The 144,179-nt window shown below is 32.3% G+C and overlaps 1 protein-coding gene, 3 long non-coding RNA genes and 1 pseudogene across 15 annotated transcripts in view; 3 read left to right on the forward strand and 2 right to left on the reverse strand.

The window, feature by feature from the left end:
• The first annotated feature begins 10,343 nt into the window (after positions 1-10,343).
• LOC145242625 (uncharacterized) lies at positions 10,344-71,714 on the forward strand. 2 transcript variants are annotated; one of them, XR_013862780.1, is made up of 5 exons: positions 10,344-11,100; positions 21,839-21,911; positions 25,553-25,614; positions 58,589-58,693; positions 71,524-71,714. It is a non-coding gene; the product is annotated as an uncharacterized LOC145242625 (long non-coding RNA). The 2 variants fall into 2 exon arrangements; XR_013862779.1 differs by lacking the exon at positions 71,524-71,714 and having other exon boundaries at positions 58,589-59,445.
• On the forward strand, positions 28,084-28,201 carry LOC145243139 (5S ribosomal RNA; annotated as a pseudogene).
• LOC145242624 (uncharacterized) lies at positions 39,089-74,479 on the reverse strand. Of its 3 annotated transcripts, none has more exons than XR_013862777.1 (4): positions 73,346-74,479; positions 68,388-68,519; positions 56,331-56,386; positions 39,089-40,717 (listed from the first exon to the last, which is right to left on the reverse strand). It is a non-coding gene; the product is annotated as an uncharacterized LOC145242624 (long non-coding RNA). The 3 variants fall into 3 exon arrangements; XR_013862778.1 differs by lacking the exon at positions 73,346-74,479 and adding an exon at positions 72,054-73,297; XR_013862776.1 differs by lacking the exon at positions 68,388-68,519 and having other exon boundaries at positions 73,346-74,464.
• A 38,684-nt stretch (positions 74,480-113,163) lies between these two features.
• Positions 113,164-144,179, forward strand: part of LOC145242626 (uncharacterized) — a 377,218-nt gene continuing 346,202 nt past the window's right edge. For 2 of the 8 annotated variants that reach the window (XM_080105740.1, XM_080105746.1), the window contains exon 1: positions 119,430-120,217. The gene's annotated coding sequence lies outside the window, so the exon portion shown is untranslated. Of the gene's footprint in view, positions 113,295-113,784; positions 114,050-114,883; positions 114,940-115,472; positions 115,556-119,429; positions 120,396-144,179 lie in introns of those variants that run through there. The other 6 variants (XM_080105739.1, XM_080105742.1, XM_080105741.1 and 3 more) reach the window with 5 other exon arrangements.
• Positions 137,045-144,179, reverse strand: part of LOC145242628 (uncharacterized) — a 109,289-nt gene continuing 102,154 nt past the window's right edge. For both annotated transcript variants that reach the window (XR_013862782.1, XR_013862781.1), the window contains 2 exons: positions 142,502-142,685; positions 137,045-138,198 (listed from right to left, as the gene is read on the reverse strand). This is a non-coding gene — a long non-coding RNA (uncharacterized LOC145242628). The remainder of the gene's footprint in view (positions 138,199-142,501; positions 142,686-144,179) is intronic.

Genomic DNA, 144,179 nt, shown 5'->3' on the forward strand with positions numbered 1-144,179 from the left:
TGCTGTGAGAAATTAATCTTACAAACTCAATACTCCCTGACTGAGGCAAAAATAATTCCACAATTACAAAATCATACTTTTTAAATTCAAAATTTATTCAGTTATAACATCAAAGAAAGGTTATTGATCCTGGTACAGTTCTTGGGTGGGTCAGTTTTGCCTCCCAAATAGGGGACCAGTAGTTAACTCCTTTTGTTGGAGTGGTAACGTGGGTTTTCTTCAAAAATGTCCATGATAATTCATGGTGTTCTCGGCAAGAGTTCTGGTGCCTTTAATCAGGCATAAATCGAGTTCCATGGGACCCTAATTGAATTGAGAAAAGTTCAAACATTTAGGTTATATAAACATGAAAATGTTCAAATGATGCCATCCTCTAACTGGGATATCTTCGCCACAATATAAAGGTGTCTCTGCTTTTAGAGATCTCAAGTCCTTTTTCACCAAACATTTTGATTTAGGTGATTTAAACATGAAGAAATTGTTGCGGCTCCAACCTCGATTAGGCATTCTTCTTGGAGCCGACTTTTTAAAAAAATTTTTTATTCAATTTTCACCCCAAACAAGGCACAGTGCCACTTTGAAGCAGGGGGCTACTATCAGGGACTTAATTAGCAGGGTCATTATGAAGGGAGATGAGTAGAAAGATGTTTGTTCACATTACACTTGAACTTCTGCATATCAGTACAGTTGGGAAAGCAGAATCCCGGAAGGGAGTTCCAAAGACCCGCAGTTCTGGGGAAGAAACTTTTGGTGAATCTTGCTCTTGCCGCAGGTTTACGTAGACTGAAAAACAAATGAATGTTTGCAAAAAAGGCGCCAAGTAATTATCTTGACCCATACAAATTAACCAATCACAGGCTGCCTACAAGAAATGTGCGTAGGCGGCTTAAGACATGAAAATGACATTGTAACTGGAATTTCTCACACTGCTGGCCAATGCAGAATATTCCCAAAATATTTTTTTGGTGCTTTTGCATCTATGTTATCACGCTATTTTTAATAATATTTGCAAGTTAAATTCAATTTTTACGATATTTTTGTTTATTCAATTATTAGATGAAAAAGTGAAAGTGCACTGGGGGACCACCCAAAGACGGTCAATGTGCACTGATTGTCCAACCTGCAAAAGGTGTTTATTCTGAAAGCCGTTCTTAACATGGGGAGGTTGGGGGTGTTTATTCTGAAAGGCATTTTCTTGGTACCTCCAATGCGCGTCACAGTTTTACCCCCCCCCCCATATGTAACACGATGTAACTGTTGTGAGAACTTCTCTCACATTAATTTTACCCCTGGCAGAGTGAAAGAGCCCCAATCAGAAATTACAATAGGCTCACCTTTTAAACTTCAACGTAAATTTTATTAAAGCAAAAACATCCAAACTTGCAAAAGATGTATCATCTTTAGCTCTCATGCCGTACTGGGCCGGTAACACCCTAAAAGGGTAATAGTTCATCTTCACGATATGCTGGATACAAAACTCTGCTGACAAAGAATGCTGAAACAGATTGAAGAGTTGAGTGATGCCTTCCAAGATGGATACTGCTAATTCGGTAGCCTCATGGAGTTCACTGTAGATAACTGTCTAAATGGCGGACAAATGACAGGTGAAACTGTAGCCCTTAATTTCGTCTCTGACAGACATTATATTGTAATGATGAAAGTCAATTGATTCACAGAGCGCAACCGTGTGCGATAATATAATAATTTGCCCAACATAAGGTCATTGGTGTTTGCAAATGACAATAACATTTCGCCCAACATTAAGCCATTAAAACGTCTCAATGAGACAAAGTGATTTTGAGGCTACAAGGCTCGAGTGAATTTCGAACGCCCATTTCAACCTGAGTCTATGTCGAAACTGGTGATCTGAAAAGATAAATTTGGAACCAAGAGTACCCTCGGAAGTTAGTAATAACAAGGAATCCGATAGCTTCAAACAAAATCGCCGGCGGACAAACCGATCAATGAGGAGCCTGCTTATATCTCTTAGAATTTCTTACACTGTAATTTAATTTAATATTATCATCCTAACATTTTTGTAATAGAACGACCTCCTGTTTGCTTAGCCTGTAAAATGCCAGCAGAAAATGTAGAAAAGAAAAGACAAGCATAATTTTGTTGGTCGCTGATTGGTAAACATATGCCATTAATTTGCATATGTACACACAATTGGTAAGAATGAATTCTAAATTATGGCAGTTGAATGGAGTTTTTTGTTGGACATCTTAGAATGAGAATGAACGATGGAGGATAATATCGAATACAGAAGAATTTGTTGCGAGTTGAAGAAAGAAAGGAAAGAAGACTTTCATGCATTGTTTCAACAAAAGGATGGTTTGACGCTGCAAGTTTTTTTTGTTTGTTTGTTTTGTTCCCTTTCTATTTTATAAACTATCTCTGCATTTTTATTTTATTCTATTTTCAAGTGACTTTGATAAGCTGTGACTTAATAAAAAAAAAAAAAAATGGACGGATTTGACATTCGTTTAATACCGGAATTTGATGGCTCTACTGCTGAGCCGTCTGTTGTCAAATGGGTTGAGAAGGCTGAGAGTATTTGCAAATTGTGCAAAATAAAGGAGCCAGCAACAGTTATTCCGATGAGGTTAACCAGAGGGGCTTATGCAGTATATCAGCAACTTGGGGATGAAGCTGACTGGGAAAAAATTAAGCAGAGCTTATATAAAGCATTTGGTACGGATCATTTTATTGCATGGTAACAATTCACTACCTGGCGACTACATCCCAATGAAATGGCAGACGTTTACTTAGCTGATTTATGGAAGTTATAAGCCTTGTTTGGTGGTGTCAATGACAAAATGTTGAGCTGTCCCTTTTTGGTGGGCTTACCTGAGGATATCAGTAGACTTTTGCGAGAGTTGTCATGTATTGACAGAATAACGACTGACAAGTTATTGGGCCAAATGCGAAACCTGCTTAAGAAACCAGAACTAAATATAGCAGCAGCTGGCACTAGTCATGCAGCATCCAAACCCTATTGAAACAATGTGGATTCCCTCTCAGTTAACGCTAAGCGTGAGAGCCTTATCTGCTACAAATGTGGGGTCCTAACCATTTTGCTAAGGAGTGCTGAAGTTGAAGTGGTACGATGAATTTTTATCTATGAGCACACAGCACACCACAATCTTATCACTGCAATGAGTTGGGCCACATATCTTGCAACTGTTTGGGAAACAAAGTCGGGGACAAGGTAGTGTCACCACTCTTGCCCCTTGCCAAGCAATGAACACAGCATTGCTTGTTGTCAGTGTCAAAATTAATGATGTGCAATGTTTAGCACTTGTAGACATGGAATGTTCCCAGTCTATAGTTAGCTCAAATCGCTCTGAGACATGGAGGAAGCAACAAGTGGAGGTTATGACCATTAATGGCTTATCCCAAGCATGTTTTGGTATTGGGACTGTCACAATCTGCACTGAGAAAGATAACACAGCTGAAGTTGACGTCCTGGTGATGCAGGAAAAACTCCTTGGATACAACTTATTACTTGGAATTGACGCAATAAGAGCTCTAGAAGGTGTCATGATTTCAGTAGCCGGAGGTATAATGCTTGGTAGAGGAAAGAAGTGTGTACAGCTATTTCTATTGAGGAAAAGGACTTCTTTGGTACATTTGATGACAAAGAAAGGGCCTGAACTGCGAGGTGGAAATAGACCATGATCGAATATGCAATACCATCCCAGAGTATGCAGTTTCTACCAAGAATCAGGCTGCATATGAAGAAGAACTTCAGACATAGATTGATAACGGTTAGTTAATACCATACCCACAAGAACGTGTAGGACCACTCAAATGATTAATTCCGCTCATGGCTATTGAACAGCTGACTAAACAGAAAATTCGACCCACGATTGATTATCAAGAATTGAATCAGCATGTTGATACCTTTACCAGGGATGCAGATGTGTGTGCCGCTAAACTACAATAGTAGTGTCAGAAAGGGAGTAACATAGCACTGCTGGATTTGAAGAGAGCCTACCTACAGATACAGGTCCATTAGTGACTGTGACTACTTCAGACAGGGATAATCAATGGTAAACGATACTGTTTGACATGCTTAGTTTTTGGCCTAAATGTAGCACCCTTAATAATGACAACGATCATTAAATCTGTTTTGATGCAAGATGAGACCATAGTGAAAGCTACTTCAGCTTATATTGATGACATCTATGTTAATGAAGACATAATGTCTGCAGATACGGTTCAAATGAAACTGAAATCTTTCGGTTTAATAAGCAAGGACCCTAAGCACTTAAAGGATGAGGTGCTCTTGTTGTGCCTTGAGATCCAGGAAGAATGTAATATTTTATGATGGAAGCAAGGGAGCCCGATTCCAGATGTACCTAGTCTGTTAATGTGGCACATCACGTTTTCTATTTGCAGTAAATTAGTAAGACATTTACCTGTCTGTGGATGGCTCTGCAGTCACAAAAGGATGGGATGACATAGTCGATGACGATTCTCTCCAGCAAATGATGGCTGAAACATTAACTAAAGAATGTAGAAACGATCTTGCCCAGGGAGAGTGGCATGTATTCGGACATGAACTGAATGCATGGGTTGACATGAGTTCTTTGGCTACAGGTATAGTGTTGGAACGATTGGGTAATGTTGTAGAAGATGCGTCTTATCTTCGTCCGAAAAATGATGCCCAGCATATCAATTTGGCGAAACTTCATGCCACACTGAAAGGGCTTAATCTTGCACTGCAGTGGCAGGCCCAGGTCGTACACCTTCACACTGACTCGTGTGGTTACCATTGGTTGACTGACACCTTAACTGGAAAAGCATGAGTTCCATAAGTGAAATGTTGATATGAAGGAGACTAGCGATAATAAATCGTCTAGTTGACGAATACAGTTTGCAGGTTGACATTACCTTAGTTCCATTGGAGCAGAATTTGGCTGATAAGCTGACTCGAGTGCCAAAGAGATGGATTGATATAAAGAGGCAGGGATCTAATCCTCTGCAACTGACATGTGCATGGTTAACAGATCAATTAACACGGGATCAGATTCGTGAAATACATCGGAAGAGTGGACATTATGTAATTTGTCAAACCACATATTTTGTCCGAAGGGTGTGTCCTGCTACTACGAAGGCATTGATCAAGGCAGCAATACACTTGTACGAAGAGTGTCAGTGAATTTATCCAGAACCATCCTGATGTCAAAAAAAGAAAGCTTGAGGTGGTGGAAAACTGGTGTCGGATAGGTATGAATATAACTCATCATGATGGCAAACATTTCTTGACCTTAACAAACTGTGGCCCAACGCGTTTCATGATATGACGTCTGTTGACATGACAGGATACATCGAGCATTGTGCGACAATTAAGATCCATCTTTTTTAACGTGGTCTCCCACTTGAAATCTTGACTGATAATGCCTCTAGATTTCGATATCAATAATTTCAGAAAGTCATAACCGAATGGGAGGTTAGAATGCATTACTGATGTACATATTTTCCTGAAGGTAACGGCATAGTGGAGCGGTGTCACTGTATCATCAAAAGAATTGCAGCCATGATATCGTTTTCGATTCCAGAAGCTGTATACTGGTATAATGTGACACTCAAGGGTATGCAACACCATCAACTATGCCAGCCAATGGGATTTACCAGTATGAACAGCGTATAAAAGGTAATGATGTCACGCCATCAGTGGTTAGAGTTATCGACACACCGTGCATAGTGGGAGATCGTGTTTGGGTAAAACCACTTAATGCTCGGTTCACTACAAGATTTGGCAGTGGACGAATAGAAAAAAAAAAGTTCTAAGACTGTTGGTTAATGGTGTCCCACATCATGTAAAAGATGTCCGCCCTTGTTGTGCTTCCTTTACCTCGGAGGACGATGAGAAAGAAACATACAATTCGAGAATGATCCTGATCCTTTATTGCCCCTTCGGATGAGCTCAGAAATGCTGTCTATGGAATCAGAAGAGGAAATTGTGGAATGTGCAGGTGGCGGTGACGGTAGTGATGAGGAAGATGGGAACGAGGAAGTGACACCTCAAATTCTGCGTAAAAGTACACATTGAAGGCAATTACCAACTTCCTGCTAGTGATATCAGGAGGGAATGTAATAGAAATCATCACTCTCGCAAATGATCTCATGTTTAATTAGCCTGTAAAACGATAGCAGAAAATGTAGAAAAGAAAAGACAAGCATAATTTGGTAGGTCACTCATTAGTGAATGTATACTATTAATTTGCATATGTACACAATTGGTGACTGTTAAATGGAATGAATTCTAAAGCATGAAGGTTGAGTTGAGTTTTTTTGTTGGAGAGCTTAGAATGAGAGTGAATGGTGGAAGATAATATCGAATACACGAGGATTTATTGCAAATTGAGGAAAGAAAGAAAAAAAGTTGTCGACAGGAGGATGGTTTGACACTGCCATTTTTTGTTTTGTTTCCTTTCCATTTTATATCATTTAAAAGAAGAAACTTTGAATAAACTGCTAATATTTTTTAAATATTTTTTATAGCATACAAAAATAATCAAAATGCGAGACTGAAATCATGTTTACATTGACGCTTTAAAACAACGTTCCTATATAGTGATGTTTTTGAAGTGTAAACATACCCATGTTTAAAAATCTAGCAAAAATCAAATAATAATCGTATTTTCCTGAAATTTTCTATATTTATCAATTATTAAATAAACTTACATAATAAAAGTAGTTTTTGTTATTAGAGGAAATATTTTTTGTAGGTGTTCTACCCTCGCCCCTATATTTCATGTTACAAAAACTAAACAAAATAAATGCAGGTCCATAAAAATTTTAACAATTTTTAAAGCTGAAAAGATCAAATAATTAAAAAATAGTTATTTTTATGTATTTAGAAAATCCTGTTATTATTATCTTAAAGTTTTAAATAAAATTGGTCATAAAATCAATATTATGTTAAAAAATAAATAAACATTTTTCTTGATAATTTTTTTTATATATAATTATAATTATTTAGGTACTTGTACCGTTTAATCAAGACATTAAAAAATGAAAGTATAGAAAAAAGGTTATATTGTACGTATCCATTTTGGACTGAAGATCTCAAAAAAAAAATTTCATTTAATTTGATTGAGTAGTTTTTTGTTTATTTTACAGCGGAAAAACATGTCCTTATGAGAGCACATTGAAGTCAGCCATTATGGAATTGTTAAATGGGGAGATAACTCCAGTTAAAACGCTGACACTCCCTCCCCATCTTTAATACTAGCTTTTCTTCCCAAAAATCGAACCTTTTGATCGGTATCATAACAAATTATTTTTTCGCTGTAAAAAAAAAAAAAAAAAAAAAACTTCTTGATGAAATTAAGTGAAATTTTTTTCGGAGAACTTCATTCCATCATGGATATGTGCAATATAACCTTTTTCCTATATTTTCATTTTTTAATGTCTTTGATTAAACTGTACAAGTACCATTATTTGAATGAAAAAATATAATTATTCCAATTGCAAAAAAATATATAATTATTTCAATTAAAAAAAAAACCCAGAATTTAAAAAAATAAATATTTTTCAAAAGCTTTAAAATGATATTAAATACCAATATTCTGCGATATGAAGTTTAAAAAAAGATTTTTTTTGTATAACAACTTTCCAATATTAAAAAAATATATTCATAAAACAGAATATATGACTCTTGATATAATAAAAATCGAAACCTAAAATCGGCAAAAAAAAAAAAGAAAAATCGTTTTTATTTAATTATTTTAATTGATTAAATTATAGAAGTTGTAAATTTTTGAGTAGCTGCTTCTTAACAGTATACTTAACTTTTTCCGTAAGTAACGCGCCAACATTAACCGAGCAGAAGAACTGTTTAATATTTCACACAAATTCCATTTACATTAGAAGGAGGGGGGGGCTTTAAAAAATGTACAACTTCTTACGCAAAAACGGTTAATTAAATTGCAGAAGCACCTGCTAAAATCTATACACGTTATATAATTGAATAACCACCTCACCCCCCCAAAAAAAGAACGAAAAACATAAAAGTATGTCTTTGCAAATCGCTCGTGGTAACTTAAACTTTTAGATCAATTAAAAAACATTAAAAACTATGTAACAACACAAAAAAAATGAACCACATTTAAAAAAAATTTTTTTTTTTTTGTAAAACTTATTTCAAATCTCCGCTAAAGAGACAAGTCACTTTACTACGCACATGCAAATGCATCATGTAAGAAAAGCGTTAATGAAAGCGGTGAAATGGCACAAAATAGTCCCAGGCTCCAGGTGTTGATACTATGCAAACGGTAAATTTGCGACAGGTTTAAATGCCAGATTCGTGTTCAACGGCCCTCGGTAACCCCTAAAAACACAAACTAGAATTTGGGCAATCCCTTTTTTATGGGGAGCTGGTCCCTCCCCCAACATCTTGGGAAAATAAAAATAAAAAAAGCGTTCCCGCAGTAAATGAAATACTACCTCACAGTCAAAGTTGACCTCATTAAGTCATTAAAACGTGTACTTGCTCAAGGGTTCGGGCTCGATCCTCATACTTACCTACCAAAACTTTTTTTTTTATTTAAATCCCCCCCCCACCCCCACCCCGGAGTTTTGATTTACCCACAACCACACACACCTCCAAACACCCGGGCAACTCCGGGTAACCCCCCCCCCCGCTAGTTTACTATATAAAAGGCAAAATGGGCGCGAGCATTTGCGTATGTCTGCCAAAGGCTTTTTGTATCGGGCTTTTCACATGGGTTAGATTCGCGAAAAGTTTTCACATACTTTCCAGATCATAATATCTCGCATTCACAAACGGACATCCTTTCTTTATTTAAAAAATTTTTTTTTTTGATCGAGTTAAACAAAATTTCCACCGTGGTGTCATCTCAGATGTTTGTTTGGCTTTTTCGTATAAAGCGAAACTGTTAAAAAAAATGGCAAAGCATTCTTGGCCTTCAGGCTGGGATTGATGCTTCACTTAAGTTAATTGGTCCTCGGTCAATGTAAGGAAAACCCTTCATACTGAGACAATTACTACTTTTTTGGGATACTGCCAGAGTGCTCCCTTTTTTGGGGGAGCTGGTTTTCCCCCACATTAAAAATGATCTTGTGTCTAATTTGCTTTCGTGGGGAAGCAAATAAATAAAACGACAGAAAGCAAAAAGCAGGAAAGTAACCTGGCCCCCAGCCAGTTTAAATGATGCATGGCGACTCCTATGATCATTAAGTTAATTACCAACTCATTAATTGACTATCCTCTTTGGCCTAATGGTTAGCGAGGAAGATTAATTACCGTACGTTTTTGAGTTCGATCCCACCTCTCTCTCTATCTTTTTTTTTTATTTTTATATTTCGTCCTTGTGCCAGTAACCTCCACTCGGGCAAAAGTTAATTTACTATCCTCTTTTTTTTACTTTCATTTCCTCCTTCGCGGTATGAGTTCGAGCCTGTTTGCCTACTACTACTTTTTTTTTTTTTTTTGCTGAACACACACCTGGGCAACGCCGGGCACACAGGTTAGTCTATATATTTAAAAGATAAAATGGGTGTGAGCGTTTGTGTATGTCTGCAAAAGGCTTTTCAAATCGGGGTTCCGCTGATGGTTAAATTTCACAAGAAGTTTTCTTATACTTCCGAGATCATAATATCTGAGATTTGCAAACAGACACTGTTTCTTTCCTTTTTTTTGATCGAGTTAAACAAAATTCCCACCGTGCCGTCGTCTCGAGTGTTTGTTTATCTTTTTCGTATAATAAAGCAAAACTATTTGAACGCAAACAACTGAAAGCGGGGAGCTTGCCTGGCCCCTGGCCAACTTTAAAAGCAGCATTTAATAAAGCGGGAAGCTTTTCTGGCCCCCAGCCAGGTTTAAAAGCAACGTTCATTTCTACGCATGCGTGGCGACTCCTATGATTCTTAAGTTTATTACCAACACATTGAATTCACTATCCTCTGGCCTAATGGTTGGCAGAGAAAACTAATTACCCTATGTTTTCGAGTTCGATCCCACCTCTCCCTGAATCTTTTTTTATTTCGTCCTTGTGCCAATATCCTCCACTCAGGCAAAAGTTAATTACCAACTCATTGAATTCACTATTCCCTTTGGCCTAATGGTTAGTGTGGAAAACTAATTACCCACCTCTCTCTCTATCTTTTTTTTTTTTTTTTAATTTTAACCATGAGGATGCCATTCTTAACATTGCTTTGCCCTTGTGCCAATATCCTCCACCTGGGCAATGCTGGGTACTCCCCCCTAGTTTTAAAGAAAACTGTGGAGGTGGACCTAATGTAATAAAAAAAAAAAAAACTTTTTTTTTTTTTTTATTACATTAGATAAGAAATATTTTAGAGAATATTCTGCATTGAATATGTTTTTATGATGTTTCATTTTAATCTGACAGGCCTGCAGCAAGCGTCAGAAGACTTTGCTTGAATTTAACGAAACACTTTGGTTAATTGCATTCGAGTTGTGGATATGTCTTTAAAAAATAAAAACCAACTTTTCCGACAAGTGAATTACCATTTTAGGATCAGTGTCGGTTTTATTTACTTCCGTCACACGGTGACACAAGGTCAGGAAGTTTGAGAAAGGAAGATAGGATCACTAGCCATTTAAAAATTACCGTCAGTATTACCCGGTCGGGGCGCCTCAGACCAATGCAGTAATGCACTTACTCCACCAGAAACGCGAGAGGCAATGACCTGGGAAGGTGGAAACTCCCAGAACTGCACAGGACATCAGCCGCTCCATAGTAAACAGGGAAAAGGTAATTTAAAAAATGTTGACTCTGGGCTGGAGCCGAGATAATCCTCAATATTAGTTCGGCTATTTCCGGAAATGACCGGAAAATAACGAAAACGAAAGTGTATGAACGCAGACGACAGTAAAAAGAAGACGAAGAAAAAAAAAACTGCGTCTCTCTTCTCTTCGAAATGGCGAAAGTGAAAAATAACAAAATTGAAGCAGATAACCGACAAATTTGCTTGAAGATGCACCATTACACAAAATATGTCCGATTTTATCCTCTTTTACTAAAAACAAAAAATCAAGGATAGGCCTAATGAAATTTAGACATTGCTTCCTTACAAGATGGCTGTACTATTCCGTTTAAGGTATCCCCAAATAATCTTTTGCTTTTGTGTTTACGTATTCTTAAAAAAATAATTTTGTCATTTAACTTTAAAATTACTAATTTATCGCTGCGAATCCCTTTTTTGTTTTCATAATGACTATATTTTCTTAACTTTTCATTTTAGCGTTTCATGTGTGCGATTCAAATTGCTTCGTATTCTTAAGTTGGTACTTATGTATTTTTGGTACCGCGTTGAAATAACGTTATTTCGAAAGTCATTAACATGGGGATGGTGTTTTGTAACTATTCTGTGCTTCCACCTAACAATTTAATAATAAAAAAATATAGATATCGTGAAACTTGAATCTAACCTGAAAAATATTTAAAAATAGCGCGCTACCAAAAATACATAAGCATCGATAGGTGTATTATCAGAATTTTTGACACCTAACACGAAACTGAAAATAAAATATAAAAAACTCGTAATTTCTCTTTTAAAGGTGGATTGTTTATTTTCTTTATGGATTATACTTCCAAAATAAACTATTAAAGTTGTTTTAAAAGTAATAGAAATATTTTTTTTTTTTTTTTTTAAACAGTAATGAAATTAATTGAATGTTACGAGTTCAGTATTTTTCAATTTTTAAACTTTAAAAATCTATCAAATTTTTTCTATTGATTTTATTTTTACGATATTTTCAGGGTCAATGTCAAATTTTATGCTCTTTCCAATAAACCGAATATAATATTTTAGACAAACGTTTTTTTTTAATTCACGCCCCCCCCCCATTTTCAAATATCTATTAAAAAGTAAATAATTAATTCATGTACCAAAGTTTTATGTATCACAAATTGAAGATAAAAGATCAATAAATAATATATTCAAATTTAAAACAAAAAAAAGTAGTGTTTTTTAGAAATTTACCTGTAAAGTCCGAAGTTTTAAACCTTAAAAAAAAAAAAAAAAAAAACACGTTGTTTGTTTTATTTTTTTTTTTTATGAAACCTTGGTCCTTGCTCCTTTAATTGAAAAAAAAAATTAGGGCTTGAATTACATTTTTCGAGGAGTTATAAGCTTCGAAAGAGAGCGGGTGGAATTATTCAATAGTTTTCACGAAATTTCGGACATTAAGTTAATGGCTTTTTTTAAAAGCATTGTTAATATTAGAAACGTCGTGTTTAAGTCGAAATAAAAAGATGCAAATGGACTAAATCGATATTTCACTTTAACTAACTTGAAAAAAAAAAAATGGAATAAATCATAAAAAAATTTCTGTATTTTTTTTAAAATAAGAGTTTTTCTAAATAAACACTGGTTATTTTAATTTAAAAATACTTATTTTATTTAAATCAAGAAATAAAAATATAACATAAAAATATGGAAACTGCAAAAGTACTATTCATTGTTTAAAATAAAATATCCTTTCCAGCGTTCTTCAATGTATAATTCCCTTCAAAATCGCATTTTCTAAAAGTACAATTAATTTTCACGTTTGTTTAAATAATAACACCTGAAAAAAAAAAAAAAGTATTTTTAAAATTCAAAAAGCCAAACAAATATTTATTAAATAACAGAAGAAATTTTTTTTTTTTTTTTTTTAGAAATTCGGGTTTATTTTACAATCCACAGAGATTCGGAAAGGTGGTCAAAAATCAAATATGTAACAAATGAATTTAGGAAAACTCGTCCCCTTTGGTTAGTTAGGAAAAACTGGTCCCTTATTGAATAAATATCGATTGAAAACACAGTTCTTGAAGATATTGTCTTTAAGAGAATACATATCCCATAATATTTTTAAAAATTTCAAAAAATAGATTTAAAAATTTCAATAAACCTATCAGTATAGAAATTACGCATGGGGGTTGTACAACTCCGCCAGTTTTTATTTTATTTTATTATTTTTTACTGTACTTAACAATTTATGGGTACAAAAATATCAATCTTTTTGAAAAAAAAAATTTTCTTGATAAAAAAAATTGCAAAAAAATAATAAAAGTAAATAAGCAATACAAAATGCAACTTTTCTTGAAAAATAAATATTCATATATATATTCAGTAAATTTACAGTAGGTTTTTGTTATTTTTATTTATTGTATTTCCATTTATTTATTTTTCGGTTTGTTTTGAAATTCGTCTGCGTCTGTTACTTTGCTCGGCTTAGTCCGGTGGCTGCCAGTCGAGCTCGAACCATAAGTGACGGAAAATACCGAGGATCCAGGTCAAATTCTGCAAGAGTACCAAAAAAGAAAGAAAAGTAGAAAATGGCGATTTCAGGATTTTTTTTTTTTTTTTTTTTTTTTTCGTGAAAACACAAATTATCAATTTTGGAAGACTACAGATTTAAAATTTATTTTTTTTTTTTTTTGTTACTTCTCCAAAATATGCCCCAATTTTCTCCAACTTTACGTCGGTATCTTCTGGCTACTTCCACAACCATGGCGAAAGACGACGACGACAACGTACTGTTTGCAGACGACAAAAAAAAAAAAAAAAAAAAAAAAAAAAATGGACGCTATGTGTCATGTGAACGTATTGAATCTCCCGAACGAGATTATTTTTCTGTCCAGGAAGAAGACATTTGCAGGATAATGACTCGCGTACGAACGAGTTTGCATGGCGATGAAGACGTAATACAGAGGATGGACATTTATAAGAACTGACATTTTTTTTTTTCCGCAATGAGAAATGGTCGTAAGTCAAATGTTGAAAGTGCAAGCCCCCCCCCCCTGCTACCGCCTAGAAATAAACAAATTTCATGAAAGCAAAAAACACCAACTTTTCTTTGGGGGGGGGGGGGGGTAATCATGGCGAACCTGTACCTACCTTTTTCTTTTTTTGTTGTTTTTTTTTTTTAATACTTTTTATTCTTTTCGTCTTTTAAAATGTCACTAAATAGGGTTTGTGGGTGATATGAGAAAATAGAATTTAGGAAAACTCGTCCCGGGAAAACTCGTCTCCGGAAAACTCGTCCCCTTTCGCTAGGTAGGAAAACTGGTCCCTTATTGAATAAATATCGATTGAAAACGCATTTTATGATCGTTCTTGAAGGAGATATTGTTTTTTTAAAATAGACTATAGCCCCCATAATATTTTTTGAAAATATTTTTACTTGTTTAATGTGTTGTTTTTTTTTTTAAATAAAATCTATGTTCTAAGTGTCCGTTTTCTACCTGTTTCACTTATTTTAAAGCGTTTATTATGTTCATAAACGATACCGCATATTTTTTTTTTATATTAATATAAAAAGAATTTACTTATTTTCTGTTTTTTATAAAAGGGTAAAATCGATTTTTCTACCTCGCCGACTACGTTGTTTGTTGTTTAATTTATTTGGAATCGTTTATTCGGTAAAGAAAAAAAAACACACAGAAAGCAAACAAAAAACATGTCGAGTGTTACGTGAGAACGAGAAATAATGTCCGGTATCACATCTTAGGGGTCTTGATAATCGCTAAAAAATAGAAAATTAAAGAAATTACTGAGAGAGATTTGGTTTTAAAAAGAAAATAATAAATTTTAATATTTTTTAAAATATAATTTAGAGAGAGAGAGAGAGAGAGAAGGGAGGGGTAAAAACTATGGTGCCCGGAAAACTCGTCCCGGGAAAACTCGTCTCGGGAAAACTCGTCTCCGGAAAACTCGTCTCGGGAAAACTCGTCCCCTTTCGCTAGGTAGGAAAACTGGTCCCTTATTGAATAAATATCGATTGAAAACACATTTTATGATCGTTCTTGAAGGAGAAATTGTTTTTTTTAAAATAGACTATAGCCCCCCCCCCCATAATATTAAAAAAAAAATTTTTTTTACTTGTTTGATGTTTTTTTTTTTTTTTTTTTTAAATAAAATCGATTTTCTAAGTGTCCGTTTTCTACCTAACTGGCTAAGTTCTTAGTGGTTTCACTTATTTTAAAGCGTTTATTATGTTCATAAACGAGACCGCATATTTTTTTTTATATTAATATACAAAGAATTTACTTATTTACTGTTGTTATAAAAGGGTAAAATCGATTTGGGTTTGTATTACTGTACACATAGATTCGAAAAAGTTGTCAAAAAACAAATATATAACAAATAAATGTTATCAAAGGCAAGATAAGTTACTTTCCTACCAAACTGGATATATTTTTCGTGTTTTTATTCAATGTAACATGTTTATTCAGCTCGAAAAACATACAGTGTTTACCGATGTATTGGAAAATTCAAAATAGCGGCCGGGCCGACTCTCTCTTAAACACAGTAAGTTCGGGAATAGGTGTTATAAATAATAAACTAGACAAAATACTATTAAAAAAAACACCGAATATATGTCAACCTATGTCACGGTAATATATATTGAGCGAATTTCTAACAGTATTTTGTCTAGTTTATTATTTTTCGAATCTATGTGTACAGTAATACAAACCAAAATTTTAATATTTTTTGAAATATAATTTAGAGAGGGGGGGGGTATATCTCCCTCGGAAAAACAACCAACAAAAAATGAAATTAAAAAGATTCTTGATAAACGATAGCGGAGTTTTCAATAAAATTGATTAATAAATTTATTTAGTGATTACTTTTTCTCTGAATGATTGATTTTAGAATTTTGAAGTAAAAATTAAAAAAATTAAAAATGAGTTAACGAGAGATTGTTAGCACATGGCATCTCTCGCGCCAAAAAAATATTTAACTTTTGATTTATTAGTTAATTTTTGCAAAATTTGACAGGACGACAATAAATGTTGATAATTGATAGAATTATAATTTTAAATAACGCATGAGTGCATTGCATTTGGTATGAGAGAAAACGAAAACATAAAACAAAAAACTATCATAATTAAAAAACCAAAACAAAAAAGTAACGCTCCCAGTTTTTAATTTTTTTGTTTTGTTTTTTTTTATTATTGTTTTTATGACTCCAAAAAACATCGTTAAAATAAGAACCAAAAAATTTTTTAATTAACTTTGTATGAACATAATAAACGCTTTAAAATAAGTGAAACCACTAAGAACTTAGCCAGTTAGGTAGAAAAAAAAAACAAAAAAAAAACATTAAACAAATAAAAATATTTTTTAAAAATATTATAGGGGGGGGGGGCTATAGTCTATTTTAAAAAGCAATATCTCCTTCAAGAACGATCATAAAATGTGTTTTCAATCGATATTTATTCAATACGGGACCAGTTTTCCTACCTAGCGAAAGGAGACGAGTTTTCCCGAGACGAGTTTTCCGGAGACGAGTTTTCCCGAGACGAGTTTTCCCGGGACGAGTTTTCCTAAATTCAAAAACTATATCTCCCTCCGAAAAACAACCAACAAAAAATGAAATTAAAAAGATTCTTAATAAACGATAGCAGAGTTTTCAATAAAATTGATTAATAAATTTATTTAGTGATTACTTTTTCTCTTAATGATTGATTTTAGAATTTTGAAGTAAAAATTAAAAAAATTAAAAATGAGTTAGCACATGGCATCTCTCGCGCCAAAAAATATTTCGCTTTTAATGTATTAGTTAATTTTTGCAAAGTTTGACAGGACGACAATAAATGTTGATAATTGATAAAATTATAATTTTAAATAACGCATGAGTGCATTTGGTATGAGAGAAAACAAAAACATAACAAAAAAAAAACAAAAACAAAAAAAGTAACGAAGAATCGAATCGCTCCCTGTTTTTAAAATTTTTGTTTTTGTTTTTTATTATTGTTTTTATGACTCCAAAAAACATCGTTAAAATAAGAACAAAAAAATTTGTAATTAACTTTGTATGAACATAATAAACGCTTTAAAATAAGTGAAACCACTAAGAACTTAGCCAGTTAGGTAGAAAACGGACACTTAGAAAATCAATTTTATTTAAAAAAAACAAAAAAACATTGAACAAGTAAAAATATTTTTAAAAAATATTATGGGGGGCTATAGTCTATTTTAAAAAACAATATCTCCTTCAAGAACGATCATAAAATGTGTTTTCAATCGATATTTATTCAATACGGGACCAGTTTTCCTACCTTGCGAAAGCGGACGAGTTTTTCCCGGGACCGTCGTAAACACCCCCCGTGTTTAAAACAAGCTAGCAAAAATCAATAATGGTCAGTAGGTACCTCCAACGCGCGCCACAGTTTTAACCCCCCCCCCATATGTAACACGATGTAATTGTAATTTAATTTAATATCATCCTAACTTTTTTTTACCATTTAATAGAAAAAGCTTCAAATAAACTGATAATATTTTTTTTTTAATTTTGGGTTTGTTTTACTGTACACATAGATTCGAAAAAGTTGTCACAAAACAAATATAGAACAAATAAATGTTATCAAAGGCAAGGTTAGTTGCTTTTCTACCCAACTGGATATGTTTTTAGTGTTTATATTTAATGTAACATGTTTATTCAGCTCGAAAAACATACAGTGGTTACCGATGTATTGGAAAATTCAAAATGGCAGCCGACTCTTTCTCGGAGACGGTAAGTTTGGGAAAAGGGGTTATAAATAAAAAAACAGTGAAAATACTGTTAAAAACCCGCCGAATATATGTTAGCCTATGCCACGGTAACATATATTGAGGGAGTTTCTAACAGTATTTTGTCTGTTGTTTTCTTTATAACTCATTTTCCCAAACTTACCGCCTCAAAGAGAGAGTCGGTTACCATTTTAAATTTTCCAATACATCGGTAAACACTGTATGTTTTTCGAGCTGAATAAACATGTTACATTAAATATAAACACTAAAAACATATCCAGTTAGGTAGAAAAGTAACTTATCTTGCGTTTGATAACATATATTTGTTTTTGTGACAACTTTTTCGAATCTGTGTACAGTAAAACAAACCAAAAATTTTTTACAGCATACAAAAATAATGAAAATGCGAGACAAAAATCGTGTTTACATTATCGACGCTTTAAAACAACGTTCCTATGTAGTGACGTTTTTTAAGCCATCCACACATCCATGTTTTAAAAATCTAGTAAAAATCAAATAATAATCATATTTTCCTGAAATTTTCGATATTCAATCATTATTAAATAAACTTACATATTAAAAGTAGGTTTCGTTAAATATATTAGCAGAAACATATTTTTTTAGGTGTTCTAACCCTCCCCCCCTATATTCCATGCTCCGAAAACTAAGCAAAATAAATGGGTTGAGAAAAGTTTCAACATTTTTTCAAATAATTAAAAAATAGTAATTTATATATATATATAAAATCCTGTTATTTATTTCACTTACCTCAAAGTTGTAAATAAAATTGGACATAAATTCGATATTATGTTAAAAAAAAACCAACACTTTCTGGATATTTTTTTTCTCGGTAATATAATTATTCGAATTACAACAACAAGAAAAAACAATTCTAAAAAAAATATTTTTAAAAAGCTTTAAATGATATTAAATTCAAATATTATGTGATATGAAGTTTAAATGGATTTTTTAATAACAGGTTTCCAATAATAAAAAAATATATTCATATAAAAGAATATAAGACTATTGTGATAATAAAAATTGTAAATCCAAAATCAACCTTAAAAAAAATTGTTTTGATTTTATTATTTAAATTGATAAAGTGTTGTTCTTATGTTTGGCGCTTTTTTTTCAAAAATGTACGGAGGCTAGTAAAGAACATTATTTCTAAATACATGTGTCAACAGAATACGTTAAAATTAATTTTATATTATTAACTCTAGTCTATGTAGTTCGTTGATAAAAATGTATTTGTTTTTACAAAAGGTAAGTTTTATATTATTTTTTATCCATAGCAAAAAACAACCTTACTCCATTAATAATTATAACATGAACGTTTATCCATAGAAATTAACACAAACACACGAAATGATGACATCACTATTAAAATGTGTATTTCTGACGTTTTACACATCGCCGTGGAGGTACCTAATGGTCAGATTTTCATGAAATTTTTATATGTATTCAATTTTAAATTAACTTATATTTTAAAAGCAGTTTTCGTTAAATATGTGAGGGAAAATACTTTTTTAGGTGTGCCCCCTCCCCTATTTTATGTTACGTAAATTAAACAAAATAAATTTACGTCCATAAAAATTGCAACATTTTATAAAGCTGAAGAGGTTAAATAATAAAAAAAGTTATATATATAAAATGGACAAAATCACTATTATGTTTTTAAAAAAATCGTTTTTTTTTCCTCAATAATATATATTATAATTAGCTTAATTATAAGAAAAAACAAAATTCTAAAAAATTAATTTTTAAGATTTAAAGAAAATAAAATTCCAATATTCCGCAATATGAAGAGATTTTAGAGTAAATAATTTCATCTTAAATCTTACAGAAAAACAATCAGTCTTTGTTAAATAAATTCTTTGCAAAAAAAAATGCAGAAAACAAACTGTTTTTCTGCGTTTGAGCATATTTGCCAAACACTCCTAACTATTTTGTTATTCTCCATTCAAACTGAACTGCTTATATAATTAATGAAATTCTTTGAAAACCTTTTTCTATACTAGTACGCAATATTCGTTTTTAATTTTATGTTGAAACTCATGTAACAAAAAAAAAATGTTATGCACAACAAAGATGGCATTATTTCCAAGAAGACCTCCCTTTTAGATAAAATTAAAATTTAACTTACTTTGGAAGAGGGGTGAGTCATTGTGGTTAATTCTGAATAACAATTTCACTTGTATAAATTGATTTAAAGATAAATTACATTTCAGCTGTGGAGATGGAATAGTCCTGATACAAGGGTAGAATTCATGTTGACTCAGCTCTTTCTCGAATAAGCGATAAAGTAATGGAAACCAATTTATAAGAACACAGATGACAGAATAATAAATGATAGAAGATGCTGCGTGTTACAAACTGAAGTAGCACCTTTGTCTCATGTTTATTTAACACAACAGCAAAACATTTTTTCAAGATGAGAATGTGATCAACAACATTGCATCTTAATAAAACTAAAGCATATAACTGACAAGTTTGCTTGGAGATATATCATTGCCAGACATATCCAACTTTCTTTTCAGAGTGGCATCTTTTTGTTTTCTTTCTCTAATTTGTGAATAATGAAACTTACACATTGTCTCCTTATGAAATGGCTACATACTGTGCACCACAAAAGTGCCATTTCAACTGTAAGCATTAAAGATAAATTGAGGTGAACACTTAATGGAACTGGTACGGGCTCTTGAGTTGATATCTGAGTAGAATATCATTCTATTTGGTCTCATTATTCTCCTGGCAGACATAATTAGTTTACTCGTTACCTTAGAAATACCTTCCAATTTTTTATCATTATATTCTATTATGAACGATTGATGTTTGTTTTGTTTTTGTTTTTTTTGGTAAATTTACATATTTGGTTGCTAATGTAAAAATAAAAATAGGATTCTATTGTTTCTGTGCGATTACAGATTCGCACTAGAAAATTTGAAAGAAAAAATATCTTAACTTCAAAAGTGGGATTTTGCTAAATGATCGCCTACTTTCTGATCACCCCTTTACAAAAATGCTAGTATATTTTAGCTGAACAGCATTATTGTTGGTGTTGAATGGAAGGATTTTTTTTCTGAAAAAACATATCTTTTTAGCAGGTGCAGACTCCCTCCCATATTTTTAAACCACAAAAAAAATGAGATATTTTAAAAATAAAAATTATAGCTTGGAACTAGTTCTGAAGCAAGATCTTTAAGAAAAAAGAACTTTTTTTTTTTTTTTCATCAGAAAAACACTTTAAATTTATTATTTATCATTCTCTCTCATATTAGATATTTTATCTCATGCTTTTCGCTTCTTGACAATGGCAAAATAAGACAAACACAACAAGGCCTACCTAAAAATTCAGTACAAATTTTATTAGATCCTCGGCTGTAAAAAGGAATGCCCATTTTTGGCTGTGTAAACAGAGCTGTTAACAACCTCGAAACATCTTTCATCTTCAACAGGAAACTAGAAGCAGGTTCATCTGTCTTCGGAGATATGAGTTTGCAGCCGTTTGAAGGGGAGTCGATATGATGCCTTCTGATGTAAAAAGATTCAGTTCTCGCACTAACAGGATATTACAGAAGTTCATAATTAATGTTCATGTAGGAAAAGTACTTGATAACAGGTTGGCAATTCAGACCTAAAAGTGTCTCTAGCGGAATTAAATAATAATTAATGAGTCTAATTATTTAGGCTTAAAATAGTCTCAGAGACGAAGTTTGGTGGCTCCATTATGCCTCATAAGCGGTGGGCAAGTTTCTTTCATCCTTCTTGTACAACTGGCTTGATGAAAGTGAATAAAAGAGCATGCAATGCAAAAAACCCTCAAAAGCAAATCACACCACAGTAAATACAATTGCCCAATCTGATTGGTCCAAAACAAATACAATGGGAGGCATAACGTAATTGTCAAATTTCTAACACCCAAACCACAAATATTTTTTAAGTGAGTAAAATGGTTAAGATTATCCCTCCTCCTACAGGTGTATCAACAAAAATATTTTGTATGGCCATCTTATTGGAAATTTTAAAAAATTAATAAAAATAATCAGTTAAAACTCCTCTTCTATGCTATTTGGTGAGAAAGTGAGTACTCATTTTTGGTTAAATTTATATTGTAAGCTAACCCCATACTCTAATATTTTAACAATATTCCATATATTTCTGTAGTGTTGACATGTATTTTTTGTTGTTTTTGTTTTTAGAAGCATGTAGGTAAAAGATCTAAATTTGCAAGTGTTCTTGGGTTTTGTTTGTTTAGGAATTTGTTAAGGGAAATCTTTAAGCAAGAAACATGAACAATATGTATTTTCTTTTTCATACTTAAAAATAAAAACAGAAATACATATCACTGGGAAGTGATTCTTTGGTTGCTTCCTCAACACAAACTGTTTGATGACTTCAAAAAATAAGTGAGTATCAGCCATCCTTCTGTTCCTTTGTTTGCTATGGCTCTTTAATGTGTTTGTCCATAATTTGCATGCATCATAATTTTCAACATAAATTCTACCTTGGAGCATATTTATGTAGATAGAAGCACATATTCTCAAACTTTATTACTTAAGGTAAGTATATTTCATTTTAATCAGAGGTGAACATTATCATGATGACTGTATTTCAATACTAAAATTTATTTTAATTAATTTCAGATTACTTCTAATGCAATTATGTCTAATACAATCCATATTGACTGAATCCGTAGATCCCACTCACAAAAGTATGCTATAAAATGTAACAAATTTAAAAAAATGGTAATCTGGTGCTGTGACCTAGCTGCAAAATGATGTAGCATTCCTTGTTCGATCTGGGGTCTGTTATTATCTATATTACAGGATGTTCTGTATAAATTAGGTAATTTTGAGATAATTTTTAATTTTAGAACCATTTAAAGTATTTAATAAGAATTAGTTACAATGGATATCTGTTTCTGTGTACGATTGGTCAGTTTGAGAGCTAGAGACCATGGAGGATTAGAAAGCACCAGAATATTGGAAGAGAATAACCAGCATCATGATTTGTGTTTAAAATATTAGCTGCAGTTCAGTACTTATTGAAAACTGTGAGATGTGAGCTGGGGAATTGCAATGGACATGTATAAGCAGTGACTAGTAGGAAGTATCATATGTATTCTTCCTGCACAACAAAAAACTAAAAACAAAACAAAAAAAGATATGATAAGATACAGGTTTTACCAATGCAAACCTTAGTGAGAAATAGCTATCTGTATGGCAACAACGAAAGAAGTGCTGAATGAGGATCATCATTGCTCAGACAAGACTGCAAAAGCCAACTACTTACTGCTGTAAACCACCCAATCAGGCCAGGGATGCTCTGGCTTTTTCTCAGACAAGAACTTTTATCAAGACAATTTGCACAGAGCAACAGTTGGCTAACCTATAGTCTGCATGAAGTCCCTTTTATTATGAAGAGCAAGATCCCTCAAACATCTTATAGATGTATTTCAATCAGACATCATAACTTACTGCTCCACATCTTTGTAAAGAAACTCTGTCTCAATTCCGATGGATATATTGAATTGCTGTCCAATTTTGCCAATTACTGGGTGGAAAGGATGACTGCAGGAAAGCCAGACATGTGACAGGATTCAGCTATGTCACAAAACAAACGAAATCCATGAAATCATCAGTCAACCTATTTACCTGATTGCAACCCCATGGATTATTATTAGGTCCCATCTGTTGACCATTGCATAGATTAAGTACAGTTTCTTTGAGCAAACTGTCTTCAGAAAAATCTACATAAAGAGATGCACTATGAATTTTGAGAGTATGTCAGTTATTGGTCAACATATGACATTATTTTTCTTTCTTGTTCAAAAAATTTTATTTTTGCTTTTGGAAATTTATTCTTCATCGAATCAATCTATATAAAATTATTTTTATAGCAGTCATGAGTAATTACCACTGACAAATTACTCCATTCAGTGTTTAATTAGTATGATCAAGAACTGTTACATTACAATGTATCTATAATCTTTAACTTCCTTCCAGGAAAACCTAGCATTTCCCAAAAATCAATATTAACTCCTGCTCAAAGTCCTGAACCGTTTATTAACATTTTTATTTAAAATGTATACAATTTTCAACTTATAAATAAAATTATTCCTCTGGGCCATAAGCATATTGTTTGAATCTGATTAAGAAAGATGCTTTCAATCACCTGAACAAAATTTATAGTGACAAGAAATGTGAATTTCATTTGGTAAAATCAACTGCTGACATTTTGACTGTATTATGGTATACAAATACTGTCTATTATTAAAAGTCTCATATTATTTCTCTTCATGCAACACATGTCTTCAACCATCACTGGTCAGGTTTCACTCTCATATATCATCACACTGCACTAACATGCCTGATAAACTCTTTCCTTGGTTGACAATGGTAACACTCTGCTAGTTAGTAATGGCAGAAGTTTCTTAAACTTATTCCATGTCTCTTGCAATCATATCAGCACCTGCTCTATCCTGTGCCATAATGGTAAAGTGACAAAACTTCTCGACAACCTCAATAGCTTCGACATCCAATTATACTTTATCCACATTTGTGAGTTTTCATCTATCTTCATTGTCTTAAACTTTTTGCATATAAATTGGTTATACTCTCTCAACTTACCATTAATTTCACTGCACTTCTTATGTACCCAGTGCTACAAGTACCACAAAATATCGAATTGCACCCAACTCCCTTTCTTTTTGGGGATGGGGGAGAAGACTTTTCAACACTACAACCACTGATCATCATTTTGATCTTTGTAACATTCACTCTCAGATCTTGACTTTCCATAGTATGTCTTCCATTGTTTCACAGGAAAGTACTAAATTATTAGTATACAGCATCTCTTCTGAAGAAGCCATATGAAACTCTTGGGACAATGCTTCTAACATGTAAATGAAAAGCAATGAACTTTGTACAGAACCCTGAACTCTTTCTTAAACATTAAAGCTGTTAACCATCAAATCAGTTCTCTTTGATGCGATAAAACTATAAAATTAGTCTGAGACACAGTATCAATGCCAGCATGCCTCAAAAATCCATTCTGGGCCCAACTCTGCCTCTGATTTTCATTAGTGGTATTTCAAAATCATATTCATTGTTGACATCTATACGAATCACGCAACTGCTTTTATTGATTCTCTTTCTTCTGATCTGGATGAAGTGTGTAATGCAATTGGGAGAAAAAAACGTGGCTTGTTACTAAACTTCTCTTCTTTCACTACAAGCACTTGGTTTTCACCAGTTGCAATGAATAGCGCTGTTCCTGGTGAAACCTCTTGTTTTGATGAGCTCCTAGGATTGGCTTTCACTCCAGATTAAAAATAAGACTTCTATTCAATCTGTTGCAAAGGTTGTTGAAAAAATAGTTATATCATTCTACTGCGTCAGAAAGTGCCTGACTCCTGCTACCATCCTTTCCCTATATATGGGTCAGATCTGATCTGTCCTTAAATTGAGTATTGCTATCACCTTTTATAAGATTTCACTTATAGAATTCTTCCTTGCTGTGACAAAGTACAAAACAATCTCTTCTGTCTCTACAGTCCATTTCTCACAAACTAGACTTTCTCTACTCTATCATTGTTTTGAAATGGAAGGTGCTCGACTGAGCTTTAATCTTTGGTTTCTCCTTGTAAAACTTTCACAGCAAGAACTCGTCTTGTTACAACAACTGCAAAGAACTTTCCTTTCTTCCTCTATCAAACTGAATTTCTATGGACAATAACTTTTAGTGTTTCATCTATTGAACACATTAATATGCTACACTATGGTCATCTTAAATCCAATATCAATAAATACTTGTTATAAACTATCCTAAGTAATAAAATCTTGTTCATTCCATTTTTTTCAATCATTTCATAATATTCTTCAATATTATTCAATTCAATATTATTCAACTCACAGCCTATCAATCTAATTAACCTTTATCCTCAAGTGACTGTTAGACTTGATAAGTGATAACTCATTAATGAAAAAACTCACTCAGTGGTTCTATACACCAAAATTTTAGTTATCTTTCTTTGTTTTTATTATAGGACGTTATTCTGACCAATTGCTAAAACACCTACTTCTATTAACAAAGGAAAAAATATAAATGGTAAGTGATGTTTAAAAATTTTTCTTGGAGTTTATTATTTTCATCTGCATATTTATTATTCTTTTCTGTAAAGATTCCATTAGTCCTTTTATACCGTCATCATCATATTTTGTTTAACATCCGTTTTAAATGCTAGCATGTGTTGGACGACTTCAAGAAATGAACTAATCTCTGGCAAAATCTTTATTTATTCCTCTTTCTCTCAAGTCCATTTTTGTCCACCCACGTTTTCCTTGGCCTTCCTCTATAAACCAAACCTGCTACCTCAACTTAGCAATGCACGTTACACATAAAATGTTAGTAAAACAGCATTTTTGGGGGCATCCATCGAGAAAGACACTTATAAAATTGCTATTTACTTACATATAAAAGGCATTTTCTTAGTTTGTGTGAATTCATTCCCTATGAACTCCAAAATGGCTGGATCAATTTTTTTTTTTTTTTTTTTAAATTTCAAACAAATGTACTTTAGGTTTTTGTGAGTATTCTTCGGTCCATTTTGTATTTGAATGCCTCAGATAAGTATTGATAATTGAAAAAATTCCATTAAAGGAGGAACAGTCCCATTTTGACTAAAGTTTACACTTTTATGCAGTCTAACATCACATGTAGGTTCTTCGATAAGACAGAGGCGTGTTCGAAATTAATATTTCTTTGTAGAGAACAATTAAACCATGATATTTATCTTTTGCATTTTAAACTTCAATTTAAACCATTATATAAAAAAGATTTTGTAAAATCAACAGCAGGTTCTATACAGTGCCACATAGACTACGATATAATTCAGTACAGGGAGATATGTAAAGCTTCCTCTCAGTACACTGTGATGGGTCCGTGACTAGAACAGATACTTGATTGATTTGATTGACAAATGGGCGATTTCATTGATTTCGATGACAATACAAGTATTGGAAGTGTGGAATGTTCGTTAATACTCATTCAATTCCAGGCAATGTTGGATTTCTCTGCTTGTAAACCCATAAAATCCTATCAAACCGTGCATTGAACAAAAAGAATTTGAGCTCCCTTAAGAACTTTGATACATCCATAATCCAAACAAGTGATTTTGTTTACTTTTTGATGAAAGGTCCATTCAGTTGTGTTGTAAATCTTGAATATGGAGTGTGCATCTATTTAGTTTACTAATGTAATAATATGACCCTTAGAGATAACTGAAGACTTGATATTTCTCTAAAAATGTACCATTTTCTTAGATTTTTTAATTTGAATTTCTTTATTATTTCATAGTATATCAATGAATAAAGTTTTCAAATTGGATTTTCTTTGAAAACCCCCCCAACTCAAAACCATATTTTAAGTTTGCCATATTGACAAGTGTCTCTTTATATAATGACTTTTTATATGCATGGATACATGCAGCTATTGCTTGACTAATTTGAAAATAAAAGCAACATTTTTTTCTCATTAAAATTTTTTATTTAGTTCTTATGAACAACTGTGCTTTAACCCTCCTTATTTCTTAATGAGCTGCTGATTCTGCAGTAGCAGCAGATTTTTTTTTTTCAACTGGAACTGAAGCAAGATTCTTTACTAGTGGTAATTTTTGGGGAATAGAATTTTGTTATATACTTCTGTTACCGGCATTTACTATCACTGACAAATTTCAAAACTTGTACAAAAGCAATGTTGGAATGAAGTCAGATATATTACAGTGAAGCCTCATCCTCATGGTGTTGTCCTTCATGTTACAGTGCCATGGACAGAAATGATCACCTCAATATTCACATATTAGCTCATAAGAGCAGCAGTTTCAGTTCTTATGTAACAAGGGATACCGAGTGTGGAAACAATGATATGCCTCCTGCCCAGATACTCTCGTTTGAAAGTGATTCCATTGTGTTTCAATCTGGCTAATTTTTCTGTTTCTTAAATAAATAGTAATACATCCCACATTGTTAAACTTCTTTTAAGTGCGACAATGATCTTGACCCAGTCAGTCTTTTCTGCAAGGTTGCCCTTTATATCCTTGATATAGAAGAATTCTCTGTACTCGACTAGTATAATGGATGTAATGAGTGTGAACTAGGATCCTGCAAGTGGTACCTTCTGACACCATGAAAGCGGAGTGAAACTCAGTTAGGGTACTGCTTCCCCAATCCTGGTTTAGACTCCTCATATCTGTCACTCTGGCTTCTATTGTTTTCCAATCTGGATTGAAGCTACAGTTTTGTCACTTTTTGCTTATGCTGGTTGGGACATCTTTGGACTGCATGCTTATGCAGTCCAAAGATGTCCCAACCAGCATAAGCAAAAATTGACAATGATTCCATGAGGGATTAACAGCCCATTCCCATCTCTGAAACTGCTCTCCTTGGTGATGATTGTAGCACAAACAAATCACTTTTTACAAGACTAAACAGCCCGTTTTCTGAACTTGGATTTAGAAGATCAATTTTGGGGCAAAGAAAACAGGTCCGACAGAAACATAAGTAGCAGTACTCTACTGAATGGTACGGCACAATCATGTTGAAAAAACTGGTTCTCACCAGATCACCGAAGTTAAGCAATGTTGAGCCTGGTCAGTACTAGATGGGTGACCATTTGGGAAGGCTAGGCGCTGTATGTACCTTCTGGGAAGGTTGAGCGTGGGGCCAACACCCTCACCCTGTAAAAAGAACTCCTCGCTACAAAAACATCTACAAAAGTTGTAGATGGCCTATTCCCCACCAGGGGCTCAAAAGGCTATGGATGGACTCTACTGAATGAATCCTCTTGGAAGAGAGGGTTATATTTACTGCTCGTCCTCAATTTGTGGCAGCCTGATGCAACTCTCCAATTTCAGACTGAAGTGCTGTCAAATGTATCTTCCCCACCTACTCTGACAAATTTTTACTTGTTCTTCTGAACCTCCTGCTCAGGCTGGACATTTAGAAAGGGATGGTCATGGCCTCCACAACTTGTGCCCTATTTAATCTGAGCAGAAAATTCATGGCTAGGCATATATCAAATAAATAGAAAATACAAAGAAATTAAATAAAGGGGTTATAACAAGTGCCGAAGAAGGGCTAAAAAAGATATTCGGTTGCCCATGAGAGCTAGAGAAGGAAGAGTCTCTCAAGAAGTATAGCTTAATTTGTATCACAGATGGGAAGTTTTGGGAAAGAAATTCTATTCATGGAAATTCTACCTGGTGTTAGGGACACAGGTAGGAAGGAAAGTTCTTTTCAGTTGTTGTAGAAAGATAAGTTCCTGCTATGAATGTCTTACAAGGAGGAACCAGAGAGTGCAGCTCAGTAAAGCATCTATAGAAATAATGATAGAGTAGATAGACTAACAGTGGCTCTTCTGTTAAAAAAAGAAGAGACTGTAAAGAAGGGACCACCACTCACTAGATTGCAAAGTTGATTTTGTACTTTGTCAAGATAAAAAAGAGTGGACTGAGTGACCTCCTTTCTATAGATAGTGGATTGCATTAAGAGTCATGTAAAATGATCCAAACATTTTTCCAACAATAAACAGTTTTCTAGCTTAAATATCATTTTAAAATCTGAAATGATACAACTATTTTATGTATCTCCCGCCTTACACTGTGAAAACCTGAACATTTCGAAAAATTATAATTCTCCTTCTTGTCCCTCTATCAGAGCAAAATATAACACACCTAGCTTAATGTGGATGTCTGTATAAATATGTTTGAATAATATATAAATAATTCCTGTAACGTGTCTTTTTGTAAATGATTGATTTAATATGAAATGTGCTGTTTTCAGGCTTACAGAAATTTTTGGGAGGCTAGACTATTGTACTTCGTGGTTGTGTCTCAACAGGAAAATTGAATTGTTTCCACAGTGCTGCTTCCATGTAAACTACAGCATAATTGTCTTCAAATCCAATGCCAACAAATACTTGTTATAAACTGTCCCTTTACATATTCAAACTTTGTTCATTTCATTCATCATTTTCTATCTTCTCATAATATTCTTAATTATTTAACTGACAATCTATCCATCTTATTAACCCCTGTCCTCAGGTAGCTTTTGGCTTTAGTGTTAACTCATTAAGAAAAAAAATATCACACTTGTCTTTTTCATACTTTACAAGTTTTCTTTATTTGCCAACAGAAATGTTTCTTTAATTTATCAGTGATATTTTTAATAACATAATGCAATTCTTGATTTTAAATTAAATACTCTTTCAATCATTTTGCTGGTTGTGTGTTATAGTTTGTGTGATAGTATTGTTAGTAATATTAAAGATATTGAAAAAAATTGAATTTCAGCTATTGTTTCTTTTTCCAAGATTTTTTATTTTTGTAATAACATTTTTCCCCATCTCTTATAACTTGCATCCCTGTTTTGCTTCAGTTGTTTGTGCTATTTAAAGCTTCATTAAATACACAAAGCAGACATCATTACAGGTTGCTAAAAATGCAAATGTTCACATCATATTCACTAATCAGTATTTTTCCTCTTGTTTTTGATCGGTTGATATGCACAATGGATATGCCACTATTTGTTGTAGCATCTTCATAAGGAAATTTCACACTTTCTCTTGATGTACATTCTGATTAGAAACAAGACAAAATACTTAATGTCATAATCAGTTTCTAAATAGATTCAATATAAAAGAAAAACTTTTTAAAAGTTGCCTATTTTCTTGTTGCAATGTCTTTAACACCTTTTTATTGAAATTGCTATCCAGTACTGATTGTCGTCTGATTATATTTTTACTATAACTTTAATTCATACTTTACTATTTACATTGAATTTACTTGTCTACTAAAAGAAGTTTAAAATACAAAACGGGTATTTGATTTTTGTGTCGTTAATAAATGAAAAAATATATATTTCAGTAATCTGCCGCATAGAATAACTTTTATCCTTTACAAGCTGTAGTCTCTGGTATAATTGTCTAAAGGTTCCACCCTCTGAGTTTTACGTCTTGTGGTGTCTATCGAACTCTCATCCATAAGGGAATATTGAAAAAACTAATCCAATTATTTTTGCATAAAATCCAGAGAGAGCTGGATTCTCCATATGAAACTTATGTGTTTAACTTTGTTGACGTGGGAGGTGGATAAATAATTATTCAAAGTTCATACAAGTGTTCTAAGCCACTTGATTAACAGGGAATGTTGCCATAGTTACAACTGTTCAGGTTTTTACTTTCAAATTTAAATATTTTAAAGATAAAGGTTACACATAAAAATCAAATATTGAGACATTAATTGGAGGTTGTCTCTTTTATTTTTTTTTTTTTTTAATCTATTTAGGTCATTTAATGCTAAAACACAACCTATTATAAAATTAGCCACAAGTTACTTTATCTATAATTGAGGAGGGGGTGTTCATACTTTCTCAATTACAGTATATAGGAGGGGGTCGCTTTTTTCGTTGGTATTTTTGAAAGTCATCCACTCTTTTCGATTATCTAGCCTTAATTTAAACCTATGTCACTTCAGCAACAGCAAAGGTATCAGTTTTTGTGCTCAAAACACACCTCCAAACACCCGGGCAACGCCGGACACCCAGGCTAGTTTAATGCTAAAACACAGCCTATTATAAACTTAGACACAAGTTATTTTATCCATAATTGAGGAGGGGGTGTTCATACTTTTTCACAATTACAGTATATGTAAATTCAATAGATACTATTGAATATAAACTGAAAATATTTTTAATTTCTAACAATTATCACTCTTTGAAAAGCCAAATTTGTGAGTGGATGGAAAATCCTTCAAGGCAGAGTATGACATGATGGTGGAATGAAAAAGAATGTGGATGAAAAGGTTTAGTGAATAAAAATGTGTATCTAAGATAAAAAAGGGAAAGAAGATCAACATAAAAAGCCAAAAAGAGAGAGAGAAAGCCAAATTTTCAGATCGACTATGAAGAGATAACCAAATGAAGTATTCAAAATAAACAAATAGCAAAGATGAATATGGCTATTGTTGGAGAGAAATTTATTTGAAATGATAATGGAATGTTAGCAACAAATAAACAAGACAAAAGGAATGCTTGGAAATGCTGCTATGATGAATTGATGAATATAGTTTTATTGGAACCAAGAAAATTTAAAAGTTGCAGAAGCACTAACTGGTTCAACTATAAGAATTCAAAAATGATACAGTGATTGTGAATAAGATAAAGAAGAGTAAGGCTGGAAGACTTTCAGGCATTGTTGTCGAAATATGACTGAACTTGGTATTGAGATGATGACAGATGATGAAAATCAGTGGCTGTCCTGAAAGATTTTAAACTTGGTACCAAGATAAAGGAGAATCCCTAGATATAGTTAATTATAGAGGTTTAAAGTTGATGAATCCAGTTCTAAAAGTGATTCAAGAGAATAATTGAGCAGCATATAAGGAGCACATTATCACTCTTGCTATATCCTGTGACAAATGTAAGAGTACTTTTTATAAGAACTGATCTGAAAAAAGCTTTTAACAGAATGCCCAGAGAGGTTGTTTAGTTTGCATAAATTAGAGACAAACAAATGGTGAAGGTTGTTCCAGCAATGTACATAAATACTCAAAATCTCGTTAGAATTAACAACACATTTAGTGACAGCATTAATGTAAAAGTATACAGTGCATGAATATTTAATATAATCAGATCCTTGTTAGCTAAATGAAACATCCAGGTTGTCCTCAATGGCCATACAACTAAACAATATTACAGTTATGTTTATTTGTCCCAGGAGGTTGATCCATGGACCTTTTTATTATTTTTGATTTTTATAAGCAACCTCTCTGGTGTAATTGTGTCTTAGATAGGAATATTTGCTGATGACACTATGCTTTATTCTCAACAGGTGTGCAAACTGAATACATGTATTCAAAACAATGACTGAATCCTGATAAAATAAACTCCAGTCGGTGGTTGTAATAGAAATCATCACTCTCACAAATGACCTCGTGTTTTCTTAGCCTGTAAAATGCCAGCAGAAAAAGTAGAAAAGAAAAGACAAGCATAATTTGGTAGGTCGCTCATTGGTGAACGTATGCCATTAATTTGCATATGTACACAATTAAAAGGGACAAATTCCAAAGCATGCGGGTTGAGTTGAGTTTTTTGTTGGACAGCTTAGAACGAGAACGGTGGAGGATAATATTGAATACACAAGGATTTATTGCGAATTGAGGAAAGAAAGACAAGAAGACTTTCATGCGTTGTATCGACAAGAGGACGTTTTGACACTGCCATTTTTTTTTTTGTTCCCTTTTCATTTTATAAGCTATTTCAGCATTTTTATTTTATTTTATTTTCAAGTGACTTTGATAAGCTGTGACTTAAAAAAAAAATAGGGACAAATTCGATATCCGTTTAATACCAGAATTTGATGAAACTACTGCTGGGCCATCTGTTGTCAAATGGGTTGAGAAGGCTGAGTGTATATTTTCAAATTGCGCAAAATAAAGGAGCCAGCAACAGTTATTCTGTTGAGGTTAACTGGAGGGGCTTATGCAGTGACCCAGCAACTTAAGGATGAACCTAACTGGGAAAAAATTAAGCAGAGCTTATATAAATTTGGTATGGATCCTTTTGTTGCATTGCAACAGTTCACTAACTGGCGACTACATCCCAATGAAATGGTGGGCGTTTACTTAGCTGATTTATGGAAGTTATCAGCACTGTTTGGTGGTGTCAATGAAAAAATGTTGAACTGTGCCTTTTTGGTATACTTACCTGAGGATGTCAGTAGACTTTGGCAGCGTCTTCACGCATTGACAAATTAACAACGGACAAGTTATTTGCTTGAATGTGAAACCTCCTTAACAAATCAGAACCAATTACAGCAACAGTCGGCACTAGTCATGCAGCATGTAAACCCTATGGATACAATGTGGTGGATTCTCTCCCAGTTAACGCTAAGCGTGAGAGCCCTGTTTGCTATAAATATGGGCGTCCTAACCATTTTGCTAAGGAGTGCTGAAGTCGAAGTGGTATGATGAATGCTTATCCATGTGCACACAGAACACTTCAATGTTATTGCTGCAATGATTTTAGTCACATATCTCGCAGCTGTTCAGAAAATGAAGTTGGGGAAAGGATACTGTCCGCCACCCTTGCTCCTTGCCAAACAATGAACACAGCATTGCCTGTTGTCGGCATCAAAATTAATGATGTGCAATGTTCAGCACTTGTAGACACAGGATGTTCCCGGTCTATAGTAAGCACAAATCGCTGTCGGACATGGAGGAAGTGGAGGTCATGACCATAAATGGATTATCCCAAGCATGTTGTGGTATAGGTACTGTCACAATCTGCACTGAGAAAGCTGAAGTTGACATCCTGGTAATGCAGGAAAAACCCCTTGGATACAAATTATTACTTGGAATTGACACAATAAGAGCTCTAGAAGGTGTCATGATTTCAGCAGCCGGAGGTATAATGCTTGGTAGAGGAAAGAAGTGTGTGCAGCTATTTCTATTAAGGAAAAGGACTTCTTTGCCACGTTTGATGACAAAGAAAGGGCCTGAACTGCAAGGTGGAAATGGACCATGATCGAATATGCAATACCATCCCAGAGTATGCAGTTTTTATCAAGAATCAGGCTGCATATGAAGAACTTCAGACATGGATTGATAACGGTTAGTTAATACCATACCCACAAGAATGTCTAGGACCACCCAAATGATTAATTCTGCTAATAGCTATCGAGCAACCGACTAAACACAAAATTCGACCCACGATTGATTATCAAGAATTGAATCAGCATGTTGATACGTTTACCAGGAATGCAGATGTGTGTGCTGCTAAACTATGAGAGTGGCGTCAAGGGAGTAATGTAGCACTGCTTGATTTGAAGAGAGCCTACCTACAAATAAGAGTCCATTTCAGACTGATAATCAAGGGAAAAATGATACTATTTGACACCCTTAGGTTTTGGCCTAAACATAGCACCCTTAATAATGACATTAATATCATTAAAACTGTTTTGATGCAAGATGAGACCACGGTGAAACCTACTTCAACTTACATTGATGACATCTACGTTAATGAAGACATATTGTCTGCAGATGCAGTTCAAATGAAACTGAAATCTTTCGGTTTAATAAGCAAGGACCCTAAGCACTTAAAGGATGGTGTGTGCTTGTTGGGCCTTGAAGTCCAAGAGGAATGTAATATTTTATGATGGATGCGAGGGAGCCCGATTCCAGATGTACCTAGTCTGTTAATGGGGTGCATCATGTTTTTTTTTTGTTTTTTTTATTATTACATTTTCATCCCAAACAAGGCAAATTGCCACTTTGGTGTAGAGGGCTACTATCAGGGGCAACAACTACTGGGGTACTATGTAGGGATTTGGGCAGCAAGATGTCTGTTCACATTACACTTGAACTTCTGCACGTCAGTACTGTTGGGGAAGCAGGGACCTGGAATGGAATTCCAGAGTCTAGCGGTTCTGGGGAAGAAACTATTGGAGTAAAAAGATCTTTTACATCTAGGGATCTCTACAGTGTGGGGGTGGGATTTAGCAGCCTGTCGGGTTTGTCGAGGGTGCTCACATCGTGGGGGCACAAGTGATTGCAGTTCGTCAGAGCATTCACCACTAAAATACTTGTAGAAAAGGCAGAGGGATGCAATATTTCGTCGATGGGACAGAGGCTGAAGCTTAGATGCCAGTTCAGGGCCTATCAGGTTTGCGACTCTCTTTTGAACTTTGTCAAGGAGCGAGAGACTAGTAGTAGATGCACCAGCCCAGATGTAACGGCAATACTCCATACATGGGCGAATGGTGGCCTTATAGAGGTACAGGATACTTTCGGGTGTTAGTAGTTTTCTAGCACGGTAGAGAGAGCCCACCTTTCTTGCAGCGGCTCTGGCAATGCCTTCAATGTAATTGTTCCAACTCATGTTTCCTGTGAACGCTAAGCCAAGGAGTTTGAAAGATGTACTCTCAGATTGTCGTTGGCCATTGCTATAGGTGGTAGAGAGGATTTCTTGTGATTATTGGATGAAACTAGTTTAGTCTTGGCAGCATTGAATGCGACCAACCACTTTTGTCCCCATTCCACCACAGATTGGAGGTTTTCCTCTAGTGTTTCTGCCATTTCTTTAGAAATGTGTTCATTCGTCTTCCTGTCGTGCCTGCCATAGAGTGTAGTGTCATCAGCATATATACCCATCTCAGAGGCAATTTTGTCGGGGAGGTCATTTATGAATATCAGGAACAATAGAGGTCCAAGGATAGAACCCTGGGGCACCCCCGCATTTATATCATATTGTTTAGATGTACGACCGTCGAGGACAACCTGGATTTTTCTCTTATCTAAGAAGGATTTAATTATGTTAAGTATTCTACAAGTGATACCGTATGATATAATATTCCTGAGGAGACCCTCATGCCATACCCTGTCAAAAGCCTTAGATATATCTAGAGCTACCGATCTGCCCTCCCCTGCTTTGTCCTGTGAATGGTATATACGTTCAGAGATCACAGTTAGGATGTCTGCTGTGGAACAGGCTTGTCTAAATCCATATTGTTTGTCAGTCAGAAGTTTAGCATCTGTAAGGTGATGGACTAGAGCATGGTTAATTAAGATCTCAAATATTTTGGCAAAAAGTGGGAGGAGGCTAATGGGGCGATAATTTGATGGGTCAGTCCTTTCGCCAGAATTCTTCAATACTGGTACAACAGAAGCAGTTTTCCAACAGCTCGGAAAGCAAGCTTCATTAAGGTATTTGTTGTAGAGTTTGGAGAGAACTGGAGCTACTTCGGCTGAGCACTTTTTTAATAGCACAGCTGGGATAAGATCGGGTCCACATGCTTTTGAAGTGTCAAGGTTTTTTATGATAGCATGCACCTGAGCAGGAGTGGTTTTCAGATCGTCTAGCGTGGCGTCTGTCCGCATAGGAAAATCAGGTAGGGGATGTTTTCTATTTGTGGTAAATTAGTAGGACATTTACTGAATGCGTGGGTTGACGTGAGTTCTTTGATTACAGGTGCAGTGTTGGAACGATTGAGTAATGTTGTAGAAGATGCGTGCTGGCTTTGTCCGAAAAATGATGCCCAGCATATCAATTTGGTGAAAATTCATGCCATGCTGAAAGGGCTTAATCTTGCAGGTCCAGGTCGTACACCTTCACACTGACTCGTATGTTTACCACTGGTTGACTGACACCTTAACTGGAAAGAGACGAGTTCCGCAAGTGAAATGTTGATATGAAGGAGACTAGCGATTAATAAATTGTCTATTTGACGAATACAGTTTGCAGGTTGATATTACCTTAGTTCCATTGGAGCAGAATTGGCTTATAAGCTGACTCGAGTGCCAAAGAGATGGATTGATATAATGATGCAGGGATCTAATCCTCCGCAAGATGGACATCCTGGAATTCGTCGAACCACATATTTTGTCCGAAGTGTGTGTCCTGCAATTAGGAAGGTATTGATCAAGGTAGCAATACACTTGTGCGAAGAGTGTCACAAATTGATCCAGCACCATCTTAATGGCAAAAATGGAAGCTTGAGGTGAAGGAAAACTGGTGTTGGATAGGTATGGATATAACTCATTATGATGGCAAACATTTCTTGACCTTAACAGACTGTGGCCCAACGCGTTTCACGATATGGCGTCTGTTGACATGACAGGATACATCGAGCATTGTGTGACAATTAAGATCCATCTTTTCTGAACCTGGTCTCCCGCTTGAAATCTTGATTGATAATGCCTCTAGATTTCGATATCAATAATTTCAGAAAGTCATAACCGAATGGGGGGTTAGAATGCATTACCAATGTGCATATTTTCCTGATATCACTGCATTGTCAAAAGAATTGCAGCCAGGACACAGTGTTCGAATCCAGAAGCTGTGTACTGGTATAATGTGACACCCAAGGATGATGCAACACCATCAAATGCGCCACCCAATGAGATTTACTGGTATGAACAGCGTATAAAAGGGATAGATGTCACCATCATTGGTTAGAGTTATCGACACACCATGTATAGTGGGAGATCGTGATTGGGTAAAACCACCAAATGCTCGGTGCACTCCAAGGTTTGGCAGTGAACGAATAGAAAAAAAATAAGTTCTAAGACTATGTTGATTAATGGTGTCACACATCATGTGAAAGATGTCTGCCCCTGTTGTGCCTCTTCTACCTCGGAGGATGATGAGGAAGAAAACATCCAATTAAAGGATGATCCTCATCTTCTACTGCCCCTTTGGAGTAGCTCAGAAATGCTGCATACAGAAACAGAAGAGGGAATTGTGGAACGTGCTGGTGGCAATGACGGTAGTGATGTGAAGGATGGGAACGAGGAATTTACGCCTTCAATTCTATGTTGAAGTACATGTCAGTGATCACCATCTCCTTGCTGCTTCTGTGATAGTGATATCAGGAGGGGGTCTAATAGAAATCCTCACTCTCGCAAATGACCTCATGTTTAATTAGCCTGTAAAACGATAGCAGAAAATGTAGAAAAGAAAAGACAAGCATAATTTTGTAGGTCACTCATTAGTGAATGTATACTATTAATTTGCATATGTACACAATTGGTGACTGTTTAAAGGGACAAATTCTAAAGGTTTAAGTTGAGATTTTTGTTAGACAGCTTAGAGCGAGAACGGTGAAGGATAATATTGAATACACGAGGATCTATTGCAAAGTGAGGAAAGAAAGGAAAAAAGATTTTGTGCGTTGTATCAACAGGAGGACATTTTGACACTGCCATTTTTTTGTTGTTGTTTTGTTCCCTTTCCATTTTTAAATGGGGATATAAATGGACAATAACAATTCTACAAAAACAAAGCTTCTTTTGTTTAACAATTATAAGAAACATTTTTAACCACCAAGTGTCATGGCTAATAGCACTCTACCTGAGAGACTACCTCTCAAACTCCTCAGTAAGTAATATGAATTAAAATAAACATGTAGAAGATATTGACAAGGCTGATGCAAAAAAGATGAGCTCTCTTCTTGCCAATATCCTATATCTTTACAAAGTCACCATTCACGAATGCATGAAGTTTTGGTGCTATGTCTGGGCTCGTACATCAACTACTAGTATCTCACTCAGACAGGTTCTAAAAAAGAGCTTTAACCAAGCTCCAACCCTTGTTTCGTCCCTGTGCTTATTTTCCAAGTACTTTAACTTTTAAGGAAATTTTTGAAGTCAGTTTGGTAATAAATGAAATCATTTTCGTTGGAGAAATATTAATATATATATTCTTTCTACAGAATTATTTCCAAAACAAAAATATTTATGGATAAAATAAAATACGCATCAAGTGCCCTTGAAAGCCAAATACAACATAATATTTGGAAAATAAACAAATATTTTACTTGTTTAAAATTCATCACAAATATATTTCAGAGTTATCCTCCATCTTCAGTGTGTTTTTCTTTTCTTCTTCCTTGCCATGTTGTAAATTTGGAGAAAGAATTTGTAAAAATTGCAGAAATATTAATACATATATGGTTTCTACAGAAAAGTCTTTGAAGAGTTTAAATCACTAAAATAAATGAATTTGCAGAAAATCAGTCTTGAATCATGAAATGAAAACAAAGGTTTTTGGAGCTTTATTCATTTTCAAAATAGAGTAAAGACACTGGAATTGTAAAATATATGTTGGCATGTGTCAAAAGTTCATCACCGACTAATGAAAGTCTCAAAAGTTTTTGTAAGAAGCACGTGCAGAAAGCAAAGTCTCTGCTGCAAGAAATAGTCACAGATAAAAGAAGTCAAAAAGCATAAGAACAAAAGTGTGCAAATATAAAACATAAAGAATTGTTTGATCATTTAGCTCAACATGTGTCAAATGAAATGTTGAGGAAAATACCATCAACAGATGCAACAGTTTGTCATATATGAAGATTAATGGTATCCTTCTATAGTTAAGCGCACATCTTAATTGTATATGTGAAATTTTCACTGACCAAAATGATATTCAGGGAAAGAAATTTAAAAATTTGTACATCTTCATCCCTAGATACATACAATCAGAAATAACCCATTAAGAGTGGCAAGCTTTAGGAAAATTAAAGAATAAAGTATCTTTTGATCAAAATGTTGTCCAATTTTCTGCTCAAGATTGCAAGTTTTTAAAACCTGATAACTTTGGAACCTGTAGGGATATTTAAATAATTCAAAGGGTTTCATTTCTATTTTTAGAGTGTCATCTAATCTGGTTTATTAAATGGCAGTAATCTGAAAGAAAAATATCGATTGAGAATGCTATAGTGAGTTATCAAGTCAAGCATGGCATTTACAACTGGTAAAATTTAAAAACAACAAATGCGTTGTATTAATTTATAAGTATAAGAGGAATTGAATACACTTGAATAATTTAGGTTTTTAATGGTAGTAACCCTGGAAGAAAAAAAAAATGATTTTTGCAAAGAGTAGTAAGTAAAATTCATCTTTATAATATCCAAATGAATCATGGTAAAGGTGTACAGAGTTTTTATAGTCTATTTTTGAAATATTTACGTTAGATTCAAGTGTGTATCATGATGTTTCTTCATAATATTGCTATGTAATGATCAACTGTATGGACACTTTGATGTTCACAAGATAAATTATTTTGACCAGTCCTATTTACAATTTCTCCCAAGTTGAGTTGTTTTTGTCAGGACATGAGTTTTTACTAGAGTGCTACTATGGAAAGATGAGACATTAGCAGCTTGAAAGATTGTGAGATCATCTTGTAGTCTGAATGTTGTAAAAAAAGCCTGATTAAAATTAGTTAAAAATAAACAAAACAAAACTTCACTTTATACTTTTTTTTTATATATAAAAGTATATATATGTATGTGTATTGAAGGGTAAATCTTCCCTTAATTACAGAAGATTTCATCAGAAAGTGACTCAACTTCTTCACTGTTGAAACAGATGGATATTTGGTCGTGGATGAATCATTTGATCTGTCTGCAGATTTCTCGTGGCAAGATAAGCTAACTCACTGTTGGAATGATGAAAAAAAAAACTACTGATGTTCTTGAGGCTTTTGTTTCTTCTGTTTTAATTTATATTGAAGATAAATACTTTTCATTGTAATTGGATGACAAGTTTATTCATCCACATGACCATCATACTGAACTTGAGATTATTCTTTTGTTAAATAGTGCTGGAGCTGAAGAACTGCCTCATTGCTTAACTCATTTGCTTCTTCAGCAGGTAAAGAATCTGGAAATAAAAAAGTGTACAATTTTATCACAAAAGAAATAAGAAAAAAGAGTTTAAAAGTATTTCTTGATTGATAACAGTGACAGATTCTTTTATGAAATGACATTTCCAGTTTGAATGTATCACACTCAATAAATAGCACAGGAATTCTCAATTATTCTCTGTTGAATTACACTTTTATAACCCATGTCGCCATTTGTGTTGTTGCCATCATCACCATTTTTTGCTTCTTTATACCGTGCCCACACTGATTGTTTACTATATAAAAGGGTTATTCAAAGGACAGAGCAAGAAACAGGCCGACTTCGCATGTGTTTGAGATACAGAGAGATGAGATAGATGAACCAATAGATAACTTTATTTTTTTTTTTTTTTTACTACATCAACCACCTGACGCATGATGTTCCCAGTTTAGGGACAGCATGTAAACGTCTTTCTTTATTGAAAGGTTATCAGCTAAGAGAGTGAGAGGTCACACCTGAAGTCATGTGATCCCCCCCCCTTCAATTTCCACTGGAGGTGACCTCCGAACTTGAAGGTCCCTAAAGTGAGGTTAATGAGAAGAAAAGAGTAATATGAATTGATGCAAAAAACATTCATTTTATTTATCTGTATAGAGTAAGGTTGAATAAAAACCAACAACTTTCAGTTGACTGAGAATAAGCATTACAACTTAAAATATTTGCTCTTGTAAAATAATTTAATTTTACTATTGATTAAAGCTCTCCAGATATCAATTATAAAAAACATATCACAATGAAACTTTATTTAATTTCTGATTTATAAGGTTTAGTGTGTGTGTGTATGTGTGTTGGGGGAGTGGATAGCGCCAATAAACGAATCTTTTCCCGTTCCTAAATTTCTGAGGAATAAGTAAAATAAACTTTATTAAAAGTGAATATTTTAGATTGGTAATGTTTGAGGTAGAGCTTTTCTTTGCAATATAAGCAGTTTTGTACTCTCCTAGTAATCTCTGTGCTTCTACCAGGACAGCACATGGAATATTTTTCAGAATCAAAATGTTGTTCATTGATTATCAAAGTTGCTTTGTTTTTTCTCCTCTTTTACTGCTTCTTAATGTGTCAGAGTGTATTAAGTTCATTTCCACAGGAAAAAAAAAATCATTAGCTTCATCAGTAGTTACTGGCATCAAAGACATATTCCTTATGTTGATTAATGGAATTGAGTTTTAATATAAAAGATTCTAGTTCAACTAAATATGTATTAAACTTTTACAGGCCCACACTATCATGAAACATTCCTTTTCTGATAGAAATTATTTTTGCCTGAACTATGTAATGACACCATTATAATAAACTCATTTAATGTCTACTAATTCTATATTTGGATTCGAACTGACCCCCCTCCCCGTCACTTTTCTTCAATCAATCATTTATATCATTCTTGTTTAATTACTATGGTCTATGTTTTTATCCCAGTGTCCTTCAATAAGATTTTCTAATAGGTCTGTTTGTAATCCAAATGTAATAGATAGATAAGGAATAAATTGACCTGGAAAATTAATATTGTCACTACTTTGGTTGTAATATATGTTCTAAGAATTCTATTTCTTTTGCTACTTTGACTTTGAGTAATTGTAGTCTGATTGATATTAACATATTTAAGGCTGCTTAAAAGTTATTAATCTATAATATCCTATCTGTAGACTAGTATATTATTCAAGTAGAAGCTGACGTCCTGCTCATTTTACAGAATTTCTTTTATTATTTATTAGAAAATTTCTGTGCATTATACAATTTCAAGAGAAACACTTTTGTAAAAATATCAGCCAAAGAAAAATACAAATGTTGTTACTTGGAAAATCACTGTTGTGTAGTTTTCTAAAATTATGATATGCCCTCAAGTCTACTGAAGATTATTGCCTCCTTTAAAGAATGTCAAGGAGATAGCTTTTATTTTAGAACTTTATTCAATTCCTAATTTGACCATTCTTTTTCATAACTAGTATCATTACTGCATGCTAGTCTATTGGTTTTGTGATTTTCTTAATTTAATGCATTCATCCTGTGTTTATTTTCTGTGTTATTGATATAGATTTTATGTATCATAAGACTAAGGTGTTCCATTCAATACAATTTTAATTGGTTTATATGGAATAGATTAATGACTAATACCTCAGAAAAATGACATTTCTATTTTATCTAGTGTATCAACCTATGCACTAGATCCAAAATATAAGCTACACTCTGACTTAATAGGTTCTCTGTATCAAATAATTGTAACAAAATTATTTCAATACAAATTTTAGTAACAACTGTTTATGTTAGATAATGAAGAAGACTGAGATAACAAAGACTTTACTTGGTCAAACAAGATTATGTGTTAAAAAGCATTTTCAACAGTTAGGCAGTTGACAAGAAACATAAAGCAGACAGCTATCTGTGAGGAAACACTCTGCAATGGACAATCTGAGGAAAGCAAAATTGATAATCCTAAGAATTTATGATGAAATCTACAAACAACTTAGCCAGAGAATGTTGATGCTGTAGAACTGAATGAACATAAATATTTTACATTGTTCATATTCATCCATTTGTCTCAAGTCATCTTCCAGATGGTGATGTAAATCTAATCATAACATGGATAGTTTGATATGATCATGAAGAAATATCCAATACGCAGCACTTTATGGAACCTACCTTACAATCTTAATTTCGATGTTGTCCTTAAAGGTTTGGTTTGTAGTTTTTCATATCCTCTTGAGGATATTAAGTAATCAGTGGCAATCATAAATCATCAATTTCTCCCACAATATTAAAATTTACTATAAATTCTACCGCTCTTTGTCTATATCTTGAATGCTGTCTATTCTGTAACAAACAATATAAAAGGTTCAACATACCACAGGTGTAACATATTTCTTCTATGGTGTGTGTGTGTGTGGGGGGGGTCTTTAATCTTTTATACAATTCTCTGCTTCATTGATTGCAATAATTTTGTATCCTCTCTGATTTTGACAACAAGTAAGGTACAGACTCTCCAACTTCTGTTCAATTTTCAAACTCTTTCATGTCTATATTTAATTTTACAATATATTTGATCATTTTTGGAAGCACCATGTTGAGAGTTAACAATCATTTTCATTTTCAGTTGTGCATGCAAACAATTTTTATCCTGACATTAATATTAAGTTTGGCTGGAGTTTTTCTGACAAATCTATCCTAGTCCTGTTAGAAATCTGCCCAATAAAGAATATTTGATAAGAGATAAAGTTCATAAGTTTGGCTAAATGATGCAATACTAGAATGTCCATTTTAGATACTTGACTATAGTAGTGGAACATTATTTTGAATTATGTTCCTTTTAGGGGTTAAATATCTTTTTAAATGTATCATGTATGTTGAAAATGCTAAATATTTGTTAACTTTGGTACCGATTGTAGAAATACAAGTGTCTCTTCTGAGAGATGATGTGGATTCCCACTATAAATTGCTCTTGTCATCATGGGAGGCTGGTAAACAAACCCAAACCAAAAGAATAATTAGTAACTGTTTGAGAAAGTGTCTGTATTTGCAAAGATGCTTATATATGGTCCTCTGTGATAAAAGCAACGCGCTGCAGTTCTCATCTAACATCCTCATGAAGGAGTTTAAAAGTAACAAAAATGAGAAAGCAGCTTTAATATACAGAATCTACCCCAAAGTGATAGCTGTAGGAATTCAGACAAGATCTGAAATATGGAAAGAATGTTGCAACTAGTGGAAGAGCGACTAAATCAAAAAACTGTATTGAGGACAATAGCCATGTTAGGTTATTTATATGATCCACAAATCAAAAAGTCCAAAGGTAAAAAGGATGTCATCTATAATTTAAATCTCACCTGTCTGGTTAAATGTATGTATGTCTCACAAAAACTTTCGACAGGCAACGGATCCTGACAAGATTGGTATCATTTTGAAGCTCAACGTCTCGGATGACAAATATAAAAAATTCGCCCCAAACATTAATTCCTCCACCCTAAACTCAGCTGTTTTGTACAAGGAGGTGCTGATTTTTTTCGCCAATATTTTAGCAAGTTATCATCACCAAATGATTGACTTCGGTTAATTGCAATGCTTGTGACTTCCGATCGTATCATGGACACATTGGCTAAGATGTCAGATTTTCTTTCACTTTCTTGTCTGTCTTCGTGGCACGGGTTCGAGCCTGCCTGCCTACTGCGACTTTTTTCTTTTTTTTGCTACACACACATCTCCAAGCACCTGGACAATGCCAGGCGCCCAAGCTAGTCTTATCTAAGGTAAAGTCTGCAGAAGTTCGTTACTGCAAAATTGCCACTATGTAAGTAGGAAGTGTTAAAACCTTGGCCTGATTGCTGGCAGTGAAATTTCAGCTAGGTTTGATTCCTTTATCCAATTAGTATATAATATCTTGCCGAACTCCTCCAATCTACATGTATGGGGAAAACTGAGATCTCCAATTTCCACTTGTGTGCAAGAAAAGGAACATTATAAGACCTCGTTAGTGGCCACAAAGTTTTGAGTGATGATTGATACAATTGGTGCATGACTAGGTAATTAGTGATTGTAGATGTCTAAAGTAATAAATACCAGTGAAGTAAAAAATTTTAATCAAATATGTCATTAAAGCTTGAGGGAAGACACATAAACATACAAGGAGCCAGATATAACCTATTATCTTCTGCAATCGATTTGGCAGTTAGTAATAGACCTAAAGCCACAACTAAAATTTTCAAGATACATCTCTCAGACCAGACCAGACCTAATTGTATATTCAAACAGTATCAAAAAATGTATCATTTTGCAATTGTCTGTGCCATGGAAGGAATATGTCACACTAGTGAATGAAAAGAAGGCCAGATACTATAGTTGGATAATATTGGTGAAATACATAGTGTATCTAGCATGATCTTATAGAATTGGTTGCCAATGTTTGTGGGATGGTCATTGTGTAAAGCTCTTTGAAAAATAGGAATAGTGAGAGCAGAGTTGCTGAAAGCATTACAAGCACATTAACTACTTCCAAATGAAAAGAACATAGCCATAGAAAAGTGCATAAAAATATCCTCAAAACATGAATTCTTATGTATGGAAGCTACTTTTTATTTATTTTTTAATAAGAAATTAAAGTACAAGTTGATTAATGAATATAACAAAGTAGATAGGAATAATGATTTGATGAAATTTTGAATGAGGGCTCTGTAAGCAGCATAAGTAAAAGTAAGTTAAATATGTTAAAGAAATGGACAACTAATTAATATATTAATTTGAATAATCCTTTTGATTTTTTGTTATTCTATATTTGTTTCTTTATTTCCTCCAATATTACATTTTTTTAAAGTTTACTCCCACTATCTTTTGTTGCATTCATTTTTTTTCTACAATTACTCATTAATTCATTTAAATTTTGAGGAAATATCCATGAAGAATATTAAGCATTAGCATAGTAAAGTTTTGAGGGATTACTATTTTTCCTATATTCTTTGCAAGCTTCTTACGCTGGATTTTAAATCAATATTTATATTTTTTTCTTTTTCTCTCAACCTTATAACATATGTCAGAATTATTGCATACAATACATAGTATTCAGAATATCCATAATTTGATTAGATTAGTGAGTAGTATTTTTCAGATTCCTGTTTCTAAAAATTGAAAGTTATTAATTTTCTGAATCATATGATATACGAGAGGTAAATTGTGATTACAGTAGAATTAAAAGTTTAGTTAATAATTTACATATAACAAGGAATTATTAAGTGGTATTGGATAACATGTATAGGTTAATGAATAAATCAGTCAATTTACCAAAATAGAATTCAAGGGGAAGATAACTCTGATGTAATAACTAGAAGTCTTTTAGAGGGGTGGTAGGGGTATATGCAATAATCTGATTGAGCACAAGTCAATACAAATGATCAAATTTTTTGTATTAAATTAAAAATAATTTAATGTCAAGGTGTGTAGTACTTCATGTTCCAAGAAATAACTTGAATCTGCTGGTCTTAAGTTGAGGTAGCTGCCTGAGCTGAAATAATGCAAAAGTGATTAAGGGCAGTACATCACTGACAATCTCCAATTATGAATATACAAAACATACTTTTGGATGAAATATGGGATGCTTCTGTTCTAAATTTCTGATTCCAATTCTTTAAAAATTTCTAAATTTAAAAAAAAAATTACTGTAAAACCTGTGTTTGTATGTTCTTGTTTTGTTTTTGCAAAATGTGCATGACATAAGTAAATCTTTGTAAATATTTTTCTCAAATGTTTTCCTTGTATTTGATTGAAAGTTGTGAGACAAAGGTTTATATTTCTTTTAAAACAATGCGATTTGCAGTAGTTCGACTATAACTCTATTCAAATTTTTTAATAAAAATAATGTTGAAAATAATCCATTGTTATGCAAAATAAAAAAAACGTATAGACACAGGGTAGATAACCCCCCCCCGCCCTCATCTTAAGAATGATTTTTCAAACAATCATTTTACTATTAGAAAACCATTCTTAACATGGAATGGAGAGCAGGTTAACTATTCTATGACTTCCCTCTGTCTTAAAATTTTCATATTTTTTATTGTAATTATAAAGATAGGGTCAGTTATTAGGTTGATTTGGTTTACTGTAATAAGAAAAAGATACAGATAATAATAGTAATAGTATTACTACTAATAATAATAATGGAAAATTTGTAGATTAACACCTTCAACTATCCCCTCCCCCCCAAAAAAAAAGTTTTCATTTTTTTAGGTAATTACGTGTGAACACCTGAAAAAATTATCATGGCTTATTTTTATTTTCTCAACAATTCACAATTAAAATTTTTGTTGTGAAAAATAGCTATTAGATTTCTGCATTTTATTATTGTCTTTTATTGCATTTTACTTTGAACTTCTCAAAAATCAAAGGCCCCCTTCCTACAGGCTAACACTTAATCTCTATATGAGATACATGGATATTCAAATATTCCATTAAAGTTCTCCTTTACATTTCAAACACTAAGGTAAAGAAGTTGGGAACATAAATTTCCTCTCCTCAAATGACCATTTAAATATGTTATTATATATCTTTCTTGTGGTCTATTGGTCTCACTGGATTCCAGGACAAAAATTCATTTTATCTGATGGAATATCCAGCTTTGTTATTTGTAACATCACTTGGAAAAGATGCACCATTTCTCGTGGGTTATTCATACAGAAGAGATCTTATTTGAGCTCCAAATACAAAATGTGATTTTGAATATTTAGTCAAGGTTTACTTTTAGGGAAAAGTATCCTCATGTCAGGTTGACCTTACAAACCCTGTACAGAGAGACCTTAAACACATGAGGACAGTGGCTAATAGGCATTCAAATTATCTCCTAATTGTGTGTGTTTGTATAATATTTCTATTAAGAATGGAATGTAATTTATATTTTTCTATAATTCAGCAGAGACCTTTCAGGAAAATGCAAACATTAAAATGAATATATCTTCAAATTAATACAAAATAAATCTAGTTACTAAGGCATTATATTGCATAACTGTGCTTATCTATTTCCTCATAGATGAACACTCTCTCTCTGATATAGTATCCAGTCCCTCTTAGACTTAGTATATGTCAACATACTAGTACTAATTTACAGGATTTACTTCTATAAAAGAGAAAGAAAAATGGTTATAAATTGGGGTAGGTGGAGTTTGTTTGCTCTGTTAGTGAATTCACCAAGAAGACCACTCTGATATAGTACTTAAAGCCTGAGGATATTATCAAATATCTCTTTTATTTGCCAGTAAAAGACATACGAGAAAATCCAAAATCAAAAACTGGCAGCATTAACAAATAATAAAGTAGACATTAAGTATAGATTTTAGGTTTTTGCTGATCTTGTGCCTCTTTGAAAACCAATTGCAGATTGAACATTTTCCAACTTGGGACTCAATGCCACTTGATATGCTGATGGAAATCAATGAGAACAGTGACAATAGAGAAAGATGAACATGTCAATCCTGTAGAAATTCATAAACAAAATAAATGAAAATGTAGGGTATGGTGGATCATTAGCAGCACAGAGAGAAGTGTTGTGCATATGATTCAGTAACTCAACTAAGACTGATTTTAATTGATCTTGTGTCAATAAATATGCTATTCTTTTCTTTCTGATAGAGTTTGGTTCAACTACTTTAAGGTATGCTATTGAGTTCCATGACTGATAGATGCTGGTCTTCAATAAAACTATAACAGTTCTCTGACAATCTTACTAAATTGATGGATAGGCATCATAATTAAGTTTTGATTACATTAATAACTATATTACTGGATATGTTCAATAGACCTGTACATATGTAAACTCCACTTCAGTAAGTAAAAATTCAAACTTGAGTCCAATTATTCTGTTAACATAGGCCAAAGTATCCCAAATGATACACTTGTACTTGGTTTGTTAAAAATATAAAAAAATAACACTGGTTGTTAAAAATTACCATTAGTTTGAATTGGAAAAGGTATGTAACTGTGAGTTATCTCTTTTTTGTTTATTAACAAATCTTGTATGCTGTCTTTTGAAGCATCAAACATGCTGTGCTATAGCATGTAATATTTTTTGGTGAGACAGTATCCATTTTGAACAATCAGCACTTATGTAGATAATTTAAATGATTTTCTTATTGTGGAACTACTACTAATGAAATGAAATCCAAAATGATATGACTATCACCTATAAATTTTCATAGATTGGCTTTATATTGTCAGAAGATGTTAAATACAATATTTAATGGAAAAATTTGATGTCACTGGAAAATGGAATTACGTGAAGCATAAAATATTTCTATTGAACATGTCCTCCTCAAAGAGAACAACTCATTCAGAAATGCATTTAGGACAGATTATTGAAACCATTGTCAGTAATGATAGTTTAGTCCGTATTGTAAAGGTTGTTAGAAATAGGAAATTGTACTAAAATGGTATGTAAGACAGATCACTACTAATATTGTAATAGCCAATACAAAAATTTGTGTTATTGTATGAAGCAGGGACACGGAAAATCCTCACCAAGAAGCTATATAATGTGTTTAGCTCTCAAATAAATTTGCAAAAATGAATTTGAATTATCTCTTTCATGAAGACAATGTGTGTCCCTCTTGTTAATTATAATGAGAGGTACACTGTCAAATGACAAACATAACGTGTTGTAGTATTTGTTTGGGTAAAAATTAGATGGAAATTCTTTTTTTATTAAAATTCAATTCAAATTATTGTTTTATGTTTAGCACATTTTATAGAAATTTATTTATTTTCACAGAAAATTGTTGCATTGAAACTTGTAATAATCATATGCTAATATTAGGTTGACACAAAAAAATGTTCTTGTGGTTTTTTTAATTTTTAGATTCAGATGAACATATCTCGCTTCAAAGAAAAAATTTATTGATCATCATCAGAATCAACACACTTTTGCCAACACAAAGCACTTTTATTTATGCCAGTAATGTGAAAATCTTGTGTTCTGGTGGTGATGAATTTGCTGAAGGTGTTTTTGATATCACTTAGGTATTTTGAGCATTTCTCACGCAGAAAGTTGTCAATGTTTGAAAAAGTGTTATTCGGTGGATAAGCGGTCTGGAGAGTATGGCAGAAGAGGTAGTTTCATAGCACAATTTGGTCAACTTCAGCAGGGGCGGTTTAGCAATGTGCGATCGGGAATTGTTATGAAGGAGAATTGGGCCTTTTCTGTTAACTAATGCTGGGTGTTGTTGACAGTAATTCATGAGGCACCCATTTATCAATTTGTTTTTGTCTTTTCAATCTCTAAGTGGTTGGAAATCGTCATATACAGACATGATAGAAAAGAATAGACACCCATAGAAACAGTTTATTTGAATAAACATATAAATTATAGAACAAAATCAAAAATAAATTGTTACAAATTTAATAACTAATACTTGGTTGATATTCCCTTTGATGTTTTTAATGCTAGAACCCTTCTAGGCATGGCATTGATTAGTTGAATATCATCTTGAGGAATTTCTTGCCATGTTTGATGCAATAATGCTAAAAGTTCAGGTTTAAAAGATGGCTTCTTTTTCTTTTGTGAAGGTTCTAGCTTAATATTCTCCAAAGGTTTTCAATTGGGTTCATATCCGGGGACTAACTTGGCCAGGGAAGTTTGGTCAAGTCAGAATGGGATTAACAACATTGTTGCCCTAGCAGTGACAAGAAGCTTCATCTTCCATAAATAGGGATTTAACTTGGTTTATTTTACAACTTGAGAATATTGATAGGAGTCCTTCATGTAATATTGAAAGATATTTAGCAGAATTGAAGTTTCTAGGTTTGAGCGACCATCACTCCAAATTGCACCCCATACCATGACCGAGAAACCCTCATGTTTCAGTGTTGGCTGCAGTCTTTTTAAGTCAAACTCTTGTTGAGGGAGTCTCCAGCCCCATTCCCTTCCACTGTCAGAAAATAATGCTAATCGTGACTCATCAGAGAAAATGACATTGGTCCAAAGGTTTAGATCTCTCCACCATCTCACGAGCCCTATCTTTTCTGTGCTTGATATTGATAGGACGAAGAAGAGGTTTCCTTCTCACAGATCTACCATAGTAGCCCAGATTGTGAAGATACCTGACAGCTGTTCTGCAATGTCAGAGGCTATGCACTGAGGATCCTCTTCGATATTTCTTTTCACAAGACACAAGGTTCTTTCAGAGGCTTGGGGCAACCTGAATGAGGTTTTGTGCACTATTTGTCTTCTCTTGTGAATTGTACAAACACTCTATTAACAATAGAAAACAGGTATTTAAAGATTTCCTGCTATTTTGCATTGACTAACACCTCCTTCATGTTGACCCACGATTCGTCCTCGCAGAAATTCTGATAGTTCTGATGCTCCTTGGTTCGTGGCATGCTTCAATGTTGTTATATGCAATTTTAATGAGATACTTTATAGTTATTTCAGGACTATATACTATCTATAAATAAGCATATATTAATCGTAGGAAAAATATTTATCTTAGTATCTATTCTTTTCTGTTATGTCTGTGTACGTTATGTCTAATTCAGAAGCAAGTTCTCAAACAGTTATGCATAGATTGGCTTGACTAAGGCTCTTAATTGATTGTTGTCAACATCTGATGGCCGACTACTAGTCTTATCATCTTCAAGACTCTTGTTGCCACCACAAAATTTCTTAAACCACTATTGTGCTGTGCGTTCAATAGTAGTTCCTGGGCCAAACGCTTTATTGGTATCGCAGGCTGTTTCAGCAGCTTTTCGGCCTAGCTTGCATTGAAATAAGAAAATTGTGTGAATTTGCTTTTTTCCATCTTGTTTTCAAACGATTGTAATTTAAATGATTAAATAAAACAAAAAACGCTCTTTAAAATGATATATAAAGTAAAAGTATTATAACATAAACTTATTTGAAAATACATCATTTGAAATCAAAATTAAAAATTCCTCAAGAACTTTCTTGTCAACTGAATAAATTCTTCATCAACCATAATCACATTTTTTGGCCACCATGTGCTATCATAATGAGGTAATTGGTTAATTTACACCTGCTGACTCACTTTACCCACTGACTCAGATGAACTTGTTGAGCCACAAGATCATTGACCTTTGTTGAGCCACAGGATCATTGACCTTTGTAAAAAATGCATTCTTATCATTTCCATTAACAGGAGACATCCTGAAATGAAGATAAATGTTTTTGTATCATTTTCATTATTTAGAGGATATCATAAGTATTGAAAAATAAAATAGCTTAACTTATTTTACTCTTTCCTACATACAAAGCTGAATGACTATTGTAGTTTTATATTTTATTTTGATGTCATTTTGTATTATCAAATGAAAGTTTTAAGATTTTGTATTTTACTATGTTAAAATATGTGATCCATAAAGGAGAATATGCCATAAACTTAGAATTATTAATAAACAATTGAGTTATAATACTTCTTTATTACATTACCATAGAGTGACTAAACTGCAATTTATTGTACATAGAAATATCTTTTTCTTTTTAAAATTGCTTTTCTTCCAAATGTATTACAGGAAAGAATGTGTGTTTTTGTAATTTGCTACATATTAGTGTTGGCCATAAGAGCAGATAACTCATGAGTAAACTATTATTCTTATAGAAGGGATAACTATACATCTCAGTAAAAATATGAAATGTAGTATAAATAATGCATACTTTGTTGATATGTACTTTAAGAAATCAGAATCTTAAATTTGAATTTTTTTTAATGGAAAACTGTGGTTTGAATTAATCCCTATAGATATTCAATCTTAAAAACATTTATTGTTGGGGATTTATGAATTCATAAGTAAGATTTTGATTTTTGTATCAAAAACTAGGAAACTATTTATAACTTTTCAAATTAACAAAAACATTAAATATAACTTTGCATAAAATGATCTCAAGGATACTATTTATCTAATAACATTTTACTTCAATTTGATCGTAGTCACAAAGAGCAGAATAATTCTACTCAAGTTTTCAAAATTTTCAGATAATGATTGATAATTTTTATGCTTTGGATTACTGTTTTCATATTGGTTGTTATTTTCACAACATTCTTGCCAATGTAACCCCCCAACCTTCAGGTGCATCTTGTCAGAACTCAGGAATCTTATGTTGAACTTGCGGAATCTTTATAGAATTTTAAATGAAACCCTTTATTTAATCCATGAAAGTAGCTTATTTTCATTCCATCAGCTACGACCACGAAGAAGTTTGTAATTGTATTCTTAGTTATTATGGCCTCTAGTGAGGATTAAACCTTCAACCGTGTGGCACAATGGATAAAGCCATTGACAACTTCAAGGATTTACTGTAGAATATCTCCTAACCAATGCTTGTGTTAATCTGGAGTGGATTTCTGTTTTATAAATCTAATGTCTAATATGATTACTTAACTTTACTCATAGTGTGATTATTTTACCTTTACCTACATTGCATTTTCTATGCTTATATAATGTAGTAATATTAGTAGCAGTAGTAATAATAATAATGCCAATATAATTCTAGGTTCATCTGATCTTTCTTTCTTAATTATTGTATTCATTTTTCTACTTAAAATACTTAAAATATCACTATAATCTATCATATGTACTGATTGCAAGATACTCCTCATCTTCCAGTGGGCTTTATTATCTTAACCTCATTCCTCGAGGGGTTGGTAACCACCCCTTTCTCTTCAAACATAATTCATCATGTGGAATTTTTTTTTTTATATTCCTCCAACATTCATTATTATATTCTATGCCACAACTGTACAGTCCTTAGTCCTTTTTCTCTTTAATAGATAGTGTAACTCTTAAGAAATATCTTTGGAGTGTCAAAATACTTATGAAGAGATATTTTGTACAAATTAGATATTTTATCTTTTCAAATCGAACCCTAAAATGGGATAAACACAGTCACCTGTTGATTTCTTTCTTTCTCTTATTGCATTGAAGGTTATTTCTTGTTTGTATATGTAGAATCATCATTTATGATTTTGCTTTATGTTGCAGTAATTGGTTCCTTTTTTTTACATTGTATTATGGAGTTATGGTATTGTAAAATAAAAGTTGGCTTGCACTATTTCTGTTTCTCTTGAACTCTTTCTTTCTACTTCTCTTTCTTTTTCTCCTTTGTCCAAAGGTTCGATATTCTCCCATGTATAGCATAACATACAGGATTGAAGCAAACTTTTTACAGCTGGGTGTCCTTCCTAACACCAACTCCTCCAAAGGACAAGTATTTAGTTGAGACACAATCTCTACATAAATTATGAGCAAATTTTAAAAATCCAGTTGATTGAATTTCTCTTTTTCATTATGAACTGTAATGAAGGTTTATTCAGTTGATATGATCCAATTGTATTTGAATTTAATTTTTGCATGGTCAAAGTATGAATGTGTTATCGACATTTTTCTGCAATTTCTTCAAAGTATGCCATGTATATGTTTGTCATTATCAAAGGTGGTAATCTCCTAGTTAAACCTTGTTTTTGCCAACTTGTTATATCCTATCCTAAAGTAATCACCTATCAAATTTGGTGATTTATTCATATATACAATGTTTATTTGATTATTGATAGGACTACATTTGTATACTCACCTCATCTAAGCTCTGGTTGAAATGAATATCAGTATCTCTGAGTTCATGACATATATCTTTAAATAACCATAGTGTATTGATATAATGTGTACTTTGTATATTTTTTCAGTTTCAAGTAGTCCTTGTTTTTACTCACAATCTGTAACAGCTTTTCTGCTGTTTCAAGATATAGTTTTTCTTTAACTTATGGTAGCTACCATATTCTTTGAGGTTAGTCAATTTTTGTGATTACCTTCAGATTATTAATTTGGTGTTGCTATGAAGACATTGATTTTCTGAAGAATTTTGATGACCAATTTTCTTTTTTAATTTAAAAAGCTTCGCTTTATCAGTATCTGTCTCATTTGTCCCCATAGATTTTGGGAAATTGTTTATTATGCCTAAGTATGAAACTTACCTAATAGTTGTAAAATTGAGGCCTTTGTTGAACATTATTTTTTCTGAGCTATTTAGCTGTTTTTTTTTTCTTTTTCTAGTGCTGCTAGTCAAATTCTTGAGTGGATTGTGCATTCTGATCTTTCAACTTGTTTAGCTTTTGACTTCTCTCTTTAATATGAGTTTATGAAATTTTATTGCTTTCAATCTTCTTTATATGTTAAGGTTATTAGAATCTTCATTATTTAATTCACGTTTGTGATGGATCCTTTCCCTGAATGAGAGAATGTCTTTCTCTCTTTGCAACTGTTTGTATTGTCCTTGAATCAACTGATGATATTTTCCAATATTTTTTATGGATGAGATGATTCTGTTATTTACATGTTCCATTCTGGTTGTATTTAGAACATTTCAGCTGATTTATTCTTTTGTTATAATCAGTTGTCTTCTAAGATTCTCAAACTGAAATCTTTATTTCATCTGATGGGTTAGACTGTTCTTGTTTCATACAAGTAATCGGCTCTAGAAACCTCTTCTCTCTTAAGTCAGCTAAGTATGTGAATATGGCAAGTCATAATTAAGAAAAGACAAATAAGTCCAGAATTAGAAATAATGTTAATTAGAACTGATTACAATATAAACATAAAAAATTGCATTGTATAAGTACAAGTATGCATAACAGAGACACGAGATATGAGGTACATAGCCTAGTTAATATAAATACTGCTTATGAGATATTCTAAAGTGATTTCTACCTGAAGGTTCTAAGTTCAATCTCTGATAAAGGAACTTGGAAAAAAAATAACAAAAGATATTTAAACAATACAAAGAATGAGAACAATCTACACTCACAGATTAAATGAAGGATTCAGTTTAAATTTATGTAACATTATGAATGATGACAAAAGGCACTTGAAAAAGGTCATAGAATTCAATTGAGACAATGTTGTGAATACAACAGCAACTGCAATGTCGATAAACAGTTGGAAACATGTAAATAATGTAAAAAAAAACACTTTGTTCTTTCTTTCATGAGTTTAAAATTACAAATTCAAGTTATATTCTTTGTTAATTTTATTTTACTTTAGAATTTCTTAATCTCAAAACAATGTCTCTAACTACTGTTATGTTTAAATTTAAAAACCTAAAAAAATAGTTCACTTACCTTTTATAGAATATTTCAACAATCTGACTTAAACAGCCTATTCAGTGTTGATGCTCCTTTAAAAACAAATGTAAATTTCAGTTTTATAGAGTTTCAAAATTGTTAACATAATAAGATTTCTGTTTTGCATGAAAATATTATTTCATGTGATTTTAAATTGTTAATTGATAAATTATTCAGATTGGAACAGCAAGCCAATATGAAAAATATGAAACCAATTATTTTGAAATAGTTACTGCATTTTGAAATTTTAGATATTTTTTTAATGTAATGAAAAATATCATATAAGTAACATTTTACTTTCAAAATCTTTAAAATTTATTTTGTTTTAAGAAATTCAAACAGTCCATTCCTGTTATAGTGTTTTTTTTCTTTTCAAAGAATAATAGGTGTATTGTTGGTACTTATGTAGTTTTGGTACCACACTGAAATAATCTTATTTCGAAAGCCATTCTTAACATGAGGGGAGAATGTTTTGTAAGTATTTTATGTTTGTTTCAGACTGTTTGTCCTTATTGCAATTATATTCATCAACTTTCAGATCTACTACTTTTGATGTCGTTTGTCATAACTCATTACCTCCTCATTACCTCCTAAAAATTTCAACTAAACCTTTTATTCATTCCTTTGCCATATAGTGAACTCACATTTTCTAATTAAAATTCACATTAGAATATTAGTTTAATCATCATTTTCATTTGGGAACAATTCAGAATAAATTAAGATTTATTAACTTGATCTTTCTTTTTACCTATCTTACCTATGTCTATGTTTATTTCCCTTTATTCATATTGCTTTTGTCTATCATTATTTTTAGTTGGAATTGCTATTATTATTAGTAGTAGTAGTTTGGAAATTACTTTTATTCTATTTCCTAATAACTTGTTTAATTTCTCTATTTGAGAAATTACTGGAGACTATAATCTTCCAGTGTTTCTATTACTATTTTAACTTCCTTCCACAGAGATTGATTACCTGCGTTTTCTTTTCGTACACAATCAATTATGTCTTCCTCCCATTACCAATGTTGCTATTTCTTTGGCTTTATTTTCAACCAGAAGCATAATTCACCTTTTATTTTATCCACCACAAAGTCTTTCATATTTGCTATAATTGGAGGTAGTGGCAAACCTATAGCTAAGCCGTATTCCTACTATTATGTCAGGTTTCATCCTGAAGTATATTGTTTGCATATACAAAAAGTCAGCATATAAATCTGTTTATTTATTGGGATACTAGTATGTTGCCCTAAACCTTAATGAGCAGACTAATTACATCTAAATTCACCATCTGGTCAGAATAAATAGTTGCATCTTGGATTTGCTTTTTTATTAAGTAGACTGAATTATTTATGCATGATGAATTTCCAATTAATATGTTGACTATATTCCAAAGGAAACAACTAGTTGAATATCAACCTTGCGTATCTGGGAAGACATGTGGTAGCTTAAAAATAGTATGCAACATGTTTTCATAAAATTTATAAAATTAAATTTGCTTTAGTGATTTTTGTATGTTTAAAGTATATTTGAAAATTCGATTTTTTATTTATTTTGTTATAAAAGCATATTTATACAGTTTTTATATTAATTGTTGAATATATTATGCTCTGTTAGATGAGAATTGATAATTTATATTCTGCAAACTATTGTTTTCATTTTCGATGATGTTATTCTTACAATGTTTTGCTGGTGTAACCTCTGAGCTTCTTTAGACATCACTTATCGAACTCGGAATCTATACAAAATTTCAAATAAAACCCTTTATTTAATCCTCAGAGGTAGCTTGTTCTCATTCCATCAGCATAATAGAATTCTTCGGTAATTTATAATTGTATTTTTAGTATCACTTACACTGAGGATTTTGCTTTCTGCATGAACCTGTTGAACTAAGACTGAGAATTAATCAGTTGTAAGTGACAGTACTCAGTATAAGTAATACTAAGAATACAATTACAAATTACTTCTATCCAGTGATAGCTGATAGAATGAAAACAAGCTACCTTCATGGATTGAATAAAAGGTTCGATTCAAAATTCAATACAGATAACAGTTCAACAGATTCTGAGTTCTGATAAAATTCACATGAAGAAGATTGGAGGTTATATTGGCTGAAAGATTTTGAGAATAACATCCCAGATGAGAACAGTAATCTGAATAATTTAAATAATTCAAAATACTTATAGAGATGATTAGAAAATCTTTGTACAAAACATTTTCTTTATTCCATGATATTTTGGTATATGATACCTTCTTCAGATATGTAAAAGCCAAGAGTAAAGCAGATGCTTTCACATCAAAGAAAGCAGCACAGATGAAGATGTAAGCAGCATGAAAATGATTTCCCCTGGCCCGTCAACTGAGGTAAAATGTACTTTCTTAAATTTTAAATTCTATTCACAAGCACATTCCTGTGAGAGTTGGATAAGACATATTTAGATATAAAAACTATCAAAGAAAGGGAATTAATATTTGAAGTATGAAAATATTTACAGCCCACTATTATAAAATGATTTCATTTCGGAAAATTATGTATCGTATAAATAAAATAATAGATTTTCTTATTTTTCGATATGAGGTGCCTTAAATAAGTTTCCAGACTTTTTCGTATAGTCACTTTTATTGATACTACACATATAAAACTCTAGTCCCTTTCAAAATAATCTCCTCCAATTGCAATGCACTTGTACCGTTCTAACAACTTCTGGAAGGCCCCATTGAAAGTCCTCTTGTGTGAGCGTGTCAGTGACACTTGTCACAGCCTCTTTTATCTCCTCAGTTGTCTCATAACGACAGCTTATAAGGTTTTCCTTAAGCTTAGGAAATAACCAAAAGTCACGGAGCAACATCTGGACTATAGGGAGAATGAAAAACTGTCTAGATGCCTATCTTGCCAAATAATCTGTGACGAGGATGGAGTTGTGGACTGGTGCCATTGCGCAAATCTTCGGCATCTTTTTAGTACATTGCAAATAATTGTATGTACAGTTCCCACACTGATATCAAATTGTGCATTTAGACATATGACAGTCCTTATCCATGAAATTCTTTATTTGTCCAATCAACTCTGGTGTTCTGACTTCTTTACTCCTCCCACATCTCTCATCATTCCTCACAGACTTCCTGCCTTTCTTGAGTTTCTTATGCCACTTTAAAACTGATGCTTGATTCATGCAAGATGGTTCAAAAGCAGTCTGAAGCATTTCATACATTTCTGTGGCATTTTTTCCAAGTTTAAAACAGAATTTTATTGCATATCGTTCTTCTAGTGTCCTCACACCCAGATTGTATTTTTGAAATTCACCAGCTGTGACATTCAGGCTTTAGTAGGGTGTATTTCAATTTCTGCTGTAGCTGTTTATTTGAACCTGAAATCATAAAAATTGGTCAATCATCTATCTAATAAGAAGTATAGCAATAACATACTGAATTTTCAAGAGTCTACAACAATTTTAAATGCTTGTACAAAAAAGTCTGGAAACTTATTTAAGGTACCTTGTATGTTTAATTTTATTAGTTTTATATTTAAATGAAATCTAATGTAACTTTCCATTTTCTATGATAGCATTATATCCATTTTTATTAGTCCACACATTCAAGTTTTAAGATTCTATATAATGTATGCTTTAAAAAGAAAGACTTTGTAATTCTATTTGTGGCATAAATATTTTAGCTAAGCTTTATTATGATTTAAAGAATAATTGATTTTAATTCTACTAAGTGATGCTTCAAAAAAATTAAAGACATGTTGTATACTACCTTATGTGTGTACTTGGTAAATGTGATTTGTCACCCACCTGTTTTGTATCAACATTGATTTGACAGATCAGCAGATGTAAAAGTTCCAGCTATAAATTGCAAACATTGTTAAAAGTTACATGTAGGGGAGGAAGGTGTGCTTAATCTTGCATAGAGAAGTTTGAAAGGAGTATATTGAATGCATTCATTCACAAAAATATGTTTCTATGTTGCTAGTTTTATCTATCATGAATAAGACCTCAATTTTCACATCAATTTTAAATTTATCTTATACAGTAGAACCTTAGAATACAGTGGCCCTAGGATATGTTTTTTTTTCAGATTATGATGTGGAATACCATGCTTTTTGGACCCTGATTATGGTATTTGCTCCTCCTTACGGTGTTATTTATAATGTTATTTGATTACATACATGTGTATTATATATTATACTGTATTTTGTTTCTTATTTTTAATGCCATATCCTGAGGTTCTGCTGTATAATAAAATGCACTTCACTGTGTTTTCACAGTATCACCAATTATGTGAAGTTTGTTTGGAACTGCCATCAATCATAAAGATAGAATGGGAAGAAGGAGAATATCTATTCACAGGAGCATTCATTTTTACCCCCCCCCTTTCTTTTGTTAAATAATATAAGTAATTTGTTCACTAAAATGGACGATTATTTTTTATCTTTTCATTTTTATGTAACAAATTAGATTGCACACATTAGTATTTTTACTTAAAAAAACACAAGTATTTTTTATGTCTTTGCATTTAGATATAAGTTCTGGTTTTCATTAATTTGGCTTTTGAAATTCATGACTTTATATTTTTCCATTACATATAATTTACAGTTACTATTTATATTGCAAGAAGCAGCAAATTTTAAGATTTCCCAATTGATACTAAAGCTAATATTTTTGTATTTTTTATTCCCATATATATTTAGACAATTTTATATTTTTCACTCCTGTATGGTATCATGTAATAATTATACCGATATTTGAAATTATATCTGCAAACCCTGTGCATACCTTTACTTCATTGTTGATATTATTTGTTACTTTATTAATGAAATTAGGTGTTAAAAATTTATTCATTAATGGGCAAGGAGATTTTTCAAAGGAAAATGAACTCTACTGAGCTAAAAGAAACCCCTTTTTTTCTTTGTGATAATAAACATTTGCTCTTTTAGGTTACCATATAAATTGTAGCATCATGATAGCATTAATGACTTTGTTTGGAATGTCATATGCTTTTTATATGCTGGCCACTTTTCCTCTATGTACAGAGTTGAATGTTTGGAAAAATCTACAAAGAGCATGACTGCCTCAATGTTTTTGACTTTGACTCCTTCAATTAGTCTCCTGACAGTAAGTATTTGACTAGTAGTAGAGCGATTCTTTCTAAATCCATTCTGGTTTTCCTGAGCACTTCTTCGATCCTTGGTTGGATATGGTTGAGAAGCATGGCATTGTAGATTTTTGCTGCAATTGTTATTTCTCTGTAGTTGCTTCATATGCTTAGGTCACCCTTCTTGGGGAAGGGAAGTATGCATCCTTCCCTCCATATATGAATAACTTTTTGTTTATATACAGCATTGTATGAATCAAGAATGTCATTGAAGTCACCTGTCTTCTATACTTCAGGATGTATGTTATCAAAACCTGCAGCTTTACGATTCTTGGTCTTCTTTAGTACAGTTAGAAGTTCCTCCATTGTAAAATCACCCTTCTCAATATAAAGTTCCTGTACAACATCGGCTGAATTGGTTGATCTGTCATTTCTGGTTTGTCTCTAAGTAGCTATCAAAAATGTGCTTTCCATTTCGAATATGCATTTTCTGGGGTGTTTGCCTTTACTTTAGCTTTGGTAGGTTGTTTGTGCCCAGATATCTCATTTACTACTTGCCAAGCCAGATATGATTGTTTGTTATCCGCAGGATTCTGGAGTCGATCTATTTGTTCTTAAACATACTTATGTTGTTCTGATAGGTACATCATACTAAGCTCTTGAAGGGCCTGCTTCCTTAATTTTGTATTCTGTCGAGTGGGGTATTTATGTTGTTTTTTGTTTGTTTTTTAACTCTTCCCCTTTTGATATTATTTTTTCATTTTTCCTCGGTACTTTTTGCTTTACCTTGGGCTTCAGAGGTATACACTTCTTTGCTGTTTTTTGGTGCAATCGAAAAAGTTTTTATAGGTGGTATTAGCAGTTAGTTCCTGCTCTTGTGCTTGTAAAGCATCAAATCTTTTCACAGTTTGAATATGAATCTCTGTTTGATCTGATTTTCATGTGACAATGTTGACCAGTTGTAGGGCTGTCTAGATGATTTTTTAGTTTTGTTCGCCTGTAGACTTAACTTCAACTTAGAGGTTACAATCCTATGATCAGTATACACACCGTAGAAACTGCTGAAAGCTTCACAGTTATGACAGCTATTGAGCAACTTCTTATTCATAAAAAGATAGTCCAGTTGTGCCTTGTCTCTATTTGAGTATTGATGGATCCAGAGTTTACCAGGTCTTTTCTGAAAACAAGTATTCATGCATTGTAGGTTGTTTTCAAGGAGAAAAGTTAATAGATACTCTCCATTTCGGTTTGTTCCATCATGGAAAGAGAACTTATACTTGTTATCTTCCCGTCCTATGTGCACATTCATGTCACCCCCAATAACTAATAAATTATGTTTGGGGATTGAGCGCACTATTGTTGAGAGTTCATCATAGAAATTCAGGATCTCTTGCTTGTCACTGACGTTTGTAGAGCTGTAGCAACAAATCACAGTAGTAGCAGGATTACCACTGTCCATGTCGTTGTGGAAGAGACAGTGCTCTTGATTACACACAATATCGATATTGTGTTCTTTGGATGAAGCAACAAGTTCTGATATTTGAGATATGGGTTGAAGTGTCTGTACATTAAAGGTACATCTGGATGGTATATCTACTGTTTGGTAGCCTAGGTTTTGGTACTGTAGTAAACTTGTCGATAGCTGTGGCCAGTGCCGGCACACCAAGTCGCGACTCTTGGTTACCCATGTAACAGTCGATGCGGTATGGAATTCTGGTTTGATTTAGAGTCATATTGAATCTTTTGATAGCTCGGATAATATCACCTGTGTGAGCTACGTCTATAGGTGAATCGCAGTAGTCTCTAAATTAGACTGGTTAACCCTGACCATTGATCGCTGAATGATTCTTCAACTCAGCGTCTTTTGTGCCCTGCCGTTGACTGGTTTTTTAGTTCTTCCGTTAAGGCGCATAACTATCATACTGCTCTCCATGACGTTACCAGGGCCCATTAGCCAGTTCAGGTTGTACATCAGTCTTCTCACCATGAGTGGTCCTACCTGATTAGGATAGACTATACAATTTAAGTTTGAAACGAGTGTTTCTTTCATCCGACTGTATAGCCTGTTGAGGCAATCCTATACTGTTGTCACTTTTGCACAAACTATGACGTAGGGTTGGCATTTGGGAAGATTCAAATACTTTTTATCAAGAGGATCGATAAGCTCTTCACAGTATTTTTAAAGTCATGAAAAAATCCTTTACTCACATAAGATGATTTTGTTCAACTGACAAGATGCAATTGACGTCCATGCTATATGAGCACACTCGAACAATGGTCAGGTTGCCAGATGGGGACACTGAATTTTTTGACATCTGCACCAGGATTCTATGAGGAGATACTCTTGCCCCTTTTCTTTTCATTGTCTGTCTTTACTAATTACTTTGCACTTCTGTTGATATACATAACACGCTAGGCTTCACCCTAAATGAATCCAGAAACAAACATCATCAATCAGCACACATAACTGATGCAAATTACTCAGACGATATAGCTTTGTTCATGAACAACACTGCTGATGCGCAAACACTGTTATGCAAGCTAGTAAAATCTGCAAATGACATTGATCTCCACATTAATGCGAATAAGACAAAGTTTATGACTATCAATGTGGAAGGAGAGATCAGGGTTCTGGTTGGAACAATACTGACAGAAGTCACTGAGTTTACGTATCTTGGTAGCAAAATAGTTTCTACAGAGAGAGATATTGAAATTCGCATCTCAAAAACATGGCCCGCATTGGATGGGCTACGTTCAGTATGGACTTCAAGGCTAACTGACAAACTGAAAAGGCAGTTCTTCAGAGCAGTGGTAGAGTCTGTCTTTGTTTATAGTGCTACAGCCTGGACACTCACCAAAAGATTGGAAAGAAAACTAGACGGCACATACACCCATATGCTATGAACAGTATTAAATATATCTTGGCAAAAATCATCCCACGAAGCAGCAACTTTATGGCAACCTACCTGCCATATGTAATACCATCAGGGAGAAATGCCTACAATTTGCCTGTCACTGTTTGAAAAGCAAGCATGAATTGGTGAGTTATATATTGCTATGGACTCCACGACATGGATGTGCAAGCAAAGGATGACCTAGATCCACATACATCCAGCAGATAGCACATGATGCCAGCTGTGAACCTGAAGATCTGAGGCAGCTGATGGGAGATAGGAAACTCTGGAGAGGAAGAGTCACATTGGTCGGGCAAGGAGCCCGTCCTGATAATAATGATGATAAATTGTAATATATATTCTATCTTTGGTCAAAGACTGCAAAGTCTTTAATGGCTGGCATAAATGTTATTTCTGCTTTAATTCATACTGCTGGCTATTCCTTTCATAAAAGTTCAATCTCACTTTTAATGTAGCCCTCGTATTAATGCAAGTAAATATGAACAAGTTGTAATTTTTTTTTGTTAAAGAAGTATGTTTATTACTAATAAGAAATTATTTATCCTACTTATAAAATTGTACTCACACAAATTTTTTCTCTGCCTTCTTGTGATATATAAAAAAAAAAAGTGAAAAGTAGAATTGTTTTAGCATATTTTATGCAAATAATTAAAGGAAAACTGTAAATAAATTTGTTATGGTAAACATATTCTAATGTCTATAGGTCAAAGTACAAGTTGATTTAATATTTTTTTAATCCAGTAATATATTATTCAAAAGAGTAAAATTTTGAAAAATCATGTGAACAAGTGCAGACTTACAGAACAAATCATCATGTTTTGTTCAACTGTTAAAATGAAAATCAAAACTTTCACCTTATTTTCCGTTTTAGTTCAATCTTCAGTCCGCTATGTTCTGAACATGTTAGCACATTGGTAATATTGATTTACCAAACAATATGCACTTAACGGCTTTAAGATAAATTAATTACAACATTATATTTGGAAATCATTAAACTGAATATAAATTTGTTAATTTGTTAAACAGAAATATGAACTGTTATTGCAGTGGTTTTTTATTTTTTTTTATGCATTTTGTGAGAAGAAATTTTCTGTTTATATATAATTATATTTAAAACAAAAAAATCATGTTAGCATTTCTTTTATTCAGACTGTTTATTTAAACAAATGGGTTGGAGACTAAAATATAAGCAAGTGAACATGATATATATAAAGAAATTTGGCATAACGTAAACATATAAAGTATTTACAGCTTCTCTTCCAATTTTTGTATTTTAATCATGTCAAAACATACTTTTTATCTCCTTTTGATGGATTGATTGTTGCTATTTCTTCTGATGAGTAAAGAGCAAAATAAATTCAGTAATTGATATAATAATTAAGTGATTGATTTTGCACTATGAAACAGATAGTGTCAAGAATTGTAAATGTCAACTGAATTAAAGGAATAAATTATAAGATGGTCAACATCATGAACTTTGGAATATAGCCTTTTGTCATTCATTCACTATATTGCTCTGTAATTACATTGAGCTTCTTAAATAAAGATTAGTATATTTATTTGAAAGGAAATAAAGTATATTTCCACAGATATATATCTATATATATGTTTTGTTTTTGTAAAATATTACTTTAGCGTGCATTGCATGCATTTTAAGCTACTTCCATATCATTGAAAGTAAAATAAAAAATCATTGCTGTATAAAAGTACAAGTTTGTTTTAACGTGTATGATTAATGATTAAAATAATTGTCATTTGTGTAGTAAATTACTCTCAATAATAACTTTTATTGTTTTATACAATAATGTGTAAATGGAACCAAATAAACTTGACTAATACATTATAATGTATTATAGATTTGACACCTCTGTTGATAATGGTTCAGCTGGTAGAAAAATATAAAAGCCAGATCAATTTCTAACCAGCTGAATTCTTTGTTGCTGTGGAAGGAAGAGGGGGTTAACAAATTACTCAGCTAAGGGAGAAAGAAGCTATTTCAATAGTGGTAAAATGTAAGAGCAAACACTGAGATGTGAAAAACATTCTGTAATGAAGGAGATACCCTGCTCAGTAAAATCAAGCTAGTGGCAAAGTTTTGAGATATAATGGATATGACTCTACCTTAAAAGTGATGAACTTGCATTGTACCTGAAACTGATTAAAGAACAGCATGATGATAAAACTGAAACTGATTAAAGAACAGCATGATGATAAAACTGAAACTGATTAAAGAACAGCATGATGATAAAACTGAAACTGAAGATAGAAACAATAACATAATATAAACAATTTGAAGTTCACTTTTTCTGAATGTTGAAAATTAAAATCTAAGTAACAAAAAATTGTAAATTTTAAGATCAGCAAAAAGAATAGATTTCAATACAGATAGGTCTAGAAACAGTATTTTTGCTTTGGCTACATAAATATGAACTTGAAATATCTAATTCGAATGTATACAATTTCTATAATCGGATTTACTGTGAAACTTGAGTAAAGTTTTGGGATAAGTAATTTTAAAGTATTTATTAATGTCATATATTTGTGAGTATATTATAATGCATACTTTAAAAATGTTTTCATATAAAAAGAAAATGAAGTTTATAAAAATGTAAACATGATTTCAGAAACTTATTACCTCTCTAGGAGGTTAGACACAAAGTCAGATGTTAAGGCGACATGCACTATGTTTAGCATATTCTTGACAAATGTCTGAGTAGTTCCATTGACATTCTCTGTTAAAACCAACTAAGATGATTAGTGATAAACTAATCCCATTCTTGAAGAGAAGGTAAAGCTTGGGAGAGTGGACTTCTGAGACTAAACAGAACTATATCTTAGCCAAACAGCAACAAAGACTGATTGTTGAGCACATATCCCCAACTTATGATGTATTCAAAATTGTTTATATTATTTACTCTTTTTGAACTATGAATAATCTGTATTTTTAATCATTAAAATTATTCATTTCTCTAACAGATGGTAGAATGAACACGTGTAAATTACTTTGTGTTAGTTTTTATGTATTAACAAAAATCGGTAACAAAATTCCAATTGGATTATAAGGGGATGAAGAAAAAAAAGCCTGTGAGAGAGAAAGTCAGAGGATGATTGATGCATGCACTCACTTATGCATTATGATGGTTTTCCATGTTTGGGTATGATAGTTGTTGATTATTTGTGTACCCACTATCAGGTAGGACTGTAAAATATGCTGACTGACTCTTCTTTATAGAAGGGATAGATTAAATGCTTGAACATAGCTGAGGTCAATTTTTCCGAGAAAATGAAAGGCCTGATTACTGCATCATAGTATCAAATATTAGTTTTTGGGTACTAAATCTAGATAACTATATTTGATGTAAGTATACTGGTTGTGTATCTCCATTTCAATTAAGTCGATTGAAATGTGCCTTAGCATATTATCAACAGACATTTGATTTTGCAGTGATTAGCAGAGTACAGAATTGGTGAAGATTTTTTTTTTTTATGGAAAAACTAGTTAAAAAATAAAAAAGGCAGATGAAGGTGGACAATCACTCAGAGATGGTCACAATAAAAGTACTGGTTCCTATCACTTAATTGGGTTGGCATCAAGAAGGGCTTTTTATTTTTCGTTTTGGAATTAGTAGTAACATTATATTGCAAAAATTGATCTAATTTTTTACAATTATTTTAAATTTAATTTCAGTATCCTTGTTATCAAAATAGAGAAAAATTTAGTAGAGATAGTTTAAAAATATTAATCTTATAAGTTTCTTTTTTACTTGATTACTAATTGAGTATAATTGGATTAAAATAACTCTAGCTAAAAACACTTTATATGATTGTGAACTTCCCCATAAGATACAAAAATTAAATTTGCTTTCTGATACAAAAATAAAATGATTGGCTCAACCTTTACAACTAATTGGTCAAGATTACTTTGTAATCTGTATTGATCTGTTGCATTCAAAGTAGATGGTGATCTTGACAAGTGATAAAACTGTTAACAAAATTGAGGATATACTGAGCATTGATATGCACAATATTGCTATATGATTACAAACCTGATTCCTGTGCAAAGAAGATCTTTATGTACTCGAGTTTTTCAACGCATCTTGCAAATCTGTCTTCTCAACCAAATCTCAAACCGCACCATCTATACAAAATGCAGCACCACTGGCATCACAGAGATGATTCTGAAAAGGAAACTTTGCTAGTTTGGTCACATTCTTTGATATGCTGATGAGAAATTCACCGGCATACCTGCTGGCTGGAGGAAGGGCAGAGGCGGCCAACTGAAGACTTGAATTGGAACAGTGAAGACTGCTCCTAGCGTTTTTTCGTGTTCATCACTGGAAGAGGAATGGATGAAGTATGCTGAGGATTCCACTACTGATTGGTATGGATGGATTGTCTTAATATGGAATGCAGTAAACTCATTTGAAGTCAGCTCACCCTACCCCTGTTGGATGGTGTTACAGTTATAATAAAGGATTTTTAATTTACTTCCAAACTAACCCATCTTTAGCCAGGTTTTTATTTATCTCTATTTCTCTTAAATCTTTCCTTATTACTATTATGTTTTCATAGGCCTTTCTCTACTAATTGATCTGACTATCTCATCTGTTCTACATACACTAACATATGCACTCTCAGCCAATCTTTCAATGTGTCTGTACCAACACAATTTCCTGTTCTATACACTTCTCTTTATACTGTCTAGATTGAATCTTCCTCTCGGTTCATCAAATCTAAGCTTGTCTTTAAGACTTACATTACACATCCATCATATTCTTCTCACATAATTTCTCTCCACAACACATATCCTCAATCCTAACTGACCAGTTTTCCATACATCATCATACTATATACACAGTACTGTTAGACTCTTCTGACTGACTAATTTAATATCTGCAATATTTTGTTTAAGATACATTTTTTGAATTGATTTTTGCATTAGCTTTATGTTTCACTGATTGGTAGTGGCAAAATATTAATTTTTATTTTTTGCCAAGTTATTTGGTAGTCAAATTATATAAAACCTACTCAACCAATTTTAACAATGTTTGGTGAATAAGTGACATGGAACACAGAAGATTTAATTTTGTTTTATCTAAGTATTCATACAATTTCTTACGGATCAAAGTAACATCTTTGATCTTACAAATTTAAATATGCTATTTGAGAGGAGAAAAAAGATAATCCCATCCATATTGTTTTTTTGTACTGTTAGAAATTCAATCGGCTGAAATTGTTACATAGTTAAGAGTTTGATTTTGGATTGAGGTTGACTGATGGTCTTTGGCAGTGATCTATTTTTGTTTAATATTTTTGCTTGCTCTAATAAGTTAAAAAAAATAAATTGGATTATTTTAATGGAGTTCATGAAAAACATTTAATTTTATCTACCATTTGTGACTTAAACATAATTTAAGACAATTCATATTAATAAAACAATGTTTTAGATTTAACAATGTTATATATATTAAGAAAATTATTAAATGGGGTTTGAAGAAATGTATGAAAAAAGTTTCCATGCAGTGCGATAGTAATAGGCAAAATGACTTGTTTTGTGCAATATCAGCTAAAGATGTATACATCTGATGAATACTTCAGTAAAATGATGTAAACTAGAAATCAAATTGGAGTTGGTTGAAAAATGCATACATGCTTTAATTATGAAACATTTGGATGTTTATAAAGATGTTCTTGCACTACTTTAAGTGCAGTAAATGTAAATTGTTTGCACCTATATAGAAATGTAGACATGTTCATACATATCTAACTTAAGTTTATTATATTATTAAAACGATTGCCTTATTTTTCCTTTCTTTTGTTCTATTCCAGTTGTGCAAAACAATCAAAATAAAGTTTGCTTATTTATAATAAAGTTATTTTTATTCATATTTTTCCAAATGTGAGACTTTTGATCAGCAGATTCCTCCAACAACTTGAAATTGCACTTATTATTTTTGCTGTTGTTTACTTGGGAATTTTGTTTTATAATTGACTATGAAAATAAATCTATATCCAATATTATATATAACGGCTAATGCTAAATTGGTTAATTCCAGTTACTATTCTCATCTTGGATGTTGAACCTCTGACCTTCAGGTCGATTAAGTTGAATTTAAAAATCTGTATGTCAAACTCAGAGACCCTGTTCAAAATTTTTATTTAATCCATGGAGATAGATTGTTCTCATTCTACATTAACTACGATTGGGTTAAAAGGATTAATGTAATTCTCAGTTATTATCTGTAAGGAGGATGGCACCCTCAACTACAATGTGGATACATAGCATAACAAGTAAAACATTAGTTTCTAAGAGACACTCACATGGATTAAATAAAAGGTTCAGTTTGAAATTATCTATTTCCCGAGTTTAACACAAAGATTCTCATGTTCAAATAGAAGGTTCCTAAGTTTAAAAAAGATGCAACTAAAAACTCAGTAACAACCAATAAATTGTTAATAACCATGAGAATAATACTAATTATCAAGCCTCATCTCAAAACTTTAAAAACATAATGTTAAAGTTAATTCATATATTTTATATTGTCTACTTTCTAATTCTTACAAAATAAAAAATAAAAAAACTCCTCAAAATCTTGCTTATGTTCTTGGAATTCATTTGATAATATTCCAATCCGCACGAGTTTGTGATTCTTTACACATTTTGTTTGAATTAGGTCAGTTGTTGTGAATATCAAAATAAGAATGTTTTCGATCTCCTGTATGCAAAATTTTGTGAATATTTTTAAAAATGCAGATTATTTTCTAAAACGTTATCTATAACGATTTCACAAATCCAAACTTAAAACATTAATATTGCTTAAAATTTATCATAATGAGATAAAATGTCTGTTATTAAATAAATTCAGTCAAGTAAAAAGTGCGCAGTGACAGATTAACATTCAACAATAATATTTATTTACAAATATTGTACGGCGTTTCTGTTGAAAAATTAAATGCTTGAATTATATCTAGCTATTTTGCACTTATTTCTCTCTCTACGTATAGATGTATATATGAATGTACGTATGTTTATAATTTTTTATGCCACTTGTTTAATTTTTAACCTATTTTCTCAGATTCAGTGATCATTGTAATAGACAGAATTAAAAGTAAAACTTTAGAAAGTATTGAAATATGTACAAATGTTATTTTTGAATAAATTTGGAAATCATCTTGTGTTAGGTTTTTGTGTCCTTGGTTCCCCACTTTGCAATTCATGAGACGTTGGATGAATTATAGCCATGTGTAGCAGTGATCTTCAAGAGACTGTTTGGATGTTCCAGTGTCTCTACCTAACTATCATGATGTCATTCCATGTCGAAGTTTGGACGCAGAAAATCAAAGAAATTTGCTTTCATATCAAGGCAAGTAAATAAGCACTTATCGAAATATGTTTCATTAATTTCTTTAAAAAATCGTTCATGCTTACATAAAATGAATAAAAATAAATCTTAACAAATTTTGGTGTATTAAATTGCAAATGTTTGATTTTATTCTCTTGTTTCTATTCAAAATTCTTGTAAAATGAATATATGAAAAATATTTAAAATAGAAGTTAACAGATTCTATAATTCAACATCTAATACAACATCCTATATCTTATAAAAAAATATTCTCAGGAATCAAATATGCATATGCATTCACTTTTAATTTGAAATTTTTTTTTCAAACCATCTCAATGTACAGATAAAACTAGTTCGAGTTTTTCTTACCTGTTTATTGTCACGTCGATGACCATTATTTTTATGATCACATGAAGTTTTTCTTGTACTGGATTTACGAAAAGAACTTAATAATATTGAATGTTTTGTTATTGGTCAGAAAATCTTTGTAATGCTCCAGCCATTTTTTATTTTCAGACGTTATTTCTGTTTCTTTTTTTATTCGTCTGTTAGTAACATCCTTAAATTAGCATAGTTCTACAGGTTCGACACAGCTGAAATATATAGTGCACCTTGAAGTACAGCCATGTTATCGACATTATATGCGCATGTCCGTTACCAGCTGGCTTATAAAAAAGTTTAGTATATATTTTGCATAGTAAATGTACTTAACACTCTTCATCATCACCCACCCCATCCCATTTTTTTTCATACCCCACCCCTCATGGGGAAACACCCGTTTATGCATATAAAAAAAGCAAGGCAAATTTCTTGTCATATTTTGTATATACTGAATAGATGAAGCAATATTTTCCCCGTTTTTCTTTTAATCATTTTGTTTTCTCACTTGTAGAAGCAAATTTTTCTCGAGTTATTGTTTATTCTTTAACACAGGTTACCAAGATTTGCAATAACTTATTTTTTATACTGACATCTTTATCATGTAATCTAATGAAAACAGTATTTTCTTTTACTATATAAGCTTTTCAAATAAAATGTGATCTCAACTTGTCTCTTTAACTAGTTACCAATATTTGCATAATAACATCTTATTCGCTTGTTGAATAAAGTTAACTTTTGTAAATAGGTGTGACCTGATTTTCCGTCTTGAAGCTGGATGCCTATATTTAGAAAAAATATGAGCATTAAATGTAATTTCAGTGTAAGATTTAATTAATATCCAACATTATGATTTTGTCATATTTTTTTTTTGCTTCCATTTAAGTGATCAGATTTTATTTTCATAGAATTAAATATTTGCAATTTAAAAAGTTACCAAACAAGTTTTATAAAAAAAGAGCAGAGTTATCACGATCGTAATACATAACAATCCACTTCGAAACCTGAAACAGTGAAACCTGAAGTTCGATCGATGTAATTTAAATATGTTTGTGTAAAAAGTAAATTTGTGGTCCATAAAATAAAAGCATTCAAACTAGTAGAAATTAGTAAAACTCTAGATAGTTTCTAAAAAATGTGGTTTTTCATAGAATACCAAAAGAATGCTAGCATTATTTAAAGTGAAATTTTCCTAACTTGTATCTTATAAAAACTCAAAATAAAAGAAAAAGAAACAGCTACATACTTGTTTTAAGTTTTTTTTTTTTTTAATATCAACTGACCTTCAACTTGTATGTTGGTGTTGTGTTGGCTGATTACAGCAGTTTACAGTCCTTTTCTCCTCCTTCTGCCCCTCTTTTGCATGGTTTACTGCAACTTTCTGCTGCTGCTGCTGCTACATCTGTCTGCGCTTCTGCTCCCAGCATGTGTACCCTCAGTGAGTGCATTATGAGTGTAGTCTGACATTTGCAACAGGTTATGCTGTCCCCCATTAATAAATTGGTAAACTGAGCAGACTTGATGATGGACAAATCTTTTGCACACACGGAGAAAGGGATGTGTGTCTGCTGATGAGTGAGGTAGAAAGAAAATCAAAGTTTAGAAGGGGAATATTTGGGTTTGCATCCTTGCTCATATGCAACTTTTCTAACAACATACTTTTCTTATTTTTATTTTATAGACACAATTGACAATATTTTCACTTGTAAACAGTTCTCAGAAAATGTGCGCATATATCTATTATTGTGCATAGTTCGTCAACAACACTCAACCATACATACAACCATCATTTTCATATTGAAAAAGTTTTTAAAAGAATTGTTATATAAAAGAAAATAAAGCTGAGCAAACAAACTTTTTTGTAAACATTTTTCAGTTTTAACTTTATTTGTATATGTTTGTTCTTCACGGATTCCTTTTAATTCTTTTTCTCTTTCATATTTAGTTAAACAACTTCACATACAGATCAAATTATGGATAAACTGTTTAAATAACTTTACTGTCAAGAGATTAAGGTTTTTCATTTCAACATTTTTTTCTAATCTAGAATCTTATTTTTTCTCTTTTTTGATAAATGTACGCTATTCATTATGTTACCTTTTTTACTACTAAGATATAACATGTTTTTCTTAACATGTTGCTTGCTGTCCCAGATTGTGACCCCCCCATGTTTGTATAAAACTTATTCAACAAAAGTGCACTTTTTTTATACTTTTCAGAAACTGATCTGCTTTTTTTCTTCATCGAACCAACCATACTGTTAATACATGTATATGCAGCAAACAAACTGCGCTCTACTGTTGATTGGCGATTGCAATGACCTAGTTGTGCTGTTCTCATAATGTATCTGTATTGTTTTCATAGGTGGGTGATGTCGCTCTGACATGGCCGTCTGCTGCTGACACTACTGTCTTGTTTACATGCACGCTCTGCCCCCCCCCCCTCCATGTCATTATGACACGCCTGTTTACTTCAACATTGCCACATATGTGTTTTTTTTTTTTCCTTTCTACTTTTCGAGTGAGTCTCCTCTGCTATATTTCTTGTGTTTATATTTCAAATGGTTGCTTAATGTAGTTTGCCACCTCGGTTACCGTGACCTACTCATTTTTTATATGTGCGCCTACTCATTTCATCTTCAGCCCTCAAATTTTTCTTTTAAATCTGAACATGATAGTTTTATGTTATAAATATAAGAATAACAATTGATACGTTACGCACTTCAAAAAAAAATTGTTTAATAAATTTAATGCGTATGTTACAAATCTGATTTCTGATCCTCTAATTTACTTTTTATTTTAATTTTTCAATGCTTTTTATCATTATTTTTAATTTTGCTAATAAAAAGAATTCACAACATTTTCTATAAGATGAATACAAGTTTTAATTTTTTAAGGATTGATAAATTTATTAGTTTATATTAACATATTCTTGATTTTAAAAAAAATCTCTATTTGCTAAGGTAGCGTGAAAGTAATTAGCGTTAAGATTTGGCCTATTTGTTACCTTTTATTAAGCTTTAGTGTGCCATGCATTTGCATTTTAAATATCTTTACTTTTGTAAACACAACTAACAATCTTATTACTTTTAAACCGTTTTCAGACAGTGCATGATTATAGATATGCATGCGCACACTGTTTGTAAACAACACCGTATTGCAAGCGCGACCAGCAGAGTTCAATATCACTACAAAGTTAACTTTTATTTTTAGCAAAGTTTTCACAATTGTTTAATAAAAAAAAACTTTGATACATTTGTTTACAATGATAACCAATCATTGCTAATGACTACTTTATTCACTAAAATGACGACTAATTGTTAACAATTTGCGAATCTACGTTGTGGCAAATTCATATAAATAAGGAAAATCCCTCAACAATTATTTCTCCCTTTGGTTATATATGATCTTGTAGAGGGTACATGGTCATGTGACTTCAAGGGGATTTCCCCAAATATTCCTTGGTGTTTTCCTTATTTTTTTCTTCGAGTAAGAGCGCTTTCTTATTAAATTCAAACACACATACTTATTCCTTCTGTGATTACTGTATGTTTCTCGATAAAAAAACAAAGGATGACTACTTTATACCCATCAAGTTTCATCATTTTTTTTTTTTCAAGAGATACATTTGTGTGTTAGGTGTTGTACATATGGAAATAATGATTACGAGTTGTTATATGAAAAATAAGCGCTGATATTTTAACAGCATTTAAAAACTTAAGCATAAAATGATAAACAAAATAGAGAAAGGTGAAATAAAAAAAAAGTAATTTTTAAAAAATAATATTCTTCTGATTTGTTTTCTACAGTTTAAAATCTATTTTATTAATAGACTATTAAATAAAACCTTACAAATTCCAAAGTATTATTGAAAGAAATAGTTTTTTATCATTGTTTTATCTAAAGTTGACAACTTATGTATGCATGAAATTACATTTCATTTTACATTACTGAAGACTAAGATGTGAAGTTAATTATTTTTTAAATAATTATGCTTTAAAATATTTCCTGTAAATACATATTTTGTTAGAAATCTATATATGCGTATATTTTATTAAACTTGTTGGCACTGTAAGATGTAAGTTGTAGTAATGATAATTTGAGAGGTCACCTTGTTTTCTTACAATCAGGTGGAATTCATTTCCAGAATAATCTTGAAATTCCTCTTTCCAATTACACTTTATGAAAACTGTAGATAGAGAAAAGAGTGAAGAATCATGGATAAAAATAATAAATATCTTGACATAATACAGCTGTAATGGACCATAAACCATTAAGAGTTCAAACTATACAACATTGTTGTATAGTTTGAAAAGAAATGTTAAAATGCTGGTGATAATTCTTTTAAAAACAATATGCATATCATCAATAATGGTGCTTTTTCAAAATAAAACTCATTTTAATCATTTGTTAAAATTTTTTAGCAAATGAAATTCAATAAAAATTCAATGTTCTTGGCCATTTTTTATCTATTAAAAAAAATTAAAACTTGGTGAAAATCTCTTTAAAAATGTTTATCTTTAATATTTATTGTACAGTGTATTTATAGTTTTTAAAAAATATTCTTTCATTTTCTTAAAGCTAAAAACAGTTTTCAAAACATTTTATATTTAAAAATTGATGTTCTTAATAAGAATTCATAATTTTAATAAATATTCTATAAAATTGGTAATCTTCTATACAGTTAATGATTTTTGTGATCAACAGCTTTTTTTTTTTACTATAAGCCACATAAAATCTGTTTCATCAATTATATTAAGGCAAATATTGATCTGTGTTGTTATAGAATAAAAATTCTATTTCTGATCAATATTTTTTTAATTAGTTAAAACTAGAGGATAGATGCTTTCTATCCTCTCACTACCATTTACTCTCTCTGTCCTAATAGACACTGGAGAAAATATGGTACAATTTATTCATGTTCACTGTTTCCTTGGCCATTACTCTCTCTTCTCCATTAATGAGTGACCTACATTTCAGTCAATAGAAAGAAGATGGTCTGGTTCATGTATTTAATAGTCATCATTTTATACATAACCCCATGGTCCAGCAGTTAGCACATCCTGTCTAAAGACAGGTTATGAGTTTGAACCTATCTTTGGTCATAATTATTTTTACTCTGATTTTGTTCCAATTTGAGTTTAAATATTTCAAATTAGAACATTAAGCAGATCTTTAGTGTTACTCTATGTCACTTGACAAACATGTCATTTATTTTTCCTATTCGTAGATATGTATGTAAAAGGTGTTTTTAAAAAAAAATTTTTAATTTTAAATTAAAATAAATCGCAGAAAAATGTTTTTATCATACAAATATGCGGTTCATTCCGAAGATAAATTTTTGGTATTTATAATTTAAATAAAATTTCAGGCATATGGCCCTTGTGGCTTGTATGTATATGGCATAATCTAGATGTCTAATTTTCCTAATCTCTACACATTAAATTAGGCTGTATTTTGGCAATAGCATGTCAAATGTTGTCTTCCAAGTGATCTATTATATCTGGTTCATCAGCATACACATGGACTTTACATATCTCTAAAATAAATAATCTAATGGTATTAAATCTCATGAATGAGGTGGATCTATTTTATTTATTCATCAAATGTTTCTCTCAGTGAATTGACCATATTGCGTACTTTGCGGCATGTGGCTTCGTCCTGCTGAAATCAGATAATGAATTGCCAAACCAAGCTGATCTCAAAATAACTGATAGCTGCCAAATCTGCAATTAAATAAAATACAGTTGTTAATTGAAAATTCACCGCCTTTACAAAACATGCAATGTTTTTGTTGGTAGTCTATTTATATGAGTCATTTTCAAGCCCAAGCTAAAGTCAGAGAACACCTAGTCCAAGAGATGTCATTTGCTAGTGATGCTTCCCTTGCAGCAAAACCAGAGTTAGCTGCATGTTTTTGGACTAGAATTCACTCTGAAGACCAAAGTCATTCTGCACTATTAAATGTATTGCTCTTCGTTCATCTATATTGATTACAGTATATTATTCCTGCAGACATGAATTTAACAAAAAACAATTGACTGCTTGAAGTAAAGAGTAATTTTGTAGAAAGTGCAAATAATAAAGCACTAAACAAAAATTAAGATTAACATGTTGACTATTATTCTGTATTAATGTGGTTCTCTTCTTTTGCTTTCGCTTAATAACTTAATAAGGTTGATTTACTGAATGTTATCTGCATCACCAATGTTTTCCATTAATGCTTGATCGTTAAGACCTAGCATTTTTCAAGATTTATCCAAAAGTCATCTGCTTGTTGCCGCGCATTGTGATTGGCTGATTGGCATCTTACGTCAGATTAAAAGCAAACCTGAGCAGTTGGCGTCATGTTCTGAGCAAAGCCGAGCGGATGCTTAGATACGTCGGGTTCAAAATCTATACTAGTACTAACAATTTAAACTTTCATATTACATTAAAATATAATTTTAAATAGGAAACAAAGATTAATAACAAACATGTTTAAAATTTCTTTAAAATATTCACATTTTTATGATGACAAATGTTCACTGCCTTTCATTGTAATTAATGTACTTGCTTCTTGTCAGTGGAAGAAATATGTAACTACTGAATTGTCAAACAATTTCAATAATAACAAAGAATCATGTTATTAGTTTTTGATTTTATTGCATATCTCTACCCCCATTCATCTTTTATATCTTTTTATATTTATTTTGCAATCAGTTCACGACATAGAAACTCAAAATCCAAGAACTTATACCAAAGTGTGTTCTCACATAGCTGTAAAAATCTTTAAATTCACTAATTCATTTATACTTAACTGCACACTAAGCTTTTTAAAAAGTTTTTTTTCATACGTTTGGTTCATAATGGTTTGTCAATGCTGGTGAATCAAACAAAAGCTCATCATGTGATTAAAAAACTGAAAAAAAAAAAAAATTATAAATAAATTCAAGTTTTTCTAATATCAATGACGTTTTTGAGTATTTTTTTGTCAAAAATATTTTATTTAATTTTTAAACAATTTTGGAATCTTATAAATCATCTGTATTCTTTTTAAAGATTACCAAGCAAATTTATCCAAAGTTTCATTTTTTTTTACAAAAGAAAAATTAATGTACATTATATTTATGGTCGACTGGTTGTTTAAAAACAATAGATATTTATCATTAGTACCAGCAACGAAAAATTAACTTTAAAAAATTAAATAAAATTTTCCTATACCGATTCCAGTATAAAAAATACTTCTGATTTTTTAAATTCCGATTAATCATCTCAACACTATTATATAGAAATACTAGACGTACCCATGACCTGTCAAAAACTGTCATCACTATTCATTCTGCTTTGATTTCATTTAAAAATTCATAAACTGTGCCATATCCTTTTGCATAATTAAAAATAATAATCTGGGGGTTTGTTTTACAATCCACAGAGATATGAAAAAGTTGTAAAAAAACCAAAAAAAAAGTATATAACAAATAAATGTTATCAAGGACAAGATACGTTACTTTTCTACCTAACTAAATAAGTTTTTGATGTTTTTATTTCATGTAAAATTTTTATTCAGTTCGAAAAACAAATAATGGAGAACAAGAAAAAATGGCCACGATGTCTCTTTACATCTTTAAAGTGTCAACAATCACTTCAAAATAGGAAATAAATCAAAATGCTGCCAGAAACCCACCTAATAAATGTTACCGTGACATTTATTACTTCTAATTAAAAGAATCCAAATGGATTTTTTTCCAGCAAAAATAACTCAACTCCAAAACTAAAGAATATTTTTGTATGCATTTTGTTTCATTAAAGTATATATGCAAAGAAACCATCAAGAAATAAATATTGATACATAGTCATTAAGAACAATTTAAGACTATAATGTTAGTATCTTTTAATGAACCGAAATGAGTATTTTTCTAAAACATTTAGATATTAAAAATATATTAAACTTTGATAATAGATGATTGTTTAAATTTAATATATCACTACTATTTTAAAGATTTGCATGAACAGTGAGTGGGTAGTTTTAATATTGAAACTTGGAATATGATTTGCTTAATGTCGGTTTATATAATTTACAATGTGGTAAAAATATACTTTGTCAAAATGCACATTTTTGTTACTGTTCTATAATTTAAAATCAAGTTTTTACATGCTTAAACTTTTAATATTATTGATGCCTTTCTATTGTATTTATATACTAATGGAAAATTTCAGTAAATTGTCACAAATACTGATTATTGTTCATAGATTCCAAAATACAGGTAGTATCAGCAGTAATCAAACTTAATATTACGATAAGTAATGCCCCTGACCCACTTCCAATAGGAGTAGAGCAACGAAACTTGGCACAGTTATTAGTCTTTCTCTACAGGGGAACCACCCAGAGTTATGCATTTCTCTCATTGTTTGATGCAGCTCTGGAGACCGTTTTTGTAGAACACCCCAGGTTGGTCCTTCAACCACGACGTGACTTCAGAAATCAAGGCTGTATCATCTGGAAAACGCTTTCTTTTCAAAAACAACTTCATGGCTGGGAAGAGGTGAAAGTCAGAGGGTGCAAGGTCAGGAGAGTAGGGAGGATGGGGGAGGATTTCATAACCACATGCCCGTGCTTCTGATCTGGTGACATGCGAGTTGTGAACCGGAGCGTTGTCCTGCAAGAGGAGAGTACCTTTGCTGATCTTGCTCCGCCTCTTAATTGTGATAGCTTCCCTTAATTTCCTCAAAAATAAAGTATAATAGGCTCCTGTAATTGTGGTACCCTTTGCCAGGAAATCTGTCATCACTACTCCATCCAAGTCCCAGAAGATTGTGAGCATGACGTTGCCAGCAGAGGGCTGCACCCTTGCCTTCTTTGGAGGTGGTGAGTCCAAGTACTTCCATTGCATTGACTGGGCTTTGGTCTCTGGATCATAGTGATGGACCCAGGTTTTGTTTTGTTGGAAGATTTCAGTTAACTTTTCTTGTATGAAGTTAGTGTGTGCTTTGAATGGCATTTAGTTTATCTGTAGCTGTTCCATAAGTTTAACTCCATCTGAAATGTTTTATGCATCTACTAATTAGAGTTAAATTTATTTTCAGCAATCATGCCTTCCATCCATCCATTCATAGCCCTTGAGCCTCCTGGAGGGGCATAGGCCATCTACAACTTTTGTAGATGTTTTTGTAGCGAGGATTTCTTTTTACAGGGTGAGGTAAGAAGGTACATACAGCACCTAGCCTTCCCAAATGGTCACCCATCTGGTACTGGTCAGGCTCAATGTTGCTTAACTTCGGTGATCTGGCGAGAACCAGTGTGTCAACGTGATTGTGCCGTACTCATGCCTTTTTGGTCAGGCAATAAAATTCACAATATCTACTGATGTCTCTTAACCTACATAGATATTTTTTATACATTCACCAATCTCTTCTAATGCCAAAAATTTAGTTTATTCTGCTATGATCAATCTTTTCATGGTTAAATATTTTCAAAATTAAAATGTCAGAATTACAATTTTAGTTGGATATATCATTAATAAAATCTCCCTTATGATTTTGCATCCTATGATAACCCAAAATATGTTGAATTTCTTCCTATTCTCCCAGCATATGGCTGAATGGTAATTTTTTTGTTGTTCAGTTGTGTTTAAAAGCATTTTATTCAAACTTCTGCTACTTCAGGTTCTTCACTATTCAACAAGGATCCTATTGGTGGCATCATTTTGTTATGTTCAAAATACATTAAGTTAAGAGGTCCAGGTTTGTGTATACTAGTTATTAATAGGCAGTAAAGCCTAACTAACTTATTGCATTAGCAATACTAACAAACCACATTACGAGTGTTAAAAATAAGATCAAATCAAGTATTAAATTTAATGAAGAAGCGACTGAAAGAAAACCTTGACCACCAGCATCCAAAAGAATTTGTGTGCGAAGCTTGACTTTGGCGTAATTGAATTGTGAGCTTCAAATTAATGGCGGACAGTGAATTTGCCAAATATGAGATTTTTGTATATACATAATTTGAGATGGTAGGATATTCAGAGTAATGCAATTTTCATATGCATAATTGAATTAAACACCCAGATCTTTGACTTCAGAAGACTATATAAACACATTGTATTATGCTTACAGCAGAGGGGAATTCTACTTATTTCTAGACCTCAAACTAGTAAAGGTAGATATAACATAAATACCTTCCATGGTGATGATGTGATGCTTGGCTCAAAAAATGCAGCTTGTGTCAAAACTACAGAAAATAGAACATGTAACATGTTTTTCTCCATCATATTTATAGGAAGACATATGTGCAAATAAATGTGAATCATCTGATGAATTTCAACCTGATTAAGGTAGGTTTCTGCTGACAAAGCTGAAACTGGTTCAATGAATAGCCAAACAAGTGGACATATATGCTAACAAAAGACAAGTTGCAAGATTCACAGGATTAACTGAATGCGGGCTTGAGACAGTGTTTTTGAGAGGGTCCCCCAACAATATCTCAGTGGTATTGTAATAGCTGCTGACCATTCAAACGTTGACCATGGAAGATTTATTGATATGCATAAAGAGGCTCATGAGAGATATGATTAAAGATGTCACAGCAACCCTGAAGTGAGGCTGAAAGTGAATCCTCAAACAAGAATCACCTGCCGTGCAGTTTTCAAAGTTATGTAGCCAGATACTGAATATCATGCTCAAAATTATGATCTTTCAAGAACAATGTGATTGGGTACTTTGCTTCAGAATCTCAGAAACAACATGTGCATCACAACTAGTCAATTTCTTACACAAGTAAAAAAAAAACTAGATGCATCCTGTCATTTATGTACTTGTTGACAGAAAACAATGCATTGACCAAGTTGACACTGGCTATTTCAAGATCAGCATGTCGTCAAAAATGCCACAAGATTGAAGCGATAACTGCAGAAAGAGAATATTACCAAAGAACTAAAATTGAGCTTCTAGTGGGCATCCTGCACCTTTTGTAACTGGAGATTTTACTTATTGAAAGAAAACTTATGTTTTGAGCTCTTACTGGGATTTGATATCCTCAAAAAAACAGGGAGAAGGGGGTGGTATTGAAAGAAAATCTCCAACTGCCAAAAATATTTGTATAAGCACATGCATGTGGGTGTCTGCATGCTTAATTTCTATGTAATTGGATTCTGAGCCTCGAATTAACAACTGACGATTTTGTGGATTAAGTGGCCTCCATGGATGAAGGTTTGAAGTGCCACGGTGTTTCCATAATGTAATTTGCAGATGTGATTGCATTACCTTTATTATTTCTAATATTTATAAAATGACCTGCCTGTGATAAAATTGTCTCTGAGATGGGCATATTTGCTGATGACCATGCTCTATAACAGGCACGAAGGGAAAACAAATGAACACATATCTAAGGAAATGGCTGAAACGCTAGAAGAAGACCTCCAATCTGTAGTGGAATGCAGACAAAATTGGATGGTCACATTCAATGCTGCCAAGTCTAAGCTTGTTTTCTTCAATAATTACAAGAAACCTTCTCTATCACCAATAGCAATGGCCAAAAACATATTACCTGAACATACTTCTTTTAAACTCCTTGACCTAATGTTCACAGAGAACATGAGTTGGAACAGATACATTGAGAACATTGCCAAGGCTGCTGCAAAGATGATGTGCTCTCTCTACCATACTAAAAAGCTACTTACGCCTAAAAGTATCCTATACCTCTACAAGGCCACCATTTGCCCGTGTATGGAATACTGTTGTCATATTTGGGCTGGCGCATCTGCTACTGGTCTCTCACTCCTGGACAGGGTTCAAAAGAGAGTTGCCAACCTGATAGGTCTTGAACTGTCATCTAAGCTTCAGCCTCTATCCCATCGACGAAATTTTGCATCCCTCTGCCTGTTCTACAAGTATTTTAATGTTGAATGCTCTGACAATCTTCAAGCACTTGTACCCCCTCGACGTAAATACCCTCGACAAGCAGCTAAATCCCACTCCTTCACAGTAGAGATCTTTAGGTGTAAGAAAGCCTTCTACTCTAATAGTTTCTTCCCCAGGACTATTAGACTTTGGAACTCCCCTTCCGGGATTCTGCTTCCCCAACTGTACTTATGACGTTTTCACCACAGGGTCTATCTAAGGTCACGGGCCCCAGGTATGACATCACAGGACAAGGGAGAGGAAACAAATGAAAAAAAACAGACGACGTGTTATAAATAATAAGTCTAAATTTATTACAAAAAAGATACAATAAAACACTAATTCCTTGTTACATCAAAGTTGTTTGAGTGCGAACACTGTAAAGGTCTGTGTTTGTGATCGTGTTGGTGGTGGTAGATGTGGGGGGTAGATGAAGCGCGGCAACTGTGGAGTGGCCTACTAGATCGCCACGTCTAACTCTCTCTCTGGCTGACTCTTCCCTTCGACTTCTGCTAGCAAAACTGTTTTATATATCTTTGACCAGCCCATCGCAACACAGCCTTTGACCTGAGGCGGCTGATACACATTGAGTTAGATATTAATCTTCCATTCATACATATCAAGTGTTTCAACTGGTCGATTATCGGATCGCTCGCCTGACATTCAATACCATATTCATACTTATCAATTGTCGACCCGTTCAACTTTACTATTGTTTTCTCCAATCTATTTTTAGCGATGATTTTCTGTTTACTAAACTTTGACTTTTTCTCTTTTTTTCTGTTTAACTCTTATTTATTTTACCAATTAGTATCAGTAATTCTAAAACTCACAAGCCAGGTTCGATTTCTTGTTCCGCACTTTCCAATCATTTACCTCAGACACTTTACAGTGTTACATACTGACATGCAGAAGTTCAAGTGTAATGTGAACAGACATCTTGCTGCTCATCTCCCTTAATAATATCCCTGCAACTTATGTCCACGATACTTCAAAGTGGCACTGTGCCTTGTTTGGGGTGAAAATGGAATAATAATTAAAAAAAAAAAATTAAATACCTTGAACCTCAATGTTGAATTGTGTACACAGCAAAGGAAAAAAAGTAATGAAATTAATAAAAAAAAAATCACAAAAAACAAATGAGAAACTGCCATGTGATGTATAGAATATATTTGGATAAGTGTTGTCTGCTAAGTGTCTGTACTATTACCATTAGTATAGAAGAATCAGGTAGTATTAGTATTTTTGTATTAATCATTGATGTACTTGCTGATAGTTATTTTACTCACAATATTTTTTTTTTTTTAGAATGGCATTTTCAAAATTAAAGGAACAATTTATGGAGACACTCAGCACTGTCAATTTAAGAAAGCATTTTTCACATCTATATATATATATATATATATATATATATATATATGAAAGGCAAAATGTGTGTAACCATTTCGTGTATGTCTTCAAAAGGTTTTTCTTGCACACGCTACCGGGGTCGTTACTATCGCTTAAAACTGTTTATATAGGTCCTATATAATAATATCTAGGAGTTAGGAAAGCGCGTAGTGTATAGATTTATTTACGTCGATTTTTACAAAATTATTGCTATTTTGGCTTCTCGCGTGTTGATGAGGCTTTTTCGTATAAAAAGCGAAACTAATTCAAAGTTAACAACAAACAACGTTCTCAGCATTGCGCCGGGAAATGTCCAGAAGCAATCAGCTTTGATCAATGTTGTACATCAGACAATTGCTATTCAATCTGGACAATTGGGAGCTGGTTTCCCTCTCCCCAACATCTGTTGGGAAAAAAAAAACATTCAAATTTGGGTAAACCACTGCGTGACTTCTATTTGACCTTCTTAATTAGGCCAAATGGGAGCAGCAGAGTTAACTTTTATTGCGCATGCCTGTTTTTATAGTTCAATAAATAAATTCAAACCTGTCAATGTCACGGTGGCCTAATGGGTAACGTCGCCCGGTTCTTTTTTTTTTCACACATTAATTTCCAACTCAAGGGTACTGATTCGATTCTCATACTTACCTACCAAAACATTTTTTTTTTCTATTATTCAACCCCCCCCCCCTCCCCCTCCCCCGGAGTTTTGATTTACCTCAAGACACCCGGGCATCGCCGGGTACACCTCCCCCCCCCCGCTAGTATCTATGTATATAAAAGGCAAAATGTGTGACCATTTCGTGTATGTCTTCAAAAGGCTTTTCTCGCACACGCTACCGGAGTCGTTACTATCGCTTAAAACTGTTTATATAGGTCCTATATAATAATATCTAGGAATTAGGAAAGCGCGTAGTTTATAGATTTATTTACGTCGATTTTTACAAAATTATTGCTATTTTGGCTTCTCGTGTATTGATTGGGCTTTTTAGTATAAATAAAGTGAAACTAAACTCAAACGACGTCTCTCTGCATTGCGCCGGAAAAAACATCCAGAAGCAATCAGCTTTGATCAATCTTGTATATCAGGAGCTGCTTTCCTCTCCCCAACATCTGTTGGGGGAAGAAACAGTCAAACTTGGGTAAACAAACCCAAACGCTGCGTGACTTCTATTTGACCTTCTTAATTAGGTCAAATGGAAGCAGCAAAGTTAACTTTTATTGCGCACGCCTGTTTTTATAGTTAAATAAATAAATTCAAACCTGCTTAATGTTGTATGTTGCTGTGGCTCAATGGTTAATGTAGCACGGTTTTTTTTTCACACATTAATTTCCAACTCAAGGGTACGGGTTCGATCCTCATACACTCACCTACCAAAACATTTTTTTTATTATTATTTAACCCCCATGGAGTTTTGATTTACCTCAAAACACCCGGGCATCACCGGGTACCCCCCCCTAGTATATATATAAAAGTGAAAATGTATGTATGTATGTTTGTGTGTCCGCTAAAAACTTTCAACAGACAGAACAAAAATTAACAAACTTGGTATCATATTGAAGCTCCATCCTTCGCCCAAAAAATATCGAAAAATTGGCCAAAAACGTTAATTTTTTCACCCTGAAATCAACAATTTTCTACAGGGGGGGGGCAACAAAAACCGTCTTCTCATGACGAGATCAGTTCTACGCATGCATAGGATGACGTCATGACCTGATTTAGTTTAAATATTTGAAGAACTGACTGAATTTCATGTATGTCGTGTTAGCTCAGTTGGTTAGAGCATTGGTTCATTATCTAAACGTTTTGGGTTCGAATCGTGGTGTGAGATTTTTTTTTTTTTTTTTTCGACTTTTTAAATTTTAATATTGAAGCAGTGTTATTTAAGCCATGTTTCATGTAATGTTCGTTTTTCTGTTTTTTTTTTACTTCGCTTATTCTTAGGTTTTCATTAACATCCCCACCCCCGACCGGCCACACACACCCAAAAACACCCGGGTACCCACCGATTTTTTAAATTTTAATATCAAAACAGGCTTATTTAAGCCATTTTTCACATGTTTTTTTTTTTGTTTTTAGTTTTAACGTTCATTTTTCTGTTTTCTTTGTTTTTGGTTTTTTCGATTTTTACATTTACCATCATTAGTTTTTTTTTTTTTTTTTTTTTTTCAATGTTTTGATTACCCACCGCCCGGGTACCCCCCGCTTTATTTTTCAGATAAGTTTTAATGTTTGTTTTTCTGTTTTCTTTTTTTACTTCGCTTATTCTTAGGTTTTCATTAACAACCACACACACCTTCAAACACTTGGCAACGCTGGGTACCCTCCCGCTAGTCTATATATATAAAAGCGAAAATGTATGTATGTATGTATGTTCGCTTTTTGTGTATGTCTAAGAAAGGTTTTTTTCTGGCGGATTCTCGAGGCCATCGCTCATTCTTAAAACTTTTTATATTACATCTAAATGATAATATCTACGACTTAACAACGGTGGTCGCCTTTCTATTTAATTTGCCCGACTTTGAAACGTTAAATATTCAACATTTTCGGATCGGCATGTGTTACATTCTTTTTTCGGTATAGAAAAAGCAAAACTTCATTTGAATCACTGGCCCCCGGCCCTCCATGGCCCGGGTGACAAGATCAAAGAGTTGGCCATGTGCCTAAGTTTTTTGTTCATCGTTGATTTTGACTGTATTTTTTTAACATGAATAAAAGATTTAATATCTCAAAGTGTAGTATGTGTTCTGACAGATACTGCAAGCAAAGACCATATGTGGGGGTAACCCCACATATCAGACCTTGGTCAATGTAGGGATCACCCTACAGACCAACAGTTACTATCCAGCTCCCATTTCCTATCTCTCGGGAGCTGGTCCCCTTTTCTCTCCCCACTCCCTCTCTCTCCACATTAAAAAACGCCTTGTGTAGTGGAGAAGCAAATAAATGCAACTCTAGAAAGCGATTTAACGTTTGGTCAATGTCGGCTTCGTCATATCAGATGGTTACTTTCATTTCGAGATGAGACACTCCCTCTAATAAACGGGGAGCTGGTTTTCCTCAAAGTTAGGTAAAAACAAACAACTGGTTATTGACCTCATTAAAAACTGTCTTGCAGAAAATGTTAACTGCTGAATAGTTATTGCTTACGATCGCCGCATGCGCATTAAGCTTTTTCGTATAAAAAAAAGAAGCTAACAGACTCTCACTCAAAGTTCACGTCATTGACTCATCAAAAACGGGCACCTGCCAGGTCGCACTTTTTTTTTTTCACACTTTACTATTTTCCAACTGCGCGTCAAGGCATCAGTCAAGGCATCAGTGTTCATATAAAAATTCAATGGACATGATGTGAGTGTTAGGAATTCAAGAGACCACATTGGAATAAATTCTTGCAAATTATTTTCTTTTCAAAAATCAGACAGTTGCTTTCTGGTTGTACAGACAGTTGCTTTCTGGATGGATTCATATGAAGATGACTTTAATCATATTACACCTATTGGTAGAGACACTTCTGTATTTCAAGAAGGTATGGAAAACAAAAGTTGTACTTATGAAATGGTGAAGAAAATTTAGCTTTCTTCTCCTTTTTTTAAATGTAATTAATGCAATTAAAATGGATATGGAGCATAAATTGACATAAGCTTTTGAGGTTGAACTGATGTCTTTTCCTGCTGAGTTTTGTACCAAAATAAGTTGGTCACAATTGATGAATCTGTTTTTTGAGATGATGATTATTTCAAATTGAGTTAAAAGAATTATTGTTATTTTACATATTTTATCTTTATTCTATAAAAGAATGATTTAACAATATGGGACATCCATACGTCTCACTGGATAAAGCAATGATAATATTGATGAATCAAAATATTTTTATTTTTGTTTGTGATAGCATGAATCACACATGGTAATAGCGTAAATGAATAATTTGAACTTCTTTTATTTAGTGTAAAATTATTTTGTAAACTATTTCAAAGATAAGTATTGGATAAAATATTTTAAATATATAAAAGTAAGAAGAAAAGTATGTAAAATGTAGTTATAAAAGTGATGTTGTTCAGTCTGAAAATATACAAATAATCTACAAATGACAGAAATTATAGTAATATAATGTTATTATTAATAAATATAGACGAATGGTCATTAATGTCTATTTATTACCATATGAGATATTCATAGTTCTCACATCATAAAGCAATAATATTATTGCTATAGAATGTAGCCGTGCTTTGAAATTGTATCACGTATGTAAAATTTTGCCCAGTGTTGACTGCTTGCATGGGAGGAGATGAAATATATGGAGGGAAATTATTGTAACCGTCTCTTTGGAAGACACATTTTGGAGAGGTGGAAATGTCAGAATAATATAATAATTTTCCATAATAAATAAAAATGCAAAATGTCTTTCCTTAAACATGGTCTTGGAGGTGGTGATTGTATTGAGCAGAAAATAGGTGCATAGGAATTTTTCAGTTATCTGCTTGTAATTACAAAATTTACAGAAGGTAAAAAGCAAGATCATTTTATATGTAGAGATAAGTTGATTACATCTGTAATTTCTGTAGATTTTTGTTTATCAATAATGGTCATCATCAACATTAGTTGATATTATCTATTGATGTGAATTGCTGACTAATAATTCACAAGAGAATTACCATTTTTTTTTTTTTACAATAACAGAATGTGAAATTTTGCGATAACCAACTTTGAAGTCGTGTAACTCACATTAAATTTTTTTCTCATTTTTCAATGAGCTCTATTAAAAAAAAACTGTATAACACATCACTCAATAAATCCTTGAAAAAAAAAATGCTGAACTTGCAAGACGTTTTTGTCTGTGTGCTCTTTTTCTTGATTAAGGAAACCAAAACTTACTAAAAGTAAAAGAAAAAAGTTGACATCGTTTTATTTGTTCATATGTAATATAAAAAACAATACTGACAATAAATATTCACAGTTAATACTTTTACAATGTATATTTTTTCCAAATCTGGGAAAATTTCATACTTTGTATTTTTTTTAAAGTTTGCTTAAAAAATTATTGTCAGGCAATAAAATTTCATTGAAAAAACAGTTCTTGTTGACAATACTTAGTCTTGAACAACATTTCTGGTTTCTGCCTTTTCTTTTTCTATTATTTAGAAATTCTGAAAAGGAAATAACTATTAATCCTGTGACTTAATTCATATTTTAAGTATATATTTATTTCTCTTTATCCTTTGAATATTACACTTTAAATTTCTTAACTTGAAGATTTTTAATTATTTCATGGTTAGCTTTTTCTTTATTTAACTCTTTTCATTAATAAATATTAGATTGTTGAATAATTAATCAGTTTGACTAAATAAAAAATAATCTGTGTTTTTCCTTGATATCTATTATATAAAAGTGAGAATGTGTGTTTGTGTGTGTGTTTGTATGTCTTGCAAAAACTTTTGACACAAGCCACGGATCTTCGCCAGATAGGTATCATTTTCAAGCTTGATCCTTCGGCCGACAAATATAAAAAAATTGTCTAAAAACATTAATTCCTTCACCCTCAACCAGACGCTTTTTTACAGGGAGGGTAGCAAAAATCTGTCCCTCCATGACAAGATAACGATATACGCATGCGCCAATGACGGCGTGGATTGAATCCGTTTAAAAATTTAAAAAACCGACCAAATTTCAGCGACCCTTTCTTAGCTCAGATGGTTAAAGAGCAGCATCACTATCTAAAGGTCGCAAGTTCGAATCATGATGTAGGATATCTTTCTTTTTTTGTTTTTCCGATTTTTTTTTAACAACTTTTAACATCGTCTGCTTCACATTAACACGCACACCTCAATTGTTTTTTGATTATTGAAACAGTTCGTTCTTTCTTTTTCCATCACGTACGCTGTTTTTTCAGATTTTCTAAACAAGTTTATCATCGTTTTTTTTTAAATTGTTTTTGAACCTCGCTGTTTTTGTTTAACATCATTTTTTTTTAATATTCAAACAACCCATTTTGTTTTCATTCACATCCTCCCCAACACACACATCTACAAACACCCGGGCAACGCCAGGCACTCCCGCTAATTTATTATATAAAAGGCAAAATGTGTGTTAGTAGGTGTGTGTGTGTGTCTGTATGTCTGCCAAAAACTTCTGACACATGCAACGAATACTGACAAAATTGGTATCGTTAGAAAGATCGATCTCTCGGATGACTAATATCTAAAAATTGTCTAAAATATTAATTCTTTGACTGTCAACTGGGCCGATTTTTGCAAGAAGGGGATCAGTTTTTTCTCCAACATTTTTGCAAGTCATTCACGCCTAACGATCACAACATACTTTAAAAGACGTTATTTCGAAGGCCCATGATATCATAAGTGTGCCATGCGCGAGACAGCTAACGCATTTGTTTTTTTCACCTCATTTTCCTATTTCGTGTTACGGGTTCAAGCCTCGCTACTGCAGCTAATTTATTTGTTTTATTTTTTTTGCACTTGCACGGGTACTCACTGCTATTTTAATTGAAACAAAAGTTCATTTATTTGTTTTGTTTTTTTTTTAGGACTGGGTGTTGGTTGCTCAATAGCCTTACTATACCACCTCTTGAAACCCAGGCAATGTTGGGTACCCGTGCTAGTTCTTAAATTTGAGTTATTTGGTTTAAAATTTTCAAACATAACTTAGCATAGAAATTTTGTCATAATTTTCTTCATAAAGCAATAGTCAATATTTGTGATTTCCTTATAATATGAATTTTTTCAATTTCTGGTACTTTTCCAAGAAAATAGATTTAAATTGTTATCAAATCTGTATAAGAATGTCTACAGCCTACATTGAGTCTGTAATCAACAAATTCACATTGTAAATAACTGAGAGTTGTAAACCATTTTAGTTTTAGAAGAGAAGAGAAATGTTGTCAAACAAAATGGCAATATCAATCCACAGAAGCTTTGAATTTCAAAAGCAAAGATGAAGAATAGAGTTCCGTTAGGTAGTCAATCCAAAGAAGTCTTGAAGAACAAATTTCCTTCTCGTGTGGAGAACAAAGTTTGTGCAGAATTCTAAAATATTCAGTATGTTTTATGGAGTGTTTCTGGTTTCTGGTTGGTCGATAGCAGAGCATCTTTCCATTTGATTAGCCAGTTCTTATCATCCTTGTCTATAAATAGAACTCTCCAATATTTTGTAAGCATACTCTTCTTTATTATAGCAAAAATATTGCAACATAAAGTACCTAGAATCTATCACATTATATCTAAAATAATTCTGACAATAATGTAGAGAGTACATGAAAAGGATTAAATAATTTAGCATCAACATTATTTTCCTAAAAGGTGAAATAGAGACGAAAAAGCTAATGTTAACAAATAATTTTCTGAGAAAAAATATTTTAGATATCTGCAAAATTTGTTTACATTTTCAAACTGTCAAGTGAATCAAATTAACCACTCAAATGATAACTGGATGGGCAACCACTAGAAAATGAATAAAAAGTCTGTTTAGAATATTTTTACGATATTTTACAAATAAAAATTTGAATCCATTAAAATTGAATCATACAAATATCCTTTTCCATTGAATGTTTTAATTCAAAACATAATATGGACATTAAAAAAATAACCCTAGGCCCAACTAATAAAACTAAATTGTTGCTTGTGCAATTAATGAACCGTGCTATTTTTAAATAGTATTTTCAACTCAAATCAAAGTTTTACGGTATCTTTCTTTTTTATTAAACTAGCAGTTCTGCCCGGCTTTGCTAGAGTCCTATGTACTATTCATAACTTATATATTAAAAAGTGTGAATATGTACGGTAATGCCTTTCTATATAATAGGCTTCCTGAACTACCATAGAGAAATGTTGGTAGAGACCGCAGGCATAAAAAATTTTTTAACTTTGACCCCAATTTTGACCCCTTAACATTTGTTTTGGGCTCAAATTAAATTAAAATGTTTGACCCTTGCCCAAGTAACTTACATCTAAAATTTTAAGTGTTTAGACCCAAAATTGGTGGAGGAGTTTGGTAGAGTCTGCAAAGGTCAACTCTTTCAACTTTGACCTTTTGCCAGCCAAATTTTTGCCCCAAAACGGATTAAAAAGTTTGCTGCATGTCTGAATACCCTTTATATAAAATTTCAAATGTTTAGACCCAAAATTGGCTTAATAATTTGCTAGAGACTGCAAAGGTAAAACTTTGAACTTTGACCCCTTGGAAGCCAAATTTTTCAGCAAAACATGATTAAAAAGCTTGCCCTATGTCTGAATACACTTTATGTACAATTTCAAATGTTTAGACCAAAAATTGGCTGAGTAATTTGGTAGAGACCGCAGAGGTCAACTTTTTTATAACATTTATTGTTTTGGGCTCAAATCAAATTATAAAGTTAGATCCATGTCCAAGTAACCTATATTTAAAATTTCAAGTGTTTAGATCCAAAATTGGCGGAGGAGTTTAGTAGAGTTCTCAAAGATCAAATCGTTGAACTTTGACCCCTTAACAGCCAAATTTCTGTCCGAAAACGATTAAAAAGATTTCCCCAAATCTCAATACTCCGTATGTCAAATCTTGAGTCTGTGGACCGAAAATTGACAGTTATTTGGTGGAGAAGTGTACACAGACACACAGACATTTTCGCTTTTATAGATATATAGATTGTTAGGTGAAAGTACAGAATAGTTACAAAGCACCCACATTTCTCCATGTAAAGAATGGCTTTCTAAATAACAAAATGACTATATTTTCACTTAAATATAACTATCAAACAATGTACTAACAGAAAACCTCTCTCGCAGGTACCAAAAGAATTTGCATGACAACATAAAATAGTGCCACTTTGACATGATTGGATCTCTATCAGCAAATTAATGGCAGATGGTGATTTCACTGAAAAATTGATTTTTTTTTTATGGAAAAGAATTTGACATGCCAAGTTATTTGAAGAGTGATACAATTTGCTCAGATTTTCATGTGTTAACAAAAAGAGCTGAAAAATGATTGCTTTTGAAAGGAACACATTGAAGCAAACAGAAAACTCTATTATGTAGAATAGTGAATATTTAAAAAAGTTGTGTTTACCAAGTTACTGTCCTGAAAGAAGATTGCTATGGATGTTTTGTATGTCGCCTTTGTTTCAAGCTATTTTGGTGATCAAAATGGGAAAGGTGAAGCAAAGATGTAGCAAACCTTTTACTATTATATTTGGAGAAAGACACACTGTAACTTTATTTGGAGACAAATGAGAATCATCAAATGAAAATTAACCCGATTGAAATCTGGTTGAAGGAAACTTTTATTCTTCATTGATACAAAGCTGAAACTTGTTAGGTAAATAGGAGAGCAAAACAAAATCCATCAATTTGCAAGAATAGCAGAATATCTCGATAGCCTTGTAATCAGGCACCAGGCATTTAAACTTTGATAGTGGAAGAGTTTCTACTGTAGGCAACAGTACGTACAAGAGATATGTTCACAGGCATTTTGAATTTCTGTCCAAAATCAATCACTAAAGAGGGATCATGTATTACAGGTGCAGTTGCCAGGGTTACATGGTTATAGAATGACAAGTTTAAAAATTGTGATGCAACAATATTGGGCACGTCTTCAGAATGCCAAGGAAATAGCTTAGAGAAAAAGATGGCAGTACCAATCTAATACTTGGCCAAATGGAAAACAAGGTGTATCTTGTCATCAACATACTTGTTGGTGAATAAGTTGACACCAGCAATTCCAAGATATTGATAAACAAATCTATATGCTGTCAGTGAAGACATCACAATCTTGAAGTGATACCCACAAATTGCAAACCATGAGGTGCCATGGAACTGGTCAAGTTCACCTTGCAGTGGACACTCAATGCCATTTGCATGTGAAAATCCTAGTTGTTGAAGGAAAGTTAAGTTTTGGCTACTAACTGGGATTTGATGCCCTCAAAAAACCAAGGGAGCATGCATGTGACTGAATCTAGTGAGGTTGACTTCCTTGCAGAGAATGCATCTAGGTGTTCTGTAATCAAAATTGATGTGCTTAATTCACTGCTTATAATTGTCCAGCAGATGTGGATTGCCCCATGAAAATGAGCAAGTGGTCAGATACTGAAACAACTAAATTATTGAGTACCAAAGTACTTTGTGCCTAATCATATTCAAGCTTAATACAAAAAAGAACTGGAGATGGCTAAATAATGGACGGTTGGTTCTATATTCCAAAAAACAACTTGCCTAGTTATGGTCGAAATTCCCTTAATGAAAGTAGTTCAGGTAAACAAGTACAGAGCATAACTTATGATGAACTACAAGGAGCTCAAATGCTTTTTAAAAGCATTTATGGCAAATGCAGATGTATGCATATAAAAGTTGTGGTAATGGTGGCGTGAGAGATCTGATGGCAACTTATTAAACCCGAGGAACACCCATTTTCACATGTATATAAATAAACCACTCTCAGACAGTAATATATCATATGACTTCCATTTTGATTAAATGTTCTGCCAATGATAATGTGATCCGTTATGAGTTCAATCACTTTTCAGGATAAGGCAATGAAACAAGCCTTCTAATCCTACATCAATCATGTCTTTGTCAGTTTACACCTTGTATCTCCGTATCAGGTGAAGAAACACTTGGCAAAATTTGTACCAACCTGCAAGACTTGCAAGCAACTTCAAAGAGAAGTATGGGTGCTTTGGAGTGCACACTCAAATTGATTGTGATAGAGTACACTGGAGAATGGGTGCCATCCAGCATATCTATATCATTTTTGAACATTTAGCAAATTGTCTATATTCATCAATCAAGTAGAAACCTTGGGATAAAACGCACATTGTAGTTTGCCAAGGATGTTTTTCAAAAGCTTGCATATGAATAATTGCGAAAACATGAGTCAATTAATCTTTCACCTGTATACTGGTGAAAAGCGAGGCTTAATGCAATGAGCAATTGAAACAGATTAGAAGTGGACATGACATATCATTACAGTGACTACTATCTTACACTCATTTATTGCAATCTGATAATTTTTATATCAGCAAGTATATTGCATGCCAGCTAGGGTTCATATTTGATAAGTAAAGCTTATCAGCTGAAATCCTAACTGACAATGGTGCCAGTCAACACTTTCAACAGTTCATGCAAAACGGGGATATATGACTTTGATTTTAATGTTTCTACGAATCAGTCAGAAATGGTATAGTCAAAACAAACCACAGAAGTATGAAAACCATTGCATCTAGAAAATGAGTTCCTATACAAGAGCTGGTCTATTAGTATAACATTACCCCAAAAGACATTGCAACATTTATGATACTGCCCCACATTATATACACTTGACAGCTATACATTAATGGAACCATGAACAGCTCTAAAGTGTAACATGCCCTGGGACAGTATAGGTATACAAGTAAGTCTAGGATAGGCTGGGTGACTGGAATTAATAGTCCACACTTGGAATTGGTTTATAGAAGCCGTCACCTTGTAAAAAACTTGTACTCTTTTGAGGAGTGTGTATGATGTTCAGTACCACCAGTGCTTCATCAGTAGAAAGGAAACCGCTGGACATTAGCATCACTAGATGAGACCTCCTTTCACAAGTAGCTTGGAAACTACTAATGACAGTGACAATAGATTCCCTGATGCCAGTCTTAGGTGTAATTTGTCCAAGAAAGAAGCTACAACTTAGGATATTTTTCGTTTGAAAAAAATGTTCTGAGATAAGATGGCCCTGATCGCAAAGAGTAGAATTTAATACAAAGTTCTTTCCAAAAAGTTTGTGTTGTCTAATGCTGAGATTACCTCTGGTATGTTAATGAGGGTTGGAATTGATATCTTAACATTATCTTTTTTCTTATCCTCCAAAAGTCATGGGAGTCAAGCTTTTGCTTAGCATCTCTGGATCTAACAGTTCGTGCATGAGACTCTTGTGTTTTGTGTAACTCTTTCACAATTGTTGTAAGTAGACAAACATTAGTAACTGTCCTACCATAGTATCTTTCTGCCTTGTTTTGAAGTCTTAAAAGTAATTTGTCATCATTCATAATTACTTGATGTATAATTGTATAATGATTCATGTAAACATTATTTTGTGTCATCTATCTCAGTTTACTACAAGTATCTTTCTCGTAGCCATTCTAACAATCAGTTTTGACTAATCTTTCATAGTAAAATGAATGCAATTATCTAATGTCTATTTTTGAGATGGAAAACGGTTCAGCTTATTTCTGTTGTCCACTAGCAAGAGAGACAAACCCTAAGCCTATTGATGATTGACAGATAATTATTTTAATTGCTGCAAGCAGTAAGATTTCCATCACATTCTTAGTGAATTCAAGTAAGCATTTGTTGCTTTTCATTTTAAAGTATTCAATGTATTTTTATTTCTAAAAGCTTGCTGAGTGAATTTTTTATGTTACTTTTCTATGCTCATTTAAATAAGTTTATCCCCAACTAAACCGAGATTATGACAATGTTTTTTGCCAAGGAAATTAAAATGCTCTTATCTGTTTTCTTCTCATTTTATATTTTTCATCTTAAATTTTTGAGTCTTGCCTCTCAGGAGGTAACAAAGGAAAATCATTGCATACTCCAAATGCGTTTCTCTGTTCATTTTATTACTTCATATTCTAAGTTCTAATCACATGTGGAAATATTTTACTCCTTTTATCCATCTATGAAAACGTTTTGTATCTTTTCGTTATTGCATTGACTACAAACTTTTTCGATAATTTCCAAAATTTATAAAACTTTTAAGTGAAATTAATTTTTAAATGTTTTAATATTATTACAAGAATAATATTTTTTCTTTATTTAATAAATTTCATTAATTGTATAAAGGACATCTAAATTATATTTTATTTTTAGTTGACTTTCAACTTTTTAACATAACTTTATCAATAGTGTGTACTAGACTAAAATAAAAATATCTAAAGTTTTTTAACTTTAGATATTTTTTTTTCATTTTAGTGTAATAAACACTATCTTTAAAATAATTTCAAATGGAAAAACATCCATGAGTGTTATACTTCAGGATCAAATGGGTCATCTACTATGTATAAACCTTTAGATTCCAACCAATTATGTATTGTCCCATTTTATTTTTTTCATATCACAAAAACTTAGGTATTAGCTGTTTCTGTCTTTTGTGAAAATACATTGTGCTTTTACTTAGGCTTTTTTTCAAATAAAAATTGTTTAATTTTTAAATTGACCTTTAAAGACCCTCCCTGCCCTAAATATAATGATAAAAGATTAGAGTTAACTTTAATAATAGCCTATTAATGTGCAAGAATAATTATTTGTTATAATGATTGTTTTGTGAACAAATGGTAATATTTACATTTTATTGTAATCTGTATTAATGATCTTTGACTTTGCAATGGGAATAACCTAGTTTCCAAATAAGTAAAATATGTAATGAGTAAAATGTCTTAAATTTTTACAATTTCAATAAATGATACTAGAAAATAAAATAAATTTTATATGTCCATACTTAAACGAACTAATTTTTTAATAAAATAAACAAAGTAGAATAATTCTAGAGATATAGCTCCTCAGTATGATTATAACTATATCCAGTGGGATCTCAATTGTTAAGCTTTTGGGAGTATAGAGTCTCTCCATAGTTGCAATTGCTTCCTAATAAGTTTTTACCAAAGTATCGGTCAGAGTCACATAAATAGATTACATTATCGTTTTATAGACTATTCACAAAAGATTCTACAGAAGAAATCAATCTAGCAACCATATTTATACAAATCTGTGTTTTTCGCATAAAATGACCCAATAAGACTTGTCATGCCATAAAGCCCATTAACCAACTAACCAAATCAAACAGAAATTTATACCTTGAATAAATATGCTGAGAATTTAAAGTTCAAGAGATTGGATTCAGCAATAAAGTCACCTAAGAAGGGTTGATATGCTGTAAAACGAAACAAGCAAACTAAATCTAGAGATGAACAAGCTACTACATCTAATGAATTAAAATTGTTAATTTCTAAGAATTTGAAAATTATAAACTTTGAAAATTTGGTATTCAAGAGAAACTGAATGGCTTGATAAATGATCATTGTTAACATGTACCATCTTCTTTTCAGTTGTCTTTTATTTTGAAATCTCTTTTAGTATATTTTATTCAAATTCTTTCCTCTCTGAAAGTTATCTAACAAAATAAAAATTGTTTTTGCATGAAAAATGAAAATGGATTCAATGGTCATCTAATGATGGGCATGTATTTGGACTTTTCTCTCTAAAGACAATGCTTATATTAAATAATTGCTAAAATATTTCTATTTTATTAATAATAATTCTACTTGTTATTTTTATTGAAGTTGAGGAAGCAAATATCTTCTCTATAGAATAAAGTAAAGTTGATTTCCACCTATTTTATTTGCTAGCTTTAGAACCAAAAGCTTTATATGCTAATTTGTTCTGCCAGCCATATAGGCTAGTGCCTGATGTGCATTTTCAGAAAGTGTTTTTGTTTTCTTTCAAACTTTCTTATATATTTTCCACCTAAGCGGCATCTCCCAACTAAGTCTTTTACAAAGGAAGTCACAGCTATTTTCAGTTTAATACTAATATCTACTCCTACTGCTTTTAGTGTCACCAGGAAACTGTTGTTCATTGGACTATGTTTTGCCATAAACACCTACTTTACATTATACATATTTTATTTATATTCATTTTGTATTTTTAACCTCATACAATTTATGTAATACCAAAACAAAAAATAATGTTATTTGGTCACTCGGGAGAAATTAGACTAATTCAAATTATTTTTTAGGACTCAAATTGAAATTTTGCAATAGCATTTTAATCAAATACGGCCTTGTTTTTATATACTTATTATAAATATTACAATATTAAAAAAATATTTCTTGCCAAGTCTATTTTTTTTTTTTTTTTTTTCAAAGAATAACAGAAATAATGAACTTGACAGGCAGAGTTTACTGTTTTGTTTCTTTTACATTTGGTCTAAGAAAATACACACCACATACAATAATTAAAGCAAGAAGTATATTTTTTCAATTTTTTCCTCTTAAAAATTTTTTTTAATGATATACCATTTTCAGTTTTAGTAGTAAGTTTTTTCCTCTTTTAAAAATTATCCTTCAAAATTTTTTTCATTAATCCAGTTTATGGTGAAGAAACATTTATTTTTTGGTTTACCAAATTTTTCCTTTTTCTTTTAATTCTTTTTTGATGGGCTTAAATGGCAAACATTCTTTAAAAGTTTTTCATTTTTTTTTCATCGAATTAGTATCAATAAGACACTAAATTTTCATATAAAACAAAAAAATCTAAATTTATTAATTTAACATTTTTTAAAGTGGTGAGATGTTCACTTTGTTATAAATGTTCATAATCAATCTCCTATAGTTTTCCCTTTTTATTTATTAGTAAATTTCTTTCTTTTTTAAAACTTATCCTTAAAAATCATTTCTTTTTCTTTCAATGAATTTTTATCGCTAACCAATTTTTACAGATATTCTGTGACTCTATCTCCGTAGCCTGCATTTTGGTGGGTTTAAATGGCAAATGTTCTTTAAAAAGTTTTCTTTTCATTTTTTTTTCATTGATTTATTATCAATAAGACACTAAATTTTCATGCAAAAACAAAAAACATCAAAATGTATTAATTTAAACTTTTTCAGGGGGTGCTCACATACATGTTCGTAATCCTCCATATTTTTGTCTTTATAAACATCAAGGGTTGAGTATGATTTTTGTTGTATTTCTTTTAGTTACAATACCCTATAGAAGGTCAAACTTGTCATCGTACTTGCAGAGTGACAGCAGTGCGATGAGTTGTTGCTAGTCAAACTCTGAAAAAATGGGCATCAGTGAACAAGCAAAGAAGACAAACAATGATTCAAATACATGACAATGAAGCAGCAGAGCAAGATGCAGCCAGACTTGCAGGTACAACAATTACAGTTTACATCTTCAGATATGCTTCGTTCTCAATAGAATGAATGCAACATGTTGAGAGTTGCTGAAAGACATCAATGAAAAACAACAAATCCGCACCAAATACAACTCCATGTTTAACAATCACAGAATTGGGATCACATTGCATTCCAGTACAATTCTGCTGATGATTATAGTTTGAGCGAGCACATGACTGAAGTGTTTCCCTATTGCAAAGCTCTGAAATTTACAGAAGAAACAAAAAGAATGTGTTTGGCTGCCGGAAAGATTAAACTGCCTTAATTTGAAGAACCACCAGAACCATTAAAAATTTACTTGCTAGATATACTGATAAATCAAGGCATTTTCTATCTAACATCAGGAAATATAACTCGTGCTTCCAAATCATGTCATTCGCTGCAGAAATCATAACTCAATTCATGGCAACTTTTTAAGTGAAAGGACAAATTTCCCATAAAGTCAGATTTTTTCTTCCGTTCCCACATGGTCAACATAAATTCCTACAAATGTATTTCATTGGTGATAGCAATGATGAAATGAATGCATGCCGTGGAAGTTTGATTGGTATAAAAACGTTCATTGTTTCCCAACTGCATAAGCTGCTTTATAATAAAAACAATTTAGTGCATTTATTCAAAACAGCAGTTGAAATGATGCCATCTGATACATACAAGATTGTTATTGATGCTGACAAAACACCTGCTGGAGAACATGTGCAAAGATTCAATGGTTTAACTATAGATGAAGTGACAATTGTTATAGTCAGAGATGAATTTCAACCTAGAGATATTGTTCTTCATAAGAGAAATGATCACTTGAGAAAACTTGTAAAAACTCATAAATGCTATGATGCACTGCAATATTTAATTTTTTGGAATAGTGCCAGTGCATATCACTTTAATTTTAACATGATAAATCCAGTTTATGGTGAAGAAACAACTACAAAATTCATCGCAATGAAATATTATTCATAGCGATTAATGATCCGAGAAAATAGCAACAATCACATTCTGAAATGCCACCAATTGTTTCACTAGAACATTCTAGATATGTATGCAAAAATTGAAACGGTTGGTATTTATCTGTTTAAATCAAACCAAACTTTGCTCTTAAGAATATGTTCATTTGCAAGATGCAGTTATTAATGATGGTAAAACAAATGTTGCAAGACTAACAATTTTGTCATGTTCATATTTAGGCAGTCAAAATTATGTGCGTGATTATGCTGAAGATGCATTTGCTTATGTTTGTCTCTACATTCATATTATATTCATACAAGCAACCCAGCTTGGGATGATATACAACAATTCTTACTTCCTGGACAATCATTAGGAAATAGGCATGATAAAGTGCATGTTTTCAGACAAACGCTGAGATTGTTAGTTATTTTTTTGGTTATTGTATATATGATATAGAAAATGGACAATGCATTTACTTTACAACTCCAAATGTGCAACAAATAGCTATGAATCCACCAGCTACAACATTGACAACATTTTTCACGTTATGTCAAATTGGTACATCTGCAAAAACACTGCTCTATTCATAAGTGCCTATGTATTACACATATGATGTGCGTAGAAAATCATTTGAATCACGCGAATGAGGAGAGCGAGTCGAAGAAACCATAGCAGGCAGACTACATTATTTATCCCAATCAAGATGAATTTTTCTTTTTTCGCATGCTGTTGGTAAATGTTCCTGGTCCAACATCTTTCCAACAATTGAAAATTGTCAATGGCATTAGACATACCACTTTTCGCAGTGCATATCAAGCTCTGAATTTATTGGAAAATGACAGACACTGGGATGTATGCAATAATGATGCGTGTAGCACATCCTATTCAAATTTGTGCATTGTTTGCAATCATATTGTTTATTTGCTCTCCTTCATCTTTAATAGAGTTATGAGAGAAATATAAATAACACATGACTAAAGATATTTTTTTATCAAAGCCGTAATGAAAGTGCAAATACCTACCTAGATTTTACAGCAGAAATTAATAATGAAGCATTGATAATGATTGAATATTTGTGCTTAAAAATTGCAAACAAAGTCCTCAATCAATTGGGAATGACATCACTGCATCAATCTAATGCTACTTGGATGTAGAATTGTGCTATAAACAAAATTACAATACTGGTGATCTTTTGTATATAATATCAAATATGCATAAGCTAACACTTAAGCAAAGTTTACAACCATATAATGCAGGCTATCAATAACAGGGTTAGAGAAATCATTTTCTTAGATGAGCCTGGAAAAATTGGTAAAACCTTCCTAATAAAATTGATTTTGGTAGCTATTCAGTCACAAAAAACTTACTCTTGCATCATCTGGATTAGCTGTGACAGTTCTACCAGATGGAAAAACTTCTAATTCTGTTTTGAAATTACCATTAAGCATGCAATTTATTGAAACTTTGATGTGCAACATTTCCAAAACATCCAGCATGGGAAAAGTATTGAAGAAATGCAAACTTAATGTTTGGGATGAATGCACAAAGATGCACATAAAATCACTCAAAACTCTTGACTGATCATTGTGACATTTGTGTGAAAATATCAGATCATTTGGTTATGCAGTAATATTGCTTGCAATAGATTTCAGGTAAACATTACTTGTAATTCCTCATCAGTAGATGAAATAAATACTCTACATTTTAAGTGACATGTGAAAACATTAAATTTAACTACAGATATGCATGTCCAACTGCAAAACAATCGATCAACAGAGATATTTTCACATAAATTGTTGGAAATGGAACAGTGCCAGCTGATCTGATCTCAGGGCGAATTTTATTGCCTCATAACTTCTGTAATTTAGTGACATCAAAAGAAGAATAGGTTTAAAAAAATATTTCCAGATATTCAAATTAATTATAAGAATACCAGTTGGCTGAATGAACCAGCTATTCTAGTAGCCAAGAACAAGGATGTTCACAAACTTAATAATATTATACAGTTTAATATTCAAAGTGAGGTAGTCACATACAAGTTTGTTAGCACTAGTTAATTGTCCAACAGAATTTTTTTAATTCATTAGATTTATAAGGGATACCACCGCATGTATTGCAATTAAAAATTGGTGTGCCAATTATCATGTTGCGAATTATAAACCAGCCCAAGCTTTGCAATGCCACATAGCTTGCAGTAAAAAAATTAATGAGCAATATCATAGAAGCAACAATCTTGACTGGGCCTTTTAATGGTGAAGATGTCCTCATTCCATGCATTTCAATAGATATATTTCAATTTGAGAGATTGCAATTCCTAATTCGATTGACATTTGTAATCATTATCAACAAAGCTCAGAGACAATCTTTAGAATTGTGTGGCTGACATCTACACACTAATTGCTTCTCGCATGGATAATTATGTTGCATGTTCTAGAGTCAGCAAACCAGACAATCTCTATATCTACATAAAAAATAGAACAACTAAAAATATTGTGTATCCACAAATATTGAGAACATGTAAGAAATTTTCATTTTCTCTTTTTTTCTTTTTTCCCATTCCAAGCTGAACCATAGTAATGTGTGGCCAGGTACAGCTACACTCCTGATCAAAAATTCAAGATCATTTGAAAATCTTTAAAAAGAAACCTTTTTTTCAGGACTCCTTAAGGTTACCAATACTACAACCTAAAAGTTGATGGAGGAGTGGGGAAGCTCCATTCCAAACATTAAATTCAGAAATTTACATTTTTATAAAATGAGACATTTTATATTTGATGAAAATTATGAGACCAGAAATATAAAATTGTTCGAAAAGTGTATGAAAACATTCGAACAACTAAATTTAATAATGAGTTCTACCTCCACTGGTTTTAATGACTTGAAAAATTCTTTGGAGCATGCTAGAAATTATGGTTTCCATTAAGGTGTGGGAGATGTTGCTCCAGCTTCTGAAGATGGCTTCACAAAGTTCATTATATTGTTTGCCATTTCAATAAAGCTCTCTTGTCATCCATCTCCAAACATTTTCTACTGGATTCAAGTTCGCTAATCATGCAGGATGTCCCAAGAGAAGAACCCCATTTTCTTGCAGAAAGATCAAGGTCCGTCGTACAGCATGAATTGCAGCATTATCTTGTTGAAATAACCATCCATTCATCCATCCCCCCACAAATGATGGCCCTCTGTCATCATTTTTATAGAATGTCAACATAACCAGCTGCTGTCTGACGACTCTGCACCACCTAAAGTTCCATTGTCCCTCTGTAAGAAAAGACACCTTATATCATCAGTGACCCTCCATCACTATGACATGGAGAAAATTTCAGGAAACATGTTTTCTTTGTGCCAATATTGTTGGAAGCTATCAGGATCATCTAAATTGATTTTTTTCTCATCAGAAAACAGGACTTTATCCACTTCTCAATGTCCTGTGTTTGGTATTCACGACCAAACCTTAAGTCATTCATCTTATGACATGGAAGCAGATGAGGAATTTGTTTACGCATTTTATTTACTATGCCTTTTTGTTGTGTCGTCTGATGGGTACTTGGCTGCAATCATAATCTGTGGCTGCCTTAATTTGACTAGAAGAAGTCTCCTGTCTTTCACAACAAACCGTCTTATTTTTCTACTCAATGCAGGAGAAATTTTGAGGTGGGGGGGGGGGCTACTAGTGGATTTTGCTTTTCCATAATTCTGTTCTTTAGAAAATTGCAAATTAGTTTTACTATGATTTACCTTAGCTGCGATCACTTGTTGTGACAAACCTTGCTTATAAACATGTAGAACTTGAGCATGCTCAACTTCGGTAAGTTTGCTTACTTTATACATGGTGACACCTTTATACAGTGATTGCTAATCTGTAACTGAACCAAAAAACAATTTATACCCCTGATTTTATAATTTTGATCAAGTGTAAAATACCTAATTTAAAAAAAAAATGTAACTTTCTGAATTAAATGTTTAGAATGTAACTTTTTTTCCATAACCTTTTAGGTTGTATTATTGGTAACCTTAAGTGGAAGGAGTTTAAAATCTATCCTTAAAAAAAGAAAGATTCTTTTTTAAGATTTTCAAATGGTCGAAAATTTGTGATCAGAAGTGTAGTTATAAATAATTCTGTAAATGGTATATTTAAATAGCAAGTAATAATTCACATTTACTTTATTCTATAGAGACAATATCTGCTCCTTAGCTTCAACATCCGAATTGGGTGGGAGTAAATCCAAGATAAAGATGAGTATTAACAACATACATATGTCTATGGCCTACGAATCACAAGTAAGAGGTAAGAGTCTTCTCAACTTACATAAGATGTTTGATCTTTCTTATTTATCCTCTTTAGTAATATCAATAGAAATAAAATACTAAACTCATCTTTTTGTTTTTTTGCTATACACAAGTCCCAAAGTCCACTTGGCTTTTTGGTCATACAACATAAGTGTTGCCTAGGAGAAAAATTACTGGTTTCAAATTTCTCTTCATTTTTTTATTTGTAATTATTAGTTTAAAATTAAAAATATTTTTGTTACAGCATAATTTTTCACAAACTAATATTTTGTTTTTAATAGAAAACTGGAAAAATATAACCTATTGGGTCATTCATAGAAGTTCTGTTAGATTGTTTGCATTATAAAATAGTGAGTTTGCAAAACTAGTTTAATTGAAAAATAACTAAAAGGATAAAATCTAAAATTAATCTCTTTCTGTTTACAATATTTCTCTTTTCTCCTTGTCTAGAAGTTAAATAGTATAACTACTTACATTTCCTTTTGTTGATAATGGACTATTCCAATCTTTATTTGTATAGTTTTATTTGCTTTGATTGAAAAACAAGTGGTTAGTAAAGATTTTTCAAATAGTGTACAGAAATATTCAAAGTCGTTTTAGAATGAGCGGCACATTTTAGTGGAAATGTTAAAGTAGGAATGTGTCAGGGCTCTAGTGAGTGTCTTGGTTTTTCGTGTCTTGGAACTAGTGTCCAAGGAGTTTCACATGGTTGTCCAGAAGAGATGCTGTATGCTGATGACTTAGTACTTAACTGCAAAGTTATTGAAGTTGTTCCGAAATTTTGTTATCTTGCTAATACTATTGGAACACAAGGTGGAGCATATGTTAGTGTGATAACTAGAATGAAGAGTAGAGGGAGTTAGAGTTAGGGAACTAACAGTGTTTCTATTGTCAACTAAGGAAAGAGTTTATCAAGCATGTGTATAGAGTACAATGAGTTATAGAAAAGAAACCTGGTCAATGAGGGTTGAGGATATGCATTTCATGGAAAGAAATAATATGATGGATGTGTAATATGTCTTAAAGACAGACTTAGATATGAGATGAGGAAAACTAAATCTAGATAATATAGGGAGATGTGTACAGAACCAGGAGGCTACGATGGTATGGCCACATTGTAAGAATGTATAAGAGTTTATAGGTTAATAGATGTAGAGCAATTGTGGTAGCAGAATCATCCTATAAAAGACAACATGGGAGGAAGTGATAAAGATGGGCTTGAAAGAAAAAAAGGATAAAGACCTAGCCAGAGATAGGTTAGTTTAGAAGTTATTTTTCTAAAAGCTGTCTCACACATGCTAGGACATTAAACAGAATATGATCATGATGCTGATTTAAATAAAACCTGTTAGCAACAATTAAATTGATAACTGTTTTCAGTAAAATTTAAAGGTATACTTTTGTAATAAATAATGAATTTTTAATGGGAGTAGTTACTGAAGAGGAATAATGAATTTTAGAAATATTTATAGTAGTTTTTGTTCAATTGAGGGAAAAATATATATTGATATGTATTAACGCAGCTCAATTTACAACCACAAGTAGTTGTTTCCATTTCTTGTTAAATTCACATCAAAATGTGTCTTATTTTTTTGCAGATTAGTATAATATATGTATACTATTTTAATTTCTTTAAAAGATTATTTTAAACTAGTGGGGGGTACCCGACATTGCCCGGGTGTTTGGAAGTGTGTATGTAGGAGGGGTGGCCTGTTTTAATCTATATATATAAAAGCGAAAATGTATGTATGTATATATGTATGTGTGATTGCTTTTTCTGTATGTCAACAAAAGGCTTTTTTCAGAGAAGCGGTCGCTCGCTTCACAACTTTTTAAAACTTTTTATATCACATATAAATCGTAATATCTCACAGTTAACAACGAAGCTCGCCTGTCTATTTTATTTGCTCGATTTCGGGAAGATAAATATTCAATATTTGTCACTCGCTGCATGTGGCTTAGTCTTTTTCCTATAACATCTTGGGGGGGGGAGCGTTCAGCAGTAAATGAATACTATCCCGCAGTCAAACTTGACCTCATTAAGTCATTAAAACGGGCACCTGCTAAATCCAAGTAATTAAATAAATTCAAACGTGTTTCCGTTAGCATCTCGCAGTGGGGCAATGGATAACGTCACACTTTTTGTTTTTTTTCACACTTTAATTTACAACTTTTCCTCAACGGTTCGGGTTCGATCATACTTACTTTTTTTTTTTTTAACCCCCTCCCCCCACACACACACCTCCAAACACCCGGGTAACGCTGGGTACCCCTCGCTAGTCTATATATATAAAAGGCAAAATGTGTGACCATTTCGTGTATGTCTCGCAAAGGCTTCTTTCGCACATGCTCCCGGGGGGGTTACTATTGCTTAGAACTGTTTATATACCCCCTATATAATAATATCTACGGTTTGGGAACGCGTGTAGATTTATTTGCATCGACTTTTACAAAATTATTGCTATTTTGGCTTCTTACGTGTTGATTCGATTTTTTCGTATAAAAAGCGAAACTAATTCAAAGTTAACAGCCTTCTCAGCATCGCGCCGGGAAACTTCCAGAAGCAATCAGCTTTGATCAATGTTGTATATCAGACAGTTACTATTCAATCTGGACAATTTGGAGCTGGTTTCCCCCTCCCCAACGTCTGTTAGGGGAAAAACAGTCAAATTTGGGTAAACAAACCTAAACACTGCGTGACTTCTATTTGACCTTCTTAATTAGGTCGAATGGAAGCAGCAGAGTTAACTTTTATTGCGGACACCTGTTTTAAATAGTTAAATAAATAAATTCAAATGTGTCTCCGTTGTATGTCGCGGTTGCCCAATGGTTAACGTCGCGTCATTTTTTTTTTTCACACTTTAATTTCTAACTTTGCCTCAAGGGTTCGGGTTCGATCCTCATACTCACCTACCAAAACATTTTTTTTAATTATTTTACACCCCCCCCCCTCCCACCCGGAGTTTTGGTTTACCTCAAAACACCCGGGCATTGCCGGGTATGTCCCCTGCTAGTCTATATATATATATAAAAGCGAAAATGTATGTATGTGTGTATGTTTGTGTGTCTGCTAAAAACTTTCGACAGACAGAACAAAAATTCACAAATTTGGTCTCATATGAAAGCCCCATCCTTCGCCCGATAAATATCGAAAAATTGGCCAAAAACGATAATTTTTTCACCCTGAAATCAACACTTTTCTACAGAGGGGGTCAGCAAAAACCGTCCTCTCATGACGAGATCAGTTCTACGCATGCGTCAGACGACGTCATAACCTAATTTAGTTAAAATATTTGAAGAACTGACACAATTTCATGTACGTCTTATTAGCTCAGTTGGTTAGAGCCTTGGGTCATAATTTAAACGTTTTGGGTTCGAATCGTGGTGTGAGATGTCTTTTTTCTTTTTTTTTCTCGATTTTCTAGATTTTAATATTGAAGCAGGGTTATTTAAGCCATTTTTTACGTAACGTTCATTTTTCTTTTTTCTTTTTTTTTTACTTCGCTTATTCTTAGGTTTTCATTAACACCCCCCAGCCCCGACCAACCACACACACACCCAAAAACACCCGGGTACCCACCGATTTTTTAAATTTTAATATCGAAACAGGCTTATTTAAGCCATTTTTCACATGTTTTCTTTTTTGTTTTTGTTTTTCAGATTTTTACATTTAACATCGTTTGTTTGCCTTACGTTAGTTTTTTTTATGTTTTTTGTTTATTTAAATCTAATTTTTTTTTTTTAATGGAAAAAAAAATGCAAAAAAATAAAACTTACCGTGTATAATGAAAATATGTTTATTAGATTTTATTTATTTATTTTTCTTTGTTTCAATGAAAAAAAAAAAAAAATGAATAAATAAAACCAGAAACCTGATCGTGTTATTTTTTTTAATGTTGGTTTGTTTTGGTTTCTTTTTTTGTATTATTTTCTTTGTTGTCGCTGTTAACCAATTTCAATGTTGTCTGATTCCAATATCGATAGCGTAGTAGTAACTGTGCTAATGAAACTCTCAGAAATGCAATGTATAGAAATAAATAATGAATAAGTAGTTAATCCGAAAATAGGAAGTCAGCTCTAAAGACAGTAAATAAAATATTAAAGTGACTAATCGGTGCAAGATTTGAAGAACACTGGCAGCTGACTGTTAAAGTTTCTTGTAAAAACTGGAATCCAATGTTAGTTCATTTCATTTAAATAATCCTTCGAATTTCAACCTCCCCACCCCCTACAAAAAGAGAAAAAATATAAAGGGAGGAAAAACAGGGGAAAAAAAGAAGAAATTTATAAAATGGCACAAGTAACCCACAAAATAACTGGAATGTAAAGTCGCATTTCACCCAACTAAAAAATGCCAATCCATATTTTTTAAGCAACTAAGGACTCAAACCGGTGTTCCTCGTATATTTCCCTGTGGACGTATCCGCAGTGGTGTTAAGTGGTCGCGGGCGGCGTATGAATCGAATAGAGAGAAAAGATTTTACAACTTCCATTGATTCTAACTGATTGTGGCAGTGAACTCTCACCGGAAAAAATATAGAAATTTATGAATATCAAAGAACTGTAAGGGTAGTAGGCCTATAGCACACCTCAGCTCCTGTGCTGAAGTGTGGGGATATTACATTTGAATATAATGTCGTGATTTTTAATCCTATTAAGGTCAAACTCACACGGGGAAAAAATGAGTTCATTTTATTTATATAGAGATGAAACAAACCTCATTGAAATAATATCAAATGAATATGAGATTATCGTAAACTTGTAGTTCCTTTAAAAGATCATAAAATCTTAATTCTAACTTATTTATGGAATCGTTTGTAAACTTTAATGGCAAGACAATAGAATTCTTATTGTTTACTAAAGATTATGATGAATATCATCAGTTGAAATATTTAATCCATTGTTTTTTGTTTTAGATTGCCATCAGGATTGGAGATAAATCATTATTCTCATTAGAAATCCATTAAAAAAACATAATGATGTCTATCAAAAGATTTAATGAAAAAGTATAAAATTTTGACTATGCAACACTGACTCAACTTGATGAGTTGATTGCATGTTGAACATTTGTAAGAGAAATTTTTCTTCTTCATGACTCTGCTCCATGCTATCACTAAGATTGTAGAATTTTTATCTTGAAAAAAATAACAAATTGAAAATGACCTACATTATAATCACATAGAATATGGAGAAATATTAAAGAACAAGTTAGTAAAAAGTAATTTTCTTCAGTTACTGAAATATCAAGAGAACATTAAAAAGTGTTAGCAAAAGAAATCTTTAATTACTGCGACAACTTCATACCATCCTGCCTCATCTAAACTGTGATCAAAAACAAAAAATGTCTTACAAAATATTGGCATATTGTAGATTTTGCTCATTAATTTCAATTGACACATCTTGATTTATAAAATAGTCGATAAAATAAACTCATTTTGTTTTCAATTTTTAGTTTGTGTTCTGTTTCTATTTTGATAATAACACTGCTTGCAGTAATCTTTAACTTTAACAAAAAATGATGTGTAAGTGTGCACACACACTTTGTTGTGAGAAACGTTTATTTCAAACATAATGATTTAGTGATTTCCTGTTTCACACAAATCTTTCTTATTGGAGTAATGTTGGAATTGAGTCATTGATAAGTGTGCAACAAATGTTTTTGTTTTTTTACTATATTTGCATAAGTTCCTTTTTAAAAACTTTTTTGGATATAGCTAAATCAAAAGTACATAATTTGATTTGTTATTGATGCAAAGTTTTCAATTATATCGGTTGAATCTTTCTATAAAGTAAGGACTTTTCAAGTTTAGCTATTTGTCTATTTTAATTTTAAGATCAAGAACAATTGATTTGCTGAGAAAAGGACTTCCACTTCCATATTTTAATAAACATCTAATACGTTTGCATGCTACTCTCTCTACCTGACTGACCCTCCCTCCTTCTATATTGAATACAGCTTTCTTTAAAATATATAAGAACTTGTTATAATATTTAACCATCATTATTAAGCTTTATTAAACATATTTGTTATTGTAACTTTGTTAATAGCTCAATCCCTTTCCCAAAACACTAGAAAAGTGTCCTATCTTCCTTTTATTATTTACACGATTAACTTTAGCAATTTTATGACCACAACATTTTATATATTAAGGCAAAGTAATTTTAGAATGGTTCAATTAGTGTTTGCTTTTTTCTTTTCAGTAAAATTGAATCTTTTTGCTGATATAAAAATTCTATCTGAACAGTAAATATATTTCTACATTTTAAGCAAATTCTTCCTTTTATAACTTTCTCCTTGTGTGTGTGTGTGTTTGTTGCAGAATGTGTTGTCATGTTTAAAAATCTTGCGTCTTTTATTCTTTTGCCCTATTATCTATTTGAGCACATTCTGTAAGTATCACACATAGATATATTTATAATGCTCTTTTCTCTTGTCCCCATACCACAGAATGCCATAATTGCAAAAAACGTCCTGAGAAAATTTAAAGAAAAGATCTTTCAAATCTCATAGATTGAACAGATGAACTCTTATGAGTTGTTTTGCATTGAGTAAAATATTGTTTATCTCTTCTGAGAAATCCCAAGTAAAATCGGACTATGAGAAAGAGCATCATTAACTTGTGCTGTCATTATTGAATATGTGTGTGTGTGTGTGTGTGTGTGTGTGTGTGTGTGTGTGTCACTAGCTCTAGTCTATTAGATTGAGACAAGTGCAATTTGCTTATCATTGCTGAATTAGATCCATCTTTAGCCGATTGCTTTAGTATCTATAGTAGTGAGTCATTGTATTTGTATCTATAACAGTCCAGGTAAGTTACTTCTAATTCTTAGTCTTACTGGTCAGTTAGGCAGGAGGGAGGAGCTTGGCGGCTATTATTGTTTTGGCTTAGCTTAGTTTCTTGCTTTTCCAGTTTTGACAGTAGATAGAGATAGAATGCCTGCATGATCATCTCCATTTCTTTTTGTATTACATGTATCCTATCCAAAAAAAAAAAAAAAAAAAATCAAACTTTAAGTGTGGATTGGAAGAGTTTTTGCATGAAGTAGTCTATGGGGTTTTAAGTACATATGTTTTTCAATAGTCTATTTTACTTTAAATACTCTCACTGCTGATTCTTCTATTATTTAAACTTTTCATTGTTTACCATACTACATCAACTCTACTGCTGCTGGTAGAAACTAGCTTTCTTTAATTTCCTACAGCTACTGCTCGTGACACAACTCGTGCTGGGTTCTATTACTGCTTTTGCTACTGCTGCCTTTATTAGTAGTAGTATTGCCACTACTATGGCTCCATTTGTTTGCAGTAGAGTACTGCTGCTCTTCACCTGCTCTTGCAGTGTCTCTTTTGCTACTACTGCTCATACTACTGTGATCACTACTTGCAGCTGTATGCCAAACTACTCTCACTACAGCAGCTTTCTGTTGTGTAAGTGTACAACCAGGTTCTTCTGCCACTGTGTATCTGTGTGACAACAGTGAAGAACAGGCATATCTCACTCTTTGGAGTGAGTAAAACAAAGAATAGAGCAGCCCCCTCCCCCCCCCAAAAAAAAACATCCATGTAAGCTTTTACAAAGTGAACTGAGAAAGCGTCTCTTTTGTTCATTCTTTTTGTTTATACACATCTCTCTCTCTCTCTTTCATTCTTTTTCTCGGGCACACGCACTGGCTTGCCATGTTTTGCTATGTTAGGTGTAGCTGTTGAGTTGAGAGAGAGAGAGAGAGAGAGATCTTCTGTGCATGCTTGTGGGATGTGCAGTATCTGACACTGACATTTGAAAGACAGAAACAGGAAAGTAAAGAGAGAGTAAAGAAAGGAAACTTGTACGACTTTTTTTTTTTTTTCCAAACTGTAACAAACACCATTCAGTTAAAGTGTTGGGTCATTTTACTTAATTTTTTTATTTTTGTTATGATTCAGTTTTATTCGATTTGGGTATCTTACCATATGACAACAGTTTGACCTGACCTGAACCAACTCAACTGACTCAACCTAACGAGCAATTAACAAGCTAACCTGATTTGGTTGGATGACATCCTGCGTACTGATGAACTGTTATATGCCTGCGCCAAATATGCAGACACTGACCTGAAATGACATGACCTGAAAAAAATAAAAGTTTCCGATGCATATACACACCATTCTCACATGCAGACTAACACGCAGCATTTTTGTTCCCAAGTGCTCTCAGTGTATCCAGGAAAAGTTTAGATGTTTCACCTGCTATTGCACGTATGTACTGTGAACATTTAGATGCACACATTCTTTATTCTGGTGATGTGTAAGAAAAAACAGAAACACATGGCCTAATAATGCAATTCTATCTAACTTAACATGCAATCACTTGTGAGACAATATGCACACCAATGTTGATTTTACTATTCACTAATTTAGGTTTTGCGTGAGAAAAGCAACCTGCTTCAGATGGTGGATGCACATGCCAACAAATGGTAAGAACTTGTTTTATTTTTGGATCTTGTTCAAATTCCTACTTTTGCATTTCATGTTAAAAGTTGTGGATATGCATGCATGAATGTCAGTGCAAATAGAGATGAGTTTTCTTTGTTTTTCTTCAAAATATGCGTATATGTGTGCATTCTCCTTTGGTGCATCTATTGTGTAAATAAATATACTAGAAATGATAAAATGATGACAATTAAAAAAAATTACTGCTTTTTGGATTAATATGTTCAAAATGTTTGTACATTTTTGGTTTTTATTTGTGCATGAAAACCAATTATTGTCTTTAAAGTCGGACTGATGAACATATAACAACTTAGTTTTTTGCAAGACTTTGTTTTCTTTTATATTTATTAAGGAAAGCCTTTGATGTTTTTCATGTTTGTGTGTTCTTAAATCAGCACAACATCCCTATGCATAGTAAAAACAAAAAAGCTATGTTTGTATGTACACACACTCATATGCATACTTCTCTAATGTATAGCCAAGATAAATTGTTTCTGTGGTCTCTCTACATTCACAGATGCTGTGGTTGCCGATTGAAAATCTATTCAAAATTTCTTTGAAAAATTCTCGAAATTACAACCCAAAGCTGCAAGTTTTAAAGTAAGCGATAACTGCATGAGAAGCTTTTCACTGGTTTAGTTTTTAATCGTGTGTATCCACCCCCACGCAAACACCTGAACATTGCGTATGTATGTGCTCACAATGAGAAAATCCATGTTTATTTATTTTTAAAAGCAGCTTTTTGAATTCTCATTTGTTCAAAAATGTAAACATTTTACCAAATAATTCATTTGAAATGATATTGATTCAGAAAGAGTGTGATTCGATTTCTTTTAGGAACATTTTTGTTCTTAATAAGAACATTTTATTATTAAAAAAAAGTATCAACCTTTATATCTCTTGTGTTCATCTTTTATGTAAGAAGCTCACTAAAACATGAGCATAAATAAAAATAAAGGTGTTTTTGAAATAATAGTATTTATTAGTTGTTTGTCAATGAAAATGAGCTACATACTATGATGCGCATATGTGTTTGCGCACGTGCATACGATTTTACTAGTACAAGTGTACGCAGTATAGTTAAAAATAAACACAACTCTTCACATGTGTGTTACTGTGTGCACACTTTGATCGGATGAAAAAGAAAAGGACCTCTAAAAAGTGAGGATACACCTGATTTTCGCTACTATTACATTCTTGCTCTAATAAAGAGGATTTTTAAATATAGAGATATTTAGTTCACTTGAAATTTCATTGATTTAATTTTTCTGCATGGAAATTTAGTATATTTGAGGAAGATCCTATTTTATGTTATAGCCACATTCTGGGGTAACTTGTGACATTGTTCATTTCCTGGCCTAGTAACCTGATTAAGTGCCTATCATCATTATTCCACACACACACACACAGAACAGGTAGGAAACAATTCAATCAAGGTATATACTCCATACTGAAACCGGTTTGTTTGTCTAGATCAACCATTGTAATGATGAAGTTTTTAAATCAAAACTCAAACCATCTCAATTTTTTGTTCTTTTTTTTACTTAATTAGATATGATGATATTTGTTTAATGTATTTTCAAAATGTACAAGAAATATCGTAAACACAAAGATGATCTAAATTTGTTTGTACAGTTCACATGAATGTTTGAATATCTATTTTTATGTGCATTTTATATGTATCTGTCCAATTCATTTGTATGATTAAAAACTGAAAACACTTTGAATTTTGTGCTTGGTTCCATTGTCTGTTTGCGGATATGCGTGTGTACACACTCATCATGTATAGGTTTCTGAGTGAACTAAGCCGTGTAGTAGAACTAGTAATAGTAAGTGGTGGTTTTAGTAGTAGTACTAGCTCTCTGGTACAGTAGAGGCTAGCGTGACCCAGATACAATAGCCTACATTTCAGGGAGAGGAGAGGACAACCCCCTCCCTTTTACTATATTCTCCTTTCTTTCTGTCTATGGTGCACTCTTGTAGCCTTCTTTTTTCTCTCATATTTCTAGTGTGTATGTGTGTGTGTCATCAGTATTGTCATTATTTCTTTTTGATTGGGTTGGGTAGAGGTACCAATTAATAAAAATTTGCAGAGTGAAGTCATAAAATAGATGGGCACTTCAAAATCTATGTTGAAATAAATGCATATATATATATATATATATAAACTCCAGCTTGTTTTCTGCCAATGTTTCAACTTGTTTCACTGTTCGTTTTAACTGAAGTAAATTTAATTTGAAACAAACTCTAGTTTACCTTTTGGGACTTTGATTCTTGAACACCATTCACTTTATTTCCTATCTTACGTTGTTTCCTCTTGTTTTACTCTATTCCAACAACTTCAGTCGAACAATTAAAGAGGTGATCCCTTTTATTTTTAGTTAAAGCATCTTTTGGGGATAAGAGAATACACTTACTATTTCTCTCTATGTAATTTGCTAGAAATTATTCATAAACATGGGAAAGCAAATTCTAATGATCGCGAACTAAGTGAAGGAAGAAGTGCTAAAAGGCTGTTTGTTGGCGTTTCTTCAGCATTTTTATTTTAACTCAACTTGTCAACACACGTGATTTATGTGATATATATATATTAGTCAGCGGTCTCCGATCTGTTCAATTTTTCTTTTGAAATAATATTCTGCTTTTCGTTGTTTTAAGCAAGCAAAGGTAAAGATCGGTTTACTTTTAAACGAGGACAAGTGAAGTGTAGTTCATTGGAACCCTTTAAAAAAAGAGAAAAGAAAAGAACAGAAAGACCCCCACCCTCCAAAATTCTCTAGCACGAAACCCTGCTGCTCCTTTTCAAATAAGTGCGTCCAATGTACAACGAGAGGGTAAATAAGCTCATTTTTAAAGAATGAAAATATTTACGACACACACACACACACACACACAGCAGCATTGCAATGCGATTTCGAACGTAGAGAATAAATCAGATTAACAATTTCAGGGGGGGGGGGGTGATCAGCCATTTGAATTTCCATTCACTTAATTGAAGCATGACGACACTCGCATCCAAAATGGACTAAATCCTGCGGCTGACAATTAGTATCAAACATATGTCTACAACCTGAGAGGGTACAACAACGACTATGTTAATGTTTGTGTATGCATTTTCTTTTGTACAACGTAGAGGAAGTGGGGGGGGGTAGTAAAAAGCTAACTTACAATTTGTTTTATTGACTCACATTTGATAAATTAATATTTTAATTGAAAATGATAATAAACGAACGAGAACAGCCGGAACTAAAAAAAAAAAAAAAAAAAAAAAAACTGTTGTTGGATTCTTATTACTTTATTTTTGGATTTTCTATACTAGAGAGTTTAAAGTTAAATAAAATCCGCTGAGAAAATGTTCATTTTATTCCCAATTTTATTTGTGTGTGTCCATGTGTAAACTTCCACCCCCGCTCGCCCCCGAAAGACATTCTTAAAAGCAGATAAATGTTTTGTGCGAATATTCATAGAAAACAGAGTATGCTTTTTAAATTCGAACAAAACATCGATCAGTCTTAAAAGTAACTGTATCTACCCGGTGTTGCTCGGAATCATTTTACGTCGTTTCATTTAAAAAATTTTTTACCAACTTATATTTTAAATAACATTTTGACAGTTAAACTTAATTAGTACTGTATTATTTATTAATTAAATTATTTTTAATCAATCTATAACTAATTGATGTTAAACTAACGTTGTTTTAATGTCTATTGAATAATTGATTTATTGAAATACATTCCAACATTTTCAATCTTTTCATGACTTTCTATCGACAATTTAAATTCAAATTTCGATATGCTATTCTATTTCTTTTTTAATTACTTTGTTAAACTATTAAAATGGCCGATTTAATTACGAAGAAACAAAAATGCATTATGGTGGATTTAATTTCGTAAATAAAATGATATTTATAAAAAAAGTGGTCGTTTACTATTTTTACGCTTATTGCCTTTAAAATTTTAATAACTAATCGATCAATAGCATAAAAAGTAAGTCACGTAAAGGCGAGGAACAACACATACAAACATGATACTTCACACAAATTTATTAATATATAGATTATTATTAATAATAATAGCACTTGCGTGTGTGCTATTGAGTTTCGTTTCTTTTTCTCTCACGCACACCAAATAGATGGACGTGTTTTTAGCTTCCATGTCTTATTGTGTAATGTGTAGAATGTGTGTGCGCGCATATTTCATTTTGCATTAATACCTTCTTCACGTCCCCTTGTATTCATTCGTATGTTACATCTCTTTCTCTCTGTGATTTCTGCTACTGACTGCTGACCGCCTCGTATCTTACTCTACTCCCCCCTCCTCCCGCTGAAAATATTTAGTTCATTTGGAGGTCAAAGTGACATTTTTAGGGGGGTGGGAGACAGAATAGAACAAGGTGGGGGACGTTTAATAGAAAGAAGTGAAGAAAAAATACATATTCATCGTTAAGAGAGGAGGAGGAGAAGGAAAAAATCTTTAAATTAAACGAGAGAGAGAGAACAAATAAGAGCATGCGACGAGCAGGCTGAAAAGGAGGAGGAGGAGGAGCAGGAGAAAGACTGTTGTGAACTATTCTAACAACGAGAGACGAAGATAAAGAAAGTAGGAAAAAAGGTTTTTACGGAAAAAGAAATAAGAAAAACAAAAAAGAAGCAACGAACGAAAAAGTTAGAAAAAGAAAAAAAATGAGCTTCAAACAAAAGTATTGAGGAAAAAAAAGGAGGAAAAACGTAGAAAAGTCTTTAATTTGTTTATCATCCCCAAAATGATTCTATCGCAGTTGTTTTTCATGTGAACAAGGAAAACGGGAGAATTAGTTTAAAAAATCTTCAAACACTGACAAAAAAAAAAAAAAGATTGCGAAGAATTAGGGGAAAAGAAAAGCCTTTTATTTGTCGTGTATTTCCTTTTCTATAGAAAAAGAAACACCTTTTGCTGCAGTTTTTGTTGTTGTTTTTGTTGATGGTGAAATCGTCTTTTAGCAACCCCAAAAGGAAGGAGTGACTTTAAAAGTATAAGAAAGAAATTATGTGTAAAAATTAAACGAAGAAAAGAAGGGGAAAGATCTTCTAACGCAGAGAAAGGAAAGAAATTAAAACAAAACCTACTTTTTAAAAAGTGAGATTTTTATAACAAGATTTCGAAGAAAAGGAGGAACGCAATCATAATTTTTCCGTAAACAGAAAAGGAAATTCGGATGATTCTCAAAAGAAATTAATCCTCGAATAAAAAGGGGCAAAAAGGATAATACCTCACTCTTCAGGCAGTAAGGATATATATTTTTTTTATTTTTTTTAATTTTCTTTTTTAGTTTTTAAAAGGATATATTTCTTTCCTATGAGATTATAAGATACGAATAATATTAAACAGTGGAGGACACAAAACTGATGCAAACATTTATTTATTTGGTAATTACGAAATCGCCCACTTTTCTCAGGTACAAGGTAAGATTTCATTTTTTATGAATTACGATAATTTAGTCGTTTATGTTATCAGAGGAACTTCATTATCCCCCCCCCCCGATTTTATTTTACGGTTTTTAATATTCTAAAGACTCATCGGGCTTGGATCAAAGTTTATCATCTGTTCTGTCTTCGATTGTCTTCAAATTCAAAGTGTTCTTTTTAGAACGGTAAATCCCCTCTACTCCGTTAAAAACCGACCTTGAGTTTTAACTGTACGCTCGTAGGGAAATGCAAGTTAATATACTATTTTAGTGAAGTAATATTGACGAAAGACTAAAGATATGACTTTTAATTCAAATTTGTATGAACCAACAAGGACGACAAAAATTAATTTCAATAAAATTCCGTTGAATTCTAAAAGAAAAAAAGAAAATAGCAACCTTTAAATGCCATGAAATGAACATCCGGATATATTAATATACAAACATTCGTCTGATTGTGTTTTACTCTATTTTTATTGCTTATTATTTTAGAGGTTTATGTTTTTCATTAGAGCAATATATATTTTTTTAATAACTGAGTTTTAATGATTATTTTTTGTTTTCATTCATTCGGTCAGTCGCTATTTAAATTTCGTTTTCTGAATACATTTCCAGCGTTTAACTATAACTATTATTCGTTCGACAAACTCCATGCATTCGGTGCAAAGCAGTACGTAATATTGCTAAGATTATCATAATTATCAATATGATAATCTTCAAAGCTGATCAACATTTGCGAAACAAGGGCAACTTGCACCACAAAACATGAATTATTCGATGCAGAAAACATGAAAACAGGTCATGAGAATGAAAGAAGGGGAAAGTAGAAAGAGGAGATAATATAACTACTGCTACTACTATTACTGTGATCACCATTAGGGGATATAGTTTTTTATGCTAAAGTCAATTAAAAAAACAAAAAGTATTTTTGTCATAACAACAAAAAAATATATCACCAGAAAAACTTTGTATTCAACACGTTTTACAGCTTTTGTTTTAGAAGTTATTATTTGATTAACTTATCAATGTTTCTGTTTGCAACGAACGTATAAAATGTAAAATGCTTTTTTCGGTTCTAAACAAGACAAATGTTCTAAACTATGCTGCTGCCATTTCTGTCCTCCACCTGTGGGTGTGTCTGGAAAGATGTGGATCTTTATTAAATCCCTCTTTTTCGTGGTGTTAAGCTACATTAGGAAATCAACCGGTTGGTTGGTAGTAATTTAGAACTTAATCATCCATTCTATTGTTACCTGGCGACTCCCCTCCTTCGCACCTTTCTTTACTAAAAAACAAACTATGCATTACAATTAAAGAGACATGAGAGGTGAACACCATTCAATATGATAACTGCATTTACCGTGCGAATCTGCCTTTTTTGCGAATATGAAAAAGACAAAGTTGGCCTAGTTGTTGGGAATACGTCACACACGTGTGTCAGTTCTCCCTAAATTCGCAATCATCCATGCGTGACATACGTGTGTGTTTCTATGCCAGATGCATCTATTCTTTCGATATCATGATTATCATTTTTATCAATAATCGCTTCTTAGTCGAATTCAGCTGACTTGCACGCGCGACTCAGTCACCATTGACCCCCGTCGCGCTAGAGTGTGTCAGGGGAGGGAAGATTAGTTGTGTTAACTATTCGATTTATAAATGTCGTGAAATCGACATCCCCATGCCCACAGGTGTCTACATATCGGGATTATGTGTGTGTGTCGCAGAAATGTTAACGATGAACGTCACGTAACATTTTTTACATAAGCTTGTTCTTCAGTATGTTTTGTTTTACCTTCCTTGCATAGTAATACTCAATGGTCAGTATGATTGGATTTTGAGAAGACCAAATTATTAACTAGATATTTGTACAGGATGTATGTGTAGATATTTATTTTAATCTTTAAAACCAACGTGTCGTACAACAAAGAAAAGATGAACTAAATATAGACACATATGACCTTTCCCTCTCGCATAATTTTATATATTTACTTTCTAAAGAGAGAATAATATATTTCAATTTAGAAATGTACATTTCTACTGCACAATAACAACCTAATTTCCACATCTTAGTGAAAGACGTTTTTGTTATGTAAACGCGGAATATCTACAAATAGATTCATGTGTATATGATTATGTACATCTTAAAGATTAGATTTCCCTTCTGACAAAAGCACAGCACAAATGTGTGTGTGATTGTTTGCATGTGTAACAAGCGCCATCCATATGATGATTATATGAAATGAAGTTTGTGTTCAGCCCCCCCCCTCCTCTCTTTTGGATGTTCATTGTGGAACCTCTTAATTTTTAGCACTAGGTAAGATGCAGCCAATCGTTACCATCCAGTTTCATTTTTTTATTATTATTATTCACCCCCTCCCACTTCTAACCTATCTGTCATATATATCTATAGAGAGAGATTTACTTAATAAAGAATTACCATTATTATTTTATCTTTACAACTTTTTATTACTTAGTTCTAATATTTCATAATAATTTGGTTCTCCTGCCTGCGTTATTAAGAAAAATGCTTTTAAATAACTTCTTACCTTATCCTCACCAATTACCCATATACACGTTTGCTTTCTAAAGAATTTTAGATACAACGGAAACGATTTGTTAATGACACACAAAGTCCATGTGTTTGTAAAAACACTTGTCTTTTTTACCACTAAGAATAATCATTATAAATTTCATATATTTTTCACAAACACATGCCTTTTCAAGTGTGTAATCGACCATTTCTACACATACTTAAACAATCCTGACACGCACCGTTTTTTGTTTTTGCGTCTTCCAAAAAGCATTGCAAGATCTTGTTCATTTTACATGACTTGATTACTGTTTTGTTTGCGAAATTTAATTATCCCTTTCACAAGATCTATCATACATAAGTTTTTTTTTTATGAAATTAATTTCCTAATAAACGATTGAAATAAAAGTATTAAACAACTTATTTTTTCACCTTTTCAAAGTATTGAACTTCAATAATCAAACATCATGTAAACGTTTACCTTGATTTTTCAATAAAATCAAACCATTCACTGTGTACTACTGTACTTTATTGTCCTCTTTTTTTTCTGACCTATCTCTCTGTCCCCTATTACTGCTGCTCCTGCTTCAGTCGGTGAATCCCCTTTTACTTCCTTATGAAATATTGGGATAGCACCCATTCAAAGTGGAAACCTAGGAACCTTTAAGTCATTTCTTCTTTTTCATAGGCTCTTAACCGTGTTTGTGCGATTTAATTTTCTCTAATTTCAAATCGTATTTTCACTGAGACTGAAATATGGAGGAGTTAAACTATTGTTTAATGGCATAAAAAAGTTTGTTTTCGATAATTATTAGTATTTAAAGAATCTCTGTATTGAAACTGGTTTCTAAGAATTTAACACAATTTAATGGTTGTTGTTGGAGCATCCACCGCGAGTGTGGCCCAGATAAAACAGCATACCGACATAGTTAGTTGAGTGGTTATAAAATGGGGGATCAGTTTGTAATGATGTTTGTATTATGAACATATTACTCACTTTATGGCCACAATACATATCAATTTCTTTTTACCACAATCTGTATAATCTTATTTTCCCCCCATTTATCATATTTGTCTTTAACACGCGCCCTTTTTAATTAATATTTCTCTAAAAAAAACTAAATCCCTGGACGTAATCAATATAACGAAAACAATTTCACATCTTACTTTTCACATTGCTTTTACTTCGTTTTAGAAATTCTTTTCATTTTCAAAAACCACAAAACTTGATTAGGTCAGGATGGTTACCAAATTGGAATATCAAATACCCCCCCCCCCATTCCGTGCCTGTTTTTAATTACGACTTTTCTTTTATTGATTACACTCTCTTTTCACTTTCTAGGTAATTATATTGAGGTATATTTTTCTTTTGGAGTATATTTTCTTCTCTTTCCTCTTCTCGCTGATTTTTTTTTTCTTTCTAGACAACTTATTACGTCTTTCATAAAATGTTACATTCTTCTACAAAAGATTTATTTTTAATCAATTACACTTATAAAAAAGAAGCATCACTATTCTCAGTTTGTTTTATTTTATTTCAACGCCGCCGTAATTATACTTTTATTAGTTTGTATGATGAGGTATTAATGTAGAAATGGAAGAATGAAATGTTCAACTACGTTGACACATACAGTAGATTTTATTTATACAAAAGAGAAAGAATCTTTATTTCTGATATGAACGTTTTGTATTGGGGAGGGGGAATATTTTTCTTAACTTGTAAAAGAATATTTTAAGGGATTAAATGAATGTCATAGTTTTAAACTAAATGTGATTACGAGAATAAATATATTTGTTTTTAAGATGATAAAATCAAATGGAAATTATCCTAAACAATTTTTTTGTCAATTCTGGGTTTATTTCTCTGGAATGTTTTGCTTTGCTACTGGAGACAGCCTTTTACGAAAATGTCATAATAACCAAACAAAATAACATTGATCCATGTTTTCCTTTCTTTCCTCTTTTCTGTCTACTTCTTTTCTTCTCCTCCCTCTTCTCTCCTCCATTTTAAACTAGGTATTAGGTCGCACTTGACTGACCTTAATTTGTGGCAAATTTGACCTCTGTAAGAAAATGTCAACACTTTGTCAAGGAATAGAAATCTGATGCTGAATACATCGCATCAGGTTTCATCATTCGTTATGTTTAGTATGACCTGAAACATTCTTTAGTTTTATTTATTATTCTCTGTGTACTTACTTTTTACCCACCTATCTGTGAGGCTGAGGCAAAAAGGGTTTTGCGTCTTCTGATGACACGCACACTTAATTAGCACGGAGTAACTTGTGTTCACTTATTGTGATTGAGTTTGAGTAAAAAATGAATCTTTTGGAAACGAACCATTTTTTGCCACTGTAGTAGAGCAACAACGAGAGCAGCAGTGAAAGCATCTATTGTTCGTCATGATTTATGGGTGGCTAGAATAGGATACAAACAGAAAAGGCAACCTGCTTTTTGTTGTGTATGATAGATTTTATCGATTTAAGGAAAATGCCACGTACATTTTTGTAGAGTAGTGTGACTTTTTTCAAACTTTATCTCTTACTCTATCTCTCCTGTTTTAATATTTTCTTTGTTACTACTATTTCTCCACAACTAAATTATACGCGAAATAATATTCTAATTTCAAATAGGATACAGTTTTATTTTTATCTTTCTTTATACTATATTTGATAATTTATGTTGGCAGCCCCACCCCCGAACGTTTTACGCATTTTTTTTACTACACCTTTGGAGTTTTTTTCATTTCTCTTTAATGTGGTCTGCTTCAGTTTCGTTTAGTTTTTGCTTTCCCTAATAATTCTTAATATTTAATAATACACAGTAAATAATGCCTTCTAAACATCGATGTGTCTATTGTAAGAATAACTGAACATTTGTGTTGATACGAGTTTTGAATTAATGCAATTTTTGGTTTTGTGTTACGTGAAAGTTTGACACAGCATATTGTGCAGATAGAATATAGGTTTCGTTTTCTTTTAAAATTGCTTAAAACTTTAAATTTTCACAAATTTAAGTTTCTGAATGAAAACATCTGATATGGGTTTAATGTTGTATTTGTAATTTCAAAACAATTATAATTAAAAATATGAAAACACTCAAGAATTGTTTAAGTTTTCTGTTTTTGTGAGCAGGCAGAAAAGTAAAAACAAGCTTCCAAATTTTCAGTTCGCTTCCGAATGTTCTAAAAGTGTACTAGTGTTTGGATTTCTGCCTCTGTCTCTCACACACACATTTCTTTGTTTTGTATTTCTTAAGACAGTTATTTTATGCAATTTTCATAGCATTATATAGAAAAAGAGTAACATGGTGATTTCAGTAAAACAAATTATCACATTTTCCTGAGTTTTGAATCCAAACTTTTGCGCGCTTCCCCCCGCCCCCCCGAAGCTGAATTGCATCTGTGTGTGTGTGTGTGGGGGGGGAATTGCGCGTGCGCGCGCGCACACACACACACACACACACACACACACACACACACACACACACAAGGAAGGAAGAAATATAATCATGTCAATCTGCCCTAATATCCCTCGTCTTTCTCTCTTTCTCTCACTTGCTCGCGCGCACGCGCTTGACTGGTTGGCTAGCAGTTTTTGGAAACACTTTGTTGTCATTTTCTTTTTCACAATTTGTAAACTAATTGATTTGAGGAAATTATTGTAATTAGTATAACTCTCTCTCTCTCTCTCTCTCTCTCGCTATATATATATATATATATATATATATATATATATATATATATATAAGGGGCGAATTTCGCGAGGGAACAAAATACAAACATTTGTGTATCTTACTTTCTCTGAACATATTTTATACTATAACACATTTCTTGAGCATTGTTGAAATAATATTTAAACATTGTATACATATATTTTATTATATATGAAAGCCATAATATATACATCTGCGTTTCTCGGCAAAAAACGAATTTCTTCATTTTTGACAAATAAAAAAAAATTTATGGAAAACAGAAAGTATGTAAAAATAAAGGTTTTATTATAATTGAAATTTTAATATTCTGGGCATATTTAAAAAAAATGTCTAATTCGATTAAGAAAAAACAGTCAATGAAAATGAAACCGTTGTGAAAAACTACATTTTCAACTTTATGCAGCGTTCATTCTTTATTAACATACTAAGTCAGTCCATATGAAGTCTATCGAATGGCAAAGTAAACCGTTTTTTAAGTGAACCCATGTGGCATGTGCATTTATTTTATGTGAACTAGCGGGGGAAGGGGTCTTGCCTGGCCGTAAAATACGTTTAAATATATTTTAATTCATGCAGATTTCGTATTTATTATTACAGAGCCAATTCTCTGTTTAATATTATAGTATATCTAATATATAATACGGATTTTAAAAGATTTTTAAAAAATGACTTGGGTGCCATCAGCTCGAATTGAAACCAAAACATTTAGCGCTCCAGCTAGATTACCTAACGTTTGAGCTATTAACAGATAGATAAAGATTTAAAATTAAACCACTTCAAGCTATGAATAAATTTGCGCATGCGCAAAACTAATAGAAATATGTCGGCAAAGTGAAATGAACATTTGCATTTCTGTACGCGTTATTCATCCATCCAAACAATGATTTTACTCATTATTATAAAACCATCTTTGGTGTATGATTATTATTTTCTGTTAATTTCAGTGTTATGTGTAATTTAAGAGTTTATTGGTTAAACATTTTCACACATACATCTATTGTTTTATTTATATAGATAACCTTCTTTCACTGTATTATGTTTGATCCCCTCCCCCACCACACAATGTTCTTATTTTATATATCACTGTTGATTCAGACACTCTCTGTTTATTAACAAATAAAAGTCTTGATTGGAATAGTCTCTTATAAACAAAAGAAATATCACTGAAGTCGTAATACTATTTAAAACGTAGTTGGAGAGATATCAAGCAGAAAGACTAATTTTGGATTTTTATTAAAATAATTAACTGATTTAAAAACCCACCTTTTTTTCTAATTGTTTAACAGTCTAACCTGAATCACATGAGAAAAAGTGAATTTGTTTTTAACATATTTGACACTCAAGCTACATTGTTAGTAAATATGCATGATGGATTTTATGGCTGGTTTACTTGTAAATCTATTTCTTTAAGTTTCTGTTAGTTTTTATGAGAAATAGTAAAAACCCCTTCATTTCTGATACCAGTTATTTAAATGAAAGGATTTTTAATCGATATATACACTCTCTAGCTCTTTTCAGGTTACTTTTATCCTAGTGAAGTGGAAATTTTGACTAAACCTTTTATTTAATCTGTCTCAGTTGTGAGTTCAATCTCTAGCGAAACAAGTAAAGAAAACTTAAATGATACTGCTAATTATCTAAAAGGCATCAATTATGGAATGAGCAATTACTCTACAGTTCAGTTGGAAATTCTCAGATGGTTACTGTGGTGAAAGACTGCTTTTTTTAAAAAGCTTCTCAGTATTTTGTTATTTCTTATTTTATTTCAATAAATTATTTATGATTCTAATATGTTCATTTTTAAAGTATAAAATAATTTCTATCAAGTTTGCTAAAATGCACAAAGTTGTAGATTATTTCCTTTTTGACTAAATATAATGTTTAATAATGTTTAATATAGAATAATGCCACTCTATTCCGGGTGTCATATGAACAAGGCTGTAAATCTTGTGACCATATTTTTTAAATTTGTATTTTTTTTTTATAAATATTCAAAAGATGGTTTGAAAAATTCTGAGACATAACTGCTTTCTTTTTACCAAACTTTGCTTTTTAGAACTTAATCATTGTGATTCTCTGCTGATATATTTGCTTGGAAGTAGTTAAAGAGAAACGTGTGTCTTATCCCTTCTGCCCTCTTTCTCTTGTGTCCACTGCATGCATGAAGCACATACAAACATGTGCAGGGGAACAGAAAAGATGCGAACTAAAATGAGTTGTGCACTTAAAAAAGAAAGTTGCCAGTTACGTAGTGCTGCATGATTTGTTTTTACAAAAATTTGTCCATTGCAATTTTGTACTCCCAGTTTTTTTGTTTTTTTTGCATGCTCTTCTTTGTATAGATCGGATTTACACTTTGTTTACAGTTTAAACAGCTGCAGCAGTAGCATTGAGGGGTGGATCAGTGGCAGCATGAGTTAAGCCCCACCTCCCAAGATGAGAAAAAAAGTTTTTTTAACTATGACTGCAACTCATAGATTTAACACTTAAAAAGTTATCTTACTGGCTTTTTGACTTGGGAGAAAGAAACACATCTTAAGAAAACCTGAAAATTAACACATTTTATATCTATGTAAGGAATATTTTTGCTATACAGTAGAACTCCTGGATACAACATTAAAAATTAGTAACAAAATACAGTACAGTATATAATCAAATAACACCGTAAGGCAGGGCAAATATCATAACCAGGGGCCAGGAAAACATTCTATTCCACATCGTAACCTGAACAAAACCATATCCTAGGGGCACCGTATCGCAGGGTCCTACTGTAATTTCTTTGGCAAAAATTGTACATTTAATATAAACCCATGTTTAACTGAACTGTTCATTACCTTTTAATATGTACACATTTTTAAGTACATCTAATTTGATATATCTACGTAAAGTTTATCATTTTCAAAGGCAAACAAGTGAATAGTTTGCATCGTAATCATGCTCTTGTTTTGCTTTTCGGTAACTGCCATTGACACAAATTGGCTTATTCTTATGACTATTAATATGTATTTTGTGTGAATCCCCTGCATTAAATATTTGCGATTATAGTATTCAATTATTTGTGTTTATTTATTTTTTGTTTTTAGATATTTGCAAGTAATAATGCACAAAAACGTGAATATATTAACAGCCTTAGCTTTTTGCTATTATATATGAGAATTGTGAATTCTATCTTAATGTTTCAAGCTTTTCCTTGATTCATTCAGAAAATAGACCCAACTAAACTCCCCATGACTCTCTCTTAAAGATAAATATTGAGTTGTGTTAATAGTAGTAAAGCTATAGGATTACATTGCCACGTAACCAAAATACAACCCATTTTAATTAAAGATCAGTGATTGCTGATTGAAATATAATAAAATAGTTGTATTTATCTGGTGTTGATGAACGGCTTTAGAAAACAAACTTTTTTGATAAATTTTAATATTCCCTTATTTTTCTTTTTTTATATAAATAAAAAAAAAAGTTATTTTACTTATAGATGAGAAATCAATGCGCAAGATCTTGTCTGATAGTTTTGTTGATATGGATATTATGTCAAAACCTTCTTGCTATAAATGTGGTAGGAAATTATTTTTACTCTCATTTTGTCTTCAAAATATATGCAATCGATTTCACCACAAACATTTAAGTAATATTTTTTAAACATATTTGCAGAAAAAAAACTTTCTGATTTTACAAAAAATGCATTCAATATCTTTAACTAGCCTGGGTGCCCGGCATCGCCTGGTGTTTGTAGGTGTAAAAAAAAAAAAAAGTTATAGTAGGCAGGCAGGCTTGAACCTGTGACACGAAGGCGGAAAAGAAAATGAAAGAAAACCTGACGTCTTACCACTATGCCATGACGCGACCGGAAGTGTTAAGCGTTCAAATTTAATGCAGTCAATCAAAAAGATGACTTGCAGAAATGGCGTTGCTTTTAAACCTCCCACGAAGGTTGTTTGTAATGTGGGGGAAAAGCAGCTAGACCAAAAAAGGGGGGCACTCTGACAGTATCCAAATAAATAGTAATTGTCTCAGTATGAAGGGTTTCCCCTACATTGACCAAGGACCAATTGCAAAACAGATACTACCCGGCCAAAGGCCAGACGCTGTCGGTTGCGTTCGATTAGTTTCACTTAATTTATATGAAAAAGGCACACACTCGAAATGAGGGAATTTTTTAAAACCCGATCAAAAAAAAAGATAGAGATGATGTCTGTTTGCACACCAGAGATATTACGATCTAAGAAGTATGCAAAAACTTCTCCCGGAATCTAAATAAATAGGGGGAACTCTGGCAGTGTCCATATGAATAGCAATTGTCTGATATGAAGGTTTTCCCCCACATTGATCAAAGCTGATTGCATTCAAGACATGCCGGCCCAGAAGAATATGTCTTCACTACAATCAGTTTTGCTATATTTATGAGAAAGACAAACAAACACTGGAAACCAGGGATTTCTTTAAAACTCGATTAACATGAAGAGAGACAACGTTTGTTTTTGAATCTGAGGTATTATAATCTAGGGAGTATAAGGAAACTTCTCCAAAATAGTAACCTTGTTGAGAAGCCCGGGGAAAAAAAGCCTTTCTTGGACATACACAAACGTGCGCCCATTTTGCCTTTTATATTATAGACTAGTGGGGGTGCCCTGCGTTGCCCGAGTGTTTGTTTGGGGGGGAAAAAAAAGTGTTAGTAGGCAAGCAGGCTTGAACTCCTGATGCGAAGGTGGAAAAGAAAGTGAAAGAAAAACTGAGATCTTACTGCTACACTATGTGCGACAGGAAGTGAAAAGCGTTCAAATTTATCAACGTCAATCAAAAAGTTAACTTGAAGTGAATAAGTTAAAAATCACGCAGGCGCAGAAATGAAGGTTAGCTGCAAGAAGTTTCTGCTTCCCCATGATGTTAAGGAAAACCAGCCCCCCCCCCAATGAAGGGGGAGCTGTCCAAATGAATAGCAATTGTTTGATATGAAGAGTTTCCCCAACATTGATCAAAGTTAATTGCGTTTCTGGAAGTCCCGATTGGAAAGGCAGGCGGCCTACTTCGCTCCAATTAGTTTTGCTTTTATATGAAAAAGATGAACAAAGACGGAATAGAGTGAATTTTTTAAGTTGATCAAAATAAATGTAGAGACGTCTGTTCACAAGTCATGCATATTATAATCTAGGGAGTATATAAAAACTTCTCCAAAATAGTAACTCTCTCAAGAACCCCACACCACCAAAAGCCTTTTGCGGACATACAAAAACACATACACCACTTTTGCCGTTTATATATATATAGAAGATGACAGGTCCTACAAATGCACTATTTTTTATAATCTTTTTGTATCAGAATTTATTGACTTAATTTTCATTCTTACAGTTCTACTTGCATTATTATTTTAGCCAATCTACCTCTTTCTTAGGCCTGGTATATAAAGTTTATGAAATACTAACCTTCAAATGGCACCTGTCAAAATTTGAGCCGAATCAGATTACTAGTTTACAAATTAGTTATTTCATTGAAGCTACTGTTGTAAATTACATCTGTTGAAAAAGTGTTGCTTTCTCATAGAAAAAATACTATTCAAACAAAGCAATGGTTTGGTAAGTGTTATTTGGACTCTGCTCCATTAGAAATAACAGTTACAATATTATTTTAAACATGGTTATACAGAAATATACTGAACACCTAGGTTGTCCAAATGCGGCAGATTTCCAGGAAAACACCCTAAGTCTTAAACTCATTTTGGCTGGTCATGAATTGAAGTTGTGTAATAAAGCATTGGAAGTATATCAGAAGTCAAAATATTCACTATTTTGCATGAACATTTGATAGAAAATGTGTTCAACTGGATACTGCGCTCACAGTCGATGAAAAACAACACTTTAACAATTAAGAGTGTTGTTTGCAGCTGTTTTAACACAATAAAAAGAGTTTTTGCCTAAGTATGTTGACAATGGATGAAACATGGATCCACCATTAAATTTTGACGAGTCAAATTGTCAGTCAGCATAGTGGACAACAGCATGTGGAATCACTAAAAATTACCTATAAATGAAGAAGAATAAAGTGTTCTTCAAGACATTTCACTTTGTCACAAATCTATGGTAAAACTACATGAATTGCACTTTGAATTGCTTTAGCACTTACCCTATTCTTCAGATCTGGCCTCCAATGACTTAACTGTTTGCAGACCTCAAAAGAATGCTTGAGAGAAACAGTTGACTCCAATGGAGAAGTAATATTGTAAATTTAGGTGTATTTTGAGGTGAAAAATTATTTTACAAAAAAAAAAAAGATCAAATTGTTAGAAAAGCATTAAAATCAGTGTATCACTCTTGAAGGAGACGATGTTGATGAATAAAATTGCGTTTTACCTAAAAGTTGTTTTATTAGTTAAATCCGGAACTTACAAGGTAATGTGTCAACCACCAACTTTTTTCTGGCTCAAATCATGTTTTCTTTTTGTGTGTCTTATTCAATCAGATGATTTCTCCATCTTTATCTTTGTCAAACTCTCTAATGAAAGAAGCCTGTTCACAAAACAACTTCTATTAATCAAACCACAAATGCACATGCACACACGTGCAGTTGTGTCCATATGATAGTTCAGGTTTGTATTACTGTACACATAGATTCAAAAAAGTTGTCAAAAAAACAAATATATAACAAAAGCAAGATAAGTTACTTTTCTACCTAAGTGGATAATTTTTTAGTGTTTTTATTAAATGTAATATATTTATTCAGCTTGAAAAACATAGTGTTTACGGATGTATTGGAAAATTTAAAATGGCGCCTGACTCTCTCTTGAACACAGTAAGTTTGGGAAAATGAGTTAAAAATATAAAAAAAAACTATACAAAATACTGTTAGAAACTCGCTCAATATGTTACCGTGACATGGGCTGACATATATTTGGGGGGGTTTTAACAGTATTTTGTGTAGTTTCTTATTAACTCATTTTCCCAAACTTACTGTGTTCATCAGAGAGTCGGGCGCCATTTTAAATTTTCTGATATATCGGTAAACACTGTATGTTTTCCAAGCTGATTAAACATGTTACATTAAATAAAAACACTAAAAAATTATCCAGTTAGGTAGAAAAGTAACTTATCTTACCTTTGATAACATTTATTTGTTATATATTTGTTTTTTGAGAATTTTTTCAAATCTATGTGTATAATAATACAAACCAAATTGTTCTTTTCAATAGTGAGGTATAATGACCTTGCAAAATGTGCAGTTTTCTTTGATCTCAATATTTGATGTTTTCATCATTGGTTAGTCTCTCTTTAAGGGTGTTTTTTGTTTTTTTATGACTCTATAAAATTGTTTCTCTACAACTCCTTTCTTGCTCACATTTCAAAAGAAGTTATAGTGCATTTCAATCTTTTCTTTGTTTTTGTTGCTTCGTTTACAAACATCTTTTTCAAACAAACAAGAATATACAAATTTAAAATCAAACTCATTTATTTTTCTGATTTCAAACAATATTAGCTTTTTTCCTACTGCTTTTACTTCTAAATATACTTGCTGTTATATGTACAGTCATAAATATGTCAGTAGTGTTCTCGTTTTCTTGAAGTAGCATAGCATAATGTTTCCATGTCATTATACTTTGCTATAATCTTCTATATATATATATATATATATATATATATATATAAAAGTGAAAATGTATGTGTGTTTGTTTGTTTGTATGTATGTGTGTTTGTATGTCTCACAAAGACTTTTGACACGGGTCACGGATTTTTGCCAGATTGCTATCATTTTAAACTTCCAACCTTCGGTCGACAAATATCGAAAAATTGGCGAAAAGCATTAATTTCTTCACCCTGAAATCAGCAGTTTTATACAGGTAGGGGTCAGCAAAAACCATCCTCTCATGACGAGTTCGATTCTACGCATGCGCAAACGACGTCTTAACCTGATTTAGTTTAAAGATTTGAAAAACTGACACAATTTCGGCGATGTCGTCTTAGCTCAGTTGCTTAGAGTGCGGCCTCATTATCTAAACGTTTTGCGTTCGAATCGTGGTGTGAGATGTCTTCTTTTTTTTTTTTTTTTCGATTTTTTAAATTTTAATATTGAAGCAGGGTTATTTAAGCCATTTTTCACATAACGTTTGTTTTTCTGTTTCGCGTTTGCCTTACGTTAGCAACGCCGGGTACCCCCCCCTCCTCCCCGCTTTTTTGCTTTTTAAAATTTTAATATTGAAACGGGGTTGTTTAAGCCATTTTTCACGTGTTTTATTTTTTTTTGGGTTTTTATTTTTCAGATTTTTTAAAGGAGTTTTAACGTTCGTTTTTTTTTTTTTTTTTTTTTTCCGATTTTTACATTTAACATCGTTAGTTTGCCTTCCGTTAGTTTTTTTTTTTTTTTTTTTTTTTTTTTCGATTTTTTTAAGTTTTAACTTTTTTTTTATATAATATTTAAAAATATTTACTTCGCTTATTCTTATGTTTTGATTACCCCCCCCCCCATCCTTCCTCCACCGGCCGAGCACACACACCTCTAAACACCCGGTCAACGCTGGGTACCCCCCACTAGTGTTTTATACTGGAAAGACTATTTTCTTTTTAAACTAATTAATGTCAAAAAAAAAAAAAAATTTCTTCAAATGATTTTTATTCAACTTTTGTGTAAGAATTGTAATATTGTTTTAAACGAATCCTTTTCACTTTGTTAATCAAATATCTGTCATCTCTTTTCACTCATGTTTTAATAGGAATCCTGGGCATATACCATAAATATTTGGCGACTTTTAGATTCTTCAAGGAAGTGTCATTCATAAAAAAATATAAAAACCATCAGTCCATATTTAATGTTAATGATGATGTAGTCAGCAAACTAAAATAAGTGTCAATTTTTATATTTTAGTTATTTATTAGTATTTGAAGATTTCACTAGAAAAATATATTTTACTAAAATTAATTTACATCTTGCTCAAAGTATATATATATATATATATATATATATATATATATATATACACACACACTAAAAACTACTTGAATCATTGCATTACAGTTTATCTAAGAAAAAGTAAACAATTATACAATCATGGAGGAGAAAACATTTTTAGTATCTAATTGATTAAACGTTGATAAATGAAAATTTTGAAAGTTTATTTTCAATCAGTATTTGTATTTTTCTATGATAAGAATACATTTTTGGGAGAGATTTATGCAAATCTTATATCAGTTTTTGCTACATTTTTCAGTGTTATTGTTTACTTCTATTTTCGCGTGTTAATAAATTGTTTAAATCATTGGCAAAGATGTGTAAATTTTATGACCCCCCCTATCCTAATTCCAATAAGATATTACTTTTATCTTTTAAAAAGAAGTGACATTACAGTTTTGCAAGTGATTGATCTCAAATTAACATGAAATTTTACATCATATTTATTCTTTTGCTATTTCTCATTATAACATTGCTAAATACTTAGCTAATGTGCAAACTGTTGTTTTTCTTAAAATTCTTGCACAAATTTCCTTTTGTTCGATATGTAATGTTGGAAGTGTTCCTTTATTCTAACTGATTATCATTTAACTGATTTTAGTGATAGAATTATGTTTATTAGCTTCTTGTTTTGAAATCTGTTATTTAAAAATATCTAAAGTTAAATTGAACTTTTCATAGATATAAGCAGACTGCAAATGAGTGTAAGAGTCACTTTCTTCTGTCTGTAAAGACTGATTGCTAATGACAGCATTTGTCTCTTTTGTGTATTCACCTCAGTTTCAATGACATTGCCATAACAAAAAGAAAAACATTCTTTGTCAATTTGCTAATGGCTCGCACACTTGTTCAAATACTTACCTTTCTTTGCCGGAGGAGAAGAATGAAAATTACACTTGATGATTGTCTGATATTTAGGAAGTGTATATGTTCTTACTTTCAATTTCAAGGACTGATGAATGAAAGGCGATATTTATAATCAAACCAATCTAGCACTTAACATCATTTATAACCTATAAAATTATTGCTATATTCTTCTGCTTTATTGTTAAAACAAGTTTGTGTTAATAGATTTTTTTGTGTGTGTGGAGCAACGTGCATTTTCCAAATCAATTTTTTATATAATCTAACTTATAAGAATGGAACTTCTCACATTGTTACTAACAATTGCAATTTTTATTTTATTTTAAGGAAAATTCTAGCGACACTCCTAGCAAAACTGCCTAAAATATAATCTGGTAGCATTTAATGGAACTTATTCAATACAACTTATTTTTTGTTATAAATTCTCTTTCAAAATATTAATTTTATTCGGTGACAAATTTGTAAGTTTGTACTAAATCTCATGAAAAATGATCTATGTGTAGTCACACTCTAAACACTCATTTTTTATATTTGAAGCTGGAAATTCATATTGTTTTTCTTATATTTTTTAGTAAACCTCTGCTAACCTTAGTGACTCAGGGTTCAAATCAAATTAAATTTATTCGCAAAAAATAGCAAAGTGGCACGAGCCACGAAAACCCCCCAGAAAACAAGCAAACAAAAAAAAAAACAATTAAATGTGTAGAAGGGGTATTCAATAAGTAATGCCCTTGACCCACTTCTCATAGCAGTAGAGCAATAAAACTTGGCGCAGTTATTAGTCTTTTTTAAACGATGTGGTTTCTATTCAGAGTTACACATTTTTCCCATGGTTAATGCAACTCTGGAGACTACTGGTTTTGTAGAACACTCCAAGTTAGTCCCTCAACCATAACGTGCTTTTGGAAATAGGAGATGCATCATCTGGGAAACACTTTCCTTTCAAAAACAACTTTATGGCTGGGAAGAGCTAAAAGTCAGAGTGCAAGTTCAGGAGAGCAGAGTGGTGGAGGATTTCATGGCCACATGCCCTGTGCTTTTGATCTGGCGACATGTACGTTGTGGACTGGAGTATTGTCTTGCAGGAGGAGAATAAGTTTGCCTTACCCTGCCTTGTTCTCTTAATTTCTTAAAAAATGAAGCATAATCAACTCCTGTAATTGTCGTACTCTTTGCCAGGAAATCTGTCATCACTATTCTGTCCTGCTCTAAAAAAAACAGAGCATGATCTTGTCAGTTGAGGGTTGCACCCTTGCCTTCTTGGAAGGGAGTGAGTTCAAATGCTTTCACTGCATTGACTAGACTTTGGTTTCTAGATCATAGTATTAAACCCAAATTTCATCCTCTGTGATCAGTGTTTTGAAAAATTTTAACTCATTTTTGTGGATCATCTCCAAATTTATTCTTGAGTTCTCAATGTGTTTGTGCATGTCAGCAATCTGAGAATCTATCTGGCAGACACCGTATGCATACAAATGGTCATGACTGATAGTTTCTACAGATACTATACTAATCTTGACTTGTTATGGCGGTCTTAATTTGACTGGAAAATGCCTCATCAATGGCAGAAGGGAGAGGTTGACCACATCTGGGAGCTGTTTCCACAAATTTCCAGCCATGTTTAAATTCATAATGCTAGCACAGCCATATAATGGAGAATATTTTTCTTTCATTTCATCAAAAGTCTCCTGTGATGTGCATCCTATCAAATGCAAAAACTGGATCACTATGCAACATTCACCAAACTCCATTTCACCTGTAAATAAAAAAAATGACAATTAATTCAGAGCTGTCATTTGCCATATAATCCCATAGGATATAAATCATTGCATATGCAAAATTTCAACTAGAACCAACAACTAGAAGTGGATCAGGGGCATTACTTATTGAACATCCCTCAAAAATCTATATACTATCTGAATGTTTTATCCAAGGCAACTTAAATTTTGTATAAGAATAAACATTGTTACTACCTCTAGGTTATTCCTCAAAGCAGACACATTAACATAACGTTTCTTCTTATGAGACAAAAGCAATTATCAAACATGTTTTTGCTAGTTTCCATGGAGACCACAGCTTGGTATTTGGTGAAAAACTTTTCAAAAGGTATATTAAAATTCTGGTTGATGATATCTTACACCAGAAATGCATCCCCATGCATCCTTTACTGTTCAAATTACGGATAATTATCCAAAAATCAGCACTTATGATGCATCCAGTACTACCTTGAATTGTTTGGTTGTCTACAAGCTGACTGTTTTGGCAGTTTGTTCCATGGTGCAGCAACCTTAACCGAAAGACAGAATTATTCAGATCTTCAAAATTTAGCTAAATTTTATTAATTTTGAAATTTGTGTGTGTGGGGTGTATGTTCATTGATCATTCCCTTATATCACTTGATCCCATGCCTCTGGAGTTGTTTCCTTAGTAAACAGAGTTTAGGCCATTTCTGAAATGGCCTTTTCCTTGTTTGATTGCAGTATGATACTGGTCCTGTGCAGTTATAGGCGGTGCACCTTCCCAAGCTTTGCTTTCTCTCTTTTGGAACGGTTTAGTGTATTTTTAATGCCAATGGAGTTGTTCAGACATTTTTTGCATGCTCCTCTTCTGATGCATTGACTCTTCAATCCCACTTTTCAACCCTTGTGTCATATTTCTTACCATGGGAAAGATAAATACTATCACCCATCTCGCTCATTCATCTATTATTTCAATTAATTTCTTAGAATAAAATATTTACAATATTTTCTCATTTAAGTGAAAAAAGTTTGTTTTTCTTTTTAAGAAATAGATTTTTATATAAATAAATTTTGTCAGTCATATTTTAAATGTAGTAAATACATTGCAAAATTAATCTCACTTCAAAATATCAGAGATCTTAACTATTAGAAATAGAAAATATTACATTAATAGCACATAATTCTCACCAAATAAAGCCCATGTCATGACTAAAAATTGAAGGTGAACCCTTGAGATCTTCAGTCTACCAACTGATCTATTTAATCTTATAGAGCTTAAAACATTACCTTAAAATAACTACTGCTTTAGAGTGACATCAGATTTGATTTATGTTTCTGAAATATAAATTCAAACATAAGCAATAATAAAAATAGATCATTATTGTTGGAAATTATTTTAAATAGCCCAATACAATTTATTTTACTTTAACCTTGTATTATACATAATTCTTTTACAATTATCTAATTCCCCTAGCCTAGTAAAAATATGCTTCCGGTGGGAGCATATATTTTGTTAGTTTTATTAAAAAAATATTTTTAACATATTTTAGTCTTTTTCTAAATGTGATGACAGAAGAATCATTGAAAATATTTGTTTAATTTAAGGTGATTTAAGGCCTAATAAATCTATGTGGAACTGTTGCTTATACATTATAAGTAAACAATAATCTAATTGACCTAATATCATGATAAACAACTATTTGTAAAAAATCAATACATTAATATTACAGTTAAAGAAATAGAGATGTTCATATGAAAGCTGCATAGTTAAATGTAGAATTAAAAACATATCTCTATGTAGGTGATTAGTGAATGGCTCCATTTTAATTTTTTGTTAACCGGAATTAGTATTATCAGAAGGGACTTAAAATGAATTACAGGATGGAACGATAAACTTGTCGCCATAAAGAAAACAACACTACAGCTTTATTTTAAAACTTTTATTGAAAAAATCAAATCACATAACTTGATTATGTAGTAGACCTGACATCTATTCAATGTAGCTGCCTTCAGCCTCAATCATGGCTTTGATATGGGTCCGGAACTGGGAGCGTGCCTTTTCCACAAGTACCGGCGGGAGTTTGGCAAATACTCGGTGGATGGCGATTATCAAGCTGGCTTTGTGTTGTGGGAGGTCATGTTGGTGATGTTCTGGACATATGACCAAACAAAGTAGTGCAGCGGGTTCAGATTGGGGGAAGAGGAGGGCAGTGAGAGAAGGGTACAAAGTCGTAGCACTCCTTCTGAAGCTAAGCCTGGGTCTCTTTGGACTTGTGGGTTGGCACCAAGTCCTACTGCCACACCCAGAATCTGCTAGCGGCCACCTGATTGCATGCACATCCAGGTACACTTTAGTGTTGATTTTCCAGCCGGCTTCAAAGCTGTGAGGTTGCATGATGTGGTCCTCACTGGAAACCACACCAAAGACTATAACCGTAACCGGAAACTTTGTTTTCATAACTCTAGGCATATCCCTGATATTCGTGGCAATCCAATGATTGTTCTGGCTGTTGTGCACCTGGTTCCGCCAGAAATTCTTTTCGCCTGAAAAGAACCAGAGCATGTTTGGCTTCTTGGGATGCTTAATTTTTTTTTTTTGAGCAACCTGACAGACTTGATTAGCCTGAGGTTCTTTGTCTTCTTCATCAAGATCTGGCTTGTCTGGTACCTGTAAGACCTTGACTTCAAGTCCTCCTTCATACATGCATTCGCAGTTGTGTGTGAGACACCTAAATCTCTTGCAATCTGCTGAATAGGCCACTGGGGAATTTCATCAATGATTGTCTGGACCTTTTTGATGAACTCTTTGGTCCGGGTCTACCTGGCGGTGTCCTTGGCTTTGGTTTTCCACTCTACCACTTCAAAAGGATCGTCCGGTGCATTGAGCTGTGCCCTCAAGTGTTGAACTGTCCGGATTTGCATTTTGACGGTGTTGGCAATGGTTCTGTTGTCATAACTTGGATTGGTAGAGAGCATGAGTTATAGAGCAGTTCATCACCAATCTCGCTCGTTGAACATTGTCACTTTCAGACATGATAGCAGGCTCTTGTCGCTCTTGGGATTTGTAAACAACTGGCCAGCTAGTAGATGGTTTGCAACAAAAAAAAGAAAACCAATTTTCATCAAATGGAAATAGTATCATGTCGTCTTTACTAGGGCGACAATTTTGTCGTTACATCCTGAAAGAAACATTGTGCAAAGATAAAATGGAAGCAATTCCTAGTCGAAGTGTGTGTGTGTGTGTGTGTGTGTATGCTTTGCTGTAAATGAATCTATGAGAACTTTATTATTTTCAATTAAGAATTTGTTTCTCATTCTCCATATATCATTACACATATTCATAAGATATGCATACTCTGCTTTCAAATGAAGCAAAAAATTAATTTTTAGTCTATAATATAAAATGTATAGAGGGGCAATTAAAACCAATTTTAATTAGTATTTTAATTTTTATGTTAATTTTCTTTCTACCAAAATGTATTGCCCTGGAATTATTGGTAATAGAAAAGAATAAGGAAAGAAAGTTTCCGACAAATTATTAAATCCTTCCATTTCACTACCATATCAACATAAATAATTATTCATTTCTATTGTGCATTACATCTTTATATTAAAACTCCTATTTCGACTTCTCTCAATCTGTCTGTCTGTCTGTCTGTCTGTCTCTCTCTCTCTCTCTCTCTCCACCTTACTTTCCGGGTTTTCTATAACCCTATGCTTCATTCTTCTTTCACTTTTGCCCAGCCTCTTCCTCTCTCTTATTTCAATGTATTGAAAATAATATTAATGTAAGTTATTCACCTCTCATTTATATAATAGATAACATTGGAGAAATAAAAGAACACACTTACCCACCAAACCTGGCCCAATTGACTCCCAAAGAATGAATAATTGTTTCTAAATTTTAGATAACATTCATCCAGTGCAATGCTGATTAAGAATATACCAACTTTGTTGTTGTTTATTTTGTAGGGTTTTTTTTTTTTTTTTAACTTTTAGCTGGATATACAAATGCAGACAACTGCCTTTTATATAATAGACTATCAGGGATACCCAATATTACTTGGGTCTGCAAATAATAGAAGAAATGAAGTTCCATTTGGGCATGCCTGCTATACTAACGTTATTGAGCAATTTTTCATTACTTTACAACATGTCAATTCCATCAAGGGCAACGTCGATACCCCTATTCGAGTATATAAAAGAGAGCATTTGGTAACTACTTTAATGTAACTATTTCAAAAACAAAAGATACAGTAATCCTACTTAACAAAAAACAAATAAAAACATGAAAATGTAATCACTCTAAAAAATAAGTACATGACCACCTCCCCACCAGGTTCTTTGGCAGACTGGATGCAAAAAGAAGCTATTTTCAGAAATTTCTTAAATGCTCCCTCAATCTAGAATGATTTCTCTTTTCAGTCTGTTGCAATGGCCATGTTACTTTGTAGGTTGTTATCTCAGCACAGTCCATAAATTTCAGAAGTTTTCTTTAAGTCTCCTTCAAAGATAAAAGAGAAAAAATTTAAAAATGAAATAAACTGAAATTAATTCAATTTTAAAATTAACAAAATAGAAAGAATTTATTATAATTTAATTATTTTTACTGTGCCATAATTTATGTGAGTTTGAAAAGAAAAAACACTGATGTTGGCCCACTGCTATGAATTTGGAAAAAATATCAAGCAGTTTACAATTTAAAAATAAAATATTTGTGATTTGCATAAGCCTCAGCTACATCAACTACCGCTAAAAAAATTTGAAGAAAAATGATTTTTGTTTTAATTTAATTAAAAAAAATGCCAAGTATATAATACAAAGTACAAAACAAAATTTAATTAAAAAAAAATGCCAAGTAAATAATACAAAGTACAAAACAAAATTTAATTTAAAAAAAAAGTGCCAAGTAAATAATACAAAGTCCAAAACAAAATTTAATTAAAAAAAAAAATGGCAAGTAAATAATACAAAGTACAAAACAAAATTTAAATAAAAAAAATGGCAAGTAAATAATACAAAGTACAAAACAAAATTTAATTTAAAAAAAAAATGGCAAGTAAATAATACAAAGTACAAAACAAAATTTAAATAAAAAAAATGGCAAGTAAATAATACAAAGTACAAAACAAAATTTAATTTAAAAAAAAAATGCCAAGTAAATAATACAAAGTACAAAACAAAATTTAAATAAAAAAATGGCAAGTAAATAATACAAAGTACAAAACAAAATTTAATTTAAAAAAAAAATGCCAAGTAAATAATACAAAGTACAAAACAAAATTTAAATAAAAAAAATGCCAAGTAAATAATACAAAGTACAAAACAAAATTTAATTTTAAAAAGAAAATGCCAAGTAAATAATACAAAGTACAAAACAAATTTAAATTAAAAAAATGGCAAGTAAATAATACAAAGTACAAAACAAAATTTAATTTAAAAAAAAAATGCCAAGTAAATAATACAAAGTACAAAACAAAATTTAATTTAAAAAAAAACTGGCAAGTAAATAATACAAAGTACAAAACAAAATTTAATTTAAAAAAAAATGCCAAGTAAATAATACAAAGTCCAAAACAAAATTTAATTTAAAAAAAAATGCCAAGTAAATAATACAAAGTACAAAACAAAATTTAAATAAAAAAAATGGCAAGTAAATAATACAAAGTACAAAACAAAATTTAATTTAAAAAAAAAGTGCCAAGTAAATAATACAAAGTACAAAACAAAATTTAATTTAAATAAAAAAAATGGCAAGTAAATAATACAAAGTACAAAACAAAATTTAATTTAAAAAAAAAATGCCAAGTAAATAATACAAAGTACAAAACAAAATTTAATTTAAAAAAAAAATGGCAAGTATAATAATACAAAGTACAAAACAAAATTTAATTTAAAAAAAAATGCCAAGTAAATAATACAAAGTACAAAACAAAATTTAATTTAAAAAAAAAATGGCAAGTTAATAATACAAAGTACAAAACAAAATTTAATTTAA

The sequence above is a fragment of the Euprymna scolopes genome, chromosome 21, assembly GCF_053919585.1.
Source record: "Euprymna scolopes isolate OS-2025 chromosome 21, ASM5391958v1, whole genome shotgun sequence".
NCBI lineage: Eukaryota > Metazoa > Mollusca > Cephalopoda > Sepiida > Sepiolidae > Euprymna > Euprymna scolopes.